We start from the raw sequence: 144,179 nt of genomic DNA, 5'->3' as shown, positions 1-144,179 counted from the left end.
AAGTGTCACTGGCTTTAATAGGAATAAGAACAGGGTCACATGGAATAAAGGTTGATTCAGATCTCATCAAACTGTAGTGGGAATTAGATCAGGTCCTCTGTACTTATATAGGAGCGAGACATCATTTGTTTAAGTGAGATCAATTTTAAATAATTTCCATTAATTTTTATTTGCCCTAGTTTTTCATGGACCAGGAGGTTCCCCTCAAAGGGTTCATTTAAAATTGTGCTGTCATTAAAAGAAAGATACTTTGCAAGGCCCGCAGGAAACTTCTACTGTCAGCTTGGAAGATCTGTGCTGCTGTCCCCGCTCTGCTCCCCACCACACCCTTCCCGTCCTGTGTGTGTTCTTGGATGGAGGACATATCCACAACCCGTGACTGTAGCAGCAGTGGCAAGGAAGGCGTTGCATTATACGAATGTGATTTTGCAAAATAATGGTTTTTGGAGAAACTCATACCCTGAAGCAGAAGCAACCTGGAGGAAGGCAGAGGTCTTGGGAGACTGCAGTGGGCAGTTACAAGTGCAAGAGCTAAGAGGTGGTCATGCCAGAAAAGGCCACCGCAGGAACACCCTTCCCTAGTTCCCACAAGGAAACTGTTCACCTACAGCAGACCCCAACTCCCTCCTCAGTTTGGGATCTCTGCAAACCTCCTCCAGGCTTCCAGAACACAGTGCTGCCAAGCAAGATGAAGCTGCTGTACCTCTTCTTAGGCAGATGCCCTAGTTCCTCTGAATATAATTCCCATTCATTGGCAGAAACAGGATCAGTGGTTCCTGCAGGCTTTTTGGGTTGCTGCTTACCTTGCTAAGAAATTTCCAAGCTTGATGATGGGGGAAAGCAGGCAGTCACCGCACTTCCTAAGGCTCCCCAAGACACCAAGGATGAAGGGGAGGAAGGTGAGAGGCCATCGGCGGGCAAGGAGGCAGGAGTGAAGGCGCGCAGCCTCTCTGAGCTGTGGGACTGACCCAGAGGCAGAGGAAAGCCGAGGCTGCAGGAGGAGGAGAAAAGCGGTGGAAGGGTGGTGACACGGTCTGGCTGACCTGCAGTGAAGTGTGGCTGCGTTTCACCGGCAGCAGGATGAGAGTGTCAGTGTTGCAAAAGGTAAGTGGAAAGAAAGGTCCCTCAGGCACAGGGACGACAAGAGGCAAAGCTTTTGAAGTATTTTAGTGGTGACAACAGAGGGGTATGTATTGTTTTTGACCTTTTCATCTGTGGCTCAGGGGCATGGTCTGTCTATAATTATAGTCCTCCCTCTGTAAGGGATTAGACACAGTGCATGTTAATTTATGGTACTTAATTTGTAGACAGTCATTTCAGCTGTTTCGTAATGTCTTTGCCTGTAACTGGAGAAACACCCCTTTCTAACTCTTCTGCCTTTCATGCAAGTAAATCTTAAAAGTAGCTGCACTGGGATTTTGGCCCTAAGAGTGGTCAAGTGTATTATAGCTCAGTATCACAGTACATCCTGTTGTAACACCAGCTAGCCTGTTGCTAACCGTAAGCATACTTTATTGCAAAATACAAGCTATTTATATTGAAGAATTAGGATTCAACACACTTCTAGGAAATTGATGTTATAATGATTGCCTGAAGTATCCTGCCCCATGCAAGAAATTAGAGAGATTGTTGTCATATAATTGTACACTTTCAGCAATACCACAAGCGAACATGACACAGGTACAAGTTAACCAGGTACGGTTAGGTGTTAACTATTGCACCAGACCAGTTAAATGTATTTCAATGCTGCCCAATAAAATTGTTATTTGTGTGATGCTTCAAGGATGCACAGTGCAGAATTTAAATAGTGCGTGGTCATGACAAGACTTCAGCTGGAGTTGTACGTAAAGACCACTTCAGTTTAATAACGTTTGGTGAGACAGCATTATTAGGTATACACAGCGACATTCCAGTAGGTCTTGAAATGAGGCAGAAAAAGGAAAAGGGATCCATGGTCCACATGGCAAATATATCAAAATCTTTTGTTTATATTTGCCTTATAAATCCATCATACTTTAAATCTAATTCCCGCTGTCTTTGTATTTCTAAGCTTGTTCAAGCACTGTTTTAGCACAGCTGGTGCCTATTGGTATGTACTGGTATGAATCAGTGTACTGATGACACAGTATGGAGCTCAGTCTAAGTGAGATGAATACCAAATATCATACACTAGGGTGGAAAATCTGAGTCCCTCGCCTACCTTCTGCATAAGCTATAATAACTCAAGAGAGGACGTTAAGAGTGCTTAGCAAACATCTCTGATAAGGAAACACCCAGCCCTAGTTTTCCTGTGTAAGTAAGATGTTAGATTTAAGGCATGCACCCATTTGGTGCCCTCTTCTCTATCGCAAAAAAGATATTGCAGCATTCAAGGAGATGTGGAGAGCAACAAAAATAAATAGAAGGAAATCATAAAAAATGCTTAGAACATGTTACAGTGTAATTCTGAATACAGCAAATGTACATGTGCTTCAAGGATGGATCTTAACTGTGGAGATATGTTCATGAGAAGGTTTTCCTGAAGCTCTCTACATCAGCATGGACTTGATGGTCCAGCTGGTCTGATGAATCGTGAATGACAGCTTTTTCATTAAAGCCATTCAGTTTGGTTATTTTTTCAGCTGCTTGTTTTCAGAGGTAAAAGTCAGAACAGAAGTTGTTAAAAAAGCTGAAGGTTGATTCTTCAGGCTGTGGAAAGTGGTGGGAATTTTGCTGTAGAGCAGGACATTTCTTAAAATCCCCATGGGGTTGATGAATCACTTTCATCTATTGATGCTGTGTTTTCAGTTCTGTTAAAGCTTCTGCAACTCTGCGTTATCAGGGTTGAAAGACAGCTAATGTTTGTATCCATCAAGCACTTCCACGCTTGACCCTCAGCTTAGCTGGGAAACGTGTCCTTGAAATCGGTGTCAGTTGTGAGGCAGTGTGAGGAGCACTGTGTCCTGTTTGAGGCTCCCCTGTACAAGAAAGGCTTTGACAAACTGTAGAGAGCCACCAGGATGGTCATGGGCTGGAGCACATGAGATCCGAGAAGAGGTGGAGAGGGCTGGACTTGTTCAGCCTGGAGAGGAGAAGTCTGAGAGGGAACTTCTTGGTGTTTAGGTCTATCTAATCAGAGCTTATAGAGATGATGGAGCCAGCCTTTTGTCAGAGGTGCACACTGAGAATAAAAAGGTTGCAAGTTGCATCAAGGGAAATTCCAACCACAACGCAAGGAAAAAAAGTTTTCACAGCAAGGACAGAGGTTGCCTAGAGATGCTGAGGAGCCTTCATCCCTGGAGACACTGCTCCGAGCGCCCCAGCCTGACTTTGCAACCACCCTTTTGTTGAGCACAGGGTAGGACTGCAGACCTTGTTGTTATGCAATTTTAAAACATGGCTGCTTTTATCACCAAAGAGAGAAGCCGTTTTGTGCGCGCATGCATGCATGTGCTTAGTGAGAGAGAACGGAACCAAAGGGGGTAAAACTGAGAGGAAGTGGTACCCGGCAGTGGAGCTATTGTAGGAGTAACAAGGTGAAGAGGGAGACCAGAGAATGCTAAATTTCCTTATAAAGACAAAATCTATTTCACTATGACGTTTTGTCACCAGTCACTTCCCTCTCTGGGCTCAGTCTTGGGCTTACAGTCTTGGGCTTGGCTAGTTGCTTTGCAGAAAAGGAAGATTTTCCTAGTCACGCAGCAACCTGTTTCGACATACTACTTTGCAGTTCCCCAACCTACAAAAAGTTTGGGTTTTTTAAGAAGTTCTTCCCTTTCTGTTGGATTTGCAGCTGTTGAGCTGTTGCTCTGGTAGTTTGGACCCACCGCTTGAGCCTGGGAGGTAAGATCACAGCACCTGCTGTTTTTTTAGCAAGCTGTCCTCACTGAGCGTACGAGCAGTTTAACTGCACAGGAAATTGTGGTCGCCGTGAAAAAGCAGTGCAGGTTCTGTATTCGCCTGAAGCATTTTCCAATTGTCTTGTGCACAGCATTTCTACTAACCTTCAGGAAAGTGTTTGATGGATTTAATTGGGCAGAGTGGTCTTTGGCTGAGTAGAGTGATAGTCTTTGAATTTGCATTAGTTTGGCAGGGTGTGATAAAGGAAGAAGCCATTATTTAGATTACAGAGTGGATACCTGTAAGAATGTAATTATAATTCCAGTGATGAAAAGCACTCATTCATAAAGCTAACGTGTTTTGGCCTGTAGTGTTTACAATATACTCTGCTGACTGTTAGAACATTTATACTAGGCTTTTATAAATGTAATTTTACTCACCAGAGAAAAAATAAAACTGATTCACGATGGAGCCTGATTGTAGTAGGGACATTTGCTGTAAAAACAGTGATGTGGGATGGTCCTAACATTACATTTGCCTTTTAAGATCTTGACTGTTGAAGCTGGTCAGACTTGTCCCTTGCCTTGGAGATTTCAGCTCAGGCTGCAGATGAACTGTGACTTACAAATGTCTACAGACATTTTAGGTGGTAGTATTGTGAACAGGGGCCTTTGGGCTTAACTTTTTGCTCTGTAAGAGCAGTAGACTTGCTGGTTTTGTCAGATAGTGGTTTCCTCAGTACGTGGATTTGGTGTGAATGCTGTCTGTACAACTGACCCTTAAGACTGTGAGCAACTTGACTTTTCAAGCAAATGGGACCTCAGGTCTTTGTTAGAGTAGCCAAAGTCACAGGCAACATTGGCTGGCTGATTCCTTACTGCTGCAGATACCGAGTGAAGATGGTCTCTAGCAAATGGCAAGGGAGATTGTGCCATCAGCAGTGCAGATGGGTGCTCAGCGGGTGGTTGTTTGATTGTCTTGATAAAAGCAGATCACACCCTGAAACCTCTCATGTAGAGGAACTCTGGCATGTATCACCTTCCTCCCCGCTTGCTGGTCACACAGGAGCAGTTTGCCCTCCTGAGATGGGGCCAGAGGGTCTGCAGGGGGTCAAGGATGAGGCTGGGGAAGCTCTCCTGAGCAGACAGGAGATGTGGAAACCCCCTCTGTGGTGGGAAACTCCATGGAGGAGGGATGCTCGAGCCAGGAGGGACTGGGAAATACCTGCCTGCCTGCTGGTAACAAGAGTGGGGATTTCTACTTCAGTCCTGACCATGAGGTCCAGATTTACTTTGCTCAGAAGCTGAAGACAGTGCTCACACAATAGATCAAAAAAAGGTTGTATTGTTACTGGTTTTGAATCTGCTTACTCAATTGAAACCAAGTAAGCATTTGGACTGAATATTGTTATGGTTATAAAATATTTGAGAGTCTATATGAAACTCATTGTACTTAAACAAGTCTAGTGGTGTTGCTTCTCTCTCCCTGCTCACAGAACGTACCACACACTATCATGTTGTATTATGCTACCAATTTTTTTTTTAATCCCATTTCCTTCTGATTTCAGTCATGAGCAGCTTAAAATGCAGCTGTGTAGCATGGAGCAGAGCTATCTTGATAGAAATCGTACAGTAAAAGTCATCACCATATGTTTTTTATGAAGTATGAAAAAACTTTAGAAAGAGGTTGAGTAAAGGGGAAGGAAGGAGACGGTGAAGGTCAGGAGAGTACAGTGCATTCAGAAATGTAGATGATTTTCATACTCTTAGCCCTTTCATGCAGAACAGCACACTCTAGTGAAATGCTGATACAAAAATGTAAAATCTTTGTCAAAATGAAAAATATTTATGAAAAACAATGAAATGGTATTTAGGACACTGAAACCAGCTGTGCTGCAAGATGGAGTAGGGGGCTTTGCATTGGTTGCTCTGTGTATCTTTTCAGTTATCAAAAGGGAAATCTGTAGGACAGGAAATAAATAGCTACCCCCAGGTGAGACAAGTAGGGTGTCCTGGACATGGAGGCATGAGGGGTGCCCTGTGGCGGTGGCTCAGGGACCACGCCATTTATGGCTTTAGCCAAATTATTCTTCAGAGTAAAGGGGCACAGGAGGACTGTGCCTCCTGCTGCTCCAGTTCCTGCTTTGGTTCCCCATTGCACGCTCAGAGACCCTACAGCTCCCAGCATGACACCACTGCAGGAGAGGGTCCCAAGCAGCAGGTCAGTCAGTAAGGAGGGCTATGTTCAGATGTGTTCTCCATTTTCTGGTCTGGTTTGGTGGGTGGAAGGGCCTGATCACTCAGGGGCTTGCTAAGCCCCTATGAATCCCTGCTGAAATCAGTGAAGAGTCCTGCAAAACTGAGGACACAATACAACTCCTGGCATGGAAGTAACAGCAACAGATTCATAAATCCAGGTGGAATCAGTCAAATGCAAATATACTTTCATCTCTAAAAATAATATATCCACCTCCTTTTTACAGCTGGAACATGTTTTTAATATTTTCCATCTACAGAGGAACTGTTTTCCTGCTAACAAGCTGGAAACACAGGCCATGTTCTCCTTTTCTTGTATCAGATACCAGGCTTTCACAGGATATTTGGGACTGAGTCAGTACTTCGTGACCCGACCTTCTGCCATCAGGATGCAGTACGATGACTACCTCACAGCAATAGCAACAGAGGCTTTTATCTGTCTGCCCAAGGTTTTGTGTCCCATCTGCCACCCCAGTCATGATGGGACAGAGGTGGGGTAGCTCCTCATACCCATAGCCAAAGCAGCCCCTGTAGATGCTCTCCTCTTCCCCCACCTTACTTAGCGAAGGTGGAACTGGGTGGGGCAGGGCTTTCCTCACCAAATAGGACATCTGCTGCATGACTGAAGCTGTTTGTCAATTTGGCTTTGTTTGAAAACCAGCTTTGGCCAAAAAAGTAGAAAAAAAATCACTGGAAAACATTTGAGAATCAAAATGTTCCTTTTTCTATGGAAAAATGTTTTCACTTTAAAGCTAGCTAGCTTGTGTTGGTAAAGGGGTAGAAAAGATAAGTGACCCAACAAAAAATGTAGTGTACTGGATAAATTTTTTCTTTTTAAAGAAAAATTCTACATAATCTGGTTGAAAAATAATATGCACATATATGCTGTCTCCCTTCTAGGATGTATCTGACAGATAAAAGACACATAAGGAGAGTATTTATGGGTTCACAGCTCTGCTTCTTCAATGTCTTAATTTCCTTGAAGGATTAGCACTCCCTGCCACTGTGAGTTATATTGGAAAGAGATCTCCATTTCTCTACAAACTCTGTGGGTTTTCCCTTCCTAAACCCTGTTGGCTCATATTTGATTTAGGACTCAGGCATCACATTGACAAATAAGGTCCTTTATAAACCAGAACATTAAGAAAATAACTCATGGGCATCACCATGTTGCTTTCTGAACAGTGATAAATGTCTTTTTTTCTGCATTTCTTCAAATTGTATAGGAAATAAAATATGTGAAGTGCAACAGTTTAGTAATTCCTGTGCCTGCATACACTATGAGATTTTGCTGTTGCAGGCACCAGTCTTTTAAAATGCCTTTGAGGCAAAGATTGTCATTTATTGTGGGCTAAACTGTGAATCTTTATCATGCACCAGGGAGGAACTATTTGCCGTAACTTCAGAAAGATTCCTCTCTGGGTTTTGTATGCTGATTTAAACAGGAAGATCCCACCCAGATTGAAGGTACTGTAATCTAAGTTACACATTGCTAATAAAGCCAAGTATGTTTCTGTCTACTTTAGGATATAAAATTTAGCTCAGCATCTTTGAGGAAATTAGAAAAGCCTCTTATCCATGTGTTATCTATAGCTATTTAAATAGGGAAATAGTCATACCACTAAGTGCACAACTTGAAATACAAACTTTTTTTTTATGAACCACCTCACATGTTCAAAGATTTCACGATTTCTCCTTCTTAAATGATTTTCAAAGTTGTTGTGTAAGAAACGCATCAGGTTCAAAACCTGATGGTATTTGCTGATGCTGTCAGTCATGGTGGGTAGCTGCCTAGCTGAATAACTCACCAGGGAGGAAGAGGCATATGGATTCTAGTTTTTATCTTACATCATTAGTGGAAAAAAACCTATCACAAAAAAAAGTCCATACAATTTGCCTGGAAGCTGTGACACCAGACAAGAATAAAGGACATAGATGGAATTGATTGTTTGTTTGTCTGAGATGACTGAATATTGCCACTGCTCCAAACTGGCAGTAAGGCTGGGGAAATTTAACATGAATGCTACTATCCTACTTTGCTGTGGGTGCACTATGGATCACCCTGCTAGTGCAGGGATACAAGCACGTCATTTTGATCAGAACTGTAGGAATAACAACAGATAATTAAAAATATATGAGAGAAGCAGGGTAATAGCAAGTCTGCTGAGAATATGAAGTTTGATTGGGAGATAAACTATTCTCGATTATGCAAAAGAATATGTTTGGCTGACTGCCAATAAGATGGCTTTGCCTGTTGCATTTTAGTTGAAGTTTTTTGCCTATGAGCACAAGATGAAACTTTAAAATTGAGGAACTTGTAGGCCACACTGTTGTGGTTATAGCATTGATTCTTCTTTCAACATGAGATCCACTGAGTAATTTCTCTTTTTCTCACCCCTTAGTGACAAAAACTTGTCTCCAGAAGGAAAATATTTATCACAATCTAACTCATAAATCTTCTCTTTCCTTGTCTCACCCTCAGCCCTTCCATACTGTAGAAAATCAGGTGACTGAGACACATAGTTTGAACAGAAATGCATATAGATATATGGACTTATGTGTAGAACCTTATGAGAGAAAGGTAGAGGGAAATATTTCTGGGGACAAATATCCTATCAGGGATATTCTGATGAGTGACCAGAAATAAGGAGGGCCCCAAAGGTGCAAGAAGTATGGAAAAAAGATTGAATATGCTCATGATACTCCCTTTTCCCTTATATTTTTCTGGCATGCAAGACACTTCAGATCTATCACAAGAGTTTCTTCACAATTCTGAGGCCACTTCTCTTATTCCTGCATGCTGGTGACATTGTCCAGGGCAGGCTGAGCATTGGGGGAGGATTGCTGGTGGTGCCTCTTTGATATCAGCTAGGAAGGAAAGGCTAATGCAGAAAAGAGCTGGTATTTATTCAACTTTCTCAGCACCAAATTCACAGTTAAATTGTTCCTGCTGACTTAAATACGTGTTTGTGAAATATAGTGTTGCCCCATGAAATTTGCTTTTTTGCTTTGGGGAAAGGTACAACTTTATGTCTAGCTGTAAAGTGCAGTTTCACATCTTTAAAGTTTTCATTGCCTTGCCTGCACCGGTTTAAACACCAGAGAAGTGGAGGAAAATATGAAACAAGGTAACAATTTAATACAAGTCCTGGAGACCTTTAGGTTTTAATGGCTTTGCTATTTATTATTTATATTGCATTGTGGGTGCACACTTTGCCAAGTAATACATAACCAGTCAGCTTCTCAGTCTATGGATTCAAAATCGAAAGAGACGAAAGAACATCAATATCTCTGTGTTTCAATTTAGCAGTAACATTCAGGTTTGAGATTATTTTAGTTCTTCCTTTATATTTCAGACTGAAAGTGGTTTGTTATTAGATCTCTTAAAACATCAGTGTGATAGTTAGGTTCCTCTGAGGATAAGGTCAAATAAAAGGAGGCTTTACAGCATGGCTGTAATGTATCGGTTTGGAAATGACAGCAGGAAAGGGAGTGCTTTGTAGAGGCTCTTTTGATATCAGTTTGTTACAATTCTCAGCAGCTTAGGTTAGACCATTTTCCCTTTTTTACATTAACGTGTAACTCAACAGTCTTCTGGGGAGGAAGGAGAGTATTTGCACAACTTTATATTTGCTTTTGTAATAGCAGGTTTATGCTGTTTGGCAAACAAGAATGAAGTGTCACTTCCAGGCAGTGTCTAATCCGGAAGTCCTGATGCCTTCTGAAGCTCAGCCTGTCTCAAGGAGTGTTTTATTTTCCTTCTGAATTTTTATTACCTTCCATTTCTTTCTTGTTGGCAGTTCCACTGTCTTTCTTGCCCTGACCTGTGGAGCTGCCTTCCCCTCAGTGTCCTGCCTCCACATCTGAGCATGTGCTGACTTTCATCTTGTTCTCTCTAAGGAACATCAATTCTTTCACTGATCTTTGATCACGCCAAGTTTAAGAACTTCCCTCCCAGCTGCTGCTGACTTTCAAAATCTTGTTTTTGCTGATAGCTAAGCTATCAGAGAGTGGACTTTTAGTCAGTGATACCAGGTGATGTTAGATGCTGGAGCTGACAGGCTGAAATCAAGAGATGCTGCAGGGATGAAAATGCAGAAGAAACTCAGTTGCGTGTTGGAGTGGGCAGTCACAATACCTCCATCACCCAAGTACAACTACTCCTAGGCTGATTGAGGACCAGTTCTCATGCTTGGTGCAGAGATTCATCTGATTTCTCAGCTAAGCATAACCACGTTTACAAGAGTGGGTAATATTGACCTAAAAATATGTCAGAAGGGTTCATTACAGCGAAGCCCTTCATCCTGCTATGTATTATTTGTATAAATGCCCACACATGGAAACATATATATTATTAATAGGATTCTCTGTATTTAACAGATCAGTTAGTTACTCATCAGAGATCACAACTTCTTATGCAATCAAGAAAAGTCCATTTTACATTGGTGATATTTTTTGGTCAAGGTTATAAATCTATTTGCAAAAGTAATGTTATAGGCAACAACCTGTGGTGTTTCTTATCTGTTAAGCTCTAGAACAGTCTTAATGCTATTAAAAGTTGTGTTGCAAATTATATTGCTTGATCAAGTGACTGGACTGGAAGGGATGATCTTCCAGTGGAATATAGATTTTCTTGCTGTTAGTGTAAGATTTTCATGTGTCCAGGTGCATTTTAGGTAATCCACATGTTGCAAAAATATTCAGCATGCACAGAATAAGATTGGTAGTGAGGAATCAGAAACAAGAAAGATACCAGGATGAAGGAGGAAGACTATGGATCTAATTTTACCCTACATAACCCACATTGCTAGTGGATCTCAGGGATTTTTACAGGTAATCCTTGAAAGTATGGTGGTTAGAATCACTTTCAATATTATATTAGTATTTCAATAGCAACCACCATCACTGTTGTGATGAAAACTACTCTTGGGTTCTCATGCCCCAAGAGCGACTGCATTATGGATTATGCTGCATTTCTCTATTTATGAAGGTTGGAGTGAATGAACAGATTTTTCTCTGGAAGCTGTTCTCACCCTAAAATCACAGTGATGAGGCAGAAAAAGGGTGCATGATACTACAGGGAGGCAGAAGACAAAAAGCTAACCCCATGAGATTGCCTTTGGGTTATTTCAAAGCCCCAAGTCCATAGTGGTTCTCACAGACAGTTCAGGAGAGCATTAATCTGAAGCCTAGAGAGGCTGTACACGACTCTGTGTTTTTGTAGAGGGCTAGAGCAAATCTGTAATTTAAAAAATTATCCCTCTATATCTTTCTATATCCAAGAATCCAAGCCTCCAGGGTGCCATGTTGGTTTTAGTCTGGGAATGAGGTATTTCTGATTTTTTTTCTCCTCATTTGAGCACTGTAGCTACAGCAACCACTTTCTAGGATCAACTCAGGTTTCCATTCTATTCTATTTAAATAGTTGCTTGGTTAATTAATACTTAAAGAGACATAGGACACTAGAGTCATTCTCACAAATATAGAATAATAGATACTCTGTTGCCTGAACAGTTTCCTCATGAATACATGCAAGGGACAGTAGGTGTGTGAAAAAACAGAGAGGTATAATGTACATCTTCTGACAGTGTATTAAATGATGTGACAAATGGAAGTAAACTTTCTCTTTCTGATTATTAAGAAAGGTGCCTAGAAAGGGGAAGTCTGATCCTTTCTCCTGCTTTATATCTTTGATGAGACGAAAGTCAGGAAACCTCCTTCCAGCCACCCAAGTGCCACCCAACCTCAGGCACTGACTTAGGTACCTTGGGGGCAAGTCCCTAAACTCTCCCCATAGCCAGGAAGAGAAGTAGCCCTCTGGGAAGCCTGACCTGGTGCTCTGAACACTTTGTGAAGGAGCTTCTCTCCATCCATCCACTGTAAGGGTGACCAGCCTCCCCATTAGGTAACCAAAGGTAGGTGGTGCAAATATCTGGGCTATGACTCCAGCCCAGAGCCCCAGGAGCAGACAGGGCTGCTGCTTCTCTGCCAGCACTGCTGAAAAGGCACGTAGTGAATTGTGTTTCCAAAGGGGGAACAAGAAGAACCAGCACAATTTTGTTTGTTTTCTCCATGAGAAACAAAGGTCAGCAGAGGTAAAATTTAATAGTTAAATTAGTATAAATAAAACTTGCGATTTTGAGTAGGGCCTGGCAAAACAACAGGAGGGACATGGATTTGTATCTCATGTACACAGGATTTTACCCCTTCACTTGGCTTCGGGATGCCGAGAGGAACTGGGTTTTCAGCTATGGGGAGCTGCTCCAAGACTTTCAAATTCAAGTGAAAACCCCTCTTTTTCATCACAATTACAAACTCAAAAAAGGCACCAAAACCCCCAAATGCTTTCTTCTTGCAGACCTGCCACTTGGAGAAATAAGAAATGGCATCAACAGCACACTTCTCAGAGGAGGAGATGGGAGAGCTACGAGAGGCTTTTGGCAAAGTCGGTGAGTACAGCAAACAGGAAAGACACTGCAGAAGTGTGAAGCGGTAGCAGGCTCTTATGTACCAATCAGCCATGAGGAAATGGTGCTTACTGCAGTGCTGATCTGCTGTGTCACAGAAACCACAGAAGGGCCTTTTCCCGCCACTGCAGGCCTCCTAGATGAAACCACATCAGCACGCTGCAGAGCAATGGACTCTTACCGGAGAGAGGTGGCAGGGCAATGAGCAGAAGCGTTTATGAAATAACCTCAAAAGCTGTACAGAAAACAGAAAACCATGTTGGAAATATGTTTTCCTAAGAACTTTGTTTATTCCTGACAAATTATTTGGAAGGTAAAATGTTTTTATTTTAATGTAAATTGATTAATTCTTCTGAGGAGAAAGAGTCTGCAGAGGACAAATGTGCAAACAGCTACAAAATTTGTAATCCCTTTACTATGACCTCTAAAGCCCCATATATTTTTAAAGTGTGTGTTTCCTTTTCAAGCCTTTAAAGGTCTCATTTGATTTGTCTCCTTTAAAGTCATGCAGACCCGTCACTGTCTACCCAAATTCTAAGAAAAGGTCCTTGTGCTTCTCACAATTCACTTACTTTTATTAGCAGATCTGTCAGCCTCACTGGGTTATGTGTTAGTCAGTTGTCCTTGCTGCTTCAGGTGGTGGTGGTTTGACTTCTGAGCACGCAGTAGTCCAGGCTGGGAATCTTAAACATCTGGTCATGGTGTGTGCCCTCTACACCTGGTGCACTGACAAGACAAATGCTGGAAGGAAGCTGTCCTTCCTCTCCCAGACATTTCTCTCTCCAAGTCCAGATCCTTCTGTTGTACAACTTCAGAAATGGATAGGATGCTTTCTGCCATCTGTATTAGTCCATGCCACTGATGCTGAGAGCTGAGTGCCTTTGAAATCACCTCAGTATCTGGGCTGGGGAAAAAGAGCCTGCAGAACAAGAAATACACAGATATTTGAAAACCAAATATAAATATATAACCATATATAACTATATAACTATATATAATTATGTACATAACCATAGTGTTTTAACAGAAACTCTCCACACAATAGATTCAGTTTCCTTTTTTATCTGTGGAGATTTTCACAAACTGGTGTTGAAGAAAGGACTATTTAACCTGTGTTGATGATCTTCTCATAAAATCCTACCCTGGATCTTGCAACAGGCTCAGCAGGACTATCCATGTTAGCACCATCACAGAGAAACATCCAAGTTTTTATTCTAAGGATGACCACATGCAGTTCCAAGCATCTAAACTCATGACTTCTGATGATACTAGATGCAGTAGTATCTAGTTGTGAGTTTGGCCAGAAAACAGGCCGAAATCACAAGTTATATCTATGAATACATGTGTAAGGTGTAACTCTGTATTGTGTCAACTCCATTTTCTTTAGCTGTTCTGTAGAGAGGATAGTCCCTCTATAAATCACGTTTGTCTACATGTAAAACTTGGAAACTAAATTATATCCATCTAAACCTAGCTTTGGTAGGATATTATTATATGTCTAAAACATATATATTCACCACTGTGAGTTTTTGTTTGTTAAATAGTGATTATAATTTTTTCTTGGGTGTGAATGACACCACAGTGGTTGAAAATATTGGATTTCAGGATAAAAAATCTTTGTATATAATGTACCCTTCCCCAAGTAAAATAAAACCAACAGCCTTTGTGTGCATAAAATTTCATTCGGCTGATGTAGAATCTAAATGTTTGCTTTAATCTTTGCAGATATCAGTGGGAACGGCTTCATCCATGCCAATGATTTAACAGATGTGTTGAAGGCAGCCAATCTCCCTCTCCCAGGATATAAAGCCAGAGAACTCATTCAGAATTTGACCACAGGGGATGGCAGGATCAGTTTTGATGAATTTATTTCAGTAAGTAAGATGTTATTTATTTCAGTAAGTAAGATGCCAGATGGGATACTCACGGTGGTCCCCAGGGCACAGCAGAGGCACAAGAAGGGTCTCATGGGCATCTAGTTAATTCAAGGAGTCCCCTCACTGGAAAAGATGAGAGCAGGAGGTAACCAAACTAGAAATCCTGCAATTAACTGGGGCAAGTTACATGAATGCAGCTGCGTATTGACTAGACTTAATATCTTTCAGTTTGGTTGATGCAGCAGGATAAAGCTTTTCAGTTATAAGATGCAAAAAGATTATATTCTGACTAGATGGTTATGAAAAATTTCAGCAGATTGAAACTGAAAATTTATGGGGCATTTTTTCTATTAAAACCCCTTCTTTTTCTGGTCTTAACTAGGACGAAAGCAAATGCTAAAATAGTGGAATTTCACTTGAGATGGAGAAACAGATTTTTACTTGTCCTTTCTTCAAACCAAAACTGTTAAAGGCCCTCCTACTGCACATTTTAACTCTGTGGTTTCATACTATATGCATTTCTGTTACTTAGCTTATCTTTGTTCACTGCTTTGAAAACATAAAAGTTGTGTATGGTCCTGTTCTACCATGGCAGATACACAGCTTTTGCACAGAAACCTGCTGAATAATGCACAAGCTGTGCTTCCCTATATTTGAAGCAGACAGGACGTGGCTCCTGGCCCAAGAGCTCACTGTTTTGATTTGGTTTAATTCTCCAAAATTTTAAAATTGTCTCTCATGCTTGAAAGATTTTCCAAAACCTGAAGAGTGACGATGTTGCTAAGTCATTCCGAAAACAAATCAACAAAAAGGAGGGCATCTGTGCTATTGGTGGGACATCCGAGCAGTCCAGTGCTGGCACACAACACTCTTACTCAGGTAGGTATGGCTGTCCTACACTGATAGCAACTAGGAACAAGTGTGCCCTTGGAGACCATCTGCACCTTATCTTGGTGCAAAACCGGGTGCTCTGGCCTTGGTGAGCTTTGGTGGCTGTTCAGGCAAGGCTGGTGCAAGGCAAAGAGTTGTAAAGGTAATGAAGCACCAGAGCAGCATCTTTCTTTGTCAAAATTAGTGTGAGCTGGTTTACTGGGGTGGACAGAGCTGTGGCTACTGGAGGAAGCTCCATCCATCTTAGCTTCCCTTACCTTAAATGCATTGGAGCTCTGCTGGCAAACAGCCTCCCGGCATGGCTGCAGCAGCACAAAGACTGGCCTGTTGCTGTCCCTGCTCACCAGTGAGGCAAGGCACAGGTTCCCCACTGTTGCTAACCTATTTCCTTTCACATTTTACTAGTCTGGTAGTCTCTCTGTAAACACCTGTAACCAAATGGTTCCAGATCTTTTTCTAAAGTGGGCACAACCCCATTGGGGCTTTTTCCCAGTGTGTTTCTCCAAGCTGAAAGTTTGGGGCAGCCACGGTTGCTTCTGCTGCCTCCTGAGCATAGCCTGCTCTGAAGCAACTCCACAGGGAGGAGGTACCACCCTTGGATATCTTCTCCAGGGGCAATGGTGGGGAACTGACTCTCTCTGGGGAAGGGAGAGTGGAGGATGCTTCCAAGGTCTCCACCCACCTGAGCACAGACAACACCTTCCCTGAGCTTCTGGGGCTGGTGTGAGCTGCTGCTGGTACAGGATAGCTACACTACGTTACAGCCCTGTTGAACTATAGGGAACAGTTGCCTATTACCCTCTGAATGCTCCTTGTCAGAGTGCAATCCTGGCCAGGCTCTTCTAGATATTCCACATATGGAGGCTGTCATGTGCAATACAGAATTCACTTACTTGAACTTATTTGAAGTTACATGGGATTTCTATTTAGCAGAGTGATGCAACAATGCAAAATTATGGTGTAAGTACAGATTACTCTTAGCAGAGCATATCAACTGCAGCATACAGTTGAATCATGTGAACTTCATTGCCAGTCTCTATAATATGCCTGCCCTCATGAGACAGGACAACCCCAGTCAGTGGGAAGAAACATGGAAGGAGTATTAATCAGCTCAAGCCCATTGCTGTCTTCAGCTCATTTGCCTGTCTCCTCAGAGCCTTCTTCCCTTGTGAGGGTTTGTTGATCATTCACACTGATGGGAGAGTCTTCTCCCCCAGGAGTTCTGCCTTTGTAAGTAATATTACGGTAGAGGTATTGCACAGCAAACTGATGGATTTGGTGTTGTGTCCACAGAGGAAGAAAAGTATGCCTTTGTCAACTGGATTAATAAAGCCCTTGAGAAGGACCCTGACTGTAAGCACGTGGTCCCAATGAATCCAGAAACAGATGACCTCTTCCAGGCAGTTGGTGATGGCATTGTGCTTTGGTAAATAATACCTATCTTCCTCACAAATGGGAACCATGAGTCTGCAGAAACTCAAGTCTCTGCTTAAATGGAAGCTGCTGACTTTTACATTAAGCTCATGAATTTTTGCAGATTCAGGGCTTTAATAATGCTAGGTTTTTTGCTTCTTTTATCTTTAAAAATGCAAAGCTTCTTTAATGTTAAATGAGAGTTGTTCCTTGCCTCTGGACCCTTGCAATAAGATGAAGTCAGTGAAATTTGAGGAGTTACTTGGTTTTAGTTTTGTCCAAGGACTGTTGGGGATTCACATAAAGTGGCAGGAGATAGCGAGTTTTTTCACAGAAATTTTCTACACAATAAGCTTCTCGCACAACTTCACCTTGTGGCATTCTTGGCATCACACCTATAGTACAATCTGCATGTGACCCAAAATAATTGCTCAAGTATTGAGCATGTGCCTCTGTGTGTACGTGTAAAAACAGAGGCTATCTATATTTGTTCAGTAACTTCCCAGCTCTTTGACTTGTCCTACAGTGTAGTGACAAAAGTTATATCTGTCTTTTGTGTGCACATAGCTAGTAATGTATTTCTTGCTATTTTTTCTTTTATTTCCAGTAAGATGATCAACTTTTCAGTGCCAGATACCATTGATGAGAGAACAATCAACAAAAAGAAACTCACGCCCTTCACAATACAGGTATTAAAATACAGCAAAATTCTTTGCTTTTCCCCTTAGGATGCTTTGATATAATCACTTAGTGCAGAGGCTGGAGATACCAGCTGTTTGTTGTTTGTGTCAAAGTGAGATGCTCAGGTCTACATCATAAAAACATAAAGACATATTTCTGTTTCTTTCCAAACATATGAGCAATCTGACTAAACAGTGTTTGTATTTGCACTTAGCCCAACATATGTTTACCAGTTCAAAGTTTTAGATACCTTTGTGGTAGATGCCATTCAAATGCAAGAGCACTAGATAATACAGTGATCAATTCCAGTTGGAGTAGTTCTCAGAAGGCGGAACCCAACATCCAAGGTCACACAGGCATGGCCATGGACTTGAATTCACAACTGCTGTGTTGCAGTCTGATGTGCTCACCAAAATATTAACTGTGATCCAGGAAGTACTGTGGTATGCAACATGTCTGAGATGGGACCATAGCCTTTGCCTGCCTTTTACAATCCATGCTATTTCACCTTGAACACTAAATCCATTCTTTATTTCCATTATGTGCACATGTATATGATTTAAAAACTGGACAAAAAAGCTAATTTTCACCTATTTGTTGTGTTTCTCACACAGCAGTATGTAAAGAGTTATTTTTATATAAACAGCATCTATGTATTTGGGTACAGAATATAAATAGATATATGGAATAGATATGAACCTAACCCAGTTTAGCCCTCAGCTACTCTGATTTGATGGAACATTAGCCAGGCTCAAGTAAGCTCAGAAGCCATTAAATTGGATTTTTATGCTGTATACCACATTTTTCAGTTCTAATCGTTTTGGTCAGCAGCATAGCTTAGTGATGCAGCTCAGATCAATCCCTGTCACACATAGACATGATTTGATCAATATAGCTTCCACTTTAATGTAACCCTTTTACAGCTGTCTGGTGGAAAAAAGGTAATTAATTTGAAATGCTCCAATTTTTCTAGCTTATGAGAATTTACACTATATCTCTCTCTGCATTTTGTATCTAATCAAATCTCTCTGTCATGCCAGCAGTAATGAAATTCATGTGAAAGACTGCGGATCTGTGTGATAAATTATATTTTCCAGGCTTCTTTGCCTGCTTTACTTGCTCTCTGTTTACGAAGCCACCTTTTTGAATAGTGCAGACCCGTGGGTCAGATTTTCTTACACCCTTTGTTTTAAATGGGAAGGAAGTGGGAAAGGAACATAACATTCCTGAAACATCACTTTCTTTCTGCCCCTCACTGCGAATCACAGAATCCCTCTGCTTCCATTGAACACTCCCAAACCAGGACTCCATACTCCACAGTTCAAAAACAAAATATCCAGGCTTGACTAATTCTGACATTGGCTGAACTGCAAGGTTAAGAACTCAACAGCTTTATTCATACTGATTCCTATGACTATGTGCTTTTTGTATACATTGCCAGCTAGCAACTTATTTGTATCTTAGGTGTTACGGCTTTTGCATAGAGCTTAGGGACTGCTGAGCCTGGAATATCTTCCAGTTGATTGGGTTGTAGCTCCCTCGTTCTTCCATGTGTGCAAGACTGAGTGGAGGAGAGTCTACCCCATGCTGAAGCTAAGTCTGTACTTGTGCTTGTGCATTAGCTATAGGGAGAGCCTGGCTTTGATAACCAGGATTGAGCCAGGACATCACTGTGAATGCAGATGTATGCTCTGAGCTCCAGTGTCTTGTGACATGGTATCCTTCAACTTTGCCAAAGAGATCTTTTCTACCTTCGTGTTGGGACCCAGAACTTACCTGTAATCCCAGGAAACTCTGTGTTCCCCTGCTTCTTGTGATCAGACACATATCCTGGGCTGCATCAAAAGCAGCGTGGCCAGCAGGTCAGGGGAGATGATTCCCCCTCTACTCCACCCTGGTGAGACCCCACCTGGAGTGCTGTGTCCAGCTCTGGAGTCCTTAGTACAGGAAAGACACTGACCTGTTGAAGTGGGTCCAGAGAAGGGACACAAAAATGTTCAGAGGGCCGGAATGCAACTCCTATGAAGAAAAGCTGAGAGATCTGGGGTTATTCAGCCTGGGGAAGAGAAGGCTCCAGGGAGACCTTATTGCAGCCTTTCAGTACTTAAAGGGAGCCTATAAGAAAGATGGGGTCAAACTTTTTTAGCAGGACCTGTTGCAATAGGGCAAGGGGTAATGGTTTTAAAGTAAAAGAGGGTAGATTTAGACTAGATATAAGGAAGACATTTTTTACAGTGAGAAGGTGGTGAAACACTGGAACAGGTTGCCCAGAGAAGTGGTAGATGCCCCATCCCTAGAAACATTCAAGGTCAGGTTGGATGGGGCTCTGAGCAACCTGATCTAGTTGAAGATGTCCCTGCTCACAACAGGGGCATTGGACTAGCTGACCTTTAAAGGTCCCTTCCAACCCAAACTATTCTATGATTCTATGTACGTGAATGCATTCATAGTGAAGCTGCTCACAGGTTTCACTAGTTTTGGCTGTGCTCCCTTCCTGTATCCTCAGCTGTCCAGTTACTGCATCATTCGTAAGTTCTCTTCTTTCCCTAGGAAAATCTGAACCTGGCCCTGAACTCCGCTTCAGCCATTGGGTGCCATGTTGTTAACATTGGAGCTGAAGACTTAAAAGAAGGGAAACCTTACCTGGTTTTGGGTCTTTTATGGCAAGTCATCAAAATTGGACTTTTTGCTGACATAGAGATCAGCAGGAACGAAGGTATGTATGGCTCTTCGTTTCAGTGCTCTACTGTTATCACTGAACAGTCTTTAGGATAAAGCTCTTCTAAAAAAAAAATCTTAATTCAACTTTTTCTTCAAGTATTTGTTGCCTGTCTTTTTGACTGCTCTAATTTCCCTTGTTCTTCACAAGTTTCAGCACTCCAAAGTCCAAGGCTGTGTGTAGGCTTATATGTGCAGAGCCAGTTTCATGCTCACTGAGTCAGGAATGATGGTCTACACCCAGGTATATTGGTACTCTGACACTAAATCTGGGATAAGGAAATGCTACACTGCATTTGGGAAGCTTTGCTCTTTTCTTGCTCTTGATTGCCAGACATTTCCTCTTTCTTTGTGAAATCATAATTATAGAAACATAGAATAATTTAGTGTGGAAGGAACCTCTGGAGGTCCACCCTGGAGGTCCTCCGGTTCAGCCATCTAACTACCCCCTTACAGCAGAACCTGTCTCAAGGTTAGACAAGATTGCTCAGGCCCTTTTCCAGTGCTGTCTGGCAACCTGTTCCAGAGCCCAACCACTCTTGCTGTGGCATTTTTTTTCTTATATCTAGTTGGAATTTTCCTTCCTCCACCTTGTGACTGTAACATCTCATCCTTTTGCTGTGCATACTGAGAAAATACAGCTCTGGCTCCTCTGCAATTGTTGAAGACAATACATTTTCATCTCTCAAACTTCTTCCCAGGCTAAACAAACCCACTTTTCTCATTTTCTTGTCATATATCACGTAGGCCAGTCCAACCATCTTGGTCTCCCTCCATTAAATTTGCCGCAGTTTGTCAATGTCTCCCTTGTTCTGGGGAGCTCCAAACTGCACACAGCACTCCAGATGTGTCTCGTCAATGCTGAAATTATCTGTGAAATAGCTTCAGCGTGAGGCTGTGGGTGTGTACATGCAGTCCACATGGCACCTCATCTTGCTGCTTTATTCCCTGTGTCTCTGGGTCGTTCGTTCAACGAACAGTGACACTTCTTTCCTCCAGTTACCACGCAGGTTCACTTCACCACTTCATTGCTTCACCCCTTGCACATTTCTATCCCTTTCATAGCCAGAACCACCAGTTTCCAAAGTTCCCACTTCCCATTCCTTTGTAGGTAGCTGCTTAATAGCTATTTTTCCCTTTCTAGTATTTTCTCTTTCACTTCTCATCTCAGACTTTGGTTTGTCAGGGTAGACAAGCCAAGATCATTTTGATGTCTCTTCAGGTTCTCTCTTTCCCTGATAGCCCTTCTTCGCAGCTGTTCCAGGTGAAATTCCCTTTTCTTGACTATGGGACACTTTATTTCCAATGAGCATTCATAGCCACATGGTATCAAGGCAGTAATACATCCCAACCTCTATGAGAAATACCTGGGATGCACTGATATCATGTTTGGTTTTCCCCTGGTCATATCACATGGTGGCTCACAGTAGCTCAGAAGACATCTAATACACTCAAGTTGTTCTCATCCTCTATTCATATAAGCTTTTAGCTAATAGGAGTTATTCATATTAATTCCCTAGTGAATGTCTTTGAACATGGCGCTATTAAATTACATTCCATTTTTATTACTGTCATCTAGTTCTTTCTGTCTGATTTCCCAATCGTCCTCTGTATTGACTATGCCACCTAGTGAATATCATCATCAAATTTTTAGCACATTACTAGTATTTCTGCCAAGATAATTGATACAAAAAAAATTATAACATTAATCCAAAAATCAATCCATGATCAACTTCACAAGAATCCTTCTTCCAGCCTACTTCTCTCAGTGTTAACATTGTTCTCTTGATAAAATCCACTGTCTGCTTTCAAATGATTCTATTATCCCCTTCTGGTTCAGCTTAACCCCACAGCACCCTACGTCAAATTATCTATGGAACTCCAGATAAATTAGGTCTCCACTCTTTCCTTTATGTAGCAAATCTGTATTTCTTTCAAAGAATGACAAAAGATATTGGAAGGAGATCAGACTAGTGTGACACACTCTCATTCTACGATCATCTTTCCATTAAGATCTGAGGCAAGGAAATTGGGTAGTTCTTAGACCACACTGAAATTGTCTTGCATTTCTATATGATCCACTACTAGATCCACAACTAACAGCCTTATCATTTTATTGATGAGACCTTTTTTCTGTTTACGTATGTCCTATCATGATAACCCAACTTGAATTTTGGCAACACTTTGGTTGCTCACTTTTAGAAACTAGGGTAGCAAAATGTGTAAGAGAGAAAATATTTACACATTCTCCTCTACAAGTATTCACAACATCATTCATTTTTTCTTTTTTCCCTGCTTAGCCTTGATCGCTCTTCTGAGAGAAGGAGAGAGCCTGGAGGATCTGATGAAGTTGTCTCCAGAGGAACTGCTGCTCAGGTGGGCAAACTATCACCTGGAGAATGCAGGATGCAACAAAGTTAACAACTTCAGCTCAGACATCAAGGTATGAGAAACATTGACCAACAATAGCAAAACAGCAGCTCCACACCCAAATCCCTGTCCTCCAAACAAGGATTGTGCACTGAAACGATCCAAGCAGCTGAGACTGCTCTGCTGAACACATGGAGCTGGGTACCTTTTAGTGGGGTTTGCCTTTCTGCTCAGTAGTATTCCTCCTCCTGACCTCCCAGTCACCGTTGCCAGCCCCAGCACACCAAATGTTTGGGAAAGGAATAGCTTTTGGATCTGGACTTCCTAAATGCCTCTTGACCTGGCTTTGGTTTGGAAGAGGCTGGACCTTACCCAGACATGTAACTAGGTGTAGGGGAAGAAGATGGGGCTCTTCCAGTTCTCTCACTTGATCTTTCCTTCAGTACAGCACCTGGGTTATGCTTCTCTGTCCCAACCTTTGCTATAACCCTGCATGAACTTACCTGCAAGTTTTAATTCAGTGGGACTATCAAAAATAATATAGCTAGATGGGGAGGCACTTGCAAGGATGGCTCTCTAGTCCATGCAGCATATTTCCTGTACTTGGGACTTCATGGGCAGATTTCAGCAGAGCTTTCTCTGTAGGACCTTCATTCTTCCTAGACAGATGTATTTGAACCGCAGTGGTGCACAGTGATGAGTTTCAGACACTAAAGTTACAGAGTGAGGCCCATCCAGCATCCCAGGGCTGCAGGGGGTATGTCAGGGCAGGTGTCTAAGCTGGCTTCCAGGAAAGCCATGGGCCATGACCCGACATGTCTGCTCCCACCATAGGATGGGAAAAGCCCCACTCCAGAGATGCCTGGTTGTAGGCTTCACCAGGGACTGAAGCATGAGAAGTCATTTACCATGACTTACTTGACATACAGTAAAAAACACCAGAAAAGGCAACAGGAGAGTCTGAGAGTCACATTTGACAATACAATTTTTATTGTAACAGATTTTTGATTCACTGGGTGGAGGTGGCTGGAGAATATCCATGGAGAGGGAAGGGAATGCAGTATTTCCCATATTTCTGTAGGCTGACCGAGAGGACTATAATGCAACTGATTAAATCCTATCTGCAACTGAAAGATAAATTGCACTTACCGTACTTACAGTTGGGAAATAAGGCTCACGTTTACCTCTGAGGCCAAGACTTCAGCTTTTACAGCCATTCTCTAATTGTGTCTCCCCACCTCACTTCTGTTATAAATAACCACTTTCTAGATATGGTGGGTGGTAATGCAGATCTATAAGATTTACAATAATTCAGGTAATCTGCTTTATATTTTGAAGAGCATTAGTTGGGTTAGTTAGTCAAGTCCCTAGACACTAACAAGTAGCTTTATTTTCAGTTCTTTGGGTTATTTCTGAAGTGAGATTAATATTTTCCATACATGTACTGGGTCTGGCTAAGCTGGAATTGGTTTTCCCCTATAGCAGCCCTCATGGTGCTGTGTTTTATGTTGGGAGCTGGCAGGGTGTTGATAGCACACTGGTGTTGTGGCTACTGCTGAGTAGTGCTTACACAGCACCAAGGCTCTTTCCGACATTTCCCCCCCAAGTGGGATGGGGTGGGCAAGATCTTGGGAGGAAACACAACCAGGACAGCTGACCTGAACTGACCAAAGGGATATTCCATACCATATGACATCTGCTTGAATATAAAGCTGGGAAAAAGGAGGAAGGGGGTGGGGTCACCCTTGGTCCTCCAAGGCAACCGCTACGTGTATCATAGCCCTGCTTCCTGAGAAGGCCCGACATCACCTGTTCATGGGAAGTAGAGAATAAATCTGTTTTCTTTTTTGCTTCTGCGTGCAAACCTTTGCGTTGCTTTGCTTACATTAAAACTGCTTTTGTTTTACCCACAAGGGTTGGGTTTTTTCCTATCTTATTTTCTTTCCCCCTTTTTTGCCCTGTTGAGAAAAAAGGGGGAAGGGGGGGAAGTGATAGAGTGACTTGGTGGGTACCTGGCATTTAGCCAAGGTCAAACCACCACATTTCACAAAAGATTAAAGACGCAACATGTTAAATCCTTGTCTTGTTCCTGCCCTTTTGCCTGAAAAATGCTGATACTGTTGTTGGTTTTAACTTTTGTCCTTGAAAACTATGCTTTCTCTTCCATAACTGTTCCAGCGTTGCTTTGAAATCCACTTTAAACATCTGCTTTCTCCTTCTGCATTTTCTTTTATTAAATGCTCAGCAGCCTGACTTCTACAGCATTATAAAGGTATGCATTTTCTTGTCTCTAATTTAATGTTCAGATTAAGTCAATTCTAATGTCTCTTTGTTGTTGCTGTCCTTTCTGTAAGTGCAACATACAGCATTTTGTCTTGTGTGTTGAGCGTTCTGCATATATATTGGCTCAGGGAAGAAATAGATCTGGCAAATACAGGATAAAGTAGGAATTGCTAAGTGCTTCCAGCTTAATTAATTTAATTATGTAGCCCAATGATTGATGTAATAAAAAAGAAGCATGCAGGCACATTGTTCAGGCATGCAAAACCTGAGCTTTAGATGTAATTTTTCCTCCCTTTAATTTCTCTGTGTCACAGGACTCAAGAGCTTATTACCATTTGCTGAACCAAGTTGCCCCCAAGGGAGACGAAGAAGGCATTCCGGCTATTACTATTGACATGTCGGGATTAAGGGTAAGATGAGATAAGTTTAGAGTAAATGCCGATATTTTCTGTCTGTTACTTGCATTGCTGGCCAACACACAGTTGCACTGGGATGCCAGAACAAGCAAACTCTTTTTAGCATTGCAACATGATCTTGTATTTCAGAAATCAAAGCTTTCAAAGAATAAAATTATTTGCCTTTTGTTACATATTATTGCTGAAATTAATAACCATTGAACCACACTGATAAACTACTAGCATGTAACAAGTATATTTAAATATATTTATTTGGGAATTTCATCAAGCCATCCCCTTTTTTATGGAATATAACTGTAAAAGCAATATGGTGAGATGGCTGGATAGTAGGTAACAGCCCCACACCTAGCTCCACGTGCAGAGACCCTGAGTGGGTCTTGCGTGCAGTGCCAGGCAGTGGGGTGAGGCTGATGGCCCTGTTTTCTGCCGGCGCAGGAGAAAGATGACGTCCAGCGAGCAGAGTGCATGCTGCAGCAAGCAGAGCGGTTGGGCTGCCGGCAGTTCGTCACAGCCACAGATGTCGTCCGGGGGAACCCAAAGCTAAATTTGGCCTTCATTGCCAACTTGTTCAACAAATACCCTGCCCTGCATAAGCCAGAGAACCAGGACATTGACTGGAGCTCTATTGAAGGTAAGGAAAATGCAGATAAAGGATGTTTCTGGACACCTGTGCCACAGTATCCCCAGCTCTGAGTTGATAATTTGTTAACTTAACCTTATGTTGTTCAGACATATATTCACTGCAGCATTAGCACAGGCAGTCTTGAGAAAGGGAGGCAGCTCTTTACATTCATGTAGCTTTTGGTATTGTGTATGTCTGTTCTGTGGATAGCACATGTTAAAAGACAAAAATGTTTGTGGGATGTCTGAACCAGTATGGACTGTTGAGTGTGCTTGTTAGTTGAAATTAGAGTTGACCTGGCATTCCCTTAATTGAGAATACAATTTAAAAATCAGATCTTGCATAAACTTGCTTCCTGCTTGCACTGGGTTGTGGTCAGGGCCAAAATTGTATGGATCATTTGCTGAGCTTCAGGTTCTTCTTTCTCAGCCTCATAGTGAAACTGTTCATGCTGGGGCACAGGCTGCTCTTGAATTCTTGAAGGCAGCCCAGTCTCTTCCCTGTATAACAACTAGTGCAACTAAGAAAAGGTGACTGGTGATAGTGGTAGGTGACTCTATTCTGAGGGGTATGGAGGCACCCGTCTGCTGACCTGACACACTCTCTAGAGAGCTGTGCTGCTTAACAGGGGCTCATATCAGGGATGTCACCAAGAGACTACCGAGCCTCATACAGTCCACTGACTGTTATCTGCTGCTGTTGTTTCACATGGCAACAATGATAACAGCCAGGAGCAGTCTGAGGAGTAACAAAAAGGATTACAGAGCCCTGGGAACGGCGGTAAGGGACTGGAGCACAGGTAGCTTTTTCATCAGTCCTCCCAGTCAAAGGGATGGGGTTTGAAAAGGCCAGTTGAATCTGGCAGATCAACAAATGGTTATGGGACTGGTGCCACAGCCAGGGGCTCAGCTACTTAGACCATGGGACTCGCTTTGAGAAACCTGGTCTACTGGGGGCTGATGGGGTCCATCTGTCAGAGAAGGGGAAGAGCATGTTTGGTCATAGGCTTGTCAAGCTGGAGAAGAGGGATTTAAACTAAAGTTGCTGGGGGAGGGGAGCCTCAATCCATCCCACTCCTACCAGTTTGATGCCACTGCCAGCAATAGATGCCCAGAGCCTGGAGAGGGATCACAGGTCAGCAGGAGAGCACCTGAAGAGCAGCACAAAGGATTCCAGCCAGTAAGTCAGCTTCATCAGGGACCAAACTTAAGTGCCTCTATACAAACACACGCAGCATGGGGAATAAACAAGGGGAGTTAGAGACGTGCACACACCTGCAGGACTGCGATCTTATTGGCATCACAGAGAGCGGTGGGCTGACTCCTGTGACTGGAGTGTTGGAAGGAAGGATACAGGCTCTTTAGGAAGGACAGCGGGGGGAGCCAAGGAGGGGGTGTCACCCTCTATGTCAGTGACCAGCTGGAGTGCATGGAGCTCTGCCTGGGGATGGATCAGAAGCCAGCCGAGAGCTTATGGGCCAGGATTAAAGGGAAAGCAGAGACAAGAGACGTTACAGTGTGGGTCTGCTACAGGCCACCTGACCAGGTAGACCAAGCGGATGAGGCCCTCTATAGACAGATAGGAGCAGCTTCATGTTCACAAGCCCTGGTCCTCATGGGGGACTTCAACCACCCTGGTATCTGTTGGAGGGACAACACAGCAGGGCATAAGCAATCCAGGAGGTTGCTGGAACACATTGATAACTTGCTTCTCCAAGTGAGAGAGGAGCCAATAAGGAGAGGTGGTGGGATGGACCTTGTTCTCACCAACAAGGAGGGTCTGTTGAGGAATGTGAAGCTCAAGGGCAGCCTTGGCTGCAGTGCCCAGGAAATGGTTCAAGATCCTTAGGGCAGCGAGGAGGACACACAGCAATCTTGCTACCCTGGACTTCAGGAGAGCAGACTTTGGCCTCTTCAGGGATCTGCTTGGCAGAGTAGCATGGGATAAAGCCCTGGAGGGAAGAGGGGCCCAGGAAAGCTGATTAATATTCAAGGATCACCTCCTCCAAGCTCAGGAGTGATGCATCCCAACAAAGAGGAAGTCACGCAAAAATGCCAGGAGGTCTGCGTGGATGAACAAAGAGCTCCTGGACAAACTCAAACACAAAAAGGAAGCCTACAGAGGGTGGAAGCAAGGACAGATAGCCTGGGAGGAATACAGAGAAATTGTCTGAGCAGCCAGAGATCAGGTTAGGAAAACTAAGCCCTGATAGAATTAAATCTGGCCAGGGATGTTAAGGGCAACAAAAAAAGTTTCTATATGTATTTCAGTGGTAAAAAGAAGACTATGGAAAATGTGGGCCCTCTCTGGAAGGAAATGGGAGACCTGGTTATGTGGAAAATGGAGAAGTCTGAGGTTACTCAATGACTTTTTTGCCTCAATCTTCACTGGCAAGGGCTCCCATCACACTGCCCAAGTCACAGAAGGCAAAGGCGGAGTCTGGGAGAATGAAGAACTGCCCACTGTAGGAGAAGATCAGGTTTGAGTCCATCTAAGGAACCTGAAGGTGCACAAGTCCATGGGACCTGATGAAATGCATCCGTGGGTCCTGAGGGTACTGGCAGATGAAGTGGCTAAGCCACTATCCACCCTAGTTTAAAAGTTATGGCAGTCTGGTAAATTTCCCACTGACTGGAAAAGGGGAAGCATAACCCCCATTTTTAAAAAGAGAAGTAAAGAAGACCCAGGGAACTACAGGCCAGTCAGTCTCACCTCTGTGCCCAGCAAGATCATGGAGCGGATCCTACTGGAAACTATGCTAGGGCACATGGAAAATAAGGAGGTGATTGGTGACAGCCAACATGGCTTCACTGAGGGCAGATCGTGCCTGACAAATGTGGTGGCCTTCTGTGATGGAGTTACAGTGCTGGTGCATAGGGGAAGAGAAACTGACATCATCTACCTGGACTTGTGCAAAGCATTTGACACTGTCTCACACAACATCCTTGTCTCTAAATTGGAGAGACATGGATATGACAGATGGACCTCTTGGTGGATGAGGAACTGGCTGGATGTTCACACTCAAAGAGTTGTGGTCAATGACTCGATGTCCAAGTGGAGACCAGTGACATCTGGTGTTCCTCAGGGGTCAGTATCGGAACCAGCGCTGTTTAACATCTTTGTCGGTGACATGGACAGTGGGATTGAGTGCACCCTCAGCAAGTTTGCTGATGACACCAAGCTGTGTGGTGCAGTTGACACGCTGGAGGGAAGGGATGTGCCATCCAGAGGGACCATGACAGGCTGGAGAGGTGGGCCCATGCAAACCTCATGAAGTTCAACAAGGCCAAATGCAAGGTCCTGCACATGGGTTGGGGCAATCCCATGCACAAATCCAGGCTGGGTGATGAGTGGATTGAGAGCAGCCCTGAGGAGAAAGACTTGGGACTAGTGGATAGAAAACTGACTATGAGCCAGCAATGTGCACTCACAGCCCAGAATGCCAACTGTATCCTGGGCTGCATCAAGAGAATTGTGGCCAGCAGGTCAAGGGAGGTAATTCTCCCTCTCTACTCTGCTCTTGTGAGACCCCACCTGGAGTGCTGTGTCCAGCTCTAGGGCCCCCAATATAAGAAGGACATGGACCTGTTGGAGCAGGTCCAGAGGAGGCCACGAAGATGATCAGGGGGCTGGAGCACCTCCCTTATGCGGACAGGCTGAGAGAGTTGGGTTTGTTCAGCCTGGAGAAGAGGAGGGTCCAGGGAGACCTTATAGTGGCCTTCCAGTACCTAAAGGGGGCCTACAGGAAAGCTGGAGAGGGAGTTTTTATAAAGGCATACAGTGATAGGACAGGGTGTAATGGCTTTAAACTGAAGGAGGGTGGATTTAGGTTAGCTATAAGGAAGAAATTCTTTCCTGTGAGGGTGGTGAGACACTGGCACAGGTTGCCCGGAGAAGTTGTGGATTCCCCCTCCCTGGCAGTGTTCAAGGCCAGGTTGGACGGGGCTTTGAGCAACTTGGTCTAGTGGAAGGTGTCCCTGCCCATGGCAGGGGGGTTGGAACTAGATGATCCTGAAGATCCCTTCCAACCCAAACCATTCTGTGATTCTATGATTTCAAGGCCAATCTGCATAAATACTACAATATATAGGGTATGAAGAAATACTACATGCTGCATCGTGCTCTCTTAATTCACACGTCAACCAGTGTCTCCTTCTGTTTATGGCTCAGTGCACTGTAAATTCTGAGTTATGGTTTCATCACAAGACACTTATTTTACTGGAGTGTTGTTTTTTGCAGGCCTGTTGATTGATGTATCTGTTGTTTTAGGTGAGACAAGGGAAGAGAGGACGTTCAGGAACTGGATGAACTCCCTGGGTGTTAATCCACGTGTAAATCACTTATATAGGTAAGAGGAGGTATTACACTTCCTTCAGATGATAAATACAGCCAGCAAATTGTTTACAAAACATAAAAACTTTTGGACCCTGTAAGAATACATACTTCTTTTTCTTTTTTGGAAAATAAGTTTATCTCTACTAATAGTTTAGTTGGGTTCCTTTCCTTTGTTTTTTGGACAATGATATACCTTTTTATTGTTTTATTGTTTTCAGTGACCTGTCAGATGCCTTGGTTATCTTCCAGCTTTATGAAAAGATCAAAGTGCCAGTAGACTGGAACAGAGTGAACAAACCACCATATCCTAAACTGGGTGGCAACATGAAGAAGGTACAAAAAGCTGGAATAGCTCCAGTATCAATGCCTTATCCTCAAAGGATGTCTCTAGCATTTCAAACAGCAATGTGGGTGCTCATGTTGCTCTCAAGACCCAAGTACAGCACATTAAATGATTTTTTCTATTCAGTGAATAATTTTTCATCCTGAAAAAGAAACATATATTTGACTCACTGGCTCTGTTGACAGGTGAACAATATTTGTAAAGTAAAAAGACTTGACACCTTTTGTGTCAATATTTAAAAACTGCATTTGCAGACCACTTTTCCTACTGTATTAGTCACCAATTATAATGCATCTTCACCATGAGTCATGTGTTACCAGCTTAATTGCAGCCATCTGGATCACTGCCCTCCACATCAAATGAAGACAGTGATGATAAGCATTCTTGACCAGATGCCTCAAGAACCGATCACAGAGTTGCTGCTAAATACAAAGCTTTCTCCCAGCTATCTGAATGAGTAGTTCCATCCAGTTAGGCCAGAGTGATTAACTGACCTAAAATATTGACTGAGACACTAATCCTTTGTCTCAGTGCAATGCTATGATGCTAGAGGTACCCATGAGCCATAGATATGTATTTTCCAAGGTAATCTGTTTTTCACACCCTGATGATATAACGTTTCCTTCTATGTTAACTGTTTACCATGGTATTTTTGGGATGGAACTGGCTGCTGGTAGTCTAACAGCTGTATTATCAGAGAGCTCCAATGCTCCTGTCTGCCCAGAAGGATCTGGGCTAAGCGATCCAAAGAATTTAAAGTAACAGTGTCTTGTCTTCTTTTTTTCTATATTTTTGAACTGCACTAATTGACCCTGTCATTAACAGCTTGAAAACTGCAACTATGCAGTGGAACTGGGAAAGAATCAAGCCAAATTTTCCCTTGTTGGCATCGCTGGGCAAGATCTGAATGAAGGAAACCGTACGCTCACACTGGCCTTAATCTGGCAGTTGATGAGGAGGTATGGCAGTCAGACACAAACTTCAGTGTTTTGGTATACTCAGTTTGCATTGTAACAGTTTCCTGATGCTATCACTGAGAAGGCTCTACAGGCTACAGCTTTCTCGCTCCTCTGTTTATACTTATATGCAAAGACAGGCTAACCTTTTGCTCACTCCTAGTTAGGAATGTGATCAGGAAGCACTTTATCTTGTGGGCAAGGCCAGTAGTCGGCTCATGCAGAAGATTATTGTCACTGTATAGCATGAATAAATGTTCATTGCATGGAAGAGAGAAAAAGAAGTTGAAAGGTCTCTGTATCAGGGAATGGGGAGAGTGTACTGGAAACAAGGAACTGATGCAGAAGTTTTGTAATCTGCTACCTGAAGCGGATGAAATTCAGTAGCTCTTCCCACTTTAGTGTAATTCTGTGTGTGTGTGTGTGTGTGTGTGTAAGAGCTCCATAACTGGGTGTAAAGAGACCCACTGGTTAGGAACTGAATACAGACTAAATTCAGTCTATAAAGCAAAGTATAGGTTTATTAGGCAGGTAATTAATCTAGGGATGTGGTGATTACTTGCCATCAATTTGGGATGTCTTTCCAAGATGTACACTGACATATAAGCGAAATATTCCAGGCCTGTGTTTATGCAGAAGATCAGTTTTAGATGAGCATAACAACTCCTTTCTGGCCCTAACGTTAGTGATTATTTTTTTAAGCACTATGGGAATGAGTCATTTACACCAAGATCCACTAAGAGGGACCTTTTAGGAATTTTGAGTATCAAAAAATTTTGACACTCCAAAACAGTGATTAGGGAATTTGGAATGAATTAGATCCATTAGATTAATTATCATGTTATAATAGAATTCATATACACTGTGAGTGTGTGGGAAGCAGGAGAATATCGGGTCTAAGAGGACTCTTGGGGTGATCCCAGTCAAGCTGTGCACATACAGGATGTTTCTGAGGTTATGGTAGACTTCAAGCAAATACAGGTATCCTGGCTTCCCTCTTAAGGTACACCCTGAATATCCTTGAAGACATTGGCGGTGGAGAGAAGGTTAATGATGAAATCATTGTCAGCTGGGTCAATGAAACACTGACTGCAGCTGGGAAGGATTCAACCATCTCCAGTTTCAAGGTATGTTTTTTTGTTAGAAGTCTCTGCTTAGGGATCTCTTATTCAGTGTGTTTGTTATATACATTGCCTGTATATAGACATATATACATGCACACACTACGTTATGATATAACTAACTACATAGTTTGATTATTTTTCATTCCCTTTTAAAGGCATGTTCAGATACACAGATTTTATTCAAGGGGCTTTACTATGAAAAGGTAACAGAAACATGAGATGAATATAACAGAAAACACGTTGAATGCCAGTATGACATAGAAAATTCAAGTATAGAGCCAGGAATGATGACTGGAATTAAGCAAGAACTGCTGTCCTGTTGACTATTAAACAACAGCAATTACAAATGATGGTATTAAAAAGAATAGCAATACGTTTATAACCTGGTAGTACCATTCAGGGGTATGTTGCCCTATTTTGAAAAGTACCATATAAACAGACAGACCAATTCCAGAGAGCTTCCAATTTTGCTAGTCCGTTCACAACACCTCCCAAGCTGGAGAACACTCAGTGAATGCAAATCAGCAGTTTGCACCAGGTGAGGACAGATCCATCAGACTTCATGTAATGAGCTCAGGAGTCACCGATCTGGCCCCCCTCACACCTTTCATCAGTAGATGTGTCTCAGTGTCATCTCCCCACAGGAAGCAAGTTCACTAGCCCAGCACCCCATCTATTGCTTTAATGATGTCTCATCCATTGGGGGAAAAAAAAAAAAAAATCAGTGAAAGGGTTCTTAGTCTGCCTTAGATGAAAAATTATCCTAAACAGCCCTTTGTGAAGATCTAAATGGTATTTGACTGAGCTGTCCATTACTCTTGAGCCTAGACTCTGGCTTTGTGGGAGATCTGTCACCCTGTTCTTGCATCTAATTGTATTTTTCATCTATGCAGGATAGCAAAATCAGCACCAGCATGCCAGTCCTGGATCTCATTGATGCCATTCAACCAGGATCAATCAAATATGACCTCTTGAAAACAGAGGACTTGAATGATGAGGAGAAACTAAATAATGCTAAGTACGTTCGTGCCAAGTGACACTTAACACAAGTTACCTGCTCAGGCTTGTCTGACTCTGTCTTTGAAAACTGCTCTGCTATCATTCTTATCTGGCACAACCTCCACTGAGAAATACCTCCAGAGTTAGAAGCATGAAGTCTAGGAGCTAGGCAGTAAAAAAGACTACCAATGGAAATGAAGTGTGTAATGTTATAATTCCTGCTTTATAATTCCCTTGAAGGGATCAAAATCACTTAGCTTCACAAGCTCCTATTTTCTCTTATTGAATTTAAAATTCTTTCAGAGATCAGGGAACAATGCCAACAATGGTGAGCCATGGAAACCAGTGATTAGAGGTCATGATATCTCTTTAGTCACATACAGGTGGAACAAGGGCATATTTAAGAGAGAAGGGGGAGCACAGGATTCATGCCTGCAAAACTGGTTTTATGGACATGGATATTGTTTTTTCCTGAGTGCAAACCATTTCCTAGCAGAGAGCCAATCCTGGGGGCATCTCCCTTTCCTTTCAGAGTTATACACATCACCTCCCAGTCTGATCATCACTTTAGCTTCTCCTTCGCTATGTGACAACTGAAAAAGAGAATAGGGTGACTCTAAGGCAATCAGAGCTGCCATCATTTTTCCCACTGTTCTTTTTCCTTTCCATTTCCTACCATCTGTTCTCTTTCTTTCCTTGCAATCCTACATGTGCTTCTCTCCTTACTTAATTTCTTCATCCCTCTGCTGATGCTTTCCTCTTTTCCCCTCACTTTCTTCCTTCTCCACCCCCACCCCCCATGTTTCTCTGCATTTTTGGGAGAATTTCACAAATGTATGTGCTCTGCAGTGGGAAGAACCTGAGATTTTCTAGCTTTTTTCATTAAAAAATAGAAGAGACATACCCACTGGAGAACATCCAGTAGCCATGCAACAGTGCACTCTGAGCAGAGAGATGGAAAGGTCAGCTTGCAAATTCTGGGTTGTGACTCAAGTAGAAGTCTCTGAATGTTGATTTCCAACAACACTGATCTCCACCAACATCAGCCTCCTGCTTTCCAATCTTGTGAATTTGTTTATGTGCAAAGACTGAGTTGCAGTGATTGAGGGAGAACAAGACCAGAATGTCTGGTTGTGAGGATAATCCTTCAGGGGGTGGGAGACTAAATGTTTCATACCAGAGTTTGACCTGCAATCTTCCAAGCTGCAGGTAATCAGTGCTCTAACTGTCATGGAATACTGTCTACCTTTACTAGAAATGCAGTTCTCTATGAACCTGTCTCATACATTCTTATAGAAAAGTTTAATTTTGATGAATCAGTAAGAAAGTTCCAAGCTCACTCTGGTACTGATCATGTAAAAAACTGCTTAACAGAGGGAAAATCAATGCTACTGCACTAATTTATTTCTTCTTTTTTTTTTTTTTTTTTTTTTCATCCCTGCAATGCAGATATGCCATCTCTATGGCAAGAAAGATTGGAGCAAGAGTCTATGCCCTTCCAGAAGACCTGGTTGAAGTAAAACCCAAAATGGTTATGACAGTGTTTGCTTGCCTTATGGGAAAAGGCATGAAGAAGGTTTAAAGCACAAAAGACTTGTACTGATGCTTGGTATTCATCCCTTTGATTCCCTCAAACTGGATGCTCTTCTCTGTATAACGGAAATATGCAGGGTGCTTGTGATTTTAAGGCATGAATGTTACACAGTTCCAGATCATACAAAAGTTGTGTATCCACATGTATCCAGGAAATGTTTTGTTTTGAACAGTAATATGTGCTTGATTTCTTTGCCTTATTTTCCACTTTGCTAGATATAACCATTTCACATTCCTGAATAAGTTTTCAATAGCGAGGCCTATACATATCCTTTTATTAATGGATACCAGAGTTTTCTGTCAGAGGTCACCTGGAGATCTTTGTCTTGTGAAAAAGAGACAGCTTTTAGGATTATGAAATGTTATATACTGCTTCTGCCTGAAAATGTTTTCATGCTTTTGGTAGCATTTCTGCCGTACTTCCCTTCAGTTTGCACCTGGGATAACAAGAGGGGTTTCCCCAAGCCAATGCAAGTATTAGTGACTATATTTTTGGAACAGTAGGATCCTCTTAGGAAATTCTTGTGGAAAGAAAAGTGTTTGGGGTTTGCAATGTGTTGCTGATATGTGAAGTGAGCAGTACTTTTCCCTGCAAGTTATGCCTCTGCTGTCAGTGGCATTACTCACACAGTACATTACTACTCACTGAAAAGAACATACCATAACCTGGTCCTCCAAGAACACCCAAACTCTGGAACCGTTGCAAGAAATGCTCTCCAAAGGATAATTCATTTTTATGTCATAATACACTTAAAACATAAGCAGATTGCAAAGCATGATAGAAATGAAAACCATGTTAAAGAAACTAAGGGGATATACTCAGCAGCAATATGATAAGAAGTGAACCAAAGGGATGCAGAATGATATATTTATGTAGTGAATAAAAATTAAACTCTGTTTACTTCACAGACTTGCACTTGAAGGGCTATGGCCCTGATTCAGGAGAGCATTTAAATATGTGCTTACATATGAAACACATACTAAAATGCTTCCCTGAACCCAGCCTGGGATCCTCAATGGAGCTAAATCAGCACAGCTTTGCGGCTAACAAGGTGCAGTCAATTTGCCTCAGTTGAGGACCTAGCCCTGTCTACGGATAGTCAGTGGGATATATTTGCACTGAATCTCTTCCTTGGCATGAGTCATTTACTGTTCTGGCCTTTATGTGGATTTTACTGTGGTGAAATGCAGAAGGAGGGAATCTTGCCTTAATGCAATCCCGTTGACACAGTCTCAGTTCCCTCCCTCTCCCCTTCCCTTCCCTCCAGCCCTTTCAGAATTGCCTTAATAAAGAACTAGTATTCAACGACATGAGAAGTCTCTCCAAATAAAATGTTCTATGAAGCCAAATGTGTAGTCTTTGCTTTTAGTAATACATGTGTAATGGGGAAGTGTGTATCCTATAGTTGAAACAGGGAGAGATTTAAAAAAAGCAACAGTGGGCTCGCTAAGGATGTGTCTTCCACATTGTTATTGAAACCACAGATTGCAGAGAACAGGAAGAATCATTTCCTAGGTCATTTCTGAACATGCCGCTCTGAGACACTGCCGAAGACAGGACACTGTGTTGGCTGGACCTGCAGCCTGACCCAGTATGATTTTCTCCATTCAGCACAATACCCATCATCCTCTTCCTTTGCTCATATACCCATAAACTTTGGTTCTTTAGGCATTCTGCAGTGCAAACATGCTACTTGGTTTCTGTACTAATGGTCAGATCCTGTTCCTGATCAGATCTGGCTGCCCTGTTCCTCTCATGAACCTATGTATTTAATACAAGGTGGGAAAGGTACAGTGTCCTAAGACCTACTCCATCTGGTCACAATATTTCCCAGTGCTGGCAGAGGAGGAGAACATCTTGAGTGTTAGATGATGGAGACATCGCCCCAGCTTAGTGTCCAGCAAAGAGGAGTTACCAGAGCACAACACCTATGCTGCTCCTCTTTTCAGGTGTAGGACCCGCTGTTGCCATACAAGACGGGTGGCACTGAAAAGCTGTCTGTCCCTCTCTTATGTTGTTTGACTTGGGAGTCCTGCAGAGGTAAAGCAGAGAGGAAACTGCAGGCAGGAACTGTGACCACAGCATTTCTGTCAGGTGGGATGACCATGTATTTTGTGTGAGTTGCATGCATGCGTGTATGTTTGCAAACTGCAGGGGCCATTTTCAGCTGGATAGACAGTATAGATCTGAAGAGGCCAGGTGATCCCGCCTGAAGACTGCCCTGCTCCAGGTTCTGTGTCTCAGGGAGATGCCCTCACCCCAGACACAGGGGTGGATGTGAGGGATGAAGTAGATGACAGATGGGAGATGGTGAGAGGGGGGCTTTTCCCTTGGTCCCCAATGAATGCAGGCACTTGCTCTCCCCAGGGAGAAGAAGGGATTTCCAGGCATTTCCCATTCACCAGCCCTTAGCAACTCAGTTTTTTGCACGGAGTTAGGATTTTTAGAGGAGCCTGCCCAGAGAGGAAGGGAGAGGAGGCTTTCACACATTATGCATTGCCTGGGGGCCCTGGAGATCGAAACCTGCCTCTGGCTCAGGCTCTGGAGAGCGGCCAGGTGATGTACACTGTTATTTGAAGCACGTTTTACGAAGGGGGCTGCTTTTCCTCCTCCTCCTCAGCATCCCAGCACTGAAGCCAGGCACCCTGCCATACAGCCCTCCCCGTTGCTAGTCCCCTGCCCCCAGGCTGCGTTTTGGGACACTATCACTGAGCCCCAACCTGCAGCTCTGCACCAGCGGTGAGCCCTGGCACCAGTGCAGCAGGGAGAGCTAACCAGGAGATGGCAGTCACTCTATCTGGAGTTTTAGAGACTGGCATGCATGAACTCCGAAAATGCTTTCCTCTGGGAAATAGAGAAAAACCGGGATATTTAACCCTAGGCAAAAGGCTAGCACCTGCCAGTGTGCAAAAGGGAGTAAGTGCTGTTGGCAGGGATACTATAGTAAATGCCTTACTAGATCTTCATCCCTATCTCTATAATCTCCCTTGAAAAATAAAGCTGTCATGGACCCGATGGTGCGGGAATAGCTGCATTCTGGTACAAGAGTAAAAACATTTTCACTTTTCAATGCACCTCTGTTTAACTGGGTATTCTTGTTTATTTGGTAGACTTGAGGTTTTGCTTTCATGAACTGGTAATTGGAGCCGGTAATAAAGCTTCCAGCAGACGCTGAAGGGTTAAACTCATGACAAACATCACAAAAAAACAGGATCTGGAATTTTTTGCTGTTGCTTTTCTCCAACTTTTTCCATCATTCTTAGAGGAAGCAGCTGTCTTTGGGATTCACTCCCAAATCAAGCTGGCTTTGTAGGCACTTCCATTATTGATTTTCATTGCACAATTAATCATAATTTTCAAAGCTTCAAAAAGGCTTAGACATTCACATGAATAAAAATAAAGCATCAGCAGTTAGACTAACTAGGAGAAAAATCCTTGAGGGCAATCAATCCGCATGCTTCAGGGTACAGTCTGATCACCAGATGGACTCAGAAAGAAATATCCCCCCATAGTGTAGTAATGCATAATTAGGTGCATGATGAGGTTTTTACACCTTCTTGTAAATCATCTATCCTGGCTAGAAATCATCTATTCTGGCCTTAGAAAGGGTATAGCAAGTAGTATGGCTGGCTGCTGTGCTCTTGTGCAGATAAAGTCATGTTTCTACTTTCTTCAGAGATGGAATTGAACCAAAACCCCAAGCTGACATCACACCTCCTTCCAAGTGCAGCTTAATACTGCTGTGCGCCTGATTACAGACTTCAGGCCTTGGTGTCATTGCTGCCTAACTGAGCAGCAGCTTCAATCTGGCTCCCACTTGGAAAACAGGACCCTATCTCTGGCAGATGGCTGCAAGAAGCACATGAGCAGCACCAGTCCTACAGCAAGTGCTCAGCTACCGCTGCTTTCAGCTTGATGGAGAAATGGATCCCGATGCCTCTGATCTTGCAAACCCATGTGTTGATTTGCTACCGTGACCCTCCAGATCTCCAACTTCTGCCATTTCTGGCAGCCTCCCCCACCATCTGGAGAACGGACTTGTCAAGAATTTGGGAGTGTTTTCCTCCAGGCTGCTCAGCCACTTTAAGTTCAGTACTTTTCAGGCAAGCAGATAAGGCAAGCAGCAGAGAGTAGCACCACTGAATGCCTGAGCCTCATTGCCTGCTGTGTCGTGAGCAACGTCAGAGTTAAAATTTATCCACAAACCTAAGAAGCTGTTCATTAAGCAAGTCAGTAAATAGAGGAGCTCTGTGTACTGGTAAGGTGATATCTGTGGACTTTTTATAGCTTAGTGTGGTGAAACTCTGAATTAGGACCAATGCCACTTGATAATGTTCTCATTTTGTTCATATTTTTTACGTGAATCAGTGCTCAGAGGCAGTTCTCTTCTGCCACCAGGAAAACTGTCGTTCCACTGACGGTTCCTTTGCTGCGCTGAAAGTAACACACAGCTCTGAGTCTTAGTTCTCATTACGCAAAATTACTGTATTTTTCAACCATTGGTTTTTGTTTCATTGCACCTTATTTACTTTTCATGTCCTGATCACTTTATAAAGGCAACAGTGTCTTACAGAAAAACTAATTTTCTTCCAGGGTGAAAGCTACTATTGCTATTACAGATCCATGATAAATTGTCCAAAGCCAAGAAAGACCAGAATTCACACAGGTCATGTGCTCACAGGTAATGATATGTCTGAAAAGAGTGGAAAGCTACATAACCAACCATGCATAGAAGTACTGAACTCCTTCAGGGCAGGCACTCATTAAGTGTATGAGTTAAGGATCTAAAGGAATACAGCAATGAATATCTGTAAACACACAAAGCATGGAGGGGAACCCCACACATCCACTCAGGAAATCTCCTAGCAGGTGATTGACATGCACGGTGCTGCTGTGATTCACACAGGGAGAGAAGCAATGTCCCATTGCCAGGCACCTCCGGCAGCCTATGAAGTTGTCCTGGCTCTTTACTGCAGTTAAGCAAACTGGACACCTCAGAGCACGTGTCAGTTTGTCACTGAGGTGGGGAGATGTCTTCTGACCAGCCCCTCAGTAGGGTAGCATGCCCTCCCTTGATTTTGCAGCCTTGAAGCAGAACACCCTGCACATCTGAGAGGTGGTCAATAAGCCTTAGGTGCACCAACCTCTTCATGCCTTCTCCTCAAGACCTGTGGCTGCTTGGGTGCTAGTGAAAGAGTCCCATGGTTAAATAACATGCCAGTGAAAGGCTCAATCAGCCACATCAATGAAAAGTAATAGAGATCTCTGAGGAGGGATGCAGGTCGTCACCACCAGCCCTACCTCCACTGCTTGCTGCACTGTTACATTTCATGTTAGGGAAATGTGGCCATAGTGCCCCATTGTGCTTCAGTCACAATCTTTCTCAGACCAACATGGGGTGATGATGCCCATGTGGTGATCAGACCTTGCAGAACAGTGAAATGCCTCTAGAAACTTCACAAATTCACTGTTCGAGCCAAATGCTAGGAATATAGGGTTTGCTAATTTCAGAGGTTGTGAAATGTGCTAATGAGACCTGCACTGTCAGAAACCTCCTTGGCTTGCCAAGCTTTACAACACGTGGGAACAACCTACTAATACAGGTTCAGCCTCTGCTGACCTGGTGGCATCCATTCAGGAGCACCCAGAGGCTTTGAGCTTAGTAGAGGAGCAAATTCTCATAAGGTCATTTCACATCGCACTTCTTGTACAGGCTCTGGGCAGGGGAATACCCAGCACCGTGACATAAATCCCTCTCTAGCCCGCAGTGATCTCCTAAAGGTTTGGAAATGACACCCCAAACAGGAATCACAGGGCTTTCAGAGCATGGTTCTTAGATGCAGATTGCAGGAGCTCTCAGCACAGTTGCCTTCAGCTGCCAGAGCAGTCGCACCATGCTGGGCTGGAGCAGCCACACAACGGTGTCACTGCTTTGCTGGGGGGCTGCAACTGCAACACTGGGAGTGCACTGTAGGAAAGCTCATCTCTTCCCTTTCCCATCCCTCAATGGACAGAAAAGTTGGATGCATCCATTTGGATACATTTGTACAGGAGCTGTTCTGCTGAGACAGTGATGAGTCTCTGCAATGTGTATCTGCTTGTGCAGACTGATGGTCAGCATGAGCTGAGAGTGAGATGTGCCTCTCCGAGATGGGGACCACACCAGCTGAGAGGGGTCAATGGAAGGGGGCAGGAGCTTTGCTCCATGGAGCTTCTCTTCACCAGCCTCCTCAAACAGCTCCTGGCATCCTCCAAACAGGCCCCAGAATCCTCCAAAAGCCCAAAGGAAGGGCCCACTCTTCTAACCTCTGACAGATGCCATGCAAGCAATGTGAGCAAGTGCAAGCAGTGCAGAGAAGAGCAGCAAATACTGTTGATGCACTCAGAGACAGGCAGAACACATCACTACTCCAGGGTTAATTGCCTTCTTGATATGTACACACATACCCATGTACACAGAGAGGGGGACAGGTGTGCACCCATTCTCTTGCACCTTAGCCTAAGCGTGCTCTCTGTAGGTGGTGCCTGGAGCACCTTTCTCAAGCGCTTAAGAGCTCTGCCTGTAGTGCTCCTGTGGCTCCCTTTGATATCCTTTGTTTAACAAATTTAAACTTGCTTTGCAAGTGCTCCTTGTTAAGACACTGGCAAATAAATCAGTATCTACCGGGAATAAGAAAACATGAGTCACTTGGACAACATGTTGTTTGGGTGGGAGTTGATTATAGACCTTCAGGAAACTGATGGAAACCACTGATGGTTCCTTTGCTGCGCTGAAAGTAACACACAGCTCTGAGTCTTAGTTCTCATTACGCAAAATTACTGTATTTTTCAACCATTGGTTTTTGTTTCATTGCACCTTATTTACTTTTCATGTCCTGATCACTTTATAAAGGCAACAGTGTCTTACAGAAAAACTAATTTTCTTCCAGGGTGAAAGCTACTATTGCTATTACAGATCCATGATAAATTGTCCAAAGCCAAGAAAGACCAGAATTCACACAGGTCATGTGCTCACAGGTAATGATATGTCTGAAAAGAGCGGAAAGTACAGACACTTCTTCAACTCCCCAAAACAACACATACACTACAGCATCTTTCTCTCTGCTGACCCTGGAAAGCTAAACAGCAAGGATAGTAGAATAAAAAATGAATAAAATAGGCTGGCATAACCGAGTACTCAAAACCACAAAGTGAACATGTATTTTCATTCAGCCTCTGCTCATACTTATCAATCACGACTGAAACATACTGTCTGTACAGCACTCATCCGGGGATGAGAGGTCTGTTTCTTCCTAGGTTTACCCATCATTTTTCTAGCACAGGTAGCATTTGATTTTTATATTTGGGAATGACATGAGGGACAAATGCCAGAACCACAGAAATTTAGACATAGTCCAGATTTTCCCCTCCTGGTGGTTTCATGGGCTGCAAAATTGTTTCCAGAATGAAATGACAGAGGTTGGTGACATTGGCCATGTATGTAAATGATCACAGTGTCCTACAGAGATTAATTGGTTCATGAATAAAGATGAGGAGCTGAGGTGTGCAGGGAGAAATCATTTATCAATTATATGCCTTGGAAAACTGAAAGATGATGCGGCCTTAATGGCTGAATGGGTTTGAAAGGGAGACTTGTAAATTGAGTTCTAATTCTGTTCTGCTGCATTCATAATAAAGAGCTGTTAAACTAATTGCATCCTTGTGTGGTTCATGAGCAATGGCACTCAGCTGCATCGCACGGGAGGCAACAGAGATCAGAGTTTAGTTAGATTTTAGTTGTCCTTTGCCTCATGTAGGAAGGATGCTAAGCGGTTACCTTTGGCCTCATCAACAGTGATAACACACACAAAAAAGGGCAAGAGCCTGTAAGTATTTTTCAGGAGATTAATTTTGCATTTGAATCTGAATTTAAAGAACCAAGAAGGACAGCACAGACTCACTTGGCTTTTGTGTCCTGCTTCAGTCACATGGATCCATTGGTGTGATTACCCGTCCCTGGAGAGGCTCATTGTTGATTAACTGGCAAAAAGAGGATTCTGGAGGATCAAAACAATAGTAGAATATGCTAATCTCAAACAGGGAAAAGGATCTGAGGGGTTCGGCTGCTGATAACAGCTGACCTCTGCTCCTCCTGCCCCTTCTGTGTGCTTGTTAACAGGTTTACTGTTACAAACAGACAGTACCAACCTAGCATGGGCTCTGGTACGTGCTGAAATACAGACTCAGATCTGAGAATCTCGATGCAGGATGAGGCTTGTTATTTAAAATCTTGCTGCTGGATACCGTGCAAGCCGCAGGATCAAAGAGGATAGCCATACTTAAATCCTGTTTGAGTTTAAAGGAAATCTCGTGACACTTGGTTGCTGAAAGCCAAGGGTACCACTGATGGGAGTCACTGGAGATTACTCAGTGGCACTGCTGCAACTGCTTGAGACCATCTGGCTGCAGCAGTTCAAGCACTTCCTCCTTTGACTTGTTTTATCTGACCACTTTCTGGAGCTGGCTCTCCTTCACCAGCAAGAGCAGCTGCAGGAGCCCAGCATGATGCTGGTGCGTACTCCAGAAAGTATGAGTGCTCTCATACCAGTGTATGCTGGTACAGAGGGTGATTGAGCGATGATAGATACCCTGACTTAGCTGGGACAGGGATGCCTGGCCTCTTCTGCTGCCACCTTTTTGGGCACTGACATTTTAAAACTACCACACAAAGATGTGTCAAAGCTTGGTCTGGGTGAGGTACAACACCTATGCAGCATCCAGAGGCCATTGGTGTTACTACATGTGAATGTGGAGAGGTTCAGCCAAAAGAGTGGAAATATCTCTTTAGAATTGCCTTCAAAGTGTGATTATACTTAAAGAAGCAATATAGAAATGGCACCAGGAGGCTTTATATACTACCAGTCCTAATTCCCACACATGTAATTTTCAACAAAGAAATCAAGAGACTACTTTGTTAATTATCTGCTCTGAAAACTAGGACCTGATCATCCTTTTTAAATAAAAGCCTGTGAATGTCTCAAAGCTACTCTAAAAGTTAACAGAAACCAACACAGATCAAACTGTCCCCCATTACTGCAAGGCTTCTGGCCACATGTGCTACGCTAACACCTGCAGGCACCAGTTGAGCATAGCCCATGGTCCACCTACCCAGTGTAGAAGGAATGACTAATCCAGGTGCAGCAAAACCTTTGAACTCAGCCAGAATTTTTGACCAACCAGCTCCTCATCAGGGAATGCTGATTCATCAGAAGCAAAAAGCGTTGCTAGAAAGGATCAGTTTTGATTAATTTCTCAATTAGAGAAAAATATATTTGTTCAAGAAAGGAAGCTTTCAAACGGCTGAAATCTACCCTTGGAACAGTTCCTAAATTCAACTTTATTTCCTCCAGGTCTTAAAAAAAAGAGCATAGAAATGTGAGTTAATTTTCAATAAAATTATGAAAAAGCCTTGAAATTGAGTAAAAATCAAACAATGGTTGAAATTAGCAAAATTAAACGTTTGATTAACTCAATTGTTTTTATAGTTGCCCTTCACAGTATTTTTTAAGACTGCATTTTTCTTCCCATCTTATCTGGGAAATACTTTCCAGATTCAGAAATCCTTGAAGGTTAATAAACAATTTCCTGTTGTAGGTAGAGCAAGTATATCTTAATTTATGACTTTTTTAGCTCAGAACACCATATATTGCTTCTGATCTGAAGTGTCCAAGCTGAGGGAGGGAGATATACAGAATCCATGGGATACACTGAAACAAATGTAGCCTCCTACCTCCAAGTGAGTCACCCCAGGTCTGGTGGCCATGAACAGGACCAGGCGTTTTATTACCCTCTCAGATGTCCATGGGACGTCACACATGAGTTGCTCCTGAAAAGCACCCACTTCTCTGCAGTGCCTATGCAAGTGGCACGAGATGGCTCACTCAGCTACAGCAGTCTGCAGTGGGAAGGGCTAACGTTAGAGGAGATGATTCTCTCTTCCTAAGCAGATGAGATGAGCGGATAGGGGGAATGTCAACATAAGTCAGAGGACAAATGATAAACCCTAACAGCTGGGTGGAAGCAGGGAAGTTAATGCTTAAGTTTGGTGTCTAAATACATTCCCATCCCTTTCTGTTATGTCAGTATTTTTTTTTTCTGATGTTCTGTCTGGGTACAGCTAGAGCCCTCCTCAGCAGCTCACAAGGCTTTGAGGGTAATCAATGTATAGCTGGTATAAATTACACAGTATAAATAGATTATATCAGGAAAGGAAATCTGACCTGCTCAGAGACTGAACTGTCACAGAAATTGTCTTTGTGTGTGACATGTGCCTCAGCACAAATATCTTTGCAATGGGAACCTCCACACTTTCAAAAATCAGCCCACTTTATGGAGGTGCTTACTGACCAGGACCATCATTTTAGGCACCCAGATTCAAACAGTTTGGCTGCTGCTGGTGGGCTGGTGGCGCTGGGATGGAGTTAGGGGCTGCAGTGGGTGTGGTGCTGCCATTTAGTCACCCAAGGTTGGTGACCGAAGACAGCGAGGAGGATGTTGTCTGCATTGTTTGAATACTAAAGGAAGGAAAAAAAAAGCAGAAAGACAATTGATCCAAATAAGCAATGTCCAGCATACACTTGAGAGTCAATGGGTTTGTGTCCTACCTTGGGTCATGAGACCTCTGAGGCTTTCAGACAAGCAAGAGGCATGGGGATATACATTTTTGCCTCCTGGTCTGTCACATCTTCCATTTTACTTTTGTTTATTTTTTGATCTTTCATCCTACATTTACTTTTCTATTTATTGTGTTTTAACCTGTGCAGTGCCTTAACCACCACAAGACTCTGATTTGTCCTTTCCTCAGAATTTCCTCTAGTGCTTTTAGTTTCCTCAAACACCCATTTTCTTCTTTTTTTTGGTGTGAAATATTTCCAGTGCATACCAGAAACCAAAAAGCTAGTAGGAAGGCAGCAGCTTTCAAACAGTGTGTGAACTATCTCTTTGCAACAAGATGGAGAATCCAAAGAAAAAGCAACCAACATACAAAAATGTCTGACACCTACCACTTGCCCAAAATGTTCTTCTAAGATAGATAGCAGAAAGTGTTCCCTTTCCCCACTTTAAGACATAAGTGAAATATGTTCCTTTTCTTTCCTTTGTTACCAGCAACCCCACTCCACTGGCTTTTCCATCTCCTCTGTTACACCTATCTCAGCAGATCAAATTTTTCTTTAAATTCCTATCTGTACATCAGACATTTCCAGGTGAAAGTGTGCCTGAATGACCAGGTTTTGTCTCCTGTATTTTATGCTCTGTTGGCAGCTTCCTTTTGCCTACATGAGGGAAGAGCATCTGAACCGCTGGTTTAAAAATCAATCCCTGTGGCAGAGCGCTGTCCACTCCCCTTGCTGGGAATGGCCTCTGTACCTTACCAGAACTCCTTATTTGTTTGAACAACATCTAGAAAAGATAAAATAGGAACTACAAAATCTAGGTAAGGTGTCAGGGGTTTAACTTCCCGTGAGCCTTTTTTTTTCTTTCCCTTTGGTGTTCAGTTTGTACTCAACTTCAGTTTAGGGATTTTCAGTGTTGGTATATTTTCACAAAGATATTAACCCCAGGGTACTCACTGGGGAGTGTGATTCACCTCTGCTGACTTCAACCATCTAAAACTTACCTGTCTGGCTTCTTAGGGCTGGTCTGCCCTCCTAAATTAAAATGAGCCAGGACTGAATTTGAGCTCCAAAGCCCTGATTGCCTGCCCAACTGGAGCACTGGCTCTGATCTGGACCACTCCAGATCTGTTTTAGAGGAGGTTGGTGGGTGCAATCTAGTCCATGTTACATAGCCTTAGCTCCAGGGCTTGCTCCCAGGCATTTTTCACCCAGTTTTACAGCTATAACCCTAAGCTACACCTACAGCATCAAATAATTTAGTTCCCACATTCACACCCAGGTCTTGGCTCCCTGGTGTCCCCATTTCATGTATGATGATTCACTCCTTGGTCCTCTTCTGGAATTAATTCCCTCTGGAAGAAAACTATGTTGTGTTTCTGGGGACCACTCACCTGAAAAACCTTTTATTTCAGACAGCAGGTTTGGTTCCTTCATTCTGCACCTATATGACATGCTCAGCCATAAGCTAATATTAGGGTGGCTCTGATGCTGGAGATGTAAATGAGCAGTTCTCCTCTGCTTAAGGCTGCCATTGGGGTGTTCTCTAACCAGTGTCAAGACTGCAACTGTTATGTTGATGCACGGAAGAAGAGGATTTGGACCATGACAATAAGCTGTGTCCTAGCCCACTTAGATTTACTGTTCAAGCACAGAATGTAGATGGAGATCATCTATTCTGGATGTGTCAAATTCATTCAGCTTTTTGACATGTCCTTTCTGGACAACTGTGTATAGAAATATGGGAGGCAAATCTTGGGGCATGCAAAAATTAATAACAATGAGATTAAGAGTCATTGGTACTTTTTGTTGAAAAGCTAACCCAGTATGACATATGGAAAATACATGAATGTCAGAACATCACAGAAAAGAGGACATGGACCAGCACAAACAATCTGACATCCTTGGATGAATTGGGCATTAACCAAAGAGGTAGAGGCCAGCTGCGGAAGATGGAGACCCAGTTGACATGCTCCGTCCTGAGCTAGAGGAACTGTCCTCAATAGCAAGTAGGCATCATGTCCCACTTGCTCCTTCTTTTCTCTGCTAACAAATGCCATCAAAAGAAGCTTTCCTGCTCAGGATTTTTCCATTTGGACTTAATTATCTCACTCCCACTCCTCTCACACAGCTTCATGCTTGGCTGTGACATGCTATAGGAGTGCTGAATGCAGAGCACGCTGCTGGACCTCCGTAAATATTAGAAGATCACAAAAGCTTTGCGCTTGGTGTTCTTTCTTATGTCTGAGGTTCATAGCCGCAATGAAATGACACAAAGGCTGAGATGACAAAGTGACTTGCCAATATGAAAATGTCCAAAATGTACTTTATCCTTTCGTAGATGGAGGACAGCAATACAAGCAGGACCTCCCAAGGGAGCTCTGTCATATTGACTTAGCCACCAGTAGCTTGGGGTTGAGGTGAGAGACAGTATTAAATTTTAACCACTCTTTAAATAACATTTTTGAAATCAATAATGTGGATCCTGAACCCTTGACTTTCCAATTGCATTTGGTTTCATTGTGGATACCATGAAGATGAAGTCTTACCTGCTCTTTTCTGTCCTATTTATCTGGATTCAAGAGAAGCCTGTCTTCACTCTTCCAAGGTAAATATCTGCTGGTGCTACTGAGCTTTTAGTGTGTGGTGAGTGGGACAGGGAAAGTATTGAGGCAAAAAAACTCCAAGTCACATAAGAAAACATTTGGCAAAGGTTGACATTTATTTATTGCTCTTGTAATTGGATATGTGGTTCAATTTAACATATAGATGGTGGAGGAAATGAAATTATTCTAAGTCTTCTTTGCATCCATAAATCCTATGTTTTTAATCATATTAAAACTATTCTTTTCGGTCTAAGTGCAAATCAATTCTGTTCATTCAGTGCTTCTGAATGCCAATAAAGGGCATTCTGAAACTTAATGGGAAAAAATAATTTGCTTCATTTGCCTTAAAACAAGATCTTAAATGAATTACTTCTTGAGGTAGAAACAGAAACCATTTCAGAAAGTGCTAACAATCTGTTTTCTTTCTAAAGCAGCTTTTATGATTGTTTTCCCAGTCATAAATCATTTTTGAATAACCATTTGGTATTTGTACAATGTTTCAGAAGCAGCTTTATTGTTACCTATCGATAAACTTCAGAAATGCCCTGAAACCAAATGCTTTCTTAAAACATAAGAACATATGTCAGAGATGAAGACAGGCAAAGTGCTTTTATTTTCTACATGTACAGCAGGTTTAAAAACCTGAAATGTTTTAATAGTCAGAACTAAAAGGATAGGCCCCTCATGTGGTGATATTAAGCAAGATGAACAACCTACAGGAATCACAATGAAACACAACGTGCTCCCAGGACTGAAATACCTACACAAGTAATAGTGAATTATGTCTCACAGCCCTTCTGTGACCACATCACACACCAGTGGCAGACATGTGACAAGTGAAGACCACTGAGTTCATGCCTTAAAAGAGAGGATCTTTCATCTCCGTTTGTGTTGCAATCATATTTTCTTGTGGATTGCTACGGAGGTGTAAGGATTACAATAGGGGGACAGTTAAAGAAGTTTCTAGGTGAATTCAGTGGAGCAATATCACTCTGTGCTACTTGAAGGTTCATTTATTTAATGTTTAAATAAAACCCTGAATATATGACCCTTACAGAACAACATGGCATTTCCCACTGTAAAGCACAAGTCTAATCCTCCCAGCCCCAGTTATGAAAACAGCTAAAATAATGAGATTTTAAAGGTGATATATTATATCTGACTTTTTACTTTTATTTGAGCACCGGTGTTGGAGGATTTAACGGTCATGTATTAAAGCTTCCCTTTGCAAGGTTATAGTGTGATTACTGCATCTGGACTTCTAAAAAAAATATCGAATATTGTGAGACTTGTGAAAGAGCTGATGGCACTGAAAAGACACCTAGCTCACTTGCAGGGAAAGAGCAAGGCTGGAAGCTGTTGGAGAGCAAGCAAGGTTAGAGAAAAGAGGCAGACATCTATGTTCCAGGCAGATGAACAGTTTACATAGAGTCTCCAGGAGGACAGAGGAAGATGCTAACAGCACTCTTCTAGTGACATACCTGCTGAGATCCAGGGTGAGACATTCAGCTGGAGGGTGAGTAGGGAGGCCTCTCTTCTGGAGAGGTTAGTCAGAAATAACATGAAAGATTTAAATGGCTTGAGGCTATGAGGGCAGGGAGACACATCCACGCTGATGCTTTGGTTTTGTGGGCCTGTGTGACATATGATGCTGACAGCCCTCCTAGTGACTGAGAAATGCAACAGAGAGGAGAGGGGAAGAGACTGAGATGCCAGCAGAGAAATGGCACTGATTTATGTTTATCTGTGAGAAGGTGGCCAGGGCCCCTGGATGGAATTCATCTGACTATACAGGCTTTCTGCACATTCCTGCATAGGCACATGATTCCTTCATCTTCCTGTACAACTAGTGGAGAAAAATATATATATTTAGGTTATAATTCATTCCAATTTAGCACACACATCTAAATTAGCTCAGGTTAACCAGACCCTAAAAGTGCCTGTTTCTTTATTAAGATGAAGATATCAAAACCATCTAAAATGAACTCTAATGCATCCCACTCAATTTGTCATAGCTACAGGATAAGACCTGAGCATTCTAGTATGGGAACAGCAGCTGGACTTCTATTTACCCAGAAACAAAAGGAAGAGGAAAAAGAGATGGGTAACAGTGATAGAGTCCAGCGGGACCCGGGCAGAAAGTTGGAGAGCAGTGAGAGGGATCCTCTTAAGGACAAACTCAAAGAGCAACCAGGGAAGCAAAGCATGATAACAGAAAGTGAAAGAAAAGAGGTGTGTTCAAGATTAACATGTTCAGCCATACCAGGGCAGCAGGCAGGGCAACGAAGTTGTGGGTGGAGGGTTGTTTCTGAGATTGGTATAAAGGCAATAATCAGAGCTTTTGGTGGGTGTTTTCTAACAGGAGTGGTGCAGAAGACAGATGAAAGAGGGTACAATGCTAAATTGAAGCAGAGGAACTGAGAAGCCCAATGACCACAATTTTGGCTGTTAACACTCCCCATGTTAAAAATGACTACAAAAGAAAGGGCAGAACTTGGATCAGCTTGTTCAGTGTATTCAGGTCCTATCAATGAGAGCTATAGAGGAATTGCTGCTAGCTACCACCTGTCCAGTACTTACCACACTCAGCTGAAACATTTGTGCAACAAGTACATACCAGCTTCCTCATTATGGTACTCTCAAGCTGTGGGAATCACAGAACGAAACCAGATGCAGGAGCCCTTTTCTGATATCCCCTGTGAAAAGACTTCCCCAGATATAAGAAGACAAATTCACTTCTAAAGTAGCCCCAAACACACACTTTGGAGTGCACTTGCCTGAAGAAATAGGCAAACTGCCAACCCTGCCTATCTCTGATTGCTTTTTGATGCTCTGTCAAATGATGCTGGAGGCAAAAATAGGGTTGGCATATTGTTGGTTCTGCATGAGAAACAACAGTGATTGCTTGGAGCCTGGCTAAAAGTAGAAAAGATGAATCACCTGGTTGCCAGATGCTGTCAGGTCTCTGTTTGAAATCAGTCACAACAACGAGTTGTGACAATCATGTTATGCAGCTTCAAAATACTAGTTTTGAGAGCCCTGCCTGTTTTCTTTTCAGAACAGTCTTTGCAGACAGGGCTGGCAGGAACTTCCACAGTGGCTGGATTATGCACTGCCACCAACTCCACACAATTAGAGGGCCAAGAGCCACCCCTGCCCAGAAAACGAAAACAGGGGTCTGACATTCCCCTGAGTCTCCTCCTTCTACACACAGAGATTATTTTAATTACCTATCCAATGTAATTTTGAACTACATGGTTTGCAGGGCACTGAAGATCAGGGCTGGATTTACAATGCAAAGTGGTATTTTTTCTTTCTGGAAAGTGAACTTCACTTCTGTTACTGATGGTGGGGTCAGGCATGGAGTAGCTGGGAAGTTCCATCGCATGCACAATGTGTCCAGACCATGGGTTTCAAGTAAGAAGGGAATATAAGTTACCGGGCAAAGAGGGGGAGGACAGTGGTATAGACCAACTGAAACCATACCCGGCAGAGGGACAGAAATGAGGAGATCAGAAAAACTGGACTGGAGTAGGAATGATGATGGTAGTAGCCTCTGTACATCTACAAAACATCATGTTTGGCTTTTGCCAAACTGTGAGGGCTTTCGCCAGACTAGGAGGGCTCATGACTCTACTGAACAGTGACTGAGACCAAGAAACTCAGGGGAGAATAGGAGAGCTGCCTTCCTGGTCTAAGCTAGTTTTCCACAGGTGCTGCTGCACTCTGGATTAGCTGAGGCTGGTTGCTGTTGTGCTGGTGCCAGCTCCCAGGAGCCATCTCAAGAGTCCAGCAGTAGATATTGGCTACCAAAGCCCTGAACCACTTCTTTCATGAATTTTACTGACTGGCAGAAACAGATGCTGGAACAGGGCTCAGCATCTTCATTATTGAATCTTCATGGGGAATGTCAGTTCATGGCAGCGAAGCCAGGGAAGACGAAAAAGGCCAAGTCTGCTTCTCTACTTTTGCGTGACCTAGAGTAGTTTCAAGTAACTGTGCTTTACCTAAATACCCTTATTTTTCAGGGATGAAGTTTTGTCGGCTCTCCCACAAACAGACAGACAGGTTGAAGCCCTCCAGGATTTACTGAACACCACTGAGGTAAACAGATCCCTATGTCTTTCTGGTCTCTAGGCCAAATTCTTCCCCAAAGTGCAGTAATACTGTTCCCCTCACCTCAACCCGTGAGAAAGATTTAGCCCACCTTAATTCATTTGTCCTAATACAGCAACTCAGAAAATGCTTGGTTTTCATTGCTCCTCTACCTTCTGATTTACATGAAGAGACCCCTCCTTCATAACATTAAAGTAGTGCGTTATACGAGAGCTCAGATTTCTTCAACTGATTTTGTGTGTTAAGACACTGCAAAATTGGCAAAGTACCAACACACAGTAAGTAGAAATACATTTCTAGGGAACCTAAGCACTGTAGACCAATGCAATCTTGGCCTACGTGACTTGCACAGCTTTGAAGTTTGAAGATCAGGACTGGATTTTTGTGGTATTTTTCTTAAAGGAGTATTTAGAAAATAAAAATCTCTTAAGCAATATTTTTTTTTTAGTTCAATCTTTCATTAAAGAATTGAGTATTTAATTAAAATGAGGCATCTCTTCCTCTTCAAAAGCATTTGCTCAATCACACCAACTCCCAGTTTGAAGCCAACACTCTGCAACAAAGGTGTAACCATTCCCTTGACCAACATAATTTACAGGATGATTGAAGATGTGTCTCAGGTGACTGAGAGCTTTTAATGGTGTCTATGCCCAGTCTTTCTCTGTCTTTCTTGGCTCCTACTCATTTTACATCCACCCCAAAAATCTACTAGTTTTCTGCTGTCCCTACTAGCATCTTCTGATACTTCCCTTCAGTTCTCACAAACCTTGATAAGTTTCTTTGCTCTTTTCCACCTCCACAAGTCAACTCACATATCCATCTACTTTGCTCTACCAAAATAAATCTCCCCTCTTACATCTCTTCCTCACCACTGTCATTCTTCACTTTTTTGTAGACAAGACCCCCAAGAAGTCATGAAGAACAACCGCAGTACATTCAGTGCAGAGAGAGCATGCAGTGGTTTCTACCAAGTCACTTATGTGAATATGCAAACTGAGTATTTTTCAAGGGTTATAAGCTGGCCATTTTTTTCCCATGGTTATAAATTGGGCAAGTTATAAAATGGAAAGGGAAAGGGAAAGGGAAAGGGAAAGGGAAAGGGAAAGGGAAAGGGAAAGGGAAAGGGAAAGGGAAAGGGAAAGGGAAAGGGAAAGGGAAAGGGAAAGGGAAAGGGAAGACACAAACAGTACCTCCCAAAAATTTTTCATGGTTACAATCTAGCAAAAAAGAAGCAATTGAAAATCAGCATCTTACAAGAAGAATTATCATGCTATTTATAGGTGCTACTCCTGCAAAAGTTGGAAGGTAAAAACCTAAATCAAAGGAAAAGCTTTGTTCTTACAGCACACACATTGCATGTAGCATCCACCAGAAGACCCAGACATAGGAACACCTACAACAGAGTCTTCTGTAGCTGCCACTGGGGCAGTAATGACCATTGCTGATGATGGGTAAAGAGACCAATAATCATATGCACTATCAAAGTTTCCTGTTTACCACCATTCATTGTTCCTCTGCCACCTCAGCTGTGTCAATCCAGAGTTCCTTAGTTCTCCTTACTCTCAATTCAAAGAACGCTTACACCAAAGAAACTAAATCTGAACTGGTGCACATCAGTGCAGACAGCAGGCTAGCAAAGGGCAACAGGGAAACTGGTGCTGGGGAGCTAAGCATCCAGCTTGCTTCTTGGATGGGTCTTCCGAACAATGCTGAGCCATGTGATGCTGTTGCTACCCTGCCAATAATGTCTGAGATGACTACACTGAGACTAGCTCAGCCATTTGTATAGCACATTGCAGTAATATATCTGGGGGCCAAACGTTTTAACATTGATTGTTTCAAAGTCTTGATTAAAAGCATGGATGAGTTTTCTGTATGATTTTTCAGACACATTCTCTCTGAGAATGAGTGAGGTAAACAGTTGACAGCTGATACATGCCTGGAAACATGGTGCCTAAGTTTAACGGCACCATGTATTATACATAAGAAATATAATATTCCTGGTGCAATTGCACCAGAAAGGAAAAAAAATCCTATTGTCTGGTGATTCCCTGCTGTATGTCTTCAAAAATGCATCCAAGAATTATGTTGACCTTTTTCATATTGTAAATTCATGCCTAATTTTCTGCTTACTGTCACCCCTAGATCTTTTGGTATTATTGGTTTTAAAATTGCAGTGTTTTATCGACTGTGTTGGCTTCTGATTTTAGTATTGTAAAAGATTTAATTTGATCAAGAAGAATCTAATTTTCTTATTTTCCTCCCATTTCTAATCTCTGTATTGCTACTTCAACTTGACTTATATTCAAACCCCTTCTGGCATTTATTTCCTCCCTAATCAAAGTCATCAGCAAATACAATAACTACAAAGACTGGTCTGATCTTCATTAATTCTCCAAATACCCTCAGGGAAAATAACTCTCAGCAGACTTGAAAACATGTAACATAATAACCAGCTAAACATATATATTATACTAGAAATACTATCTCAGAAAAGGTTATGTTCCTGTCTTTGTTCTTGATTTATGAATTTATGTGCAGAAGTCATTATAAACATTTCTTAAATACACACGTTTTATTTCCAGCAGCAGCAGAATAGTATAACACAACACAGGGAACATTAAATTGCTTGTTACGAGTGGTGTCTTAAATTGAAAGCATATGCTTTGATTATTTTCAAAATACTTATTAAATGTTAGTAAGAATAGTTCTTCTTTTCCCAGTAAAAAAAATATATTTTTTTTTTTTTTAAATTTGCAGGTTATTCTCTGGCAACCTGTTGTGGTTGAAAACATCAAGAAGGACAGAGAAGTCCATTTCTATGTCAGGGCATCCAGCATATATAGCATAAAAGCTCAGTTACGGCAACTGACCATCCAGCACAAGTATGAATTTTTTATCTGTTGTCATGAATGTTTCTGTAAAGTTGTTTGTCATTTATTTAACAGGAGGTTGTGCTCTTTCTTTGTTATTCAGAGTCTCAATGGAAGATGTTCAAGGACTTATTGAAAAACAGACTATCAATGACACAGTCAACCCACGCAGTTCTTCATCATATTATGAAAACTACCATTCAATGAAAGAAGTAAGATATTTTTGTTGTAATCTCTGTAGATTCAAGGGGTGAAATTTGTCTCATGGTTGAGAACGGACATAGGGAAAGAAATCATCAACAGGTAAATAATTACCACTGTATTGCTCAACCACTGAGAGTTGTATTTACTGTAATGCCTTCATAGAGAAAGAAGCACCAGACAAAATCTCTCATACATGTATTGCCTCAAACTGCCATTCAAATGCAGTCAATACAGAAGCAAAATGAAGTAGCAAAACAACACATAAATATTTAAACCATGAAATGAATAATAATTTAACCAAATAGAACTAAAGAGGAATTTCAGGGCTATTCTTGGACTGTGTTGTGACCGTATCTTAGTTTGTTTTAAGAAAAATTAGAGTCGGGCAAGTCATAAGTGGGCTGAATTGCTAGTTTTTCTTTCCCATCAGCTAAGAGACAGGATTTTGGGAGGAAGAATGAATTTAAGTCTAGACCATTTTCAGGGATGAAGGAAAACAATAGGGAGAAGATCTATTTATTAACTTCATCCTTGCAGATATATCATTGGATGGAAGAAGTAGTGAAAGTCCATTCTGACCTCCTCCAGAAAATATATATCGGATCATCATATGAAAAACGACCACTTTATGTTCTGAAGGTACAGCTATGACTTAATGCAAAAACTTTCCAAGTACTAATGAAAGCAAGCGATGAGGCTTGACCAGAACACTTTTTAAAATCTATACTTATACGCATTTTTTTGTTTTAGAAGTTTCCTATGTTCTTCTAGTGAGGTTCATTACCTTTGTAAAGGCACATGACCACATTAGGTTCCTTGTTGGGTCATGAAGAAGTTATCACATCTAGGCCATCATCCAAGTCATGAAATACTGGTATGGTGGATATCCTCCTCTGTTGACTATGAAGCCAGTCTAGTTTGTTGCTCTGCATAGTTGGTGATCTTGACCTCAGGTCTTGCTGTAGTCTTGGTGTCTATGTTAGGAGCTTTCTGCAAGCAGTCTGAATATGGCGCTCTGTCTGTATGTGAACGTAACTGAGAGCAGTATCCTGGCCCAGGATCAGTCTAAGCTCTTCCTACAAGACAGGTGCTTCTTCTTCCATCTTGGTTACCCTTTTCACTTCCACTTTTATGTGGTACACTTTACAATGGTGACATTTGAATACAATTTCTCTTTTGCCAGCTTTCAAAAAGTCGGGAAAAACCCAAAAGTGCCATCTGGATTGACTGTGGTATCCACGCTAGAGAATGGATCTCTCCTGCTTTTTGCCTGTGGTTCATAGGCCATGTGAGTAGATAATCACATCTGATTACCGTTTTCAAAGCAAAGCAAAAAATCTTGATGTCATTTACCTTCTCTGTACAATTGAGCTCTAAGCTCCATGAAGTCTTAATCCATTTAATTCCACAACACCAAGACATGAGATTTGTGTCTAACCTGCATATGTAGCAGTGAGTGTGTGTGTGTATGTCTGTGTCAGTAGATGGAGAGGCATGTGTGAGAGAGAGAGAGAAAGTCATACAGATTGAATGTAAAAGAGCTCAGATGTATTGTCAAGTATGAAAGAAACTTCAAAGTATGTGCAGCAAATACAACAGAGACGTTTACAATTATGAACAGTCAGGGATGGAGAGGGCATACCAGGAAAAGCAAGTATTTGGTAATCTACTAGCGCTATATCTATACTGCCACATGGGTCCAAGGAATGATCTTGGTTCTGGGTCATGCAGCACATGACAGCTCATGCCCATATTACTCCAGCTGGCACTGGCTGGAGTAGATCAGAGGACACCCAAAGTGAGCTCAAGCTGTCCTACAACCCACGGCTCTTCTCTACGTGCCTTCCTAGAGCAATAGGTTCCCCACACTGGCCTGCTCCAGGCATTGCATAGCTCCACACCAGCATGCACACCAGCAATCTCCACTCAGCACTTGCTGTGATGTGTCACCTGCTGCTGCATCTGCTGCTACAGCTCCTCCACCTCCTGCCTCTGCATTTTCTATTTGTGCTCCTGCTTTTTTCTGGATCTGCCTCATTCAGAGAATGAGGCCACATAAGCCACCTTTTTCTGAAAGTACCATCCCTGCTAGAGACACCCTCATTTCAGACCTCCAGAACATGACCAACAACTGCCAGCCACATGCATAGTTCATGGAAATCAGTAAATCACAGATGGGATGAGACTGTAGTATGGGCTTGGTCTGACCAGCCTTGATGTGCAGCCGCAGACCAATGGTCACATCTGATCTTTAATATCTTTAATATCTACACTGCTCAGGATAGTGAACAGAGGTACGCCAAAAGATACATCATCCATGGTTTGTACCTGGATTTTAACATATGTTGCCTTGGTCTTTTTGAATTTAAGGCACCTCTGGTCAAGGCATTATGCTGAGCTGCTGGCCCAGTTCCTAGTATGGACTGTGAAAAGGCTCCTAAGGCCTTTCTGGCTCAGACAGGGTTGCCCAGCTTGCTCAGTTATATCCTGAGATATTATTTATTGTTCCTTTTTCACAAAAGCAAAGTTCACAGTAAAAATAAACTAGATGAGATTGAGACTTCACAATAACCAGTACTGTAGCCAGAGAAATAACATAGATGAGTCCTTGAAACATGAATTATGGTTTGGCTATGATCGAACTAATGATGTTGATAATAAGATGTGTTTATTTCTGTCCTCAGACACAACTATAAAAGCTCAATGACTATAACATTTGAAAGGAGATTGCAGGAGTTAGGGACAGATACAGCTGAATGTACCTTGTAACCCACTGATAATCCCAGACTTCAAGGTTCCCTTCGAGAGAAATGCATTTGCCCTTTTCATGCTGCTCCAAGTAATTACCAGCTGTGCTGTCACTTTGCCAGTGACATGTCCCTGCAGCATTTTTCAGAAGTAACGAGCTGAACATTTAGGTTCTCCATCCCCTTGATCTAATCTACGTGTTTTAAATTCAGATTTTATTTCTATATCACTTCATGAAGTAACATTTTAAAATCTGACATCAATACACATCTACACACACACACATTAAAATCACTAGCTCTCTCCAGCAAATCCTAGGCATTCTTTATAATGGGTCCACTCTTTATCACTTAATTTTGTTGTTAAGATTGCAGAAAGATTGACATTTCTCATTTAGTCAGAGAAAGTCCATTGCCTGAGGAAAACTAGGAAGGATTTGAAGTGAAAGAAGGTGATTTAAGTAAGGCATAAAGAAAAAAATATATGATTAAGGACTTAGTCTATTCTAGTAGTAACAAAACCACTTATCTAGGGTAAAATGTATCCCTGTGTCATGGACCAACAACCAGGTTAGGTATCACTAAAGCCTTCAAAATAGGCTGTGAGGCAAAATTAGCAATGCAGATCTTATTGATTCTTGGCATACAAGTGCACTGAACTCACAATGCAACCAGAAAAAATAATGTTATGTACAGCAGCCATTTTAAATGTTCCTTGTTATTTATGGGCTTGTTTTATGCTACTTTTGTGGTGTTTTGGGTGAGAAGGATGGTTCCTATTATTTATACAAGCAGCAAAAGCTCAAACCTTCCTATTAACAGGCTTCAACTCCATCTCATGACCACCCATTAACATTAAAGGACTGCAGTGTATCTGATTGACTGTATCAGCTTGATCCCTACCCTCTCACTGGCAATTCTAACTAAAGAGCTACTTTGCTATTTAGCAATTTCTGTGGTGCGATGCGCGTCTGTCAGGAGGCAGACTGGTCTGATAATTGCACAGTGATTTTAGATCTGCCATCAGGTGCCTTTCTAGAAAGGTAAGAAAACCACTATGACAAATGCTTTTAATAAGTTTCCCCTGTGCTTTATAGGCAATCCATGTACGTGAACGAGATCAGACCATGACAACACTTCTGGAGCACTTTGATTTCTACGTCATGCCTGTGATAAATGTGGATGGCTACGAGTACACATGGAGCCATCCCTCTGTACGTAGAGCTTTTTTGACATTGCACAGGCTGTGCAATGTACTGCTGTGCTATTTATGGGAACTATCAGTGTGCATGCTGAGGGTATCATTTCCATCCTGGAAGTGCACACCCCAAAGTCTTAATCTGTGCTTGGAATTTCTGCATTTCTGCCTTATTCAAACCACAACAAACACTGCAACTAATTGGCATTTGGCCCACAGTACCTTTGTGTCTTCCAAGATGCTGGAAATGCCTTTGGAAATGACAGAATCTCATTCTGGGATTTTTATAGTTCCAGAAGTCAGGGAACGCCTGTGTCAGCCTTCAGCAGTGAGGTTACAAATACTGGCCCAATCCAGCTGAATAGTGTGCTGCATCACGTAGAGCACAACCAGTAACTCACTCCTGCCTCCTGCAAGGTAGCCCTTTTCTCTGAGTACTTTTTATTTCAGATAAATGGAAGGTACAACAGGTATCTTTTGTCCAGGATTTTATTTATTTGTCAGAAATTCCAAGCTGTTGAGATGGTTCTTTGATTTTTAGATCCTTCCCTCAAAAAAAAAATCTCCTCCACTCTTTTACTCATTCAATCTTCAACCCAGCTTGGCTTATATTTGGATAACTATGCATAGACACCTCAACAGCTGCACCCCAAATTTCCAACTTTCTACATGCTGTCAGCAATGCCTACGGAAAAGTTGGACTTGGACTCCTAAACTCACATACCTGGCCAAACTGTATGTCTTCTCCCCTCCTTCCACAGTCCAGATTCATTGAAATAGATGAGATGTGACCACTACTTATCCTACACAACATTTCCTTTCATCATCTTGCCTCGCTTGTGATTGGACTGTGGTTTCATTTTCTTCCTTGGTCTTTTGCCTCTCCATTGGCACATGACCTGTAGAGGCACAAGTGGGATGTCACATTTAACTAACCAGTGAGATGGTGCATCAGTTTTATCAGCTTTTTCCCTGAACATGGCTTGTGTGTCTCTTTCCATAGAATCGGCTATGGAGAAAGAGCCGCTCATCACACGGTAACAGCAAGTGCATCGGTACTGACATGAACAGGAATTTTGATGCGCACTGGTGTGGTACGAAATTATTTCCTTCCCATTGTACCCCTGCCTCACTTTTAGCCTTTAAGATTCTTTATTTTGAAAACATTATCATTTACTATTTCACAAAGTTGATATAAAGACAAATGCAGCTGACTATCTGTTATGAACTGGTGAACACTTCCACAGCTTGAGATACTTTTGTTGGGACTCAGGATTTTTCCTCCCCAGATGCCACACTGGGGACTCTTCCCAGCATGATGACAAGAGAGAGGGGGACCAGGACCCTGGATCCTGCCCCTTGCATCACACCATGTTACATCTGGTGCAGGCTGTTGGTGGGAAGGAGGAAAGAGGGAAGAAGTGGCCCTTGCCATGTCACCCAGGGCCTGTTGTACCATCCAGTTGAGTAGATGCTCCACCATGTTGTATGAACTGATCACCTCAGTCATCCTTCAGTAATGCCTACCTGACCAAGATTTTTTGGCTCTCAGTGTTTGTTATCAAGACTATATTTCATTTACTTAGTTACACAGACACTTTAGTACTTGACAGGTTTTTAATAGTCTGCAGAATAACTATCAGATCTGGCTTCACTCAGTACTGACACTAACGTCTTGTATGACTTTCTATCATTTTAGTCCGTTGCTAAACTGGGAGTAAAGATGTTTATTTACCATCCATGGCTTTTTAGATTAAGGAAAACATACATTTTTTTCAAGCATAAAATTATTAAGATGGGGACCAAATACACAGATTTAAAAGCGATATTCAGTATAACTATGTCATAAAAACAGAACTTGAAGTCTGAAGGAATAAGAACAAAAACCTATGTGATACATATACTAGTTTCAGGGAAAGGTTATGTAATGTAGTGCATTCAACTTGTAAAGCACTTTTGGTGGTGAACAACTTCTGAGGCGGAGAAATGATTCTACTTTACAAAAAGCAGAAGAATACAGGTAGATTAGAAAGTGCTTCCTCTCTAAGTAAGTCTTTGGACAAAATGTACACCTTCTTAGAGGGCAAAACCAGAACATCTTACCTGAGTAACTAGGGAAGTATTCATACGGTTTTCAGCCATGCTATGCTCCTCTCTTAGACATGGTTGGAAACATAGAAGAGAGAAGCTTTAGCACCTTGCAGGGTCATTGGAGACAAAAAACTGTACAGATGAGTCTAAGCACCAAAGTCAGGTGCTTACAGTAACTTAAACAGATGATGGTAAGGATCTCCCTAGGTTTCTACTTCTTTTAATTATACAGTCAGTAAAATGCTGGAAAACAAAATTCTGTTTTTCTTAAGTAGCATAAAAATATTTTTTATGCTGATTCAGATACATTAGCAACTGATAGCAACGGCTGAACAGATTTGATCCAGAACATATTAACTGTAGAATCTCCATTATTGCTGTAGCTGTGTGAAACACCAGGAGTTCAGCAGGATCCTCAGAAGAACCAAGCTGGAGTTTTATCACTTTATAATACTGTTGTAATTATTATTAGCTGTGTCAATTGAATACAATAACGCGATTGTGTTCATGGGAAATGACCACAAATTAATGGGAATCTGCAATTTAATCTTTACTCACATACTTCTAAACAGAGTTCTTGCAAGGTGTGCCAAACGTTCAGACTTTCACTGGTTTCAGATTTGTTTGTGAACACATTGTGCCACTGCAAAATTCCAGGTTTTAGATCTATGCATTTAATTAGAAATTTACTGCCGTGTTTATCTGTTCTTTCTCTTCAGCTGCTCAGATAACTTTACAAACTTTATGAACAGGCCCTCATGCTTTTTATGAAGAGCAAAATACACTAAATGCACTGATACCTTATGTTTTTCTTTTATACCAATAAAAAGCAAAATTACTCCACTAAAAGCAATGCACTACTTGGAATTTGCTCTGTGGAAATAAATTTGACTGCAACCTGGACTTAAACTTTTCTCCACATTTTCTGCATTATTTCCTTAGCTGGCTGTTCTCAATATGATCAAGAATTTAGGAAAGCAGACAGATCATTTATCCAAGATTGCCAGCCAACAGATTCTTCATTGCCTTTTTCTTTGGACAGTACTTTTGCGCAAAACAGAACAGTGTAAAATTTAACATTCTCATTTTGCCACTTTTGCATGATTTCACATAGATGCCAGGAATTGTTTGTATTTTCATGTGCATGAATTTTCATGGATTGTCTGTGAAATCCCCCTCAATTCAGAAACATTAAGGCTTATAAATATATCCCAGAACATAAATGTACCACAGCTCTCTCTGCCCCAGTACCCTTGTTTCTGACCTCCTAGCCTGCATCTCCCAGACAGTGTCTCTGTTGCCACTTCTCCCACACAGCCTGCTCTCTTCACTATATTATTTCTGTTTCTTCTGCTGTGTCATACAAAAGTGTAGGTCATCTGAGGATTTATTTTCAGCCACTGATATTATAAAGGGGCTTGCAGTATCTGTGGAACAGTTGAATGCATGAAAGTACAGGTTTATTCTAAACATCAACAACCAAGTACCACCATATCACCTAGTCTTCCTGTCTATCACAACTACATTTCACCCAAATACACATGTACAGAGACTTACAACTTTATACATATATATAGATAAAAAAAAAATTGAGTGTTTTTGGGGTCCAGATATGTTCCCCACTACTTTGTGGTGTGCTATAGATTTCCCTAGATCTCACTGGCACCAGAACATGTTTCCTTCTCTCCTGTATCATATGATAATACCTTGCATTGGTTCTACAGGGCTGCTACACTGCAGATGTAACTGGCATTATTGATTTCTGGAAGGTGGACATCTGTTAGTGTCCCAATGCCCAGGGATGAAGAAAGTCTTATGGTTGTTAAAGTACTCACTGAGCTTTATTTCTGTGTAAGATTTAAGGATAAAATGTCCATTTAAACTACAGATAGGGGAAAATTTATAAAATTTATTGAAGCATAAAGAGCTGACATTAACACTAAAGAACCTGGCTGCTTCCAGAAAGTTATTTAGTCTTATTTCAAAAATAGCAAAAATGGTGAATCCTAGTTGTCTTCTTGGTAACTTGTTCCAGTGTCTAGTTTTCCTCATTCTTAAAAACCTTCATTCTGATTTGTATTTCTTCAACTTCCAATTGGCAGTTTGCTTTCTCCTGAGATTAAATAATCACTTAGAACTGCCTTTCTTCCTGTAGTACTTCTAGATTTTAACAAGGGATCTCACAATCCTGTTCTTGATGAATTTAAACAGAGCATATTCATCCTGTCCTCTAAGACTTTTCACACAGTCTTTGAATCATTTTTGTTTTCTTCACCTCCAATTTTTTTCAAGAGTATAGTAGGTGAGAAATCCTAGTAGGCTGGCACTGATTTCTACAAGCATGAGAGTTCTTTCCATAGCACGGCGGAGTCCCTAATTTCTTGTATATTAGCATCATACTCTGCTCTTTCATTAGATGAACAGAAATGCAGAAGGGAAGAAGTTAAGGAGTAAAACTGTGCGCTTTTTTGTTACAGGGGAAGGAGCATCTCCCTATGAATGTCAGGAGACATATTGTGGACCCTACCCTGAGTCTGAGCCTGAAGTGAAAGCAGTGGCTCGCTTTGTCAGAGATCACAAAGACATCATTAAAGCCTACATAACCATGCATTCTTACTCCCAGTTGGTATTGTTTCCATATTCTTACACTATGGACAGAAGCAAAGACCATGATGAGCTGGTAAGTGTTTTCATCTCCTGAAGTTTCACATTTATTTCAGAACTTCTTACCCTGCCTGGTTAGGCTTGTAATGAGGGAGTCACAGTGCTCTGAGGATCGAGAATTACAAAATGAGATTTCTCTTGATGTTTTTAAGAACTTAAAGAAGTCTGGGCTGGTCTAGCAGTGTGTAGATCAGCAAGCTTTTTCTGAAGACTATGGGAAAATAAAAATATTTTTTCGAGATTGATAACACATCAACAACCCCTCATATGTTCAAGTTGCTGCTAAAAGAGCAGAGTCTCTTTTTTTTTTTTTTTTTTTTTTTGGACACCTCAAAATAATATTTGTGCAAATTCCTGATTATGTTGTATGGCTTACACAAACTCTGAAATGATGTGGGTGTGTAATTCTGAGAAATACTCTCCACATACCTAAGCAATGACACTTGTGGACACTTGATACTTTTTATTAAGTTTTTGCTAAGGATACTTATTTAAAATGGTCCTAATGGTAAGATGGAAAACATATCCTGCTTATGAAGAATTTTACATTCTTGAGCCACCAAATCACACAGTAGAAACTCTTCTAGAAGACAGAGTTCAAAACAGAAAAAGTAGCTGCTGCTTCTTCCCACTGACCATAAAGCTCTGTGTTTGTCTTGATCTGGGAAGGATATCCAGGCTAAAACGGGATTTGCTAATACAGAGTGATCAACCCATAAGAGTAGGTGGACAGCTTAGTCATATTCTTTTCATGTAAAGACATCAAACTTCCTAGAGCAAGGAATTTCCTTACCTGCACTTCCTGGCCCACTTTTGGTGTTTCCTAAGCTCCAAGTGCTAAGGCAACAAATTATTTGCAGTAGGAGCTCCTGCCTAGCAGTAAGAAAGGAGAAGAAATCATATCAAGGCGAACAGCAAGCAGGTTTGCAGGCTTTGGGATTTGCCATATGGGAAGACAGCGCATGTCTGAGGTGGACAGGTCATTTCATATGCTATATGACATAAGGACAGACAGTAAGTGAGTTTATAAAGGTACAGGATTGACATTTGCACACACTGCCGTCATTTTACTGCTTGTCAAGCTCATGCATCTCCCATGTCTCTTAACATATTTATTTTTAAAAACCACATTTTAAAAAACAAATGTTGTATAGATAAGAGGACTGTAAAAAGTACACAATTAATGCACTGGAATCACCCTACTTTGTTAGACAAAACCCCAGTCTGATATAGCATTTCCATTGTTAACTAGTGCTAGTATGTACAGAAGAAGAAATGGAAAAAATCCAGAAATGTAAACAACATATATTCTTATGCTGTGTTGGTTACTCTTTAATTTCCTGAAACAAACTATTTTATATACTGCAATAAAAAAAAATGCAGTTGTGAGTGAACAGCAATAATGTATTTGTGACTCCTTCTCTGTAAAGCAGAAAGAGATGCACTAATTCTGGGCATTTAAGTCTTCTTCATGGCTTAAGAGTAGAATTGCCTCAATGAAAATATTTTTCTGCTGTTTTTGTCAATGCTGCATAAATCAACTTAGACTTAATATGACTTAAATGATTTAAATACTGTGGCGGAAAAGGAAAAATAAAAGACAAGTGCGAACAAATGGTTTGACAACAATTTGCTGCCTGAAGTGGTGGTAAGGTCCCATCTATATTTTTTAACTAGCTACAGCAGAAAGGCAATCTGTAGCATGGGCATATGCCAAAAATTTGAACCACATTCTGTGGGTTTTCTAGAGGCTTTTGTAAGAGTATTTAACTTATGCAAGATCCAGAGCACAGTGTAAGTAAATCCTAACTGCATACATGTTAACTATTATCACGAGGCTAAAAGGCTAATAATGTTTTATTTAATTTCAGGAAAGTCTGGCAAAGAAAGCAGCTAAAGCTATAAAGAGGACAACAAAGAAAACTTACAGACTTGGTGCTGGTGCACAAACAATTTGTAAGTATGACTTTAGTACAACAATAGGCATGACAGCACATCCTTGCTAGCACCAGAAGACCGCTTTTGAACAGAAAACTGAAGTTCTGGTTTCAAGTAACTTATCTATTTTCCTTTCCTCACACAGATTTAGCTCCTGGAGGTTCAGACGACTGGGCTTATGATCTTGGCATTAAATATTCTTTTACCATTGAGCTTCGGGACACGGGAACTTATGGATTTTTGCTTCCTCCTCAAGAAATTAAACCAACTTGCTTAGAAGCACTTTCTGCTGTCAAAGAGATATCTCAGCATGTTCTTCAAAATTTATGATGTTGAATATAATTTATTCCAGTATGACTGTACTTAGCTCAAATAATAATAAAAAAGCTTGCTGATTTATTAAAATTATTTATATATAGGTAAAAAAAAGAATGACTGCACCCCCTATACTTCATTTTAGAATGCATCAGTTTTTTTCAATCATACTTCTATACCTATACCTACAACAGGAAGGGGAAATACCTACACTGTAAGGGGAAAATAGCATAGATAATGTTACATTCCTCTAGATGGTGGGAACTCCAGGTGATGTAGCATTGAACGGGCCTCTCATTGACATGTGGCACGCTGGGCAGATCACATGCACAAAAGATTTCCCCATTTTGATCATTCGAGCTGTTATAGGATTTCCTTCTAAGACAACCACCCAAATCATTGTTTCCACTGTCAAACACTAGAGCTTCTTGCTGCACATTTAATGGCAATGACACACAGGTGGCCAAATCATTGATACCAAGTGGGAGCTGCCCACAGGCTCCTCTGCTAGTTAGCTGGCTAAATTTGTTTATCCTGTGGCAAAGGGTTTGTGCAGCACAACCTAGGCCTATAGACTTTATACCAAGGCCTGTGGTGACAGGACAAGGGGCCATGGTTTTAAACTGAAAGAGGGCAGCTTTAGATTGGACATAAGGAAGGCATTTTTTACAATGAGGGTGGCGATACCCTGGCACAGGTTGCCCAGAGAGGTGGTAGATGCCCCCTCCCTGAAAACGTTCAAGCCCAGGCGTGCTTTGAACAGCCTGATCTAGTGGAAGGTGTCCCTGCCATGGGCAGGGTGATCTTTAAATGTCCCTTCCGACCCAAACCATTCCATGGTTCTCTTCTGCACCTCAGCCACGCTGTTTATCATCCCCACAACCCTGATGGGCCCAGACCGAGAAACGGGACTGGCACACCCACGGCGTCCGGGTTAATGCTCGGGGTATGCCCAAACCTGCCGAGGAGCGCCGAGGCGGGCAGGCCCCGCGCGGGGCGGGGGGAGGCGGCGCGCCCGCCTTCCCCGCCCTCCCCCAAGATGGCGGCGCTGCCGCTTCCGCCCGGCCCGCTGCCGCTGCCCTCCCCCACCTCGACGTCATCACCAGCGGCGGCGGCGCGGCGGGCGGCGCGAGGGCCGCCGGGAAGGGCGCGCGCGGCGGTGGCGGCGGCGGTTACCCAGCGGCCCCGGCGCGCGGGGGCAGGGCGGGAGCGGCGGGCGCCGTTGGGCTGCGGGAGCGGGTGGCGCTCCTCATCTTCCTCTCCGTGTCGCTCCGCGCTCAGGCCCGGGAGGACGGACTCCCCCCTCGCCCCCTCCCACCCTCTCCGCCCCGGGCGGCGGCGGAGGAGGCGGCGGGGAGCGGCGCGGCAGCGGAAGGAGCAGGTGAGTGTGGCGGTGCGGCCGGGGGCGCGGAGGGGGGGAGGGGAGGGCCGTGAGGGGGAGGTGGGGAGGAGGGTGAGGGAGGGGAAGGCCGGGAGGGGAGGAGAGGTGGGAGGGGGTGGGGCGGGCCCCCGCGCTCCTTTCGCCCCGCCCTGGCCGGGGGGCGACGGGGCTTGGGGGCGCTCGGCCTTCGGAGCGGAGCTGTGGGGCTGGGCCGCAGCCCAGCACGGTGCGAGGCTGGGGCGAGTCCCGGGGGCGCCCCGAGGAGGGGAGCGCGGCCGGCCGGGGGGGACCGCGGGTTCGCGCCTGGCGGTGCCGGCCATCCAGCCGTTTGCTCGGGGTGCAGTGCCATCAGTCGGTGGCCGTGCTGGAGCCTGCCGCCCCACGTATGTGGATCTTCCCTCTTCGTGGGGCTTTTTCCACTTCAATGGGGCTCTTCTCCCACTTTCTGGCAGTAAAATAGTTTCTGCTTTTTGCGCTTAGAGGAGCTGCTAATTTCGCTGGTCTAAATTCGCCTATCACCATTTCTTTAGATAGTGGCTACAGCTAACTCCCATCCCTTCCAGAACTTGTAGGCTTGGCATGTTGGGTTAGTGTTACGGATGGTCTGCTTAGGTCCTCACCTTTGACTTCTCTGCTGGATTCTCACTCCACCACTGATTTCTTGTCGACTTTCTACAAGATCGTTTGAAGATCAGATTGTGACAGATAGTGGGTTAGCAACCAGGACCTCAAGGGATCTTGCTGTGGTGATGAAACACCGTGCCTCTGTGCAGAGGGGAGTGGACAGACCCAGCCTGTGAACTGCGTGTACCTGAAAACTATAGAAGTGTGGCTATACGTGGCAGTGCCCGAGATAATACATCCCGCTTCTCAGCATGTTTGCTCAGGTGTGACAACATGCTAATGTGGTGATCCAGTTTACAGATTGGAGATAACGTGTGTCCAACAAACTTGATATGAAGGCTGAGAGAGCGTGGATCTGTCCGCACCGGTCTGTATAGACTGTCCCTTAGTCTGGTGAAACTTGAGTATTAGGACTTTGTTAGACAAGATATGGAATACTGTATACTTTCCTTTCTGATACTAGGGCCTGATGTTTTAATTAATTTATTTACATGTAGAAAGCCAACCATGATTTTATACTTGTGAGAAGATAATTAGCAGTTGCTTATCACAACTAATGGAGAAATACCATATGTTAAATTAGAGGGATAGGTTCAAGTTAATATGGTGGTGGGTTAACAGCATGGAGTTGTTAAAGTAAACTTAGAATAATTTCTAGTTTTCTGTCAAACAGGCTTCTCTGTGTGAGTTGAAGAGTGCTAGACTGACATTGCATAAATGTGCAACCGGTATTTGACTATTTTTTTGGAAAGTTGGTTAACAATGCATTTTACTATTTTTAGCATTATTTTTAGGTAGTAAACCTGTGGAGCTCCTTCAAATATCTCTATTTTATTAGTACTGTTACATGGAAACGTTAACATTGTAATCAGCAGCAAAACCTTTTCAGGTAAAAGCTCTTCATTTGTAAAAGTGAAGGGGAGCACTGACATTTTCCTCTTTCTAAGCTGTTATTTAGCTGTCAACAGGTATTTAGTTTATCCTAGAGTGTTATAATCAGTTTGTATCTGAACTGCTGTAGGATTTTAAAATTAAAATTTTGCTTATTATTTTAAATGGCATATTATTTATCACTTCACAGGTAGGATTTTCTTAAGTGATAATGTTTAGCCTGTGCGTGGTGTGCACGTATGCATGCACAAACATTGACATGCTTACTTACTAGTGATGTCTTGGACTTCTCAAAAAGATTTTTATCGCCTCATAGTTTTTTTGTGAACTTTGCTTTTCTTCTGTTACATCTCAGTTTCTAGTTTTCCTGTAGAAGCAGGATTTAATTTTTGCAGAGGACTGGATTAGGTTTTCGTAACAGAAAAGTGAGTGTTTCAGATGTGTTTCTCTTGATTGTGGCTTATGTGATATCATACTTCTATTGAAGAAAAATGTTAAGCATGCTTGACACCAAAATGTAGGAGTATTGATAAAATAAATATAGAATTTCACTGAATATTGTGTCAATCATAACATGCTTCATTGATTTCAGTTACTTGGTTAGTGCCCACTAGCTATACTCGCTTCTCTCAAGTCTGTCTACATTTTAGATTTATTCATGAAATAACACTCGGAGATATATTTTACTTCAAGTGGTAGTATAATTAGTGTCATTAACAGATTGTCTCTCACCATGGAAAAGTTACTCCATTTAAAGAATAACATAGATGTATCTGTGAGTTATTGTAGTGTTAAAATATTTCTAATTTATTAATAATGATTCCTGTGGATCTTATTTATGGGGCAAAGTGATACTTTACAGTTAAAGCCTTAGCTGTAGAATTTATTTTAGGAGTATAAAGTTAATTTCACTTAGTGGTAGTAAGCTGTTTCAGAAGTTGCAGACACTTCAGGGCCCCTGAGTAGATTTAGCAATGCAATGTCATCTACCTGAAATAAGAGAAGTACGTAATTTTCTACTTTAGAAACTTTTTTAAAAAAAACCCATGGTAGTAATTGTTTGAAATGTTGAAATATGAATGCTCAGGGCTGAGTCCATACTGGTACTCAGTGCTGTCTAATCCACATGAGTGTTTGATGAGAAGATGGTAGTTCAGACACAGGCATTTGATGGATAGGAAAATCATTGCACTGGCCCTCAATGTGGGACATGAAGGGTAAAGCAAAGTAAGATGAAAATGTGGGGGAATTGAGCAAGTTATGGGCATTTTTATGAGATGTTCCATTTAAATTGTTATTGATTATCCATTAATGTGCAGTCTGAAGAATTTGGAAATGAAAGACTTCACTTAAATTTTTTTCCCCTCATTACTTGTTTATAAGCAAGGAAGCTCGTCAGTAATATAAAACTGCTGTTATGCATCTGAGATTTCAACTGCAATATTGTTTTAATAGTCTCTTTATTTTTCCAACTTGCTTGGTCTTTGAAGAATGTAAATGGGACTGACTGCGTTTTCAGATACAGTCTCTCAAATGTAATGTTTGACGTAGTGAAAATTCTTCAGTTTGAATAATGTGTCTGGACTCTAATTCTGCAGCCTGTATAACAGCTATATGCACTTGACAGTGAAGCCTCATGCAGTTCTGGTTGCAGGAGTGAGACCCTCATGTGATAGTATGTGCATACAGAAAGTAATAATGCTGTACAGTCACAGCATGCTGGTTTTGTTTATTTAGAATAATTTCTCATGAAATATCATTTATGTTATAAAGTATCTGTTCTTAATTACAAACCAGTGGATATGGGTCAGAATGTAAGGACAGAATTAACAGAATGCTACCTGAAACAGTACGGGGTTTTTGTTTCACATTCCAAGTTTTTAATTTATTTAAAATAGGGGGTTTTACAAACCCTAGAAGATTCAGGGTTGGATGGTGTTCCCTTCATTTCCTTATAGGAAATTATCGGCCAAAATATAGGGAAGTAGGTAGTTGGATTGAAATTATCCGTTCAGTTATGATGATGTTACCCCCTTCATCCTCTTCATGTTTGTAGCTATCCTTTTAAGCCTAGTCATCATCATAACTTCCTACAGAAGTTAATTCTGAGAAGGCACTATTTGCTGGGTAAAAAGTAACATTTAAAAAAAGATGTTTTGCCTCTGTTTCTTTGAAAATAAAAGGACATTCAAATTAGGAGGCAAAATGAATGTAAATTTTTTTGTATTTGTATACTGCTATCATGTCAATGTGTACTGTACTTATGTATTAGATGCACTCATTTTATCTGTCCTTCATGTGTTGAACCCTCTCCCTATGCCATTGCCAGTGCCGTTCTTCTAACCCTTTTTATTTCAGATATGGCTCTTTTTAATGTAAATATTTGAACCAAATTCAGCATTTGGTGTATGGTTGTCTTATTAAAAATGCTTTTGCATATGTCAGTCGATTTTTGTATCCTCTATTAAAGGATGTAGCTGCATGAAACCTTACAAATTCAGTGGGTTTTTTTCTGAAATACAGTAGGGGAAAAAAAAAATCCTGAAATGGAAGGGTGCTCAGCTAGGTGAGATGTGGTATTGTTTTGCTTTCTAACTTTAATGGTTTATCCTGTCAGACTTTATAACTACTGCTGCACATTGAGCTGTCCACAATGACTCCTAATTATTTTTCTCAGAAGACTGGACTAATTTAAACTCATCAAGTATTTAGATAAAATCATTTCTCCTTGTGTGCATTACATTGTATTTATTTGCATTTCATCTGCTATTGTATTACTCAATTTCTAACTCAGTTAGATCTTTCTGGAAATCTCTATTCTCCACAGTTTTTACTAACCCAAATAATTTCCTACTACTGGCAAATTCTACTGTTCCACTGTCTGCTTCCACTAATTAATGTTAACCATTGTTTTTAATGTCTGGTATACACCACATGGTTAACTTCTACCCTCTCTGAGCATCTTGGTTAACATCTTGGTTATCTGAACCTTACTTATGAGATAAAATTCTTCAGATAATCAAAGGCTTGGAGAAGTAGTCGCTAGAGCTGAGCTGAGAATTGTCAAGTACATTGTGTAAGCTTTCTTCTGTTATTTATAAAGGAACTAAAGTGCTTAGCCACAGCTTCAGCACAGAGTTTTGTTTGTAGAAGGTGCACAGCTGTCAGACTTCTAGGGAGGTCTTGTCATTGAAGTAACCATAGGATTCAGTTAATGAAGCTTCACCAAAGTACAAGGGGGAAAACCAGGTATTATCAAAGTGTCAACTGTAAAATGTAAGTTACAGCAGTATTATGTTTTATGTACATTTGTCCACATTTATACATTATACATTTTTTTGCTGTAGAAGGGAACCTTACAATCTGAATGCTATGGGAACATATTGCTGATCAGATCAGTGAAAATTTGTGTTAATCTAATCTGGTGGGTGTTAGTTTAAATTTGCAGTATTCTGATTTTATGGGTGAGATTTTTGTCATTTGTAACCTATTTGTATATGAGAAATCAGCTTAAGTGAGCGTGTTCTAAATGCAGTGACGTGGATAGGAGCAGAAGAGACAGCAGAAGGGTAGGAGATTAGTGTTTGGCTAATCATGTTATACTGACTAATAAGCTCTAGAATGATGGCACTTTGGAATACAACAAAGAGGTGTTTTTTTGAGCTGTATATAAATCATCCAGCAACTGGCAGATTTTCCAAAATTGATTTTATTTCTGTGTAGATCAAGTAGCGTTTAAAGAATGGAGAATAGTTTTTGGAGCCCATTTTGACCTTTTTCCACAACATGTCTCTAGTGCTAAATATGTATCTTTTTTTTTTTAATATGGTTTTCTTTCTATATTCAATAACTCCTTCCTTTATCAGGTAAGATAAATTATGACTTCTTATTTACCAAACTTATAAAGCTGTATTTGCTTTAAAATCTGTTTTTTCTTAATGAAAAGGCGTTACTTCTTGAGAGGCTTAAGAAGTGTATCACTTTTGTGGGGTTTTTGTTTTTTTCTAAACTCAGGTGGTTCCAAATAGTTGTAGGATACAAACCAGTAACAAACACAGACTGTGGATGATATCAAGGTGGTTTTCAGTAGGTTGTCACACACAACAAATTGGGGAAAAAATGGAGCTCTCGTTTTTGGAGATGTGTTTCTGAAAATGGCAGCCATTTATAGTGGTCAAAACCTGTTTCTGAGAGGTTGGTGAAGTAACATTAAAGGTTGTTTTCTCTTGAAGTCACTTGAGTTCATGCACAAAAAATACATGACAAAGGAAAGCATCTGTTCCGTGTGGTGTTTGCTACCTAAATGAATAACATGTCATATGATCTTTCCCAAAGGGAAGCTGAAGAATCCAAAGCAGGTCATAAAATCAAATGAAAAATTATCATTACTGGTGTTCAGCTGATTATTTCAAATCAGAGGCATTCCTTGTTACCAAACACATTTCACTCATTTATGATGACTTTTTCTTTCTTCATCACCTCTGCAGCAACTCTTACAACGTATATCATACTATTTTATTCATGTGAGTTCAGTGTCAATAGCCCCAAACTGAAGGATTTTACAGTTTTGCTTTTTTTTTTGGTTGAAGTAGTACAAAATGTCAAAAATTAGAAGGAAGGTCACAGTGGAAAATACCAAGACCATATCCGATAGCACATCCCGAAGACCCAGTGTGTTTGAAAGGCTTGGACCCAGCACTGGAAGTACTGCAGAGGTGAGTTGTCAAAGTGTTCTTCTTTTCCTCCCCACCCTAGCATCTTCTTTTCCAGGATTTAGGTGGTGGGAAAGAGTAGCTCACAAGTACCAAATACTCAGATGTCACTGATGTTAGTAAAGGTGAAAAGAACTCCTTAACGCATGGATGTTCAAAATACTAATGCTAGAATTTTCAAATAACGTGTGTTGTCCCAGCTTCTGGAGAGGAGCAGTAGTACTGTACATATTAATAGTATTTCCACCAACCTACATTTTTCTCTGCCAGACCTGATGCTCATTGTTGATTTTTTTTTTTTTTTAATTAGTTCTATTACTGGTGGACAGAAATTGCAGATAAATGGGAGTTAATGTGGAGTCATTTGTTTGTTCTGCCACACTCACACCAATGGTATTTCCAGAAATGAGTGTGAAATTCACCCAGTAATGTCTGTCTCTTAGACACAGTGCCGTAACTGGCTGAAGACTGGCAACTGCCTCTATGGGAACACATGTAGATTCGTACATGGCCCTTCACCACGAGGTAAAGGCTATAGCAGCAGTTATAGAAGGTAAATCAAGAACTCACTTTGAATTCTTCACATGCTGTAGGAAAATAGCTTTTGCAACTATGTCTGTTTTTTTAAAAAAAAAAAATTGAAACGCTGTGGTGTGCCTAATGGTATGTTTTATCAATAACCAATTGCATTGTGAAGCTGCTCAAAACAATTTAGCAACTTGCAGTGGGTTTTCCCAGTATTTTTGTGTGTATGTAGCTTTAAAAAAATGGAGTCTGCTGGATGCAGATTTAACTTCTTATATTACTTGAAATGGGAAGTTCAAGTACCTTAATACTCTTTTTGGCGTAGTGTCATTGCAGCTTCTGATATGCCTTTCTGTCCTTTACTAAAATGCTGGTTTGCAACTACTTACAGCAGTACTCACATACTTGCAGCCCTTCTGCCTTTGCTATATTGTTTGATGGATAAGGTGTCTATCCTACCTCTCCTGTTGTGAGAAAACACTTCTCTTCAAAACATAGTTTTGTGACTTTATCTGTCAGATAGAACAGATATTCTCTATCATGGGAGGAGATCCAAAAAGTTACTTCATTTTTCAGAAGAGAGTATTTTTTATTATCTGCCTCTTATGTTACTAGAATTTTAAAATGTTGGTTTTTGACCGTCCTTTGTGTGGCATAACACCTTACTTAACTGAAACTAAATGTGGCAGTAAGTTTGTAATATTCTTGCTATAAAGGACAAAAAGATAGTATAGTTTTAGCGTAGTATCTCTTTGTATAAAGGCTTCACATTTTACAAACTGTGCTTCATAATGCTACAGTAATGTCAGTGTTACCTCTAGATTATGGATGGCCACACTGAAGCATCAAAGTGCAAAGCAACAATAAGAAGGTTGGCATAAGGTTAGGGTTCTGTTTCTGTTTCTTTTTCCTGTTCCTGTGGCATACTCTCAGGATGATCTTGACTTTGCTTGTTTGATCTTCCATTGCTTCTGAGGTGGTAGCATCTGGGATACAAAATATACCACTGAGTTTAATGTTTCTTTTGGTCTGTAAAAGATTTTACTCTGTTCTGTACTGGATGTTCCAAATGGGAAAAAGGAGTGATTTACTGGTAGAGATTAAATTTTAAAACTCTTAGAATATCGTTTTCTCCTTGCTTTCAGTGTTTGGAACACTCAGTGCATAGTTCTGCTTGGTCATTTGAAGAAAAATGACATTTCTTTTAATGATTAAAGCTGTGTTTCTGCTTCACTGTCACCACTGACATTTAAGAATAATGTTGATTTACTTTTTATTGCTAACTTTTTTTTACTAGGACTGTATGAAAAAGTCAAAGGACAAATCTTGCTGCTCGTTTTCCTGATACATTCAACATTTAATAAAGGTGTTCTTAAAAATAAAGGGGAGGAAGCCCCTACCTACCTACCCACCCACACACACACACCAAAACAGACAAATGAAAAAAGCATGCTTGTCTTCAGAACTTTCTACTGATAGCTCTTGGCCAGGCACAGAAAAAGCTGTTTTATGTACATAATAAAATGTTGGCATTTTCATGCCATTTAACATTACAGAGATTTTTACAAATGTTATCCAGGTATTTTGAGTGCAGTTTTATTGGCTTCTTGCAAGCCAAGGTAATGCTGCTCCCACATCAGTTCAGTTCAGGCAATACTCTTGTTAAAGTATCCGGGACAACATAATGGTGGCATGTTTATGTGTGTTCAGCCAGACCTGCTGGTGAAGTCTTTTGTCTGCTTTGCAAGCAGTTTGATAGGACAAAGCATGTCTTACTGCCTTTCTGTCTTGCCCCTTCAATTTCATACCTATCTGAAATAAATCTCATTGTTAATGGTTTCATCTGACCATAATGCCTCCCATAGTTCAGAACATCACCAGATAGTAGGAAAACTTGACTCTAAAGTCTGAATAAAACTCTTAAATCTAGTTTCATTATAATCCTGTTTCAACATTAATGCTGTCTCTCACAGCATGAATTTTAATCTTGCTGTTATAAAAATAAAACCTAGCATGTTTTTACATATAAAGCTTTCCTGATGAAAATATTAAGAATTCAGTAATAGACCTGCCAGTCTTCCGGGCATCCGGGGTAAGGAGAAGCTAATGAGGAAAGATCTGTGTGTAAACATGCTATCCCACAAGGAATTTTGCTCTCTTGCTCCACTCATAGATTGTTGGTTAGCTGCTTGGCAGCAACCTGCTGGTTCTCTTATACTATTGTCAGGACCTATGCCGTTGTAGCATCCCTTTCTTAGCATGTCTGATCCTCTTCATGCTGGATCGTTACACTGGATTTAAAAAACAAACCAGCAGTAATAATAGGTAAGAATGTATGGATTTTGTAGGGTTCAAATATTGTTGTATGGGAAACTGAAAAATGGGGCAATGTTTCATGAGCATTCAGTTATAACATGTACATTATACACTAATAATTGTCATCTGCCTATTACATGCACGTGTGTGTGTGCGCACACACAGACACACACACACACACACACAGATATTCTCAGCTAGGTGTGTTGTAATGTGTGCCTGTTGCTAGTTTGAGCCCAGAGGGCAACTGAGCACTATGCAGCCACTCACTTGCTCCCCCCTTTCCCTCCAGTGCTGGGAAGGAGAAAATAAACCAAAAGGCTCTGGAATTGAGATAAGAACAGGGAAGGGCAGCATACCCATTACAGTCACCTATTAGGTCTTGGGCAAAAGGCAGACTCGTTAGGGGAAGAAAAAATACTATAAATTTAATTAAGACACTAATACCACCACCACTTAACAGACAGAGTAGGACAGTGAGAAGCATTACCACATCTTAAAAACACCTCCCCCCACCCCTCCATTCTTCCCGGGCTCAGTTTTGCTCCCGATATCTCTACATTCTCCTCCCGAGTGGTGCAGGGGACAAGGAATGGGAGGTGCGGTCAGTCCTGCTGCTTCTTCCTCCTCAGGGTGGAGGGAACTCCTCACATTCCTCCCCTGCTCCAGCATGGTTCCTCTCACAGGAGACAGTCCTCCACAAACTTTTTCCAACATGAGCCCCTCCCATGGGCTGCAGCATTTCCCAAGCTGCTCTGGCATGGGTCACCCCCACGTGTTGCAGTCCTCCCAGCACTGAACTACAGCAGTGGGGCCCTCTTCTTCCCACGGAGTCCTGGCCTTCTTTGGGTGCAGTCACCTGCTCTGGTGTGGAGTCCTCCATAGGCTGCAGGTGGGCATCTGCTCCACCGTAGACCCCCATGGTGGCAGGAAGGCGGCCCTGTGTCTTACCATGGGGTACAGGGAAGCTCTGCACCAGCACAGCACTCCCCCGTTCCTCCTTTCTTCCACTGACTTCAGTGTTCGTATAGACATCACAACCCCTCCTCACAACTCCAACTCCTCCTCCCAGGTTCCCCTTCTTAAATACGTTATCACAGAGGCGCAGCCACTGTTGCGAATTGGCTCGACCTTGAACAGAGGTGGGTCCAACTTGGAGCCAGGGGAGCTTTGAGAAGCTTCTCACAGGGGCCACTGCTGTAGCCCCCTCCACTGCTACCAAAAACCCTGCCACTCACACAAACCCAGCACAGCTAGGTAGTTGTTCCTGACACTAAGAGGTACAGAAGCAAATGGAGATGCTGTTATGAACATGCATTTCCTAACAAAGCTGCTGAATATGGAGAACTGAACTGTTCCAGGAAGTAATGCAGTTTAAAATTGCTTAACTGCAGTGCTTAAAATTGGAATGATGAAATTCTGCATTTTAAGCCTTATTTAAAAGGTGGGCCCAGCACAAAATATTAAGTCAATAAAGAGAAATTTTTCACTGAGTAGTTTTCTTCTTTCAGTGTACAGGCATAATGCTGTGGAGCCTTTTGTGTGAAGGGTTCTACCAGTTGCAATCTAGCCACATCTTAAACTGTAGAGGTGAAATTGTTATTTATTGAAATTCAGCAGTGTGCATTACATGGACTAACCAAAGATCCCTTTTGGAGGGGGAGCAGAGGGAAAGTTATGTAGAAAAGAAGCAATTGTGTAAAAATTAAAATTGTGGTGTACCTGAAAGAAGAATCAGCTGGTAGACCAGCTTGTTTTTCTGTGCTTTAAGCCAAAGTAATTCCTGTCACAGTTTCCTGAGTAATTATTTCTTAAAATTTGACAAATTTTCAGTCTCATTTTATTAGCTCGTTTTGGGAGTTATGATGTTTTTTGGGAAGGAGGGGTAGGGTGGTTACCATGACTTCGCTCCAGTGTTCTCCTAAAGCTAAAAAAAACCCCACCTCAAAACAACAAAACCAAACAAAAAACCACCAACAAACCCTACCCTGAAGCTGCAGATTTTGTCACTTCTGTGATTTCTTGGTAACTTTTGTAATCTTTTAAGTAGATTTGAATAACGTTTTAACAAAATAAGGTTTTTTTTCTTCCCTCCCATACTGAAAAAGGTATTAATTGAGGGTGAAATGGTTTGGATGTTTTTTCAGTCCAGCATATAACTTTAAAAAAAAAAAAAAGTATTAACATATCCGATGTCTCTAGAAAGTGCATGAGCTGCATTCAGTGTAAGTTCTCTTGCTTTCTCCTTCAGCTGCTGGGGTTTTTCCTGAAATTGATTCTCTTGAGGAACAGTATTACTAGTACATTATCTATAATCTTTTTGCCTTTTAAATTAATTTTCTGTTTCACAAAACCAAATCCTTTGTATCATAGCTGAAATAATATTAAAAATTAAGGCATTGAATTGCCTCTTTAATGTTGAAAGACAGTTTATTTGTTGAGGTAGCTGATGGCTGGAATGCTTCAGAGAGTTTTGGTAATGCAAAGGAATTCTCTTTCTAAGATGGGGGAGGGGAAAAAACCATACCTTGAATCATAACCTTTGCTAAAGCTAGGCACTTTAAAGGTGATATAATCATGCATGCAAAGAAGATAACTGGTTTATATTTGTATGCTGGATATTATTTGATCCTTCATCATGCTGAAAGAAGCAGCACACTACTGTTTTGTACCTTTCCTCTGATCTAGATTGACCTGTATTTACAACTTCATGAAGAACTAAATGCATTTAAAAATGAGAACAGTCACTGGTCTTTTTCTGCTTAGATCCTAAGTCACTTAACCTTATGATATAAAGAGTTAAATATGGATAACATTGCAAAAGAGGAAGTGGAAACCAGTTGCTGTTTTTCAAATATGCACAGGTTGAAAATGAAATCATATTAATTTAGATTTTTGTATGCATAAACTGTGAAAGACAATTTACCCTTTGTGTATTATGTGACAGAGGAAGGGTGGGAGAAAACACTTTCTAAATGGAAACCCTAATTCAGTTTGAAAAACAAAACAAATGCAAATTTCATTATTCAAATATTATGTATAACTCTACTAATCAACTAAGGCAGCATCGGTATCTATGATTTTTTAGTGTAAACTGATAGGTGCAGATCCAGTACTTTCCTACAACCATTTCACAGAATAATCTGTAATTATGGCAAACAGCCATCAAAGAAGTACCAAACTTGGTATCAAGCCAGATTTATATGAAGAGAAAATTTGTTTTCTTGAACTGAAAGATCAAGTGAAGCAGCTGCTATATCCCCTTTGCTTAGGAACTTATTTGAATGCAAGGGTTGTTCTCTCTTAAGGTATAAGGGATAAATGAACTTGTGAATCCATACTAAGAGGTGACAAAATTACATAGATGTCTTGTGGAGTGTAGGATGTTCCCCCTCCCTTCCCACATCACAGTAATACCTTTTACAGAAAATATACCTTAACATTGCATGACTAGTAGAGTTCATCCAATATTTTGTAATTAAATAATGAAATAATTATGTTACTGCAAGATGGAAAATGGAGGAGGCCTCCAAGAGTGAATTTCTGGTCTGGTGCATGGTCTTGCAACAGTGTCTTTTTGTGTGGGAGTCTCCCCAAGGTCATGGACGGATAGCACCTAGGTCATATTATCTCCACTTGCAGACTTCATCCGTATTCAGAGTTGTTCTTCTGTGTGACTATCATTGCTAGCCCACAGTAGTTTGACTCTGCATTAATTGTATTTTTATATATATTAAAAAATATGTATTACATATATTAAAATCGGTGCAGCTTAGAATGTGGAGAATATAAAGATACCTTGAAAGACTTGATAGGAGTGATTGTGAAACACATTTGCATGATTTTCAGAAAAAGATTATGTGTTCTGGATAGGATCACCTGAAGCTGAGCTAGAGTAGTAACTGAGTCACGCCATATATACATATAAGTAATTTTTCTTCTTAGAGTCAAGTCTTCCTGGATGTTTTGAAAGAGTTGTTTTTTTAGAATGCTTAAGCCCATTAGAATGGAATATTTTTTTATTCACCTACTTGGCTTCTGGGTGGGAGGTTTAGATCCTTCTGTATATACTAATAAAAAAAAAATTAAAAGACAGTTTGTATTCCTTTAAAAATAGTCCCATAGAACTGGTTATATTATGTTTCTGTATTATACAGGTCACCAGAAAGACCCACTGGAGATCTTCGGGAAAGAATGAAGAACAAACGTCAAGACGTTGAGGCAGAGCCACAGAAACGAAGTACAGAGGAGTCGTCCTCTCCTGTTAGGGTAAGAATGGAGTTTGCAGAACTCCAGAATCCCTCAGTAGCAATTGGGCAGTGTGTCCTAGAAACCTGATCATGGTGACTTGTAATATTTAAAATGCTTTAATGAACTGATCGTTTTGTACATAGCATATGGCATATTTTATTATGAAGTGTCTTAACAATTGTATTATTTTGCAATTTTATAGCCCTTTCTGGTCTTTTGGTTCCCAAAGATTTTATAAATCCTGCAGACTAAAATATGTTATAAATACTGATAACCAGATATTTAATAACAGTGCAGACTCTTTGATGATTACCAAGAAAGTGTGTTAACCATTGTTCCAATCATCTGCTATTTTTTTCCCCCAACATGTATTCATATCCATTGTTCACATGCATTCTGACTTCGGTTGTTCATCCCAAATTTGCTTTTGATGAGACCATGCAGTTACTGTTGTGCTGGTTCATTTTGCCTTCCTCCTCACATACTCATCAGTCATCCCAACTGCTTACTTTTGGATTTTGCAAAAAATTAATTCATTATTGTTCTCTTTTTCTAATCATATTTCTGCAATCCTATACCCCTCAAATATCAGAAGTTACTTATTTTTAAATTGTATTATCTGTTCCTGATGTTAAAAACAAATAGGGGCAGAGTTGGTAGTGTGACCCTGCACCTGTGTTACAATAGCACCAGTGTATTCCTGCATCATGTTTTTTAAGACCATTTTCATATGAATAATGATTAAAAGTTTTTATTTGTGAAAAATCAGTTTTGCTTCTGCAGGTATTAACAGCATTCTTGTTTTTCCTCTCGGTCTGTTCCTACTTGCTGTGTAAAATGAATTTTTATGTCAGGTGTAAAGAAATCAACAGCAGCTGCTATCATTAAATTAACAGAATGGCTTACCTTCCAATCATGTTTTCAGTTGCTGTTAATTTGTGTAAACTTTCAATCTTTTTACTCTTTTACTTAAATGTGTTTCTTTTATTTTCTAATAGTTTGAATAAACTGTTCGGTATTGAGTACTTGGTTGGTGGGAAAAGTGTTTTTTCCAACCGTTATTAAAAATTTACTGTAACTTCTTCTCTCCTGGTACATCTCTAATTTTGATGTAATTCTTACTTCCGGTTAGTTAATCCTGCTTTTTATAGCGTTCTATTAATGTCATAATAAAGTATTAAACAACTAAGCCCCAAGTAAAGGTGAACTGGAAGCAGGAATCAAAACGAATCGGAGAATTAGTGGGTCTGTTAAAGTACCAAAGAATTATTTACAGGATAAGAACACTGCAGAGAAAAAAATACTCTGCTTCAATCTGATAAAACAGAAGGCTGAGGAAACCACTGAGATTTTGTATTAGTTGCATGGAGGCAACTCTCAAAATATCGGATATCCAAAGAAAATATTCTGGAACAAATAGATGAAGAGTGACAGTCATCAAGAGTTGCATTGCAAAGAACCAGGATATCTAAAAGAACAGAAGACTGAAGTGACTGAACCGCTAACAAAAATTTTGCTCCATTGTTAGAGCTACTGTTATGGTGGAGATCTAATATATGACATTTCCATCTCTTATTAAAGCTTTTGGGATAACAGAGGAGCTGGATAAGAAATCTTAACTTTACTTTGAAATAATGAAAAGTAGCTTGTTCCATTAAAAGTTTCATTATTGTGGTTTTAAAAAGAGAAAAAAAAAAAGTGAGCAGCACTGTTCCTGCAGACAAAATTTGTGCTTTACCAGTCTGCTAACCCGAAATTTTAATGGAGAGTAGTGGCTAAGAGAACTGTCTGATATATGTGAAACCTTAAACAGCTTCTTTTGAAACAAGGCTTTTGAGGCATATAGATAGTCAAAGAATAGCAGGTATGATATTGTCAGGTTTAGAGGCCATCTTAGGGGAAAATTTTAGATTAATTTCAAATTATGAAGTTACAGAGGATCCTATGGTGCTTCATCTAAAGAGCTATAACTTTTTAAGAATGTGGAAAAAATGTTGGACATCCCAAATGTCAAACTTTGCAGAAGATATGAAAACAATAGTCGAAATTACTAAAGTCTGAGGAATGCCATAGGGGTTGGGGAAAGATAGTTTTTGTCAGTACAATGGCAGCTGAAACTTGGTGTTGGCAAGTGCAAGGTAATGCACAATGAAGAAAGTATTTAAAAATCACGAATGAATTTTTTAAAAGTGACTGAAACCATCCCGTAGGAAAAGAAGTTATTGTGGACAGCTCAATGAAACCATCTGTTCAAAGTGCAGTCACAGTTGCAGAAGCAAACACTCAGGTATATAAAAATGGAATAGAAAATGATCAATATTATGCTGTAGAAATTCATGGTCCAGTTTTATTTGAAATGCTGTTTGGTTGTGATCACCTGTATGTAAGAAAATACAGCTAAAGGTCTTTTTGAAGTGGGCAAGGAGGTGAGAAAGAGACTGGAGAGAAAAAAGGACATGTGACGAATGCACACAGTGTATGGTTGAGCGAATGTAAATTAGATGCGTCATATTTGTACTTTATCCCAGTAGAGAGAGTGGCAAATTTGAAAATGTCAAGGGGAAATGCTATTTACGTTATATATGACAATTCTACCTGTTTGCCAGAAGATACAGTCAAAAACCTGAATAGGTTCCACAAAAGTTGAGGCAGTATAACTAGTATAAAATCTTTTTGGAAGAGATTTCTTGTTCTTTGGAGACATAAGATAACTAGTACAATCTGTATGTATTTAGGAAGTAACTTCCTCTATGGACAGCTATAGATATCCCTTATTATTTCTTCATGTTTTGTACTGTCATTTTCAGAGACTATATGCTGCGTTACGTGGACAACTACATTGAACTCAGTTGTTTCTGTTTCTCAGATTTGTGTTTGGGATTGTTTCAGTGCTGTATGTTAGTGTATCAATTATTATACAAATAATTAGATAGGCTTCCTGCTGTTACTGTATTTAGTTGGAAATTTTTATGTTGAATTTTTCTCCATATTATGAGAAGACAGTTACATTGGAGTATATGAAGTATTACCTGAGAGGTGTGTGTGATTTGGGAAAAACAGTGGGAAGAACTTAATGTACATTTAGGAAAGGTTTTTGTAAGGAATGTGTATCATTTGTTTCATATCTGTGCTTTTTGTCACTATGGCTTTTAAATATCTCCACTGGAAATGGAAGTCAGCATTGTCTTCCATCTCTGAAATGGAAGCAATACCTGTTCATTTCAGGGAAAATTCGGATTCATTTTCTTGTATGTTTGTGTAGTGTGGTAGTAGTTTACACTATAAAGGTATTGTACCTAGAGCAAAATAGTACTGTGCTTGCCCAAAAGATTCTAGCTGTAATACATGATAGCTTATTCTAGATTTAAAGGACTCTGTGCTTTTGAACTAGTTTATATTGCTGCTGCATGTACATGTGCTGATAAGGCTGAAAATGAAGCTTCTGCCTTGTAAGAATTCTAGGTTGTAAGGGTCTTACAAATATTCTCTCCGATGGTGTTAGCAAAATAACACTTCTTGGCTAGAAGCATGTTTTGCAGGCTGGATGAGTCCTTTTGGGCTTTGCCAAACTCTTCTGGTTGTAGTGGGAAATTCATTCAAGTAGACATCAAGTCTTGTACTGCAGAGTGCTGATCATATCTTAAATGGGGTGTGGAACTTCAACTTAAGTAGACATTAAATTAAATCTCACAGAATTCAGCCATAAGGTCGTATTTTACTTCTTTTCTTAAGTAGCATTTCTCCTGAATGTCAACATTAAACTGTCATCATCTATCTAACATGTATAAATAGTTAACAGTGAGCCCATACCTGAAAACAGCATAGACGAAGTCTAAACAACAAAACAAATTGTTGTTTACTCTTAGGACAATCTACAATAATTTTTTAAAAGTAAATAATTATATTATTATGAAAGTTTATTGTCTCTCGTCTAGTAATTGGCATTTTTCCAGAATCAGCAGAGAAATAGTTTACAAGTGTGGCTGAAGTGGATACAGCGTCTTCAAGTACAAGTGAAAAACATGCTATTGGCCTTTAGGAGCTTGACTTATTTTATTTTTGGCTTATTAAGGGAGAGTTGAAAAAAACCTGTGTAAAGTACAAAAAGGACTATAAGGATATGAAGGAAACTCCCCATATTATGAGGGAATTATATGTGATGTAAGTGGAACAAGTACAACAGAAGGAATATGTTGAAGGTTTTTCAATGAGAAAATGCAAATATGTGTTCTAAACCATCATAACTTAAATTCTTGAATTGCACGCCCCAGGAAAATATATACAGTTTCTAAACTGAGATTTGTTTTTCAAGATGCAATGTTACCAGAATCTTTTTTCCTGACAACTAAACTGAAGTCATTTAGTGTGTGAATGGGCTTGAATCAAGTTGTCCTGACTTGTAAAATAGCATGCTTGCATAAAAATTGTCTATTCCCTTTCCCTATATTCAGTAATTCAATAAAATTCCTTTCATAGATGTTTTTGTTCTCAGTTCTTCTGTAGAAGTATGATTGTGCCACTTGCTGAATTCACTCTCCACTGAAAGGAGAAAATACAGGCTGTTTCAAAATGTTTGTGTTTGGTTGTAAGTTCAGAGATGTAGGCGAGATACATACGGGTTGTGTAGTATTTTTACCATGGGTTATTAAATTGGTCTTGAACCATTCTGACTTACCTGCATGTTCTCTGCTGACAACTTATTTGGGGATTTAGCTTTGAGAAGTTTTTTGAAATCAGTGTGTAGAGGATGTCCTAACATTCATATTTCAGTTTGCTAGTAACAAATAATTGTTGTATTAATAGAAACTAGTATTTGTATTTAAGAAATTATGCTTATTGTTTGTTTACATTGTAGTAGTTAGTTGGAATATATAGCAGAAGTACACAGTTTAATAGAACAGATGCAGCCTTCAAGAAGGGCAGTCTAGAAAAATTTAGATACTCTAAGAAAATAAACAATGGTTGCAGGAGAGGCTTGTTGATAATGTTACAGATTTTCAGATCTCATCAGAGTAATTTTCTTTTAAAGTAACTTGCTTTGGAGCATAGTATAATTCTTGCTCTTAGACTGAAATGCCTTTAGTACATGTTGTGATGATGGCTTAGTTGATGTAGATTTGTCTACAGTTGATGTCAGCAACCAACACGACTTGATAGGTTAGGATTTGTGCATCATTTTAGAGATCCTGTCATGAAATGGAGAATAAAGAACTTTTTTTTCGTTATTCTACAAGCTGTTTTAAATTAAACGTGACAAAAATTAGTTCTTTAATGTGAAGTTCCTATGTGTTATGTAGCAACCTTCTAAGGCTTTGAATAGGATATACTGAATGCATCAAGATGAGAGGCTTGAAGATAACTGTGCGTTGAAGCATCTGGTTTAGTTCACTAGGTAAAATAAATGCACTGCTTGTTCTGTCATAGTTTACGTCATTAGACTAGAGATAAGATTTTAACATTTTTAGTGAATAAAAAGGAATAGTTGAATTTTACTCAAAAGTGACTATCCATACTTGGGAGTGACTATCTACAACGTTATGCTATTTCCTTATTGTGTTTCTAAGGTGATGTTAAGGATGTAAATTAAGTCAAGATCTAAGTCCCAATAAAGAATAGCTAGTGAAATTCTCAGGCATCTCCTTTTCTTGGCATAAAAACAAAGGTTCCTACTTGTCAACACTGAAGAATCCCCAAAAGGCGGCACTATGGGAGGTGAGAACAAAAGGGATATGGGACAGACTTTCATTATTTGCTCTTTCTGGTTTCCTACTTTATAAAACCTGAGATACTTCTAAGCTTGAATGTTCTTTTTTTGCAAATAGTGAAAAAACTTTGTCCTGTATTCCACTTGAGCCCAGCTAGTTTAATTAGAGAATGTCAATTCAGCAGAGGCAGTGATGCAACTGTGCAGCTTTACTACTGGAATTTAGCAGGGGGAGAAGAGCAGCACAGGTTCAGTTGCCTTTTGAAATGATCTTCTTTCCTGTAAGAATAGTCTCTGGCTTCCTTAGGTATCCACAGGACCATCTGCCACATACAAAATGGGTGCTACTGCAATAGTTAGACTTGTCTAATAACTCGGGGCCAATGAGAGTTCAAATATAAGCTATCAACAAAACTTGATTCCAGTGCATTGCTTTAGACTTTTTTTCCCCTTCCGCCAGCCAAGGGTCTCTGTTTTTTTATTTTATTATCTCCCCTATTCTTTATCCTCGGGAGAGTTAAATGGTTCAGCTTCTGAGGCTCATCTGCCTTGCATATAAATACTCTTATTTACAGCAGAGAACTCGTAAGCTCTTAAAATTATACTCTAAATGTTCATTAAACTTCTGGTCTTAAGAACCTGATCTGTACTTTCGGTTCCTGTTTTAAACTTTATTCTCTGATACATGCTAGATTCTTGCCCTGCCTTTAAACCTTCTTATTTTATGAATCCTTTCTTCTCTTTTCCCCATCTGCTATTTGCATACTGATTATATGAATTGCATTAGAACATGTTGCCTGTGGAGTCTCTGCTTATTTAAGAAGGTATTTGTTCAACAGGCTAAAGGGGAAAATGCTTTTTGTACTATAAAAAAGAAACAGCCAAAATACCATGTAAAATACACCTACTTCTTCAGGCTTCTTTTAAAATAAAGTTGTATACTCTAATGCAGCATCTTTCCCTTTATAGAAAGAGTCTTCACGAGGAAGACATAGAGAAAAGGAGGATATCAAAATTACAAAGGAGAGAACACCAGAAAGTGAAGAGGAAAATGGGGATTGGGAAGCAAATAGAGAAGGTAAGTATAATTAAACTAATGGTCCCCCTGCTGCCCAAAGAACTGCAAGATTGCTGGGCTGTACGTAAGCAGAATACTTTTATGCAGTAGCCATTAATGTTTATTTCAAAGAAGCAATCTGAGTTGGACTGCTACAGTGGTAAAACCAACTTACTTTAAAAACACATGCTTTTATTTTTTTTTTTTCTTGACTCCCCAGACAACAAGGAATTTGGCCATAGGCTACTCAGTGGCTGAACCTTTCACATTTAGATCACTAGTTGAGTCCAGGTTACATCCAGAGTAATTCTGAAACTGGTCACTCTGAGGAAAGAGCATAACTCCTTTGAATTAAAAAGTCAGCATATTTTTGTTGCATAATTTGTAATGGTGTGGACTATCTCATTAACAAGGGCTTCATTAGAATGAATATTACAACAGCTGAGGGTAGCAATTGGTCAACTATTTATACTCTGAAAACACTCGAAGGAGTGTTGCATGACCTCCTGTGGTAATTTTTGTTTGGGTGGGGGTTTTGGGGGAGTTTTTTTAATGGCTAAAAGGTGATTTCATTGTCCTTGTTGATAATACTCATCTGTTTAATATGTGGACAGTTGAGGAAAAGACTCTTTGTTTTCTCCTGCCTCTCCTGAGTTTCACTTTTGTTAGAGACCAAGTTCACCTGACAGTGAAAATATGGCAGCTTCTAGTGAACTGTGGTGCTCATGTAGTTTTGTAAGTGTCAGTGTTTCAGAAGTGGTTACAATACTGCAAGAGAAGATGGGAGTCCTGATCCATTCTGAGTGCTTTCAGATATAATGAATGTATTTGCAATAAAGTATACTGCAAGTTGTTTGTGGGATGGAGCTCCTCTGTAATTTCATTAAGTAGGTAGCTTTTCTATAGTATGTGCTATAAGTGTTGCAAATACTGGTTTGCTGTATCTTAAGCACACTACATGAATGGAAAAGTAGCCTTAATACATTTTTCAGTCCTTTCTAAATTTTGGTTTTGGCGTGATTTAAGAAACATTGGCCTATGACATGTATGCATGAAAATAGAATGTAAGTCAAATAAGTTTGGAATATAAAAACCTCAAGTTCTATTATAGTATGAATGTCTTAAGTCTTAGACACTGAGGCTTTCAGCTTGAGAATTATGATTTTTTCAAAATAGTGTTGATCATAGTTACGTGGATGAAGTAGAATTACTGTCTGTTGCTATATAAGCAGACAGATGGACTGGGAAAGAACCTATATTGTTAGGAACTGCACCTCTATAAACTGTTCCCATGCATTCATGACACATGAAGGGAATTTATAGGCTGCGTTTAGTTATTTGCAAAACCTTTTATAGAGTTCCTGTGCATAGAAAGGGGAGTGAAAGCTAATGACTTTTCAATGAATTCATCTTTTCTCTGACAGTTATTTTCCTAAAGTGCTTTTTGAGCATTAGACATAAACAGCCATGAACAAAATAAGAAATGTTAACAGAGTGAGTAAAACTGCTTTAATTTTCAGTAAGATTTCAGTTGCGAGACTTGACGCATGTGATATTAACTAGCCATGACTTAATGAAAAAGTGAGAGAAATTGCACCTTGTCTGATATGAAAACTAAACAGTAATAATGTTTTAAAACCAGAAATAAACTCCTGAAGTGTGCATTTATCCAGTGAAAGAGGTTATACAGACCTCTTCTTTTATTTTAAAATCAATTTGTAGATGTAATTAAATAAGTGTATCAAATGATTTGAGGAATACTGTATTAAAGAAAATCCTCTAGTATCACATCACTATTTAAATCCATTTCATGTGAGATTTCACAGTTAAGTAGTGGTCTACATATTTTTGGTCTTTGTGAAGATACACTCTTTTAATTTTTCTTCATTATTTAAATATAAATAAATGGTTTACTGGGTTTCCTTTGCTACCTCAGCTTAATAATTGATGCAAGTCTCTGAAAGAAGTTAAGGTGGATTTTTTAAATGAAGTTTAAGAATTTAACTGCAGGTTGTATGGAACTAATGAGTTATTTCAGGTTTACACACATAATTGGAGAAGAGATTTGGCTTAGCTTCATTCATCCATTCATGTAGTGCTCAAAAGTCATGGAAATATTTATGCTTGGCATTCAGTATGCTAAATGTTACTATTCATTTCATATGTAATTGTTTACTAATCTATTTACTTTTTTAAAATAAAGACTCTGATAACGGAGATGTTAATTATGATTATGATCATGAGCTGTCTTTGGAAATGAAGCGCCAAAAGATTCAGAGAGAACTCATGAAGTTGGAACAGGAAAACATGGAGAAACGAGAGGAAATAGTCATTAAAAAAGAGGTTTGTATTACGTAAATGTGAAATTAAATAAGTCATCAGCCACTTCATAGGCTTCTAATTGTTTCCTGGAAGACTTGAGCTTCCTTGGCTACAGATGAACTATTGTGTTACATAGTAGTAAATAACTGGCACGTGTAAAACTTAGTATGTGACCTGGGTATTGTGAGTATCTGGTCAATCATCCAGCACCATAACCAAGTTTTCAGCTTTATGAAGTCAGCTATTAAATGAGTAGGAATCAGTGCATTTTAATTATTAAAACTTTCACAGAGAAGACATGTAGAAGAAAACACAAGGCATTTGCCAAGCTCCTTTTCCAACATGTCTTGCAGTAACAGAGTAAAGTAGAGTGACAGAGGCAAAGCTGTAAGTGTTAGAAACACTGAAATTCTGGGGAAGATTAAAAAAACACCAAACCTGGAAGGAGGTCTTTCTTTTTCAGACAAACTTGAATGCTAACTGGGAACATACTGATTTTAAACTTTTAGTTACAGTTTTTGTAATGTATTACAGAATGCATCATCTTCTCTTCCCCCACCCTCTTCCTGTCATCTTCCTTTTATAGTGTTCTGTGAAAACGATGTTGTTAGTTTATTTGAGGTAGATGTGTATGTGGTTAAGATCTCAGATGTAGACTGTTACTGGATTTACATATTTGACACATATATCAGCTTATTGGTTAATATATTCTTTTCCCCAAGATTTCTCCAGAGGTGTCTAGATCTAAATTATCACCATCACCATCACCAAGAAAGTCTAGCAAATCTCCAAAACGAAGATCCAGTCCCAAGTCATCATCTTCGGCTAGTAAGAAAGAGAAGAAAGCATCTACTGTATCTTCCCCGCTTTTGGATCAGCAGAGGTCAGTAGGTAGATACATCTTGTGAAAAAGTGAGAACAGAGAACTACACTGATTTTTATTACTGTGGTTTTCATAGTTAATATGGGTTTTCATTTTCCTTGCTTTCAGGAATTTGATTATATAACTTTAGGGGAAGGTCTCTAAATTGTGCACTGTCAATTATCTTATGCAGAAAATTGTTATATGCATGTAGTTGTCAGTTGGTTAATTTCATGGTTTACAAGCAGGTCTTTTCTCTTTGAATGTCCAGAGTCTCTGGGAGGTGGTGAGGAAATATAAAGCATTAAAAAATGGGAAGCAGTTTTATTTGAGATGCTGCAGCCTGTGAAGTAGCTCCTCTAGACTGAAGTGAAATGTTTAAAATTTGACCAACTGCACATCCTGTTGGTATTGCATATTGCTGTTCAGGAAATAATGTTTGACTTTCAAGGCAGAGAATTTCTCAGAACTCAGGAGGGGAAAAGAAGTGGGGGATGGGGGGATGATGGAAAAAAGTAAGGACAAGGTATGTGAAAATCCCAGGAAGTTCAAACTGGGCACCTTGCCACAAAAAGTCAATCTCCAAAACCTGTTTCTAAGTTCTTACTGGCTGCAGGACCTTTTGAATCATTGTTTGCAGCTTTTAGATAGGAAAAAAATCACTGCAGCAGTGTAGGCAACATCTGTATTTGCTAAGCAAAAATCGCCTTTAAAATAGGGACAAAACGTTTCTGCTGCGAGGTTGTACAGCATGGGCTAGTATGCTACTGACATTCAGTATGCAGTGATGTCTAGTTTACAGGATTTATGTCAGGGGTAGTTTATATAGAAAAATATATACTGTTTCATATTGTGAGATGCATATTCAAAAATACTTGGATGCTTTATCTTGTGTCAGTTAGTTAATATTAAATCGAAGACATGAGTTGTTCAAGTCATTTTGTGTATGTGATTGGTGTATTGGATTGCTGAAATGGGAGTTCAAACAGACAAGATACTCTGTAGAGTTCTGGTCCTCTGATGTGTGCAGTTCATGCAAGGGCATTTTAACTTTGAAAATTGGTTCTGTCTGAACGGGAGCAGTTTCTATTTTTGTTCACTTGCTCCAGAAATAAAGGTTATAAATGGAAGAATTTTTACCATCTGCATTCACCCTTCAGTCAAGTACAGTTATTGAATGCTGTTTGATAATGGAGTGGTGAATCCTATCCTAAAAGCTTCAAGGCCGTTTACGTTATAACTTTCCTGCCAACATCTGAGGAATCGTTATTTGAAATAGTTGGAAGTCCTTCATTTTTCTCTCCTCCTGTTAATTTATCTCTAGGAGTTCTAAAAGTAACCAGAGTAAAAAGAAAGGTCCTCGTACCCCTAGTCCTCCTCCTCCAGTACAAGAGGAAACTCCCCTGGGGAAAAAACACAAAGAAAAACATAAAGCAAAAGAACGTTCAGAAGAAAAGGCAAGGGAGGTGAAAGAGAGAGGGCGTGACTTTGAAAGGCACAAGGAGAAAAAAGAGAAGCAGAGGTAGGTTATCTTGCATTATTAGCTTTTAACATTAATGCAACCTTGCCTTTAAAGTTATCTTTTATAGAACACTGAATAATAGGGATTTATACCTGCTTTGCCAATAACCTTTTTAGTACTCATTAAATATTTTAAGTATGTTATATAGATGGATTGATAGACTATAACTAACAGATTGGTAGGTTTTCATTACATAACTTAGTAGGTTTGTAAAATGCCCTTTTGAAAGAGTCATTACTTTTCAGGAATGGACCTTCACCAGTGGAGCAATTCGTTTGCTAAAATCTTTATCAAAGTCATTCACTTGTTCACTTGCCTGCTCTTCTGAAGTTTTAGAGGACTAATATCTTTCTAAAGTGGCAGTGGCACGTTTAGACTCTCCCTAATCTTCAGTAGGTTAAAAGTATTTCTGAAGTAGTCAGACTACTGCGATTTTAGAATTACTTTACTTTTGCATCTATCTTATCTATCTTATCTATCTATATCTATCTATCTCAAATGGTGGACTAATATGACTATTACTATTATTTTTTGAAGCATAGCTGTCCATTTAAGTTGAAAAATACAACATATGCATTTTTAAGTCTTGTATTCCCTTGATGAAAATAGGGTACATTTATAAGTGTTTACTTTGTAACTGGCATAGCAAAGACTAAGGAGTAGAAGACCAGTGAATTGTGTATTTTTAATTGATTAAATAAAATACACCATTCTTACTTTAAAATACATTATTTCACTCATGTTTGCTCATTCCATTACTGGAAGGAGGTCATAAGCAGTAAAACAGAACATTCTAGGTAGTGCTGAAAGGATCAAGAGAGTACTTGGCTTACTGCTGTACTATGATCAGGTATTGCTGTGGTGACTACAGACTTTTATTTCAGTGTTGGATTTTTGTCTCTTTTTTCCTAAATAATAAAAATTAAGAAATAATGTCAAATCTTCATGATGTACAGTAAATTAAATAGTTGAGGGTCCTGACATCTCTTTCATTCATTTGCAACTGTGATTAGTATTTGGAAATGTCTGTGAGCTTGAGGCTTCTTAAATAAAGTTCTGACATCACAGAAGTTTTTTAATAGGGTATCAAGATAATTCTCCATTGGGGAATTCTGTTTCACTGCCACATGAAATACTAGGTAAAATTACAAGAATATATTTTTGGTTTTACCATATTCTAGTTTTGTATTTTACAGTCCAGTGATTAGCAAGAATTTTAGTGCATATCTTGCATTCTTGAGTTTTGCTAGCTTAAGGTAATTTCATATATGAAATTATAGATGGAACAAATGATTCTATAAGATAGTTCTTGATCTTGTAACCACAGGTTCTGTCTTAGAGTTGTTTGTAATTTCTTAGAAATGTACTAATGCCATATTACATCTGTTAAACAAGTGCTGTTTGTTTCCCAGGGATCCCTCTGAAAGCTCACATAGACAGAAGCGTTCTCCTAGTCCAGCAGATCATTCTGGCAGTAATTCTTCCCCTTCCAGGGAGTATTCACCACCTGCTGCGAGGCGAAGACAAACCTCCCGAGCTCCAGCCAAGTCATCCACTCACAAACATAACTTCTCACCCTCTCGCAGGTAGGATTTCAATTTTATTAATTTTATTTCCATGAATAATTCTGGTTTAGAAACTTCCTCTGTTGGTTTGACTACTTGTTTCTATATGTCTGTTGTGGGTATGTGTGTGCCTCAAACACTTGAGCTCTGAGACCTTTTTCTTTTGCTAATTTATTACATTGAGAGTACCTGTCATGTCAAGAACACAAGTCATGGTGCAGGCTTCCATTTGTCAGTTCCTCTCAAATGTTCTGGCTTCAGGTTGAACTTCAGAAGTCTGATATGAGACATGGTTAGTCTGTGGTCCTTTAGGAACTTTTTTTTCCCCTTTCTTACCTTCCCCCTTCTTAAAAAGTAGAAAATGTAAGAAGTCTTCTGTTTTAGAGATGGTGAAGGAGCAGAGTTTCTCCATTCTAAAATGGGTAAGGTGATGCACAGATCTTGGCTGTTTCCTGAAAAGCAAACTTTCCTGAAAAGCAAGAACAACTGGCTTAACAGTATATTACAAGGACAATTTCAGAGACCCTGCTTGCAGGAAGCTTCAGGGCAGATAACATCCTGCTAGTTCTAGGGGGCCTTAGGAAAAAATCTTTTACCAGCCATTGAAAAGAAAGGAGGAGACTTCTTATTCTGGTCTGAAGGAGTCTGTAAGCTTAGGTTTAGAATGGCAGTGCTAAATACTACTGTAGTCCTATGCTTGTACAGTGGAGAGGGAGGCGTACTTATTTTCTGCACTTCTGTTGAAGCGTGCGGGAAAAACACCAGATGGCATATATATCTGCACGCTGGTAAAACAAGCAAAATAAACCCCATCCATTCAGCAATCCTACGAGTCGTAAGCAAGCTCTTTTGCTGCTGTTATGACTCAGTTCAGCTGGAACAATGTGATATTTTTTTAAGCTACATGTCACTGATGGACATTTTCTCTAAATTGGATTGTTTGTAGGGAAGGGACTAGAGGAGCCCGTTCCCCCTGCAGCTGGCAGTAGTAAGGAGACTGAAAAATACCTTGCAGTACCCTTTTCCCCACTGTTTGTAACCTACTCTGGCATTTTGCTCGTCACTGCCTGCTTGGGGGTTCTATGCAGACATATCAAGTGTTGTGCAAGGGAGTGTTAAGCAGGGAGGATAAATGGGCCTTCTGCTAGAAGCAGGGAAGGATATTTGAAATGTTTGTCTTCAAACCATTGATAGCCTTCCATGCAAGCCAATTTTGGTAACCCTGTGTTTCATAATAATGGTTTAATAGTGAAAAAAAAAAATGTAGTCTTAGTTCAAAGATGGTAAGTTATTTCCAACCCTGACAAATTTTGAGTGCTTTGGAAATTTTACTACTAATTCCAAGACATCTGTTTCATTTGTATGTGACAGCGTGTACAAATTGTCATCTTAGAGGCATGCAGGTTACTTGTTTCCTCAGGAACAGGCACTGGTCAGACCTTCCCTCTTGTGATGGGAATCTATGGCCAGCATGAGTGACATCCATGGAGACAGAGAATCTGAGTTTCCTCTTTCCTGCCATCCATGGGAAATGTTTACTAGTAGCATGCACAGGGGGACCTTGAGGCATTTTAATTTTCCAGGCAAAAGAAGCTACACATAAGCATCCTGGGGGTCAGACTGTGTGTAGAAGTTACAGGGATCCTTAAGCCACATCAGGAGAACATCAGCTGGATCACATACGCTTTTAGGTCTTCAGTCAAGGAGGTACAGAATCTTAGTCTACTGTTGACGTGTCCAAATACTGTCTGGCATTGACCATCAGAAACACATCTCAGTGGGATAGTCTCTGAGCCTGACAATATCTGAGCATACAAGCTTACAGACACAATATGAATTAAATTGAAAAAACAGGTGCAGCTGGTTCTTCAGAGTGTCTTAGTTAATCATGTTCCAAAGGGCTGGTTTTATTTATCTTTCTATCTCGCCCCTTTCTTTCCGCTACTTTTCTGGGTATGTTTTCTAGTAGAGATGAAGTGGCTCAGTTCAAGTATTGTTTCAACCTGTCTTGCAGAAAGTTTGTTTGACTTTTTTCAATTGAAAAGTCTGAAGTGCCTCAACAATCAAATCAAGGTTTGATTTGATGTATTTTAAAGAATAGATCTGGTTTTGTAATGGAATCTGACTGTAAAACTACCATCTCTGTGAGATTGGTCCAATGGTAATCAGCGTACTACTCCATGGGGCTCTGAAGGGAATTTTCTTGAGTCACTGACATTGACTAGAAGGAAGGATGAAATGCTGATATTTTAAGATTTCCACCAGGTTGCCTTTTACCCAAAAAGGACTTCCTTACAGACTTGAGTTCCTACCTCAGGTTGCCAGTGATTTCACTTTGCATTCTGTTCCCAAAGCTTTGCTCCTTGGAAGCTGAATCATTGCTCTCTGTTCTTGACACGAGGAGAATCTTTTTACCTGCAGAGTCTGGGTCTTTCAGAAGCCTTAGCCAGGAGATCCACTGCTGAGTAGCATTGGCTGGGCTACTGTCCTTTTGCCTCTTGGATAGCGTCATGACAGCCTGTAAGCCTGCTAACCTAAATTATTCCAGAGCTCATTAATTTCAGAGCCCAACTGACATCAGCTATCTCACTGAGAAGAATTTCTTGTGACATTTGCAAGATACTCAGCAAAAGCTGTGTTACAGATGTATATCTTTACCAACTGCTGGGCTATTGCAGAAGATTGCAGGGAGGTACTACTGCTTTTGGTAAAGTAGTCCCTCGTTTGTGAGTCACCTGAAACTGAGAGTTTCATCTGTATGATATTTATTTGAAGTCACCAACACTGTATATGGACATTCCAAAGTGGGAACTAAATTACTTAAAATTAACTAGGATTTTTGAAGATGTATTGTCTGGTTTTCCTGACTCCTGCTCTTTTCTCTGCAGTCTCTGGAATTTTGTGAAGTGGAAGGGAGTTGGGAGTTAAGGGCAATGCATATTTCATAACAAAAGATACTTGCAAGTTGCTTTGATGCTGATAAGGAAAAAAAAAAACCACTACTGAGCTCAAAGGCTTGAAGTGTTTGTCCACGTATTTAGAGGAAATTTGTTTACTGTTGTGTAAATGATCTTTAGTTAAGTGTACAAAGTTTTCCCTGTTTGTGTAAGCATTCATGTTTGCTAAAATTTTAAGTAGCTATGCATATGGGTTTTCAGGATCCAGGCCTAAATTGTTTTAAGATCAATGCTTATAATAGAAGTTGAAAGTGCACAAGAAGGAGACACTGTTGCTTTCTAAAAATTTGAATGCTCTTGGAAACAAAAGAAGAAAAATTCCCCTTAGGTATCACTGTGTAAAAATTACCTGCCTAATTTTACCATGAACTCCAAAAAGTGTTGTATATTGAAGAAAATCATTGTTCTTGGTTTTGGGGTGGGGGAGAAGATCAGGTTTGTTTTCTGACTCCTCACTCCCTTCCCCCAGGAAAGCATTCTCATAGCTGTATGATGTAATTTTGATTGGACAACTTGTTCTTGGATATGAAGTAAACTATAACCATTTAAAGATAAGCATACTTTGAAAGGATATCCTTGGTACCCTTGAGGGAAGACTAGTTTGATGTTTTATAGAAACAACACTTATTTTCAGCAGACAGAGGGGTAGAGAATGCACAAATTATTTTAATCACTCCTTTTTGTAGGGTATGGTAAGAACCTTTCAAATCAAGTTATTACATGTGTGCCTATTCTAACTCTTCTTTGCAGGTCTGCTTCCCCATCAGGTCAGCATCATTCTCCCATATCCTCCAGACATCACTCCTCTTCCTCACAGTCAGGCTCCTCTGTTCAAAGACATTCTCCTTCCCCACACCGCAAGAGAACTCCTTCTCCATCCTATCAAAGGACAGCTTCCCCGCCTGCAAGGCGATCTTCTTCTCCCTATCCCCCCCACTCTTCCTCTTCTCCTCAGAGGAAGCGAAGCCCTTCGAGACACAGATCTCCTGGAAGAGAAAAGGGAAGACATGATCGTGATCGGACTTCACAGTCTCATGACAGGCGCCATGAAAGGCGGGATGGTATGAATAAAAAATAGCACTTTGGAATAATTTTTATTTGTTTGCAAATTGCATTTTGAAACTTGATTTTCAAATTGTGGCATTGTCTGCACTCCAATAGCTAGAGGGTGAAGAAAATAATGGCTGTATTATCCTTCCTGTCCTGGTGGTGCTGTTTTCAGGGACTGTGCAGTGGAGTATTCCTGATAGGACTGCTTATGTAGGCTCAGCTGATTGTAAAGATCCTATAGGCATCTGTCTAGGTGTTTCTTCTATAATGCAATGGTGGTGTCAGTAGGTAAGTGATCTTCTCTTGGTATCAGGCATATACTAGTAGATAGATACTAGCTGAGTGAAGGCAGGATGCTTGTAAGTAACTATTACTCTTTTCTGTGAGATGCCCAAATGATAATCCAGTCCTCACTGATTGCTCTGTCTATTGTCTTTTTAATTGACATTGTGAGGTGTGTGCAAAGAAACAGTTATTCCCTCTGGAAATCCATAAAGCTGGTTGAGCAATTTGTGATGGGCAAACAGGCTGTTTCTCTCAAGAGACAGATTATAAAGAGGACATATGTCAGCTTTTTTGAGACTGGCTGTAAACTTACCTTCTTGTAGCAGTAACATTATAAATAGGTAATTTAAAAAAAAAAGGGGGAAAAAAGAAAAAGACTTTATCAGGACATTGGGGTCTTAAAAGCAAGTGGTCTAATTACAGCACAAATTTCCTGAAAATAAGTGTGCATGGAGGAAAAAAAGGAATGTATGATTGGAGGAGAAATGATCCTATGTTAAAATTACTGAAATGTGCTTGCTCTCTAATATGGTTAAAATTTATTTTTATTATACTTACTATCTTTTGAACAGGTAAATATTTGTAAAGTACAGATTCAAATTCACAAAAAGATCTTTAAAGCTTACTGAATGTATAGGTAGATACCCAACATGATCTTCTCCTACTTACATATTAATTTTGATTTTCTGTGTGTATATCAGAAATATACTTTGACTGTATTATTTGTGTGCTAAATTTTTGCTTGCTCTGATTAAGCTAGGTATATAACATTCTTTTAAACATTTTACAGAAACTAGAGGGAAAAGGGAAAAAGAAAGAGAAACAAGAGATGATCGTGATTATGAGCAGGAGCAGAGTACCTCCAGGGATCATAGAGATGACAGAGAGTCCCGTGATGGAAGAGATCGAAGGGAGACAAGAGACAACAGAGATCGGAGGGAGCCAAGGGAATCCAGAGACACTCGAGACTCCAGAGATACGAGGGATTATAGCAGAGATACCAAAGATAGTCGTGATCAGAGAGACTCACGCTCCACACGAGATTCCCATGACTACAGAGACAGAGAGAGTCGTGATGCCCATAAAAAGGATGACCAGTATCAGGAGGACTCGCGCAGCTATGGAAGATCCCATGGCAGGGAGGAGAGCTCTCGTACTGAAACAAGGAATGACTCCAGAAGTGACTCCAGAAATGAGAGCAGAAGTGATAGAACTGGCAGAAGTCGAGGCAGAGGTCCAGAATTATCTGACAAGGGTATTGCGTGATTTAAAAAATAAATGTGTCCCTATCATTGAAGACTGAATATTGACATTCATACTATCTTGTTCAATATTTGATATGGAAGTGTTGCCAGATAGTTCATGCTTTTAAAGCTATGTTCTATTGTTGTTAAATCAGAACAGATGCTTAAATTTATAACACTTCTGTGTTCTCTATTCATTAAAGTGGCATAACATTGGTATTCTGCCATCCCATTTTAAAACAAGCACTAACCCTTACACCACTTTATTTAATGTTTCTGCAAGCCTAAATTTTCCCATGGGCTACAAACACAAGTAAGAGGCTGATGTGTAGTGAGAGGTTCGTAGGAGGCAGTGTGTTTCAAAGTACTGGGCAGCAGTTCTTTTGCATTCTCTCAAAAGCAACTGCATGTCTTAGGTACTTGAACACCATCTTTCGCACACACCCACCTCTGGCCACCCAAAAAAACCCCCAAAACCTGGGATTTTAACCTTTGGCAGTATTTTTAGTTGGTAAAAAATATCAGTGGATTTCCCTACATGTGGAAACTCATCTTTTATATTGATGCATCTCTATTAGGAAGTCGGAGCACTAGAGGGTCCCAGGTTGATGGTCACAGCAGTAGTGGAAACTACCATGACAGCTGGGAATCAAGGAGTAGCTACCCTGATCGGGATCGTTATGACAGTCGAGAACAAGCGAGGGATTCCTCCTTTGAAAGAAGACATGGTGAACGGGACAGGCGTGACAACAGAGAAAGAGGTATTTTAATGTATATTTTTACACATACCTATGTAGTCAAGTGTATATGTATGAGTGTGTGTGTTTCTCTCTCCGTCCTTTTTCTTCCTTGTTTCATCCCACACCACTAACTCATAACTAACTCATTTGACACTGCACACTGACACTAGTCCTACCCTTGATGTAAGTTAACTTCTGTAGTAATCTGTCATTGGCAGTGTATGCGTGAATGCTATGGCCTTTTCCCTCCCTATGGCTAGATTTTGGCACCTTCTGTTTTTATTCATTCAAGTAGTCTTTAAACAAACTAAACTTCATCAAGAGATCATTGTACAGCTTCAATGTAAAATGTTTTTTCCTCCTCTCTTCCTTCTCCTCCACTTCATGTTCATACGCATAGTTATGATTGCATTTCATTACTGGTTCTGTTTGTCTGTATAGAAACATGGTACTTTTGCACTGTAAATTAATTGAGTGTGTTTTGGGGAAGACCTGACTGCTAGACTGACTTAATTACGGACTGCTTACTACTAAAGTAAGTGACAGTTTAAATTTATGATTAATTCAAAAATTTATTGCCTGGGGAATTTAATAGTGATGAATGCTTTGCTGTGGTCAGTCATAATTGGCTAGTAAGTGTTGGTACAGATACCAGTAATCATGGAAAGAATATGCAAGACTACTTTTAGACATAGTATGCAAGATGTCACACTTCTGCACCTGAAAGGGTACTGTGTTGTCTCTAAGGAACTTAGTACCAACTTTCAGTCTGACAAATATTTGTATTGCTCACCAATTAAGAGAACAGGAGGAGTCAGGGAAATGAAAATGGCATGAAGATGAAAGGAGGAGCTGTGAAGAATAAATATAAAATTATAGCGGGTTTTTTTCTGTGGACTTTTGATTTGGAAGTGACAGATAAATGTTTTAGCTGTTGTTTTAACTTCAGCTTTTCAAAGGGATGTTTTGTATGCTACTTTGAGAAATGGTTTTTGGCCCATTGAAACGTATCTGGTTTGCTTGTTCTTGAGAAAGGTTCTGTTTTAGATTCTTTCTTCTCTTCAAGGCAGGATTTCAATAAACCTGATCTCCAGGCTTCCTTTGTATTGTCAGCTGAAAAATCCTGCAGTCTGAATGTGTCCTGGGGGTTGGCTTTTGCAGACTAGCTTTCATCTCTTCCACCTCTCCACCCTCAATAAATCCTAGATATATTGTAATGTGATCTGTGCTCTTCATATCATACTGAGTTCTTAATTTATTAAGAATTTAAAAAAAAAAGCAAAAAAACCCCCCACTTAGGAGTAAAAACATGTCATCACAACAAAATAAATTTCTAGAAGGGAGGTTGCTTTGAATGGATTGTGCTTCTCTTTGGGGGGAAAAAATATAAAGAGCTTGAATGGAGATAAGATTTGTTGTTTTCTCCCTTAAAAATTTAGATCACTTTTCCTGACAGTAAATCCTCCTCAGAGTTACAATTCAAGACACAGTTTCCATAATTAGATCACAGTCTTAACATTTGTCATTCAGAGAAAATCGAGATAGGTTTTGGTTGGTACTTAGTTCTATGATATGTAAGGAATCTTTTTAGTATCATTTTAAAATGCAAGCTTGCAAATTTAGGCTGCCTTTATTCAACTAAGGCAAATCTTTAGGTGTTCCAAACAACCACTGGAACAGCGCTTCAGAAAATGAAGTCATGTAAGAAGTGCTGACTATCCACATTTAACTGTCTAATACACTTCCAGTATCTTGAATCACGTAAGACTTTGATGTGGATGTTTTGTCACCCAAACTGACATAACAAATAGGCATTACAGAACTCTGATCTACTACTTAGTATGCACAGTAAATCATATTATAATGTTATAGGCACCATTAAAAGAATGTGAAACCTGTTCACAGAACCAATTGCATGGATTGATGATTTACCTTTTTAAAAAAGAAGTGTTACATCCATGGCAGAAATGTCACTCAAGTTTGCTTTTAATTTTACCTGGTAACAGGGGAGCATTAAGTCGTCATTAATTCACTCAGAGATGAAAATTGATTAAACTGATGGAAATGCACATTTTATTGATTTATCCTGTTCAAACTCTGCCTGCTCGCCCCTGGTGGACATTGTCTCAATTTACAGTGAAGTGCACACTCAACCTCAGAGTAATGAACCGAAAAATACTAACCTCTGTTCACGCCATTTTTTGCTCTTTTGTATAGTGCTTTTAATAGATACTGTGGAAAAATAGTTTTATTGATTTGTTGTGGTTCAGATACTACTAACATCAGCATAGAAATTGTTATGAAGTGGTTAAAATTTATAGAAATACTCTAAAAATATCTAAAATATAATTAACAAAAATGCAGCTAAGTCTGTGGAGAGTAAATACTGTTAGATAAATCAGGTTTCACTGTCCTTCTGGATCACTCATTTTCTGCATAAGTTTAGTTTTGTCCCTGACCCTAATCTGCCATCTGAACAATAAAAACTCGGTTTTTAAAACTCTTTAAGACTCTGCAGTGAATTCGTATTAAAACTTCTAGCAGTTCTGCTTCCTGTATCTCATCCTCCCCTTTCCCTTTCTTATGGATTTGGTTGTGTATTTGCAGGATCTCTTCTGTGATGAGACAGGCCAGTATTTCTTATTTTGCAGTTACTTTTACTGTGTATGATAAATAGTGTGAGTTCTTGTAAAGCCCATGACGCTTAATAGGTTTAGGAAGTAAAATTTTTGTACAGAAGTCTTAATATTTCATATGTATGTCATTCAGAGCTTTTCAAGATTTTATACCAGGTTTTGAATTGTGTAATGCAATAGTAATAGCTAGGCTGTGAGACGTATAATTTTTGTAGTAACTTTTGGTTAAAATAAGGAAAGCTCCCTAAATATTGGAAAAACTCTTTCAAAATTAGTACTGCTTTTTATCTTCCCCCCACCCTTCCCGAGAATTTCCAAGTTTCTGCAGGGAGTTGCTTTTCATTAATGCAAACCAATATCTGGATTGTCAAAACAAAAGCTCTTGGGTTTTTAGTAGCATAGTGGATACAGGGTATGTCCCTTTAGCACTTGGTAATCAAACCTGCTTCTCTTCACAGATCAGAGAGCAAGCTCACCAGTACGACATCAAGGACGAAGCGATGACCTTGAGCGGGATGAAAGAAGAGAAGAGCGAAGGGTAGATCGGTCTGATGATAGGAGAGATGAAAGGGCCCGGGAAAGAGAGCGAGAAAGGGAGAGAGACCGAGAGAGGGAAAGAGAAAGAGACCGAGAAAGAGAAAGGGAGAAGGAAAGAGAGTTGGAACGAGATCGTGCTCGGGAACGGGAGAGAGAGAGGGAGCGGGACAAAGACAGGGACCGTGAGCGGGACCGAGACAGGGACCATGACAGGGAAAGGGAGCGAGAGAGGGAGAGGGAGAAGGAGCGAGAGCGAGAGCGGGAGGAACGAGAAAGGGAGCGAGAGCGAGAAAGAGATCGAGAGCGGGAACGAGAAAGGGAGAGAGGTCGAGACAGGGATAAAGAAAGAGACCGCCAGAGAGACTGGGACGACAAAGAAAAAGGGAGGGAAGACCGCAGAGATAAGAGAGAAGACATCCGAGAAGAAAGAAGTTCAAGAGATGTCCATGAGGAAAGAAAATCCAAGTGAGTGGATCCAAATGTTACTTCAGTCAAAGAAAAGAAGGAAATGAAACAAAAAAGGCAGTCTTTTACTGTTGATTTCAGTAAGTTAGTAAGCAGGGGAGTATCATAAGGAAGAAGATACCCTGTTTATGCAGAGGCCCTGTCTGGAGCCATGTCTCCTCAGCATCTGTGTGGCACATACTGGTGGCCTCAAAACCAGTACTGTGCTGGTGAAAGCAATCCAGTGCATTGTTAGTGCAGAATTATGGAACTACTCAGGAGCTAACAATTAAGTCAGACAGTGTCATTTTCCCTTCTAAGTATACTTGTATGGCCTTGCCTTTAATAATGCAGTTGTGTTTGGAAACATAATAGCAGACTGTGGTACCTCTTGAAGCCTGGAAAGTCAGATAGCAGCTAACTAGGTCAGGGTTCGTGACTTTTTCTGTTAAATTTCTGTGAAACATTAAGTGCCCTTTGCACTACTAAATTTTCAATACCAGAAGGCTACCAGTGAAGGCATGAACAATGTTCTGAGTAAATGTGTGGTGCTTCCTTTAAGTGCTTAGCACCAATTTGCTTTTTCTTTTTTTTTTTCATTTAGCGTAATAAAATTCTCATTGCTCGATCAACAATATGCAACAAAACATCATTGCCCTGAATGACTGTTTTGTTTGGAAATAATTAGTAACTTTTGTGTGAGAGAGTTGTGGATTCCTATAAATCATCTAGTACAGGCTCTCTCCCATCACGCTGCAGGGATAAGTAAGGAAGCATCTAGGTGTGGGCTTAGCTGCCAGCTGGGGTCAATTCACTGCAAAGATCATTGCCACAGGGAAAAATTGATCTTAATAATCTTTCATAACTTTTAGCTAAAAAGATAGTTGTCTTAAGTGTTTGAGTTTTAGTTCAATGTATCTTACAGTATGGTCAGAAAACTTGATCGTACTTGCAGTTTTGGAATAATGACTTAGAAAACTACAAAACTTCCTGATGGCCTTAGGTGCATTGTCTTCTGTAAGAGGTGACTTCAGGGATTGTATTGATGATAAATTCAGATAATTAATGTTTTCTTTAAAGAATCCTAAAGAAGTTTGACTGTATGTGTTTCTTCTTCAGGAAGCGTCACAGAAATGAAAGCAGTCCCAGTCCTCGTCAGTCACCCAAACGTCGCCGTGAGCACTCTCCTGATAGTGATGCTTACAACAGTGGAGATGATAAAAGTGAGTAGGAGCGGGCTTTCTCTGCAGCTGGATCCAGCTTACCCTCTGCCTCTGGAAAATAACTTGCAATCTTAAATAGAAAAAACATGGGGAAAGCTTCGGGAAATGTCCTCCTCCCCTGCTTTTTATGAGCAATGCCATTTTTCTTAATCTATATGTTTGTCTTTTATCTTCATTTTGTCACTATGTGTTACATTTGCCAGGTGATGGTGACTTTCACATCTGTTTTTTAAGATGCATGTTTACCAAAATGGTAGTCTGTTGCTGCTGCAGCAGTAGAAAAACTTAAGAAATGTAGCTGAAACAATGGATTAGATGTTTTAATTGACACTTTGGGGCATGCACAAGATACCAAATGCTCGCATGTTCTCCTTCCTAAACAATACAAGTACATCCTTTTTCCCATTTTGCAGATGACAAGCACAGACTTCTGAGCCAGGTTGTGCGGCCACAGGAATCCCGGTCACTGAGCCCCTCTCATGTTACAGAAGAGCGGCAGAGTCGCTGGAAAGAAGAAGAGCGAAAATCGGACAGAAAGGAAAGTTCCCGGCGTTACGAAGAACCAGAGTTTAAAGAGAGGATTTCTTCAGCAGATAAGCAAAGAGAGCAACTGGATGCTTCAGAAGGCTCCCGGTCCAGGGTTCAGGAAAATCTTGTACACCGTCCCTCTGAAGAAAGAGATGGTTCTGATAGAATGCATGATGACAGCAAGAAGAAGTCTAAGGTACAGAAAAAGGCCACAAAGAAGAAGAAAGATGATGACAGTGGGGTGGAAAGGTATGCTAATGAGTCAACAACTGAGGAAAGCCAGGTCTTTTCGCCCAAGAAAGGTCAAAAAAAGAAAAACGTAGAGAAAAAGCGGAAGAGATCCAAGGGTGATTCTGAAGTTTCTGATGAAGAAATTGTTCCACATCATAAAAAGAAGAAAGGTCCAAGAACCCCCCCTGTAACAAAAGAAGAACTGGTTGAAGCACCACCTGAGAAAGCTGTGGCAGAAGTCCCCCAAAAAAGAGAAGATACAACGTTTAGTGACTGGTCAGATGAAGATGTTCCTGAACGCGGTGACATTGTTGTTCCAGAAAGAAGCACTGAGGATTCCCATAGAAAAAGTCACAGGACAAGGGGAGAAAAGGTGGAAGCCCCTCATGTTACTATAGAGGATGGACCACACCGTAAACCCGTGGATCAGAAGCGCAGCAGCAGCCTTGGTAGCAATCGGAGCCATGCCTCGAGCAGACTTAGATCCCCTTCCAATGAATCAGCTCATCGCAGTGGAGATGACCAGACTGGACGGAAGAGGATCCTGCACAGTAGCTCTAGAGACAGAGACAGGGACAGGGACAGAGAGAAGAAAAGCTTAGAAATCACGGGGGAACGGAAATCCAGAATTGATCAGCTGAAACGAGGGGAACCCAGTCGCAGCACATCTTCAGGTAATAAGATACATTTTGGTGTGTTTTGCTGATTAGGGATATCAATTAAACTCAGACACCAGAGTGAAAAGAGCAGGCGTATTTTACTAGAAATAACTAAATAATATAACAGAATAATACAGAAAACATACAGTAAGAAAAGATAGAATAGTGCACTTAAACAAATGGGAAAATGCAGGGTAATGCATCAAATCATTACTACCTGAGAGAGAGAATAGTGATTAAGAAAGATCCATCACCACTTGCATACGTTACCATCATCCAGACCCGCAGGCGCTGGGCAGCCCCGGTTACAGGAGGATTTGGAGAGCCTGTCCCGGCAAGTGGGAAATCCTACGCGGTGCGTCCACCCGTAGGTGAGGCTTCCAAAGTCGCTGTGAGCGGGTCCAGCCTTATATACCTAAAAATCAGCTAGCCAGAATAGCTGGCACCTTTGTTTTAAGTGGAAATATCTGGAGTCAGTCTCACGTTAGATTTTCCCAGAGTCTGGCCAGGGCTCAGGGGAAAAACTAAGGGAGTTTTCCCAGCTTATCTAATTGATTTATGAGCAAGGTCACACACCAGGTCACAGGGCCAGACAACTGTCTTTGTGGCCCTGTTATCTTGTTTACACACACAAAGAAGGATACATGTTTTATGGTGTTTAAGCTACATTTTCTATGCATATTTCACTAATGACTACATACTGAGTTAGCAATTTTGGTTCAGGGCCTGTTGCTCAGGCTTCAGTATTCCCACCTTTTACATCAGGATAGGTGTTTTGCTATAACTTAGTATAATACCTATTAGTACAATGCTTATCAGTTATAAAACATACAGGATTCATCTGTATAAAACATACAGGTCAACTCTGGCTTGGGCCTATTGTCCAAGCCTTAGCACTTCATGGTGAGACTGACCTATCAATTCTGTATAAAAGTGCAAAAGTAATAAAAATCCCAAATCATTCTTGCATGGCTGTATACTCTTTTCATTTGTAATTAGTGTGAAGGGAGAAGGAAGGTGCTCTCTGCCATTCATTGTACAACCGAGTGAATTAAGACTCCTGCAAATGTTACCGTATTTGAAAAGCTGATCCTCAGTGGGCAGGATTAACCACTTTGTTTACACCAAAACATTCAGTCAGATTCAGTTCATGCTGTCTGGGGAATGAAGTAATTTGTAGGACAAAAAAACCTCGTAGAAAGAGAAAATGCTTGTGCTAACAGAACATTGAGGTAGTTTTATCATCTAAATAATGCTCTTAAATTCATTATTAACATTCATTTTGATATGGAAATTCCAAAATGTATGCAAAATGAAAATGATTCCTCTCTGGGAGAGAGATCCATTATCTCAGGAGATATTTTCACTGAGGTAAGTCTGTCCTGATTCCTGTTAAGCATACTTCTAATGCATATGGAAATCATCTTTGTTGTAAATCAAAATATCAACTGTTGACTTGTTTTATTTGTGTAGTTCCTGCGGAAAAAATGAAGGAAAAAAAGTAAAATGTTTTAAAATTTAAACAACATCAGTAGGAAAATATCTTCCTCCTAAAGCTCTTCAGCTCTCTGTTCTTACAGTTACGTGCCTGAAACTATTTTTCTGAATTGATCATTTGATAGCCAAGGCATTCCTAATTTTTAGAAGACATATTTTGAAAATTTTGCGTTTTGAGATGATTCCTTTTTCCTTTTTTTTTTTTTCCTCCTTGCCTAAATTTCTGAGTTAAAATGATGTACCTTCAGTTTGGCTTCTGTCATAGTAGAAAGTATCCACTAAAAATCCTTTTTGGTAGTGGATAAATACCTTATGTTTTTAAGTAAGGTTAAAAACTACAGGCAATCTGAAGGCATTATTAATTTGAAGACGATGCTTTTGAGAAGTACATTTTCATACCTAAATCTTTACAATGCTTTGATCTAGTAAAATAGTAAAATTTACGTGCTGTAGTCATGCATATATTTAAATTATTTTATTCAGATCGTCAAGATTCAAGAAGCCACAGTTCAAGAAGAAGTTCTCCTGAATCAGATCGTCAGGTCCATTCCAGATCCGGGTCCTTCGATAGCAGGGAAAGACTTCAGGAGCGAGATCGACATGAACATGATCGAGAACGCGAGAGAGACAGGAGGGAGGGAAGACAGAGAGACTGGGACCGAGATGTTGACAAAGACTGGCCAAGGAGCAGGGAACGAGAGAGACTCAGAGAACGAGAGAGGGAGAGGGAGAAAAGACGGGAGCTAGACAGAGAGCGAGAGAGACAATTACCTGATACTACTGAAAGAGAGAGAGACAGAACTCTTGACATCTCCTCTCAGAAAGAATCAACAAAACACAGTGAAACAAAGCTGGACAGAGATCACGAAAAGGAATTTGATGGTGTTTGTCGGGATTCAGCGGCTTCAGAGAAGGAAAGAACAGACAAAGATTTAGGACCTTTACAAGGTTTTGAAGATGGAAATGAGGCCGAAAAGGTAGAGAGTTTAGAAGGTGAGATATTCTGGGAAAGAACCTGGAGTGACAAATATTTTATTCTTTCCTTTTTAGCATAGTGCTGAACTGAGCTATATTAGAATAATTTTCTACTCAAAGACTTATTGTCTCCAGCTTCTCTACTGTGGAAGCAGACACAATAAGAGGAAATCTGATGACCATCTTCCTTAGTGTTAATTGTGTTAGTGTTATTTGTTAATTTCTAAAGAACTCTTGAGGCAAAGAAACATAAATGATTTGAGGCATAATTTCACCAAGGTGTAACATTTCTGAATTGGCAGTTTGCTGAAGAGTAACACCAACTTTTGATTGCCTTGTTATATCATTATAAGATCTATTTCTTATTTTGGAAGTGACAGGTAATGAGTGAAAAAAGATGAGTATTGACTTGGAACTGTTCTTTGGGTTTTTTCTTCTGCAGAGCCCAATTATCATAGAAATTATTATCTGATTAGTAGGTGAAACATACATATGGCTTGACATAAGAGTCCAAAAATGGCTTTCCTGAGGTAATCTTATTAAATGCAGCGTTAATTTGCTGGCCTTAATGGTACCGGGGAAAACGTGCTTAGGATTAATAAATGAAGTAAGTAGGGGGCAAACACTGACAGACTTAAAGAGTTTGTCACATGGATTAGACTGCTTGAGCTTTGCATAGATAGAGAGTTTGTGAAGTACTTTTAGCTTATATCAACAATGTAAAAGAAGCAAGAGTGTAAATCCAGAGTAACTGGTGTACATTACGGTTATGTTCAGTAAATTGGGGTTTTTTGGTGATTGCAGGAGTTTTCTTCTCTAAAATCTTCTGAGAGGAAAAAAGGCATTGTAGGATTTGGAATTTTTGGGTCTTTGGGATGGTAGGGCCTGAAGTCCAGTCTTCAGAAGCAGAGAAACAAGTGAATGAAGCTTTTGTAGTTTTACACAAGATAACAGGACGTTGTCTCGTCGTATTTGCAATTCTTAATAAGAATTATCTATAGTGTTTGTTGTTAATTTGGGCAGTTAAATCAAATGTTGTCTGGAGAAGATGATGAGGAATATTTATTGCTTATATCTCCTACCTCATTACTCACAAAGTGGTCGTTAGGGTTGACTGGTACAATTGAGAGAATTCCATTTAAGGAGATTATCTGTGGAGTGGAAGCACTTGTCAAAAATAGTGTTTGGAGTGAGTATGGGAAAGTCTGCTCTGTCTTGCTGCCATGGACAAAATCCAGTGATTTTTAAGCAGAATGTGGCTTTCTATGTGCAATTTGACTAATACTGTGCTAAAAAACCCCGACAGATATGTAAAATTCAAACTGCCACATTGTATATGAGAGAAATAACTTCTTTGTTTCCATGAGTTAATACCTGTTTCATGTTGAGTATATATGTCCCCAAAAACTAACAGTTTAGTTTGCTGAACCTCTTTGTTTTCAGGCTGCTTAAAGCATGTTTAGAAAACAATAATGATTGCTTTAAAGCTACAGTATGTTATCTGTCTCTGTAGGAGGAGAAGATGAAGCAAAGATTGATGATGTACAGTCACTGGGGTCTGGTGCTGGAGAATATGAACCAATCAGTGATGATGAACTGGATGAAATTCTGGCAGGTGATGCTGAAAAGCGGGAGGATCAACAGGAGGATGAGAAGATGCCTGGTAAAAGTATAGCAAAACCCCTTTATGATTATTTGAATATCAAGATTAGATCAGTTTGCATGTAATGCTGTTGTTGACAGTATTTCTGAATTAAGAATGCAGTTTGTATGCTCTTCAGTATTCTCATGTGTTCTGTATAGGTAAGCCTGAGAAGTATAGAGGTAAGTAAAGAGTACTGGGAGATGTATTGTGAAGTAATACTTATCTTTTATATAGCTAGAAAGGTAAGCTTTTTGTTTTTATAAACATGTTTTCATTTATCCCATTTGGTTTTGATCATTATTTGGAACTGATATTTTTATGAACAGGTTTTATCTGTGCTTGGAATGCTTCCCAAAAGCACTGGGAAGCATAGACTCTTCTACTTATCGTAAGTTCAGTTGTGTCAGCTGGGCTATATGATCAGTGTTCATATTTTCTGTGATAAACATAGTAGACAAACGCAATTGTATGGTTTTTCAATAAATAGTATATATCTCCTTTGAAAAAAAATGCAGCATCCAGAGTTGAAATACTGGCTTTTTAAGCATTTAATCTGGATCTGTCATAGCATGTTTAGTTGTACTGTGACGTTTGTGAATGCGTAAGTATGTGTTCAAATGGGCTGGCTAAGCAGGGTACTAGCAGCCTTTCACTATTAGGGGTGGGATTTTTTTAATCCAAGAATCTTAATATTTGTATGCTTGTTTTTCCACCAATCAAAGTGAGTTTTGACATTGTTACCTGAAGTGTCCAAGGATCAGGCTTTGAGAACTGCAGGACAATGTTCATCTAATATATGTTGCTTTCAGGAGACGGGGATGTACACAGCTTGTGAAATTAATCAACTGTGGTAAGGGATGATGATGTGATAACTCATTCTCTGTCAATGTTTTTGCAGATCCTGTCGATGTTATAGATGTAGATTGGTCCAGTCTTATGCCAAAGCAGCCAAAAGAACCACGTGAGCCTGGGGCTGCGCTCTTAAAATTCACACCAGGTGCCGTTATGTTGAGAGTTGGCATTTCCAAGAGATTGGCAGGACCAGAACTCTTCACCAAAATTAAAGAGACTTGCCAGAGGGTGTTAGAAAAACCTAAAGGTAATTGTTTGTGCAGGGATTAAACTGTCTTGTACTTAGTGAAAGTCCTTATGAAATGTGCATTAGTTCATTATTTTAGGTTTGAAGACCGTAGAAAGTGTATAATGATTATTGTGTGAAAATTACAGGAATGTAATACAGCTGCATGTCAATCAAATCAGGCTTTTAATTCTAGCAGTGGTGAGGAGGTCTTGAATAACAGCCTAAACAAATTTTTTCATCCTAGTGGAATATTCTTTTTGTGGGACCATTCATGCTTTCCTAGCCTAAAGTGTGTCAGCAGTTTTTTGGAGAGCTAAATATCTTCTGCAGTGAATCAGCAGTAATATTGCAAGAAAGAAGTAAGATTCCTTACTTTCTCTGAAGGTCCTGTGCGTATTCTCTGATTTTCCTTCTGAGGATTTTCTTCAGAATGCATAGATAGTTTTTGGGTCAGAATGAAGGAGCTAAGTGAAATTTGTATATTATGTCTCTGCTAGAAGTGGAAAATTAAATAATACACAGGTCTGATATTTGGACAAAGTGTGTGGGATAACACATGCATGATAGATGGGATGGGCATGAGCTGTACCAGTGCTGTTTGCTACAATTCTGTAGCATAAGCAGGGCTTTTGCATGAGAGAGAATACTGATATTACTCTTTGGCATCCCAGGAACCTTTTGAACTGCTTGCAACAACTTGCATGATAGAATTGGTTTTTTTAGGACTATGAAACATCTGCTTTTTCTGTAAGATCTCTATGCAAATTATTCCAGATCTAAATGTGAGAAGATTATGATTTATAAATAATAGTATCTGCAGAGCTCCTGATTTTAGGGAATAGTGGGTTTTTCTGATTTTTCTTTTTTCCTTTTACTCTATAAATTCTAGTTCTTAATTTGAGACAATACTTTTTAATTCTTTGCAACATTATTCTTTATGTAGTTGTCTTAACCTCGCAGTCTCAAACAAGTGGAGAGAAAAAAACCCAAAAAATGTGCTTTTCCCAGCCCTGTTAATCTCCATGAATGTCACTGCTTGCTTGAGCCATTTAAATTATGTAACTGTTAATCATGCGCTGTTGCCACTGCTTATGTGCTTATACTTTTTTTTAAAGTCAAATTAAATGCAAACCTTTTTAATGCATCATAGATAGTATAATTTGAGGTGTGTAGTTGGTACTAGTAAGTACTGTAAATGTCCCACTGCGATATTTGCAGTTCTTTCTATGCAGTATTAGTATTCTAGTTTAAAAAAAAATCTCAGTTCTTATGCTTAAGAATTCACAAAACCAATGTAATTGATTCAATATTGAATCTTCCTGAGTTTGCAAACCATCTGACATAGTAAAGTTATGAACCATGTCTCTCTCCTTGTAAGCTTTAAGTTTGCTGTATACTTCAGTGCTTCTTACCAGGGATTACTTGCAACAGGAACTGCAGTCCACCTGGCTATTTAAAATGATACTTGAAATAACCTCAGCAGTCCTTGCATGCTTCTCTAGAAACAAACAGCAAGTCTATAGTGATAATAGGAGGCTCTCCAGCACTGCCTCTGGGCTGTCTTAACTGTACTCAGATTCAGCAGAACTTTGCTCTGGAGAGGAAGGGGGATTGAAGTGCCTCTGTTGATTTCCCTTTGGTGTGTGCAGTCTCACAGGCTTCAAAGTTGCTGCATGTGGTACTGCCAGTAGCCTTTCAAATGCATGCATTGCCTCTGTAATCTGCTAGCTGAAGGTTCCTTGTATTGTGATTACACAGCCACAATACCTATATTCTAAACAAAGGCACAAATATGGTGCTCTGAAAAGTGAATGAATTTGAGCTAGATATTCGGTGTGCATTACAGTGAAAATGTAGTGTTTTCACTTTGGACTACTTCATGCTGGTGTAATTTGTTTCCCTCTTTTATTCCTGAGTTTGGTGTTACCTTCTTTGTTCTTGTTGTGAATGAAAAGTTTCTGGTAATACACTGAAATGCAGGAAGAAAGGGAAGTGATAGGTTGTTTCAGGGATTTTTTTTTTTTTTAAATTATTTTTCTTTGGAAACAGAAATCTATAGTATGTGATGGAATTGAGATTTGTAGCTGATTTACCCTCTATCTATTATATGCAGCTGTTTCCTCTAAGGATATGGACATGCTTACTTGCCAGATATGCTCAGTGTCTGGCACCTCAGCAGACCCTGCAAGCTGTCAGTGTTACCTCTGAAGTGGCCTTTCTATGTCTTGTCACATATTTGTGTTGGTGATTGTGCACTGAGGTTGTCTTGGTGACTTCACTGCAGTTTTCTTTAACCTGCCCTTGATTTGATGTAATTTTTTTGTTTCTTTTCACCTTGATTAAAAACTAGTCTTACTCAGCTTCATCCAAATTCTCTGAGTGGTTTAAAAATGCATCTTTGTTCTCTCCTGCGTGCATGCTGCCAAACTGCTGTAGCAGCCTTTGCTTTTAGCTGCTACATTTTCCCCAGGTTTGCCTCTGTCTCTAGTGAGGTGTCAGATGCTCTGCTAAACACCCAATGTTTAACTATATAGGGGTGGCTGAATTGGACTCAGCTACATAGCTTACCATTTTTATTTTTTTTTATTATTTCATAATCTTCCTATTTATTGTAAAAGGGTTATGAATCAATGAGCTGCAGTCCAGCCATGTGCACTCTTTTTGTCTTTGTCTGCATTTCATAGAAGCAGACTTGTCACAGAACAAGATTCGCCTCAGCATCCATCTTCCGTTAAAGTGGTTAAAGTGTTCTGGCTGCACACTGTTTCTTCTGATAAAAGTGTTAAAAGACTAGTCCTGCCACTTAGAGTACTATTAACAAACGCTTTAGATGAGCCAGCAGGAGGGGTGTATAGTTCATTAGCATCTGTTGACTTGTTCTTCAGGTTCACCCACCATGGGTGAAAGAATTATTAGTTGTATTTGCCTGCATAGCCATACAAACCCTGTGTTGACACTGGTACAGTTCTCTAATGTCTTGCAGAGAAGTGAAACTTAGACCACTTTCTGATTAACGCTAGTCGTAAACACCTTTTGTCACACATGTCTGACGATAAATGATAACCCCTCTTCTGTCCCAGAGCTGTCACTTGATTTTTAGGCCTCTCGGTGATTGCTGTCTCACCACTGCTTTCTAGTGCTGAAGCTACATACAAGGGTACTCATCCTTTCCTTTAAATGGTGAAGGATTTATTTGATTTTTTGTTTTATAGACTGCAATATCCTTTTTTTCCAAACCTTGATATTGTTTAGAAGGCAGAAATACAAATAGTAAAACTTTAAGGAATTTGATGTTACTGTATATTGCTGTTCAAAAATACCATGTATATGTTGATCTCTGCAAATATCAATTCTTTCTAGATGCAGAAAACCTTTTCGAACATGAACTGGGGGCCTTGAACATGGCTGCACTTCTACGAAAAGAAGAGAGAGCAGGTCTTCTCAGTAATCTGGGTCCTTGCTGTAAAGCTCTGTGCTTTCGAAGGGATTCTGCAATTCGTAAGCAGCTAATGAAGAATGAAAAGGTAAGTGGTTTGTTTACAGTGCTTGGTCAAAATGTAGAAACACAGATACCACTATTCAAAGCATTTCCCTAGAGAGATGATTTTTGTATTTGTTGTTTTGAAGTAGACCTAGTCCTTTAAATAACAGAGAACAGACATTTATTTAAAGAGGTTGTAGGGTGTTTATTTTTTACTTAGGATGAGAGATTACGATTGAGACTAGAGGTAAACGCTGTTTCTCATTTTGGGGTTTAAATTCTGGAGATACATTTTCTGTATTTAGAGAGTACATAATAAAAATAATTGCTTAAAACACAGTTTCAAAGACAATTGTTGAATAGTTTTCCTGCTTGAGATGCCATATACTTTTACAAGAATGATAAGATTCCGTTCTTCCAAGTTAAAATTGAAAGAAAAAATACTTCAGCCATTTTTTGCACTACAGTAGGTTTTATGATCTTGCATGCTAACAGAAAAATCATTAATTCTCAAAGTCTTTTCTAGTGAGCATGTATGATTAAACCTCTAATTATTGAGAGTACTTGAGGTTAATTTCTCAGCTTGGGTGTTAGAAGCCACTGTTTTCTGTTCTTTCTTTTTTTATTTTTCATTTTTAATTTCAACAGGGTGCAACAAAACAAACTTATACAAATTCTGCAGCAATGGACAGTGACTTGTTACGGTTGAGTCTACGGTTATTCAAACGAAAGACTGTGTGCCAAGTTCCTGGGCAGGAAAAGACAGAAGATAGTAAAATTCCACAACCAGTTATCCAGCAAGAAGTGTGTGTGTCTTGAGCAAATGACCGTGGTGGCACTTCCTAGCTGATTTCCCACTACCAGTGTTGGTATTGATGTTTAGAACTGGTTGGTTGGAAAGCAGCTGTAGAAGATGGAAGAAATACTCCGTTTGTACACAGATAAGAGTTACTGGGTTTGGATGTGAATAAAAGGGGTAAAAAATAAAGACTTCTGTGTGAAGTTCTCTGCAAGTTTTATAATACTGAATCTTACACTGTAACATAAACCTGTTTTATGGTGCATCAAGTGTAATAATGTGAAGATGTCTGGTTTTAGCAGTTTATAACACCACCTGATATTAAAGTGAAGAAAACTGTCTGCGTATCTTTTTCCTCATTATGAATGGGTTTTTCTACCGCCACTCTGGTGCCTCAGTATGTGTCTAGAATTTCTTAAATAGCTTTCTTCCTGGGAGTCTGTCTACCTCCACTTTCCAATTCCCCTTCTTTATCACAGCAACCTCTGTTGTGGATCTGGATTTGGACAAAACTCTAGCCTTTTTCCATCTTTAACGTAGGTTTCCTCTGATAATTTGTGGACACAAAAATCTAGTCTCGTCACTTAAGGCTCCCCTTCTTGTTGATGAAAAGAAGTAAAATCTTCCAGGAAGTGATTTATGGCCAGTTTTAGATGCCTATATTTATGAAACTAACAGCATTTTGGAAATGCCTGCTGCTTACAAAGGAGGACTAGTGCATATATTTTACATTCTGTTAAGTATCAGGGCAGATCAATCCCATGCAGTGACCTGAGGGTTTCACACTTGAGGTTCAGGAGTTTTCAGGTGTTAGCAGTAAAGGCAGTGAGCAGTGATGTTCTGCTGGGTGTTAGAGCTTTCAAGGGCCTGTTTAGAGACTTGTCAAGCCTGGGCTTAATTTTGTAAGAGTTGTTTTCAGTTTGAGAAGATATTATCTTGTGTGGGATCTTTGGATTATACCAGTCAGGTATGTTTGGGTAGTCTGTGGAGGCCTCCATGTAAAACTGAGACTTCTAAAACTTCAGATTGAGTCTCTATATACACCTCTCTACTTTTCCTACATTTAAACCTGAACTGTTGCTTTGAATTCTGTTCATAAAGGGTGGGAAAGAAATCTAGTTTAACCTTGATACTGGCTTGCTGCAAAGCAACTTTTCATTGTTCTCATTCAGGTTGGAAATGAATTATGAACCACTAAATTTTTTGACAGTTGGTTTAGTTTCTTAAGCTTTTTCTCTGCTTGGAACCAGCACACTGAGGTGGGATGTTGGCTGTGCAGTTTAACAGCAGGGCTGTCTCACATCTCTTGTGATTACTGACAGTTGTATTGGCTTCAGGCAAAGGCCTAAATATGAATAGCAATTCAGTTCAAATACAAAGCTTTCTTGCTATAATGCTTTCCTAAAATGCTTAGTGCATAAGCATTCAGTAAAATGTTCTTATGCTACGTTTAAAGAGTTGTTAAAGAAAATGTGAGGGGATTTTATTTATATTTTTGTAAGTGCCCACACACTAGTGTATATGTACTTGTATCAAATATAAATGACATGAGAAATTTCTACCATTTGTTTTGATTCTTATTAAACTGTGCTCCAGGCAAAACTTTATCTTCCTAAGTTTTTCACTTGTTGAACATTTTTAAGGGACTTGGTGACTATTATTTTTAATGTCATTGGTGATTTTATATATGCTTATAAAAAAAAATAGTCTTTTAAATACACTAGTACTTTAACCTGAGCAAGAGTTAACAAACCTGTTCTATTCAGCATTTAAATGCATTCTCACCTATTTTATAGCTACAATAATGCTGCCTTTAAGCTGAAAGTATTAGATCATTGCTTCCAATTATGTTAAAGCCTATTTTAATCTCCATCTCTAAAAGACATAAAAATGTTTGATAGCTAGAAACAGCCTTGTCTGAGACTGCAGTACACAAAATAGATTCACTGCATGGCATTTAATTACACTGTGCTTACTTTAAACATTCTTCCTGTAAAACAGTCAAGGTGTGCGTATGCACTTAGTTTGCAGAAGAATATTTCACATCCTAGAAAATGCAAAGTAAAGTAGGCTTGATGGGCTACTATGAGGATCTCGTGAAGTGATAGTGTCCCATTGAAGGTCAAAGCCAGTGCTGACCTGTACCATCATTTGTTGGAATTATTAAAAAAAGGTGCTGAAATTGCCTCTTACGCACGTTTGTTTTGATTCGATTTGCAGCACTTAAGAGTGCAGAAGTACGTTACGGTACTGGCAGAAAACATACCTGTTCCTGTGGGAAGCACTAAGATCTTTTGTCAAGCATTCCCCTCACCTCGCAGGAGTTAGTGTACAGGTAGAGCCCTGCAAGTTTGTGTACAGGTATTTTAGTCTCCATCATTTTAACAGAAGATAGTGTTTAGTTTGCAGAGAATGTAAGTTACAAAACTGTCATCAGGTAATTTTACACTAACTTTAAGAAAGGGAGATTTGCCCACATCCCAATTCCAGAAAAAGACATGAAACTTGTCTGAATCAGAGAACTTGCTTTAGGACCTTCCATCCCCTTCCCTTTGTTGGTCATCACTCTTCTGACAGGGTCTGCCTGCCCTTTTAGCCTCTTCCATGTCTTCCTTTCTCCCCATTTCTGTCCTAGCTTGATTTTGTGTAGAGAAAGAGTTTTCATTGTGCAAGGCTTCAGCAGGGTATGCAGGAGCCTGTAATATTTCAGACAGTGGTGCGTGGACAGGGCTGAACATGTGCTTCAGATGCCCTAGTGTGCTCCAGCTCCAAGTCTGAAAATGTGGAGAAGCATCTATCCCTACTCTGTTTTCTCCTTTTGAGCTGTGACAGCAACTCTAAAGCCGTCCCTGTACCAAAGTAGAGATGTCATCCCTTTCTGCTGCTAAGCCCATGCTGTGCCTAGTTGGATGATAAATTAGTTTTAAGCATCCCCGAGGTGCAGTCTGGAACGTGGAGCTGCAGAAGAACAAGCTGCCACGTGTGCTGGTAAGATGAGGAAGGCGAAACGCTATGCCCAGCTCTCGCAGCCATAACAGATTCACAGGCAGAGCAGATTTTTAGAGCCTCGAGACACAAATGGGACTATGACCTTAGCTTGGGATATTGTCATGTTCATTATCTCAAATAGTACTTTCAGGCTATTACCGCTTCAGCTAGTGGAGTGAGATACAGATTTTGACAGTGGGCCATCTGCACAGTGTACTCGAAAGACAGAGTTTAGACAATTTTGCTAAATTAAGGCTTTTGTTTGAATTGCCTTGTCACGGTTGTGTTCTCCCTTTTCTGCCATAGGGATGCCCTTCAGCAGGGAGCAGGCTGACTGGATCTGCTCTGCCTGTATGAGGCAGGGCATGGCATGTGTGTTCAATTCAAACAGTTGCTACCAGCTTAAGAAGTTCAAGAACCTTTGTTTTGCAGTAACAGCCAAAGTCTGGTTTTCAAACGGTCTTCATACAAAACGGCTGTTTCTACTGTACAGGTCTTTGCCTTAATGCTAAGGGGAAGCCCAGGGAGGTGGTACCAAATGCTTGTTGGTACACAGGGTGTTTAATAAGTAAGGTTTTGTGGGCAGTGTGGGTATCCAAGGTTTTTTGAATGCAGTTTCAGGACACAGCTTGAGAATGGCAAATGTACTCTTAATAATAAAAAACTACAAACGAAGCCCCTGGGTTTAACTCAGAAGTAAAGCAATGTGACTGAGCATCAAGATGCAAGGGGTTTCTTAAACGAAACTGACCTCCTAGGAATCTGGAAACCTGTCCCATCAAAATCAATAAAGGAGTCCAAACATGCGGGAGAGGCAAATGCTAAAATAGCATTCATAAACCAAATAGCTAAAGTTTTTTTGGAAGAAGACTATTTTAATAATGAACAGCCAGTATCATTGCCTCTGCCCTATCAGTAGGGACCAATAGATGAAAGAGGGAAGATAAGTGTATTCTGGGGAAGTTTAACTTCTTGCTATCAGCTTTCACTGCCAGGGATGCTCCTACCACAAGCTTGCTTTTTTTCCTTAGTAATGAAGTTGGGGTATTATCTTTAAAGACTGAAGTGTCCAAAGATGCTCTAGAACAAACTGCTGTGGCACAAAGCAATGTGCTGCCTTATTTTAAGTGTATGTTCATGTGTGAAGGGGTTGTGTTGGTTCCAAGCGTGCAGTTCCTAAACAAGAGGGATAATTGAAGTAACAGGTATTGGATGGGGATTTTAAGAAAGCTTGCAGCCTAGGAGGAAATGGAAAATGCTCTTTCTCATCTACTTCATGATCAAATTTGTTGTCTGAACATATTATGTGTATGAGGGATGCTTGGGGCATGTATTGAAAGTACATGAGGAAGGGAATAGTAGAAATGGGACAGAATTGAGGGACAGAATTGAGTAGCATAGGTTGGAGTTGTGAGCCTGGGAGTGTGACTCCACACTTCTACAAGCTGGGAGCCTGCCCATCAGAATGATGGAGACGGAAGGATCTAGGTGTGCTGAGCACAGGATGCACTCGGTAAAAGAGCTCTGGAAACAGGCAGTGTAGCCCTAACATGGCTCCAGATGCGTGTTTACAGCAGGGACAGGAGTGCTTTTACTGCTGTCTGTAGTCCCACCTGGTCTGCCCTGCTCTGCTCCCCTGTACTTGCAGAAGTTGGATTCAACCTACAGACACAGGGAGCCCTGAAAGTGAGGAGAAGCATGGAGTATGACTACTGTCTCCTGAAAAACTGCAAAAGTGAGAAATGGGAAGAAAAAAATGAAGGTCGGCAAAAGAACAGGTGAGCCTAAGCTGCCCATATGTACCTTTAAGATGAATACTTAAGAAGACCCCTAAGGACCTGAATAGGTGCACACAAGATTTACCTTTTCTCCAAGTTGCAAAGGTGCTTTGTGTCAGCATGAAACCTGCAGTTGCCTCTATCTTAAACATCATTCCTGTGTCTGTGTCTTGCATGCTCACTGAAAATGTGTTAGCAAGAGGTTTCACAGGACTTTTGAAATGTCTCACACAAGGTTACTATAAAAAACTAAGCTGTAGCAAGTGAAGGATAAAGAAATGACATGAATTAAAAATTACTGGGAAACAGAAGGTAAAACAGAGGATTAAATGATCACATCTCATCACGAACAGCTCACAGTGGGTGACCTCCCTGTACATTTGTGATTTGGAAAGGAGTTGACTGAGAAAGAAGATCAGAAAATTTGCAAATCACAGTTAAAACTGGAGAAAAACCCATGGAGATGCATTTTCTGCCATGTGGCCCATTCATTTATCTCATTTCACATCCTTCTGCAAGTCAGCATGAAGATGGACAAATTGACACATCACTGAAAAGGAAAATTTAATCAACTTCTATACCTTACAGTGCCATAAGTTAACAGTATCAGTGCCAGAAGTTCACGGAAGACTTCAATCTGATGTAAAGAGATGTGTGTAAAGCCAAAAATAGAAGAATATACAGAAAAGATGATGTATGCAAAGGCAGCAACTGTGCTATGAGTAGTTCCCTAATGCAAGAAAGCTTATTGCAAAACAGGTGAGAACTCAGGGAAGGCACAGAAGATCTCGTATCAAACTTGTTAAAATTCTTGGGACCGTGTCCTTAGAAAGGAAAGGTGTAATAGCAGTTATGATTAAAACATATGAAACAGTGGTCCAGAAAAAGGAAGATGGAAGTTACTTTTTTCTTGTTCCTTATGACAAAGCTGAGTGGTGATTCAGTAAAATTAAGAGTGGCAGAATTGAATAATAAAACAGAAATTCTTGTATTCCTCACAGTGTATAATTAGGCTTGGAGTTTGAGCTGTAGGATGTTGCAGAAGCTAAAACTTAGCATAATTTCCAAAAAGATTGAGCATGCTGCAAGTATATACAGTTGCTCCTGAGAGGTAAACTGAGACTACATCTATAACAGCTTATATTATATGAATTTATACACAATGGGGAAGGCTCTCGGGCATTGCAAGTGCCTGGTACCCAGCAGCTTGTTTCTGTGTGAGCAAGCTGTCCTAGCTCCTGAAATGGGAAGGCTGTTGGTTGGGAAAAGTCCCTGACCCAGCTGCCAAATCACACGGGAGATTTGTGTGGGGAGAATTCAGGTTGAGACTGGCCAGGTACAGTCACACAATCATTCAGATTCAGACAATCAACATTCCTCTGCTCAGGAACAGTCCTGGGCGTGTTGGAATCTTGCAGGATGTTGTATGTCTGAGCTTAAACTGCTTACCTTTTGGAGACTGTAAGACCTGCTGAGAAGGCTATGTCAGCCTGTGTCTGACTCTGGTAGAAATTAGGAGACCCTATCTGATGGCTTTTGAACTTTCCTTTGAGGTGTCTGGTTAGGACCACTGTAAGAGAGAGATAAATTGACAAATAACACGCCTGATGGTGACATTTTTCCTGCACGATCTGAATATTTTTTTCTTTATGCAAAAGGCTTTCTTGCCAGCTTATCCAAAAGCAAGTTGTCCAAATAATAAATGCACTGTTAAACTCACACTTAGGAGCAACTATTCTGTTCTCCACTTTCCCTAAGCAGTGGTACCCCTCTTTGCAAATCTCATCTGATGCATGAACTGTCAAAACATAAATGGGCAACTGTGACTTCTCTGTTGTCTGCTCTGGAATGATAGCATAATCTATTTGTGGTATTCATCCCTTTAATTTCCATTTTTATTGCTATAATCTAACCCTTTTTTTTTTTTTGCTTTCTTGGTGCACAAATTATAAAGATGGCCTTGCCTATTCATCACTAGACTCTAAAGCATGTGTGGTGTGTGATGCACGATTCTATCTTGCTGTTTGATATAGTTAACGCCGCATTCATAACTATACATAAAAAATGGGGAGTGCTGTTTGATGACAGCTTAGCGTAAATCACAGCATCCTCTGGCCCAGGTAGAAGCATGGAATCTTAGCAGATCTGAAGCTTAAAAAAAAGACTGATAAATACCACTTTTAAAGTGTTTCTAAACCTGTGAAAAACAGAGCTGTTCTGTTCATTGTACATGTTTGAATGGACACATGAGTCTTTTCCTGGAATGCAGGACCTACAGCATCACCATCTACATGGAAATGTCATCACAGGGTCTGCATAACCACAAGGTTCATTCATAAGGAAAAACTCAAATTAGAGTCCCACTTCAGCACCGTTTTAGGAAAAGCAATTTAATACTACTCAAATACCATAGGAGCATAAAACAGCCTGATTTTGCATTAAATTGCTGGAGCCTATAATAAAATGTACTGGGTAGTTAATAAATAAGGCAACTGGATAGAGAATTTCAGGGTAAGATTTTTTTTTCTGGCAACAGACATATATCAGTTCCATCCACAGCTCAGTCATGCACATCTGGATAGAAAGGAAAGATCGTGCTTATGTATGGAAGATTCAGCTCTAATTTTCACCTGTATAAACCAATGTGAACTGTGAAGAGAATGACATGATTAAATTGATATAATACCAAAGTGATAAATCCAATATCTGGAAAGATGTTTTCCTTCCCTGCTTGTTTCTGAACCGTAGAAATTGGTTTTCAGCTCTTCACCCGAGAACAGCAGAGGAGGATTTATCAGGTGGGGTTTGGTTTTTTTCTTTAAAAATATTTTGTGTTGCTCCAAAAGCACCTAATCACTGCTGTATTGATTTGTGTATTGAAAAAGGAATATTAGGCAAAGAGCAGGAGTTTCCTTGGCTTTTGTCCTTGATTGTTGCTGAAATACATATATATGTTTTTGCTATAGTTTCCAGGGGGTAGTTTGTCTACTCAGGCCACAGGACAGAGCAAAGAGTGGGCAGCCATCTGCCTTAGATTTCTGTTAAGACAGGCAGCAGAGTTTCTGCCATCATGCAGAAGTGTGTCAGGTATCTCTGCGGTGGTCTTGGTGCCATGGAGGGCACGTGGGCTCAGCCTGAGGCTCCCAGCCGTGCACAGGAAAGGGGCAGCTCCGATGAGGAGCATCAACGTGTTGGCCACTGCCCCACGGGGCTGATGACACCTCGGACTGCCCACGGGCAGAAGTGTTCTTAATGTTTGCAATCTACATCTTTAGGAGGATTTACATGATATCACTGTTTTTAAGCAGGGCATAAAAGCACAAGGTCCACAGCTCCAAAAGAAATATTTTATCTGGAAACATTGTAACCTACTTTAATATGATAAATTCAGGCATGATCCCATAAAGAGATGGAGGAGAAATTAATGTAACCCTAAACTAAATTGAATTGTTGGGTTTTTTCCTCTCCCTTCTGCAAGACTCAGGTAACTTTGTGATTCATCCATCACACACTACTGATCAAGAGCTGGAAAAGTTTCCAGCCTTACAAAAACTAAATTTTATGCAGCTTTTGACCTGCATTAGTTGTGGGCAGAGCAATATATAGTTTGATCCCAACTATTTCTTAGCTGTTGCCCCTGGTCTGCTCTGTTACTCCACTGCTGGCATGTGCTGCTCTGCAGGCTGGCAGCTCCATGCAGGCTTGCTGGAAAAGAAATCATGGAAGGGTTATTAGATGGCAATAGAAAGCTGTTGTAAATAAAAACATTCAAAAAGCCAACAGAAGTCTTAGGGACATTTAAAAATACATTGTAAAGAATATCACAAAGACCATTGTAGAGGTATAGTTATCTTCAGTATGGCCTTCTTTCTAATTGAGTCTTGGACCCCTGCTGGTTAAATGACTGACTTTCTATCTACATGGTTAAATCTGCTTTTTTGCAGATAACTCTTTATGAAAATTGTTCCTGTTACAAATCATGAAGTACAATTTATATTGGCAATAAAACCTTTAACAATTGCTAAAACAGTCAACCAGCTCACTAGAACATTCCCCATCACAGATCTAGCCTTAGGAAGTTAACTAACAAACATGTTATTAACCACTGATGAGGAGCTGTTTGGAAGAGATTATTGCTTAATTAATCTTTGTACTGAGCTAATAAGAGTGTTAAATGGGCCTCTGTGCTGAATTGGGTTGTTAATACAGATTGCAAGTTCCCTCAGGGGGAAATCTGAGACCAGTATGACATTAAAGTTAGCCATCCAACAAAGAAGATATTTTAGGCATTAAAAATAACAAAGACAAACATCTTCATTAATAATGTCATAAGATTCAGTGGCTGTTGTGTGTATGAGTGAGTGTATGTGCATGTATGAATTACCGTGCTCTTTCCCTTTCTGGTAAGAAAGCTATATCAAAAATCTTGTTTAGATTCAGCATTTTTCATCACTGTTCTGTTGTGGCATAAATTAAACTTGTCAGGCTTATCTGTAGTAAGCAGGTTATGCTGATCGGGAAAGCAGAACCTGAAGCAAACTCTAATGTCATCTGCTTATCCTAAAAAGACAAATAAGATCAAAAATCTCTTCATATTAATGAGTTGAATAAACCTTGTGCTTGATACAATTTGATGCAACAGTAAAAGGCAGTGACCAGATTGCCCTTATGCTTCATGGCATTTTTAGTAGTGAGTGCTCAGGTCTTAGCCATGATGCAAGGTGCCCATACTTAATATTCAACTGTTGTTTTGAAAAGCATTATAATTCCCTGCACGAGAAGTTACCTACTGTCTTCAACTCCCTTTTAACATACATGTTACATCTTTTGGGATAAGAGAAAGATTCCATAAAAAGAAAGGTTGGAAAAGAATAATTTTCCCTTGAATGTCTGGTGTTAGTAATTCAGAAGGGATATTGCTCTGTCACTACAGTCACTTCCATGCCAGTCCCTGTCCCTCATGAGAAAAACTTCCATCCTTATACCCAACTCAGAGTTGTTGACTCTGTGTATGCCTGCATCCCATGATCTGAATATTATACTCAATGTGTGGTTACATTTATTTGGTATGAAACGATCTCAGAAAAGACCAGGCAAAGCATTTGTGACATGAAAGTAGCAATATGACAAAAATCCATTCATGCATACCCATATTTTTGATGTTAGGCCTTTATCTTGTCTGAATTCTTGCTGGCTTCAGGCTTAATACACTGCACACTCTGCCTCTCACCAAAAGCCTGGGCGTGTCTAGAGGAGGTGAAGTCCTTGTTTTCCTGACTCCTATGTGACTAGTCTTTGACATCTTACAGGTTTATTTTATGGTCTTTTTCTATGCACGCTTGAATATTGATGTGAGTCTTGCACTTAGGGGATGTGGTCATAGTACAGATCATCGCTTAGTGGTCTGTTGACTTGTTTCTCTGTGTTGTCCATGTTGTCTCTAATGCATCACATTGAAGCACCAAGGCAAAACTTCCTTGATTAGCATACCCTTGGAGACCTCTAAATATTGCCTCACTTCATTACTACTGCAAAATGATCAATATGCCTCACCAAAATTAACTGTACTTTGGATATCTCCCTTGCCTGATTACTGTGCATTTTTTATTCCTCAAGGATAATGGAGGTTTGTTCCCAGCCAAGATGTTATCATGGTTGTAGGCACAGCTGCAGAGTCCCTCTGTGCCTGTGGCCTTTTCAGAGTCTTAGTTGCTAATCAAAAATTCGTCTTTGTACATGTGCACGCTATTTGTATTTGGTGAGTATGAGCTGGAATTCATAAATGGGAAGTGATTGATTAGAATAACATACCCCTGTGCTTTTATAAACATTGGGATGAGGGCTGGAATACCTCACTCCTGACTGTCTACAGCGTATGTCCACAAATCAGAGGTTGTTTTCCCACCCCTTGTTTCACGCTGAACTTTTAATGTACTAGCTGAAGCTAATCTTATGTGTACAACACCATATTGGCTTGATGCATTTGTTACAGATAATTAATATTGCTCTAGTCAGCCATCTTCTCAATTATTATCTCCAGTTGCTTCATAGTTATTAAACTATTATTTCAAGTGTGGTCAAGTGTCCATGATGATATACAGAGGCCTGTCAAGTGGAAAACTTTTAGGTGCCTTTTTATTACTCAGATCCCCAAGGAATACTGCTGTGGTCATGCTGTCTTCAAATATATATTTGACCTGTACTTCATATGCACAGTTAAAGGTTAGAATAAATATGCATGTTTCCTCTGCTTGTTAAGCGAAACTCTAGACATTAAGAGAACATGAGAGGAGTTTCCACTGATCTCACAACTAACAGAGGAAATTGCTCATGCTGGCTGCACCTGCCTGCCTCAGCTCTACTCCACTCATCCATGCTGCTGTTTTTCCATATGTGCATTCATAGAAATCCATTTGCATGGAAATACAGCTCAGTAGTTAAGCCTTTGCATTGTAAATCCAGCTTTAGTATTATCAACAGTGTTCCCTGCTGTGCATCAAGGTCCAGTAAACCAGTCCTCCATACTGTGGATCGGAGGACCCATTGCACATCCTGTGTCTTCTGGAAAGACAATTTCACCTTCTTCCATGAGTGATGCCAAGTCCCTCTTGCTGCAGTGGAGGCCAGCTGAGCTGCTGCAGTAAGTGCAGGAACCTCCTAGATGCAACACCACTAACTTGTTCATGTGTTGTCCTCAGTAAAATCTCCTTATGAATGGTCTTCTTGAAGGATCCTCTCTGTACAGAAGGAGTTAGATCCCAAGGGAGTGTGAACTTCAGTGTGGAGGTCTAAGTGACAAGATCAAAGACTGCAAAACCCTGTCCCCTGCAGCTCACCGCCACATCTGTAGTCCTGAGCACTGGAAAATCAGTGGGAAAGAATATGAATAAATGTCTAAAGAAAAAAGCGAGAGTGAGAAAATGACAGGACAGATGATGTTAAATCTCTGTTCATCAGGTAGTAAAAATCTCCCCTCTACAAAGAGAAAAACTGTTTACTCTCCAGGACAGATCCAGCTCCCAACAAAGTCATGCTGGATTCAGAGAATTGTCTTTCACAAGCTTCTTCCCAAGCACAAAAATGTCTTGGCTTTTTACTGAAAAAAATCTGAACACCAAAAGTGGTCAGGAATCCAGCTAAGGATAATCTTCAACGCCAGTAATCCTGTTTGACCAAGACAGGTCTCCCCCTTCTGCTCTCTGCTGTCAGACCCTCATACTTCATTTTCTCACAGTCACTCAGGAGACCCTTTTGTTCCCAAGCACAACTCACTGGCTGCAACAGCAGCCCCCAACCCCCTTTCCCCTCTCCTGTTTAGGTATGTTTTCACCACTGCCGTGACCTTCAGAGCTGATGTATGGAGCATCCCTTCAGGATTGTTCTCTCTGACATTGAGCGCAGGGCTGGGCAATAAAATGAGGAATTAGCAGACATTTACATTCCAAAGTTAACGATGAGAAGTGTGAGCCTTACGAACATCTGTTTCCCCTGTTTTCAAGGGGGCCTTCAATTTACTCCTGGTTCTCATCCATGCAGCTATTACCATTAACTGTCAGCCAGCAGTGCCTTGGGTCTGGGGAACAGAGGCTGGGTTGTGGAATAAAAACCCTCTAAATCACAGTACGTCTCCATTTTGGGAGGACAACTGTAACAGCCATGGGGTTAGGAAACACTTGGAGACCTTCTTTGTGGGTGCCGAGAGAAACACAGGGAAAGCTGTGCTGTCCTTGAGTCTGGAGCTGGACTCAGGGCTGTATAAATGAGGAAATTGTTCTGTAAGCGGCTGTGATCAATCTCCCAGGGCACCGCTGGTCCGCCTCTTCCATCAGCCTGCTAAGTCCTAGGCTGGTGACTGTCACCCAGGGAAAGAACAAAGACCTGACCCTAAGGTGAGAGAAGGGCCAGAAAATCCAGAAATTGGCAACTTGCAGGGGAAAAAGAATGAGAGGGAAAAAAATAGTAAGGAAAAAAACCCCAACCTGGGATTGAGTGTGTAAGGAAGAAGAAGTCGGGAGGGATGGATGAAGGGAAACTCTGGGAAATGACCACTGTTTCAAGATGGACTTGGCAGACATAGGAGCAGAACACTCTTCTCCAACAAAACACAGGCAGGAGTGAAACTACCAAAGGTCAGTCATCTCCTGATCCAGGGCATGAAGGGGGCAAACTGGGCACCCTGGCACCTGGTCAGGGTGTGAGAGCAAAACATAGAAGGGACCCCTTATGGAAGAAAATGCCTGAGTGGATTATAAAGGTCAGTATAACAATAAATCTTTCTGGTGCCTCTGCCTTTGACTTTCAAAGCCTTGTAAGACATTTTTCAGCTGTTACACCCCTCCCTGATTTAGTGACACTGGAAGTAGCCTTCACCTCCCAGAGTCCCACACTTCATTGCCTTTAATAACCTCGTGAAGGGTAATGAAGCATTTTAGGTTTTGTGTCAAGCTGGCTGGTGTGGTGGGAGTGGGACATGAGGGCTTTGGGACACCTGGTCAAGGTTTCAAGATGCCTTTGTGAAGGGACCTGTGGTGGGGATGAGGCATCCCAAGGCTCAGTCCTGGGGACAGGGTCTGCTGCTGCAGCAGTTTCATCTGAGAGCTTGGGGAGCTCCCCCATGTTTTGTGCCAGCTTCATGACCTTTCCCAAATTCTTCCTAGTCCCTCCATGACTTTCATGTGGAAATTTGGGGCTGAGGCAGTATAAGGACGCAAGGATGAAGAGTGGTCATCTGAGCCTCACATCTGCTGCCCACCCACAGGCAGAGCTGGAGGTGGGTTTTAGAGTTCCTCCTTGTCAAAATCTATGCATAATAATAGCCGGGGGGGGGGGGGGGGGGGGGGCGCGATTTACAAGCCTGATGCCAAAAGCTACTTTCATTATGCATCATGCCACTTGCAGTCATCCGAATGCTGCAAAGCTGGTGCACACCTTAAATTATGGATCTGTGACAGCTGGATTCAGCGTGGAGGTGTGGGAAGCCTCCGTGGTTTACCAAATAACAGGGAGAGAAAGGAAAATCAACATGTCACACCAGTGTCTGTTGGCAGTCTGACTGATTTAACTGGCTGCATGCTTTTTAGCATTTGTGTTGGATTTGCTTGGCTTTTAAACACAGATGGGCTTTCAGGCTTGCAGCCATTTTCAGATCAAACACTCCACACCACTCCTGCCTCCATCATCTTCTGAGATGCTTTTCGGCTGGCATAGATTGTCTGATGAGGATTTGGTTCCAAAACGGTGCCTCCAAGGTTGTAATAGAGCTTTTTCTTTTTGTCTGTTTCCCTTTTAAACAAGGTAACCAAAAAAACCCCAATTTGCACCCGGGAATCCTGATTGCATAAGTAGTTAAGTCCATCAAGTTCCCAGTGACACTTTCTGTCTGTGAGTTCCAGATAAAGACTGGGAGCTAAAGTAGCTTAATGGATTAAAGCAATTGCCTTCCCCACCTAGATACTTTGGCTGGAATCCGATTTTTGTGCTCAAGTGAAATTACTCATTTGCTTCAGGGGAGGGAGGTGGGGACAAAGTACCCAAATTACCCCGGTGTCCAAAAGCCCCCATGTGGCAGCTGAGGGGTGGCTGTCACCAGGACCGGGGCCATTGGCGCTGGTAGATGGGATGGCCCATTGATGCACGTGTCCCTGCAAGTCATTCCCCTGCCGGATGCTCTCCCCATAGGGGACTTCCTCCCCACTAAAAATTTAGCCCCCTTTTGCATGGAGTAACTATCCCTCACAGCGAATGTGGAGAAGCTTGTCCCACTATTGAATACACTATGACAAATTCTACCAAATTCTTGTTCGCTTGGAAAATGGTGTTCAGAGTGAGGAGGTGCTAAATGGTTAACCTTTCTATCAGATCAGGGAGAGGCTCTGTGGTGAAAGAACCAGTAATTTACCTTCCATTAAGATGCTGCAGCTTCTCATCTATTTGAAGGTTGATAGAAATTGTTCTCAAAATAATAAAGTTTTCCATGTAAAAAATACCATAGGTAATGGAAAGATTAAAACAGAAGTTGAGACATCACCAATCCATATATTCAATAAATGCCGAATGCTTTATGTAGTCATTCCCTGCTTCCCAATACACGTTACTAGGACCATAGCAGAAAATTCAAGAGAATTTACAGGAATTGCTGCTATTTTAACTTTCTTTGTATTTTTTTTCAGTTCAGCTTTGAGGTCCAGGAGAGAATAATTGAAAGCTGTCCAAATGACCTGAGAGATCAGTGGAAAATCTTGCAGAGAACCCATGACTTTTCATTTACAGGCCTAGAGCCACTTCCACAGGAGCAACACAGCTCTCAGGGCTGTTCCTTTCACTCTTCAGTGTGGTTGTAATAAAAGTGGACTTTCTTAAAGGATTTGTTTGTTTCTGTGTGCAGCTGAGGCCCATCACTCCTTATTTCCCAAGACATCCCAGAGCACCTGAGAAAATGTGTCCTGGAGGGTCACCTCTTCATTACTGTCTTCTCCAAGGTGTAACATCACAGTTTTGTCTGGTGACAGTACACCACAATTTTCACAAGAAGAAAGTTTCTCCAAGATAGCCAGATTTTGATTAGGAAGAACAGAACCAGCAAAGCTGAATCTGAACAGTCAGTGCCCTTTTTTCCTATATAATATCTAGAAAAAAATAGCCTATGAGAGCAGTAATGAAGAAGAATCCATTTCTAACCTCTGCAAACACTGCTGCTTGAAGCTTATGTGAAATGTATCATGGCCAGTGCTTCACAGGAATGATGCATCTGTGTGACAGAGGAGAGAGACAGAAATACCACTTAATGCCAGATTAATCCAACACGATTTAATAATAAGACGCAAAAGAACATAGTTGTCATTTACCATCTGCTTTAAAATGCTTTGTGTTAACCGTATTTACTCCTCCATCCGATGTAAGCTGTCCATTTAAACCCTATTGACACACTCTCTCTGTTACCATTTCCTACAGATCCCTGCTTTACTGCCCCTCTCTTCTGGGCTTTTCTTCCTGCCTTAACTTTCATCAAAGTGTGATTGGAGCAGAAAAATGGCTCAAAAGCTGCTACAATGGGTGTCTCACATTATTTTCTGTTAAGAGTCTAGAAGACTGACCTTGACATAAGACAGTGAGTCATTGCCTCTGCTCCATGCTACATCGTGTATCCATTATTCCCTCTCATGAGGATGTAGGAGGAAGCCTGCTCTGCAGCCCTGACAAAGGGAAAGGTTTTCCTTGCCAGTGAAGTGAGCAAATAGGGTGGGAAATTGTTCCTGGGTCCTATCTGCAGCATCGTTTCTAGACTGCAACCAGAGCTGATGGAGATTTTTCTTGCCATGGAATTAGGGAGTTTTGTGGTCTGTGCTGACGTTTTTTCAAGTTTCTCCATGAGAAACCCAGAGTTTGAAAAATGGGAATGTTTGGGAGTTTCTTGGTGATGAAAACTTTTCAGATCATGAAAAATCATTGAAAGTAGTATGTTCTTGAAAATGTTTATTGAGTGGAAAAGACATTTTTCACTGGAAAATATCAGGGATAATTTTCTTCTCCGCTCTAGCAGATCAAGTCACACCTGAGCTCGATCTCCTTTTTCACACTGCTTCACTTCTGTTTATTTTGCCTCCCTTCCCCCAAATGCCCCTCTCCCTCTCTGCCACTGACAGGGACGGTGCTGTGGTCAAAGGGTCAGCGCTTCCCATCTCAGCCCCTGTAGAAGACTCACAGCATCCTTTAAACATCCCGGAGGCCAGCGGGATTTCATGACACTCTGGTGTTGAGGTAAAAACACCTAAATGTTCCCCATTTACTTCTGACTCTAGGAAGCAGGAGAAGGCTGCAGCCAGAAAGGGGAACAGAGCTCTGAAATTTGGGATACATGGGCTCTCTTCCAAGCTCTCTTTCAGACACTGCCCAGACTTTTTGTGCAGGCGGCGATGAGACACTCAACCCCCATGGCCATGTGCAGAGGGAGGCTGTCATACTCACTACTGACCCACCTCCATGCTCTTTCTGTCCCCTGCATTGTCACATAAAAATTCCAGTGATCCTCAGCTGAAATGTTGTGGTACAATGACAGTATTAGTAGGATATGAGTGTCTGCCTTAGTCCTACTTGTTAGGACTTGTTAGGATCCACTAGCTAAAGAAATTGCTAGTTGTCCCAGTCAGCCACCAAATACTGTTTATTTAACTTACAAAATGCAAATGCTGGCAGTCAGAGGGTTAAGAGAAAGCAGCAACTAAGTACTTGTAAATTGATGTAGTGCCCTGAGGGTACCTCTGTTGGTAATAAAGTGCATCTCATAAACAGATCTGACTCAGTGCTACAGTCCAGCAAAGCAAAGTGGAGTGGATCTATCCCAAATTAACCTTAAGTGAGACTGACACTCTAACACAAATCGAACGCCCCTTAGGGCTCTGCTTACATTAATTACAAAGCCTTGGAAAACGATCTAGAAGGGCTTTCTCTTCTCCAGGAGAAATTAATTGAAAGGATCTGTAAAAGGTGGAAAAATCAGATGTACAAGAAGCAAAAGCCATTTAAATCCTTTTCTTTGCTCACCTTTCTCATGATGAAAACCAGTAATATTAGCAATAACTGCTAAGTGTGGATTCATCTGGGTGCTGTTTTTCTCCTCCACCACTCTCCTTGTCCCTGACCTTTGAGATGGAGAAGCTCATCTTGTCCATGGATGTGGCCACTTCCAGATATGCCATGGGAAGCAAGAAATCACTGCTCCAAGGCTGGCGGTGGGAGGCGAATGGGGCTGTGAGAGCAAGAACTGTGTCTGGAAAATGCATGGGCTGGGAAAGGCTGGACTCCCCAGGGGACTTGAGGACACCCATGGGGGCTGTGAGTGCCCCTACAGCTGAGATTGGGGTGCCATGGATGCTCCCCACCCCTGCCTTGCCCTGGAGCACCCAGACACTCTCTGTGCCCAATCTTGCTGCAGGGACATGCTCTGTGTCCTGGCTGCTGCTGTCTCCAAGCCTGCACCTCTGCCCTCCTGCTGAGGGCTCCAGACCCATACAGGCTCAGCCAGGGAACAAAGGACAAGAGACACAGGGTGGCCAAGCCTCCTCCAGCAGTGTTTTGGAGGAACCAAAGTGTTCTTCTTTCTCTTTGCTAGAAGGAAATGCATTTAGCACCCAAGATCACCAGAGGGGTCAAGTCCTTCATCAAGACTTTGTCCCATTTGGGCTTGTGCATTGGAGCATCTCATCCTCAGCAGGCAACAGCAGAAATGCAGAGGAGGTGGCAACCCCCAGGCTGCACGCTGGACCAGGGGCTGAATGAGGTTTGGATCAAAAAAAAATGAAAAAAAATCCCTGGTCTGAACTTCGGGACTGAAATTTGTCACAGCGCCCCCTTTCTTGCGACAGGGTGTAGGGCCAGGGTAGGTGTTAGGTGTTCTCCAAGGCAGAGCAGCTCCTCCTGAGCTTTGGTTCAAAGCCACCATGCCATCAGGCAGAGGGGTGAAGGTGTTGCTTCGTGCCTTATCCTCCAGCTCTGCTGCTTTGCATTTCAGATGCAGGGGCATGGTTTATAATCTAATTCCAAAACAAAGGCTGGCATCTATTTTTTATGCTTTGTTAAGTAGCCTGTTTGGATTTTTATGATTCAACTAATATTTGTGGGTTTTTTTATTGTGAGCAGCCATCCAATAGCAATGTTAAATAAAAAGTGGAGTCTCTTTATTGATTTGCTTTTAGTTAAAAACAAACATGTCATATATAATCGAGATGTACACTGCTTGTAGATTGTAGAGAGCACATTTATAAAACCATCGAAAGAAATAATTAAATGGAATATATCACAGCCACCTTTCTGAATCATTTGAACAGGGATGTTACACACATAAAATGCTGATAGTCCTTCTGGCAAACTTCTAATACAATCATTTGGTTTGCACTTTAAATGCCTGGCATATTTTAACCCTGGAGATAAATGAATCTCAGTGGGATTGCTGAGTAATTAAGAAAAGTGTCTCTGATGGGCTTGCTTCTTACAGAGAGGTGAAATAACACCAGGAGAGTCAGCTGATCATTTGATATCTTTACATTAAAAAAGAAAGAAGGCAAACCCCAAGGCATGCCATTGTCACGCTATGAGACAGAGATTGCTTTCAAACAAGTTGGGTTTTCAGTGTTAGCTGTATCGTGGTTTTATAAATTGCCATTTAAAATGTAAACCAGTGTCTGTTCTGGAAGGAAACCTCTCAAGACCACCCCAGCCAGAGCACGATGGCCTTGAGGCCACAGGTCAGGGCTCATCTGTTCAATGGGGCTTTCTTTGATTGAGGGCGATAGCTCGGTGGGTAGGTGGCAGTGGTGGAAGGGCTTGCAGAGGAGTGGTTTGCTGTCCGCTAGCTACTTGCTTGCAAAAAATCCACATGACTTGTTTATTTTCTAGTAATGGGTCAAGGTATAGTCAGGATGGTCTTGATAACCTTCTTCAAGGTTTTGTGTTGAGCTAGCTGGATGCTCTGTTTTCCTGAAGGCTCAGAATTTTTTGGTAAGAAATATTGAATAGAGATTGAAACACTGAGCCCCGAAAAAAGGAATCAAGCCTTGAATTACTGTCTGACTCTTTGATGTGCCATGATTAGCAACGCATGCAGTTTTAGTCCCAGTGCTATTACACACAGATCACACTGGGAATTCTCCCTTAGCTATGACTGCCAGCAGAGGGATGTTTTCGCATTGTACTCAAACTAGTCACTTTGCTGGAAAAATCTTCTTGGAGAGCAGGCTCTGAGAGTTTTCCCTTCAGCATAAAGTAGCAGAGCTAAATCCCAGGCTGGGAGCTTGCAGCCTTGACCTCTGAGGTCAGGCTCTGCTTGCCCCTTGGGGGTTAACTGTATCGCAGTCAGAAACATAGCGTCAGCTGGGATTTTTGCCAGTAATATTGCTCTCGGTTTCCACGTGTGTCCCCCAGCATGAAAAGCATTCCAGGAAGAAGGTGGTTGTATCCCCAGAGATGACAACTGATCTCGTTATGGAAAACATTAGTTATTCTCTGGAAAACAGACCCGGAATTAAGACATTAGGCAAGTAGGACAGTCGCCCCTTTAAATGATTATTTTCAACTAAAAGGCGTTGTTATTATTGGCAGAGAGGTGGCTGCAGGAGCAGTCCATTTGACAATTGTATTTGAGAGCAGGGGACAGAAGCACCTGTTTATTTGCTATATAAATCAAATTAATTTAGTTAGATTTACAAAGGCAGGAAGAAAAGCAATAAGGTCTGTCCTGTGGCTGTGCCCCAAAACAGAAGCAACACTGTCAGTATTAAAACTGCTCTCTCCAGGGAAACTGAGAGTGCAATGTGTCTGCAAGTATTTATTTGGTCATTGTAATTTCCAGCGCTACATATTTTAAATTTATTTCAAACACTGTTGAGAACCTACACCAGTGAGAAACCACCTGCCCAGAGGCACCCAGTGGGGTGACATGCTCACCAGCATGGAGGGGAGTTGTGCCATCTTGCTCCAAGGAAATAGTGACTTGAGGGTTTATGACCAAGGTTAATAACTCCAGATATATTTCATTCTACCACACAAGGAAGGTGGACTATTTGTAGGCACGTGTTCTGGCCACTTAACTCTGATCTTCTGCCCCTCTCCCCCTACCCCTCTCCACTGCTCTACCAACATCCTCTGCCCTGTCTGTCACTCCAACAACGTCTGAAACATGGCACAGCATCACTTCTCCATCTGTGATGCAGAGAGGAGGTAAAAAGAGGTCATACTTCAACAATCCACCCCAGTGTTTCTCGCCTTGGTATTTGCCATGTTAGTCAAAACAAGACAAGATGTGATGTGAGTCCTGGACATCACAGGCTGTCTATAGCTCACGAGATGCTAGTCCAGATGCAAAGAAAGAAATGGTCACTGTGGATGTAGCCCAGAGGGAGCTGGGTGGTTTTCACTGCACTGGTGATGTCAGGCATCAGTCTGCTCTGTCTTTGCTGACATCAGCATAATTGCAAGGGTATAATAAGCTGAAGGACTAGCAGCCTCTGGTTTTACCTCCTGAGAAGATTCTGAAGGTGAAATAAACAGTCTAAGAATGAAATTCTGCCATCAGATACCTGTCTACAAATGCCACTGGTGTCATGGGAGCACCAGATGTGAACAGGGGAAGAGGATTTGGTGCTCCAGGTAAGGCTCTTCTTGTTGAGCATCCTTTTTTGTGCACACTTTCTAGGCAGACGAGTCCCTGCACCATCTCTGACCTAGGTGGGCTCAACCTTAGCTACCTGTGAACTGAAAAAATGCCACCGGCTGCCAGTATGCCTTTTGTGTATGTACAGATGTGAAAGGACATGCTCCAGACAAGATGTTACCAGGTGCAGCTCACGAGGAATGGATGCCTCTGGTGATACACTGGGACATGGTAATCATTTTAACAGCACTTGGCACTGAGTACTGTCTCCCATCCACATTGCTCTACGAATCTCTGTGCCATTAGTTAATTGAACTTCACAGCAATACCTCAGCAACACTGGCATTGGCAGGCACATTTTTCAAATGAGTAAATGCAGACTTGGAAAGGCTGTGTCCCACCTGGCCGGTGGTCATTAGTGGGATCTGTGAACCTTTAGATAGCAGGAGCTGGTGAGACCTTCAGATAGAGGTGGTGGCCCCTGGGCTCACCAAGACCACGTGGGGAGGTTACTGCTAGACTCTGTCCCAGAGACTCTCATGAAAAGGGGTTAGAAATTTAGAAAAGAGGTCTGAAATTTAGACCCAGTTGGCACTTGTCCAACCAGTGCCAGCCCATGTCTGTGTTGGCAAGGGGTATGGCTGTCCATGGGGAGCTCCACCGCCCGAAGCAGGATGGGAACCAGAGGGGACACAAAGGCTCTTGCACTGGTGTGTACCAAGACTAATTTGAGGTCACCTGGGCTCTGGGGCCTTCACTAGGGCCAGGCCAGAGGGATGCCACAGCCAGGGAGAGCAGCATGGGCTGTGCATGTACCCCTGCAGCAGGCAGGACCCCTTGCAGAGACTAGTCCCAGCCATGGCCAGGGCTGGCCTTCCTGCAGTTCTGACTGAGCAGTGCCAGTGACAAGTAGTTCCTCACTGAAGCAACCCCTGCCACAGCACCCACTGTCTGGGTGGGATGTGCGGGGGTTTCTGTGGGGTCACAGGGTGACACGTATTGGAGCTGCTGCTTGTGTGGCAATGCCCATCTTGCTTGGTTTGGGATTCACCTCACCTGGTTATGGAGGAGTGTGGTGCTACATCTGTGGGAGCTGCAGGTGTACAGTCAGTGGAGGCAATTTGGTACTTTTAGGTGGTGAGTCATCTACCCGTTTTAGATATCTCCTTTAACCTGAGGTGCCCTACACATTCTTCTCCCCATTGTCTCAGGAGGAATGAGTGGCTAACTCAAGCATTGGCATCCACTAGAGGAAGATGTGCACCACCTCTTATAGCTGGAAAACCCTCAATGAACATTTCCTAAATCTGCCTCAACTAGATTTTGAAGACAGAAGAGTCCAGGACCAGGAAAACATGGATGTAGGATCCAAAGCTCTGAAGAAAGCCTGAATTATTTATCATTCTTTTGACCCAGAAGAGCAGGGACTTTAGTCTGTCTTGCTGGGTCATTTGGACACAGCCCTCCACCTCTTCATTGCCCAGGCCCTCCTCCTCCATGGGGGAGACAGGAGCAGCATGACCTGGTTCAGCCAGGGCTCACCCACATGCCCAGAGCTGCTCACACTTTAACGTGAGCGCAGTGTCTGTCTTATGCCTGCTACCTCTCTGTCCTTTGCATGTGTCTGCATGTGCCTCTGTGTTTGTTTTAAAGCAGTTGGACCAAAAAAAAGCCCGTTGTGACTCTGGCAGGCTCCTAGGGAGGCCCCCAGCATGCTGATTACAAACCAGGGCTGGAGCTGAGACAACACTAAGGAGATTAAAGGGTGACAACGGTGCTGCCGCCAGTATGTGTTGATGACTGCCACTTCCCCTGGCTGAGTGCAGCTCTGGGAGCGAAACGCCAGCCCGCAGAGTGTGACCAGAGACAGCCTTTCAGGTGAGCTCCCTGGCAAATGAGAAACTCTCTGGCCCTTAAAACCTGTTCAGAATTAGAGACTGCCTCTGAACAAGCCACTGCCCAGGCTGTCAGCAGGAAAAGGAGCCTTCTCCATCCATCACTACGGGCTCCTGGTGAAAACAATATGTCCTTATGGTAATGTGGGCACCAGGCAGCCACTATGACTAGGAAATTATGGCAGTTACTTTATCTAATAACAGCACGAAAATGTGTCTTTATTGAGCTGCTGGCTTGCTGGTGAGAGTTAAAGGAGATGCTCTCTTGGGTATAACATTTACAGAGAGAAGTAGCATGAGATATTGCCATAAACTATGCTGTTAATAAGTGAGCAGAGGAAGAGAGAGCCGAAACCAGGACACAAATGCAGTGGTGTGAAGGTGGAGGCAGCAACCTTTTTCCCTAGGCAACAAATGTCCCCCAAGGAGGAATGAATTCCCCTCTTGACCCAGTGACTAGAAAACTCATGTACTGCTAATAATAATGTGGGAAGGATAGCTTTTAAAGGAATAAAAGAAAAACACCTCTTGCCATATTAGTGTCCTTCAATACCAGAGGGAAATGTAAGTTTCTGCTGAAGGGAGATTAGCAGGAAAAGCCCAGCTCAGCAGCTGTGCATTGACAAAGTGCTGCAGGCAGCCAGGGGGTGCAGAAATTACTTGTCCTGTGACAGATGGGGGAGACATGACCCAAGCATATGAACGATGGCCGCATGCATCTCCAGTTATTCCATCGATGGTGTTAGATGTGCAGTGTTGCAAAGTAGCTCTGAGGGAGGTGACCACATGCAGTTGAAGGTAAGCTGCCCAGAGGGAGGAGGAAGACAGCGCTGAGGAACTGTTGGGAAGAACCTCAGAACTGTGAAATTGGTTCCAGTTCAGCAAATTCTGTTTTTTCCCTAGTTTTGTAAGATTATCTGTGGCATTTATCACTGATATCTTAATCGGCATGTTATGTAACTGCTTTAAAGACTGCTTTTGATAGTTCTTGCCCAATAAAAGCTGTCCTTATAAGAAAATGAAAATTGTTGAGGCATTTAAGATCAGTTTCTGCTTAGAGCATCCTTTCAATTCCAGTGCAGCTATTCCTTATATTGCTGCATGGGGTCAAAATGGATTTTGAAAACGTATTTGGCAAAATAATTCACCACAAATAAAGTACTTCAGTAAAGCCAACAACTTTTGACAGCACTTTGCTTTTGAAAAAATAGATCATTTTTGAAAAGACGGAAAAAGATTCTCTGGTGTTCTTGACTCTCAGCACTGTAGACACCAGAGAAGATAAGAGGAGGGAGTACCTTCATGTATTTTCCGGGGAGGTTTGCGGTTCTCCTCCCTGCTCACAGTCAGCTCTGGCTCCCATGTGGCTGTGCTGAAGTGGTGTGAAATCTGCCCTGCAAGTGAAGAGGAAGTGTGGGAATGGGGATGCAAAGGAGTGGACGTGTCACGCCTCTGACCAGTGCACCATGATGCTGTGAGCCAAATGGGTCATTTTGCTTCTACACTTGTTGGCCCTGAGGAGCAGATCAGACTCAAGAAGAGATGAGGAGGGGGTAGAGAAAATGAGTAGAGAAGCTGCTAGGATGACCTGATCTTGGGCAAGAAAGGTGCTTTGCAAAGGAAACATTATCTGCCTATTGGGTTTGCTGAAGGACCTTTTGGGCAAGAACTGTCTTCACATGGAGAAGGTCTGTGATGGCAGAGTCTGCCCCAACTCAGGAAAGGAAAGCACAATGACTTTCTGCAGGCAGAAGCTTATGTAGGAAAATAATTCAGGCAGGAAATATGATAAAAAATGCTAGTGGTGAAGATAAATAACCTTTGGAAGAACTTAACAGGAGGTGCCACTGATATCTTTCATGGGAAACTTCAAAGCCAGGCTTTTTGGAAAGGGTGGGCTCCAAGCAAAGCACAAAGCAGTCTGTATAACATGACATGTGCTTTACAGGGGGCAGACTGGAGGGCTACAACTCTCCTCTCAGTTTTAAAAATTGCTGGTGCTGCTTCCCTAGGGATGTGCCTTCCAATGCCCCAATACAACAGTTGTAGGAGCTGAGGGAATACCAGGAGAATGGACAGCAGGTGGTGGCCCCTACTTACAAGCCAGCTGGAAACATCGTCTCACATGGTCACTGCTGGGGACAGGGTGTTGGGCTGGAGGAATCATTGCACTGAACTAGTGAGACATTTCTTACGTTTTTGATTTAGAGGTCTGGTGAACAACAGAGGAAAATGTTAACTAACTGTACAAACACCTCTCCTCAAAACCTGCTGTGAGACCCAGGAAAGCAGATGAAGCTTCATACATGAAGTTTGTATTCAGAGGATGTAGAAAACTGCCTGATGTCCCAGCCAGGTCAGGGGAAATGCATCCTCAGCACTTCCCATTCCCCCCAAGACTACAAAAGGAGCTGAGCTGATGCACTCAGATGTAGACACTCACAGGAGAGGTACCTGGTTGACATGGATCCTGCTCTTCCGGCCCCTAGCCAGGCAGAACGTGGACTTGCACCTTGGCTAGAAGGTGGCAGGGACCTGTTTAAATAGCCAACTAGCATCCCTAGAAGGCAGGGCTGAGGGTGTAAAAGAGGTCTTTCCCTGATCCAGGACACAGGGATATATAAGTAGCAGAGACAGAGTACATCCCGCATCAGCCAGCACTACCAGAAATCCTACCAGCAGTCAGCAATGGGGCCGTGCAAGCAGGCTGGTAATCTGCCTGAATGGATACTAATGATGCCCTGGACAACATCTGCCTCTCCTGTCCCTGGGACAAAGGCTAGTGTCGATGATGTTTGAGGCAGATTAAGTTTCCCCTACGGCTGTCAGTAATGGAGGGCAGCCTGGTGCCATCTGCATGGGAGTCATCCCACGGATGTCAGAGAAAGGCACTCACCCAGGTTTATACAAGTAGGGATGAGAAGAGGGGACTTGGACTCACTGTGGTGTCTGGTGGGGCAGGAAATGAGAGCAGCATGTAGGAAGGTCACCCCCAAAAGAGCCCAGTCAGAAAGATAAAGAAATCTAATTGAAATCCAAGCCCTGCAATTTAATGTTGGGTTTGGACTGAGCAAAGCATCTTCCAGGCTGTTGTCCTGCCAAGTCACACGGTGTCTGGACACCCACGTCTTCCCACGAGTGTTCCCCTTTCACCTCGGCAGCTTGGACTGAAAGCAAAGTGGTCAAACTGGAAAGCTAGCACTGCTGCAGCCGGTTTTTACGTCTAGCTGATCCTATTATTGTGCTAACCTGACGCAGCTGCACCATCAGCTGAGCTGTTAGAGCATTATAATCCCATGCGTATTATGGTGATGCCACTAGAGCTGCTAATTTGGCAAAATCTGGATCTTAATGAAGATTTAGCCTATGGACTTTTGCCACATCATGCTTGCATCTTGGAAATAACATCTACAGTCACCAGAAATTTGCAACCAACGGTTAAATGGGATTAATCGAGTGCCCCTTGCACTTGCATGTGTACTTGTTCCTCCTCTCTGGCTGCATCCATACAGCTAAATAATGCCTTCAAGGACCTTCTCCATGGTTTGGGGTCAGGTAGGGCAGCAGACCTTGCATCCCCAAGCCTGGATGAGACCACCACAAACTCAAATTAATCGAGTTACGCTGGTCAGAGCCCCTGTATGCAAAAGCAGAAGAAAGACCTGGATCCACACCCACACACCAGATCACACTGCTGAGATTTTGCTTGTAAGCAAAGGCATGTGCACGGCTAGCCGCCGTTGTTCAGCAGATGTAGGGTCACTTGTCAAGCTGATGCTTGACAAGTCATGTGTTGAAATGCAGTAAGTGGGTGCTGCGTGTGGGTCTCGGGACATGAACAATATGGGCAATAAAGCATTTTCCAAAAGCATTGCTGTGAACATGAACTCATGCACTGAGCAAGAGTTATGTTCAGATGCACTGAGCGCTCGTTTTCATCCTTTTCCACAAATATTGCTGGTTGGGAGATGCTCCTCAGAAGGTCATGTATAGAAAGTGAGATGGGAACAGATGCATACGGGATTTGGACACTGCAAAGGTCCCTCACCCACCCTTGAAGGTGGTCTTTTCTTTGTAAGAATGACAACACTTTTTGGATACCAGCCTAGTGGCCAGGATGTCTATTTAGGTGGAAGATGTCCCTGTGTGCCTGTGGGATCAGGGACACCTCTCCTGCCCACCCCAGGGAGGCATCTGGGTCTCAGGGGGGCTGGATCGTGGCACTGCAAGAGCCCCGAGGCTGGCTGGACACCAGGGATGAGGGGTGCCTTCTCTGCTGCCCATGGATGTGGCCGTGCCCCACAAGCCTAGGCATTCAGTTGAGCCAATCTGTCAAACAGAAATAATCCCAGGGGATTTAGGTGGCAATAACCAAAAAAAATAGGAATGACCTTTTGCTTGTTTAAGGCTTTGATGGCAGAATACTTGTACTGATAACTCCAGATTGAAATTTGCTGGTATAGTGTTCAGCTACCAGTTACAAATCAGGAAGAAATAAATAATAAATAGCTGGATGCTCACAGTTACTTTGGGAACGGAGAAAAGGATACATTTAAGCAAATCAATTCACTCACTTGTCCTCAAGTCTGTCTGAAAATATTCTCAAAGTGTCTCTCAGCACTGCAAAAATTATCTCCTCATTTACAAGCAAATGTTAAGAACTGAGAGATACATATTCCTCCTGTCTTCAATGTTTGGTGGGGGGTGTTGTGTTGTCAGCTGTTCCAGCATTCACAATTTCCCACTTATTTATCTACCTAGGCCTCCTTGTTTTCTCTTTTTCTTTTTTTTTTTTTTTTTTTTTTTTTTATGCACAAGCTCTCTGCAGTCTGGCAGAGCCAGTATTGCAGTATTGATTTAGGAAGAGGCAGTTGTGACGATCCAGTCCCAGGCTGAAGCCCGTGCTGTACGGGGACTGCTCTATCCAGAGCAGCAGCCCCACCCCCAGCACAGGGCTCACATTTAAAAAGAAGCAAAAAAAGGAAAGAAAAGCTACTTTTATCTGTTCTGCTTTGAAGGGAAAAAGGATTACCAAGGCTAAATAAGCCATGTGAGTACTTAGC

At 41.1% G+C, this 144,179-nt stretch overlaps 3 protein-coding genes across 12 annotated transcripts; all 3 read left to right on the top strand.

Moving 5' to 3' along the window:
• Window positions 1-1,084: 1,084 nt before the first annotated feature.
• On the top strand, window positions 1,085-36,512 carry LCP1 (lymphocyte cytosolic protein 1). Of its 3 annotated transcripts, none has more exons than XM_074859646.1 (16): window positions 1,085-1,104; window positions 12,433-12,523; window positions 14,267-14,415; window positions 15,168-15,297; window positions 16,603-16,735; window positions 17,330-17,411; window positions 19,954-20,119; window positions 22,422-22,564; window positions 25,089-25,184; window positions 25,626-25,821; window positions 30,082-30,160; window positions 30,366-30,480; window positions 31,316-31,449; window positions 32,450-32,573; window positions 33,464-33,588; window positions 35,019-36,512. In XM_074859646.1, exons 2-16 carry the CDS (start codon window positions 12,457-12,459, stop codon window positions 35,149-35,151), a joined length of 1,872 nt encoding a protein of 623 aa, XP_074715747.1. In that variant the 5' UTR covers window positions 1,085-1,104; window positions 12,433-12,456; the 3' UTR covers window positions 35,152-36,512. The 3 variants fall into 3 exon arrangements, with proteins under 3 accessions (XP_074715747.1, XP_074715745.1, XP_074715746.1); XM_074859644.1 differs by lacking the exon at window positions 1,085-1,104 and adding an exon at window positions 3,615-3,822; XM_074859645.1 differs by lacking the exon at window positions 1,085-1,104 and adding an exon at window positions 5,185-5,203.
• An 11,834-nt stretch (window positions 36,513-48,346) lies between these two features.
• On the top strand, window positions 48,347-66,657 carry CPB2 (carboxypeptidase B2). Its single transcript, XM_074861000.1, has 11 exons — window positions 48,347-48,423; window positions 52,450-52,525; window positions 55,298-55,422; window positions 55,514-55,622; window positions 56,152-56,253; window positions 56,798-56,902; window positions 59,459-59,575; window positions 60,563-60,653; window positions 64,128-64,330; window positions 66,186-66,270; window positions 66,398-66,657. Exons 1-11 carry the CDS (start codon window positions 48,347-48,349, stop codon window positions 66,580-66,582), a joined length of 1,275 nt encoding a protein of 424 aa, XP_074717101.1. The 3' UTR covers window positions 66,583-66,657.
• Window positions 66,658-67,731: 1,074 nt separating this feature from the next.
• On the top strand, window positions 67,732-116,652 carry ZC3H13 (zinc finger CCCH-type containing 13). Of its 8 annotated transcripts, none has more exons than XM_074859642.1 (20): window positions 67,732-67,948; window positions 74,056-74,178; window positions 74,619-74,728; window positions 81,174-81,285; window positions 87,941-88,049; window positions 90,232-90,371; window positions 91,073-91,233; window positions 92,537-92,734; window positions 94,147-94,320; window positions 98,007-98,317; window positions 99,382-99,846; window positions 100,414-100,596; window positions 103,670-104,213; window positions 105,312-105,415; window positions 105,829-106,848; window positions 108,814-109,323; window positions 110,819-110,974; window positions 111,849-112,049; window positions 115,392-115,555; window positions 116,161-116,652. In XM_074859642.1, the coding sequence occupies exons 2-20, from the start codon at window positions 74,062-74,064 to the stop codon at window positions 116,329-116,331; spliced, it is 4,950 nt and encodes a 1,649-aa protein (XP_074715743.1). In that variant the 5' UTR covers window positions 67,732-67,948; window positions 74,056-74,061; the 3' UTR covers window positions 116,332-116,652. The 8 variants fall into 8 exon arrangements, with proteins under 8 accessions (XP_074715743.1, XP_074715744.1, XP_074715738.1 ...); XM_074859637.1 differs by having other exon boundaries at window positions 67,810-67,948; window positions 74,053-74,178; window positions 99,382-99,825; XM_074859636.1 differs by having other exon boundaries at window positions 67,810-67,948; window positions 74,053-74,178; window positions 110,819-110,968.
• The last annotated feature ends 27,527 nt before the right edge of the window (window positions 116,653-144,179 follow it).

This window comes from Strix uralensis, chromosome 2 (genome assembly GCF_047716275.1).
Source record: "Strix uralensis isolate ZFMK-TIS-50842 chromosome 2, bStrUra1, whole genome shotgun sequence".
Taxonomy (NCBI): Eukaryota; Metazoa; Chordata; class Aves; order Strigiformes; family Strigidae; genus Strix; species Strix uralensis.
This window is presented reverse-complemented; position numbering and strand designations above follow the sequence as displayed.

Coding starts and splice junctions, on each gene's coding strand:
- ZC3H13 (XM_074859642.1), top strand. CDS start 74,062: ATGTCAAAAATTAGAAGGAAGGTCACAGTGGAAAATACCAAGACCATA. Junction 92,735..94,146: donor GAGAAAAAAGAGAAGCAGAG/GTAGGTTATCTT, acceptor TTTGTTTCCCAG/GGATCCCTCTGAAAGCTCAC. Junction 106,849..108,813: donor CAGTCGCAGCACATCTTCAG/GTAATAAGATAC, acceptor TATTTTATTCAG/ATCGTCAAGATTCAAGAAGC.
- LCP1 (XM_074859646.1), top strand. CDS start 12,457: ATGGCATCAACAGCACACTTCTCAGAGGAGGAGATGGGAGAGCTACGA. Junction 22,565..25,088: donor ACTTCAGCTCAGACATCAAG/GTATGAGAAACA, acceptor TCTGTGTCACAG/GACTCAAGAGCTTATTACCA. Junction 33,589..35,018: donor GAGAAACTAAATAATGCTAA/GTACGTTCGTGC, acceptor CCTGCAATGCAG/ATATGCCATCTCTATGGCAA.
- CPB2 (XM_074861000.1), top strand. CDS start 48,347: ATGAAGATGAAGTCTTACCTGCTCTTTTCTGTCCTATTTATCTGGATT. Junction 59,576..60,562: donor ACACATGGAGCCATCCCTCT/GTACGTAGAGCT, acceptor CTCTTTCCATAG/AATCGGCTATGGAGAAAGAG. Junction 64,331..66,185: donor GCAAAGACCATGATGAGCTG/GTAAGTGTTTTC, acceptor ATTTAATTTCAG/GAAAGTCTGGCAAAGAAAGC.